Source organism: Musa acuminata, chromosome BXJ2-4, assembly GCF_036884655.1.
Source record: "Musa acuminata AAA Group cultivar baxijiao chromosome BXJ2-4, Cavendish_Baxijiao_AAA, whole genome shotgun sequence".
NCBI classification, from domain to species: domain Eukaryota; kingdom Viridiplantae; phylum Streptophyta; class Magnoliopsida; order Zingiberales; family Musaceae; genus Musa; species Musa acuminata.
The window spans coordinates 38,154,971-38,271,587 of record NC_088341.1 but is presented as its reverse complement, the minus strand read 5'-3'; the positions used below and the strand labels follow the sequence as shown (position 1 = coordinate 38,271,587).

The window sequence follows — 116,617 nt, the reverse complement described above, 5'->3', positions numbered from 1 at the left end:
AGTCCAACGATCGACCTCATCCATAGGTAATATCTAATGAGCATAACCACGACCGCGATCACGATCCAGTATCCAACATCAACACATCTATGTCAAAATATAAAGAATCTCTCTCTCTCTTGTCTCTCTAGATTTCGAATGGCAAAGTGTCGGTCCAATTATATCCTTTGGGGTACTGCTCAAGTCTTTGTGTGTTGTCAATCATACATACAATGCCAAGCTACATGAGCTTGCTTTTGACATGTCAAAGATGAGATGCTAAATGCTTTTCTATGACTCCTCTGACCACCGTCTTCCTTATAATTAAATTCTTGTAATAATGCACTTCTTCCACCACCGACACACATCAAATTGAGAATATATAAATATATATATATATATACTATTTTAATCTCTTTTTAGAGAGAGAGAGAGAGAGAGAAAGAGAGAGAGCATTTTTGTAATGTTTTTTTTTGTTATTGAATGAATATATATTTTTGCATTATGTTCATTGATTTGATTGCCCAATTGACATATTTCACATTCAAGTTGATGTCAATTATAGTTTGAAAACATGTCCTCGACAGATTGGTGCCTAAGTCCCCTGAAAAACGACGTAGGGAGGGGGAGGGGGAGGATGAGAGTCTTGTTCGACTCGAACTTTGTTACATCATGAGATGTTATCGATAAGTTGGATTATTTGGAAATGTAATCCCAATCGAACGATAAATATTATCAAAAGCTAATATGGGTGAGAGATCAATAGTAAATAAGTATCACAAGAGAAAAAAAAAAAATTAAAGAGTGCTTAAAATTGTTAAGAGGAAAATGGATGAGGAACGATGATACGTCTCTCGATCGGTTGTATAATGATGATGAGTCGATCCGTCGCTCGACTCGTAGCGCCAAGCATATCTTATATGTCGTTTAATTTAATGAATAAAAATTATTTATTTAAAATAAAAAACATAATATATTTTTCGATATCACCAAGATATGGTCTTGCAAATGGCAGCCCATGGGCCCAAATTGTCTGAGTTCTCGTTGTGCCGGCCCATGGGCCTAATCATTAATCCTATTTCGTGTTTCCTAATTAGTCATAATCCTCATTGTTTGTGTGTCTCAGAGCACGAAATGGAAGAAAGAAGAGATGGATTAGGAATAGTTAGTTATACTCGTCTCTTCATAAGCTTTGACAAGCCTTACAGCCCACGCTCTCTCAACCTGCTCGTTGAAATGCCTTACTGAACCCAAAGCCTCCCGCGTTCCCTGTCATCGACTCCTCCCGCTCCCGGCAGCTCACCTTCGGTCATCCTCCTGCGTTGTCTGACGATGAACTCCTCGGCTTTCCCGTCGATGTCGAACTCGGAGAACCAGCTGCCGCAGTCCTCGTCGGTCCGCCGAACCTTGCGCTGCACCGGCTCCAGCGGCCTCGACGCGTACCGGTAAGCGTCGTGGCCCTTCCGCCGCTGCTTGCTGTTGCAGCCAAAGCAGGCAAAGATGCTCCCCACGTTTCCCATCGCTGCTCGCTCTCTGCGACTTGCCTTGCTCGCTGCTGCAGGGGGAGGAGCCCGGTATTTGTGGTGGAACGACAGGAGCACCTCGGGGATTCCACGATCCATAAAAGTCGAGGCGAAGGGAGGTAGGGGACGGTGATGCTCGATTGGGACGGTGATGCCCATCATTTTGGGGAAGCTTCGGAGGATGCGATGACGTACCCGTCTTTGGTCTCTTGACGTCACTGGTCGGTCTTCCGCAAGGATTAAGATGGATACGTGGTGCCTAAATATTGGATGTTTTGTCCACGTGGTAAGTGGTGGGGGCACCCATAAATAGTGAGTAAACAAGAAGCCATGGTTTTCCTTAGAAAATATTCTGATATTTTTTATTTTATATTTTGAATCTTAGCTTTATGGAATAATATGTTACTGTTGAAATATGAAAAAATTCGAATTTCAGATCAAAACACTATATATGAATTATATATGAACTATCTAAATAATAACCAAAGGCTATTATTACATCAAATAATTACCATTAATGAGACTATATAAATCCATTCGAAAATTTAAAAAAATACATATATGATGAAATATTTATTGCTATGATCTTCGAATTGGGATATCTCCCATATAGATAATACATATCCTCTAATTTTAATTATTTTTATTTTGAAACAAAGATATCTAATGAGATCGGTTCATCCATATATTCATACTAGATTGTTTTACGAATAGATGTTTGTTTATTTTATAATTCGCTCAACTTGATCTATTTTGAGAACATTAAGTGCCAAAGTTATTGAATAGATAAGTCGTCAATCCCTAAAATAAATTATTTAATATACTTTATTTGTTGAGTTATGAGTGTTTTACTAGAGGTTTTTATCGATCCATATAATTATTTAATGTACTTTATTTGGTTGGTATAGGATGGAACTATAAAACCACTATACCATTTTTACTTTTTTTTAATGAATTAGAACATATGGATTAGAAACAGATATTAAAAAAAACACTATTCAGATAAAAAAATAAATTATAAAGTCAAAAGAGTAATCAAGTTGGAAAAATAAAGGACTTGTTATCCTCTTGTAATTATAACAAAGATATCCTCTTGTAATTTGATAGAAAAAGAGAATAAAAAGATCTATTGTTTGGACTCTTTTTTTTTTTTTTTCAGGTATACATTTTTATTACTTTTATATTCTACATATATAATATAATATAAAATATCATGTTTTGACTATATTGCACTATGTATCATATTATCAGGATATTTAGAAATATAAATGAAAAAATATAAGGATATTTAGAAAAAGATAGATCTTGATAACAAAACTTTTTATATTCATTTATTTTTCAAGAGTATATTTATGTATTTATTTATGATCATGATTTAAATAGTTTCAATTTTTATGAACCTATGAATTTTTTGGGTTATGACAATAAATATAGTTCAATGCTTGTGAAACATTTTTAATTATTTGAATGTATCAACAAAATTATTCGATTTATTCGATTAATGATTCTTTTTAAAATCGATTCGTTGGGTACAATAATTATTTTTATTTCCTTTTTATTCTCAAATGACGTCATATGGTTTTGCAGACATTGTGGAAATTTCATTCTCACTGCAATTAGTATCTTCAAATACCAAAATCTCATAATTTAGAGTCCATTCATTCAATAATTTTTTTTAAGGATAAATTATCATATTTAAATTATCTACTATCTATCAAATATACGAAAACCTCATCCCATCCATATGGAAATCTTGATCGATGCATCTATCTATTAACAAATCACATTAATTAATATATTGAACTTCTTTAGTATCAAAATTAGTTAGAATTAGGTAAATCGTAGTATATAGAATAAGGGTGTACGTAAATCGAATTCTAAATTTTTTTATTTACTTTGATAGCAAAAAAATATTTTTATATTGTGAAAAGTATGGCATGATTATAATAAAAATGAAAATTCTTTTATTTCTTATATGCGTAAAAAAAAACTTAATTAGTTTGGTAAATTTTACCATTATATATATAATAAAGAGTATTAGTTCTCTAATGATACTAAGGTATCAAAATTGTTAGAAAATTTTAAATTCATTGGATGTAGTGATTAAATCGTTGTACATATGAAATCCTAGTTATTTAATCTTCTTCGTTGAAAAAAAAAATCTTTTTCATTTTATTTAAATCCATGAAATCAAATTAGATAAATACAAAGCGAATCATCCAATTACAACAAAATTATTAAGTTGTAACTATTTTAGCTTCTAGTATACATAAGTTTATTATTAAATCTATACTTATATAGGGACAGACGAAATGTCTCGAGCCAATATCCGAGTACCAAGCATTATTGTATAAAAATGATCAATGACATACTCCTAAGAAAAGTTCGAACGACCTTCAATAAAATCGTCAAGTGGGTAGATAAAGAATACATAAGGGAACAATACAACTCTCATATACCTCATATAAAAAATAATATAAAAATAATAAAAATAGAAGCAAAAATTATATGAAACCTTTGTCTTTTATTATAAGAAGAACTTATGTAACTAAAGAAAATACTTAATTACGATGAATTAAATACTTGTTCACTATAAATAAAATAACCAAATATAGTGTTATACTTTATATTTTTGTACCTTTAATTTTATTTTTCTCAAATAGTGCTACTAATTTTTAAAATACTCAAATTGTTCATCAATTTTTTTAACTATTATAATGTTTTGACATATTACAGTATTTTTAATCTATTATATTTTTTTGACTGCCATAACAAAAATAGGGTAAAGCTTATCGATAATAATATAAACGAGTCAAATGAAATCAAAATACACTACAAATCATTTGATATGTCATATTATAATTTACTGGGAAGATTAGGAAGAGGAGAGTGGTATCCGACTCCTGGTTTTCGTTTGGGTCGCACTTAAGAGTAGGAGAAGGGAACGATGCCGATGTCGATGAGGACGCCGGATACTATCTTGAAGAAGATGATCGTGCGGAGGAGGAGGAACTGCGCGGCGACACGGTGGAGCATGAAATCGACCAAGATAACATCGGAATCACCCCCGCGGCGAGGCCGGTCGTCGAGAGGCTTCCGATCGTGGTCTTGTCGGACGAGGACGCGGCTAAAAGAAACACCTTCTGCGCGGTCTGCAAGGATGGAATCGCGTCGGCGGAGGCCGCAAGGCGGCTGCCGTGCTCGCACATCTACCATGCGGGCTGCATCCTGCCGTGGCTCGGGATTAGGAACACGTGCCCGGTGTGCCGCCACGAGCTCCCTACCCAAGACGACGATCTAATCTCTCGCTAGGTATGATCTCGAAAACCAGAACTCGGCTTTCCGTTCTGTAGTGCGGCATGTTATCGAGGTTTTGAGATAAAAATCGAAGCTTTGGTCGCTCAGATGATGCGTGTCGACGGATGCCTGTAAAAGTGTCGTCAACTCCTCTCATGCCCAAACGGTGTTTGTCAAAATGTCGCTTCGTCTTGTAAAGCTCATCATGCATCCATAGACAACAACGTGTTGCTATGCATATTCGAAGACCATTTGTGGCAATTGAGAGATTGAGATTAAAAGATTGAAACATCGAGTAATGATAAATAAAAATCGAGAATTTTAAGTATTTTTTTATACAAGGAAAATATATATATTTATATATTTTAAGTGACGAGAAATTCGAATCACATATAGTACCTATAAAGATATTGACATTGGAATCGTATTAATTTAGTTGACTTAAAAAAGTCAAGACGGGCGAGGCTCAAATGGATCCAACAAAGATCTGCTGCAAGATCTTCTTGTGCCTTTGTTGGATCTTCGTCTCTTCTATGGCATGACTGGTTTCACTTCTCCGGACATGATTTGATTAGACCTCAGAAGAACATTCGGTTGATGTCACGGCCACTGAGGAATCCTTACGGATTCTTCCCCGATAAATACCCGTCTTGGTCACCCGCTCTTCTTCCTGCCGCCATGGCTTCCTCTCTCTCAAACCACTACTCTTCCCTCCTAAAGCTCTGGTCCCAAACCCAAGACCGATCGCACCTCAAGAAGCTTCACTGCTTGATCCTGAAGACTCTCAGCCTCTCGGCCGACACCTTCCTGTCCAACACACTCATCACCTGCTACGCCAAGTCCGACCTTCTCAGCTACGCCCGCAACCTGTTCTACAAAATTCCCCATCCGAATTCCTTCTCATGGAACGCCATCCTCTCGGCCTACTCCAAGGCCGGGTGCATCCCACAAATGGAAAAAGTGTTCTTCTCGATGCCTGAAAGGGATGGCGTGTCGTGGAACTCCCTCATCTCGGGCTATGCAGGCCATGGCTCCCGAGATAGAGCTGTCGTGGCCTACTGTGCCATGTTGAGGGAAGGGCGCATACCCAACCGTATCACTTTCTCTACCATGCTTATACTCTCGTCAGCATGCTCGTCGGCCAGTTTGGGTCGGCAAGTCCATTGTCAAATAATAAAGTTTGGATTCGAGTTGTATGTCTTTGTGGGCAGTCCTCTGGTGGATATGTACTCGAAATCTGGGTTTATCAGAGAGGCACTGCAGGTCTTCCAAGGTATGGAGGAGAAGAATGTTGTTATGTACAACACTATGATGACCGGGCTGCTTCGTTGTGGTATGGTTGAGGATTCAAAGAAGTTATTCCGAGAAATGGCAGAAAGGGACTCGATTTCATGGACGACGATGGTTACTGGGCTTACAAAGAATGGATTGGAGTTGGAAGCCATTGATTTGTTTAGGGAAATGAGAGCAGCAGGTGTCGGTATCGATCAGTTTACATTTGGCAGTATTCTAACTGCCTGTGGAGGTCTTTCTGCTTTAGAACTAGGGAAGCAGACCCATGCCTACATAAGTAGGACTCACTATGACGACAATGTTTTTGTAGGGAGTGCTTTGGTCGACATGTACTCCAAATGTAGGAGCATCAGGCACGCAGAAGTGGTTTTTAGGAGGATGAGAACTAAGAACATCGTGTCATGGACAGCGATGCTTGTGGGCTATGGTCAGAATGGATGTAGTGAGGAAGCTGTCAGGATTTTTTGTGAAATGCAAAAACATGGGGTCGAGCCAGATGATTTTGCCCTTGGCAGTGTGATTAGCTCCTGCGCCAATCTGGCAAGCTTGGAAGAAGGCACACAGCTTCATTGTCGAGCAATAGTTTCAGGGTTGATTTCATTCATTACTGTTTCTAATGCAATAGTGACCTTATATGGTAAGTGTGGGATCATTGAAGACTCACATAGATCGTTTGATGAGATGCAGACTAGAGACTCGGTCTCATGGACTGCCTTGGTCTCAGGTTATGCACAGTTTGGAAAAGCAAAAGAAACGATCGACTTGTTTGAGAAAATGTTGAATGATGGTGTGAAGCCTGATGGCATCACGTTTATTGGTGTTCTTTCTGCGTGCAGTCGAACAGGGCTGGTGGAGAAAGGATATAGCTATTATAATTCCATGATACATGATCACCATATTGTTCCTGTAGCAGATCACTACACATGTATGATTGATCTATTAAGCAGAGCAGGAAGGTTAAAGGAGGCTGAGGATTTTATAAAACAGATGCCTTGTCACCCTGATGCAATTGGATGGGCAACACTGCTGAGCTCATGCAGATTCCATGGTGAATTGGAGATTGGGAAATGGGCAGCTGAGAACTTAATAGAACTTGATCCCAATAACCCAGCAAGCTATGTGTTGCTCTCAAGTTTGCATGCATCCAGAGGAAACTGGGATGAGGTAGCAAAACTGAGAAGGGGAATGAGAGATAAAAAGGTAAAAAAGGAGCCTGGTTGCAGTTGGATTAAGTACAAGAACAAGGTTCACATCTTTTCTGCTGATGATCAGTCTCACCCCTATTCAGAGAGAATATATGCTGAACTAGAGAAGCTCAATGATAAGATGATTGCAGAAGGATACAAGCCTGACTTGAGCTCTGTCTTGCATGATGTAAGTGAGTCGGAGAAGATTCATATGCTTGGCCACCACAGTGAGAAGCTTGCTATTGCTTTTGGTTTAATTTTTATCCCACCAGAACTACCTATAAGAGTAGTTAAGAACCTCCGTGTTTGTGTGGATTGCCACAATGCAACTAAGTTTATTTCTAAAATCACTGGTCGGGATATTCTTGTAAGAGATGCCATCCGCTTCCATAAATTTAGTGGAGGAGTTTGTTCATGTGGTGACTTTTGGTGAGTAGTCGCTAGATCATCTTCTTTAGGCACATCATTTCTCTGCTCCTGATGTCAGGACACAGTCAGCTACTTGAACCAGGAAACTCAGTAGCCTACATAACTTAAGTTTGGAGTTGCTTTAGCCAGTAAGCAAGATATCCAGGGGTATAATCTTCTTACTTAACTACACTTGTTTGGAGCTGATATATGGTGGAAATATCAGCCAGTGGATGTTTAGTGAATATATTGAGCAACATGTCTTTGTTCGTCAGCTTGTAGGATGGATGATACCACAGCAACCCTATAATGACGGCCTTATTTGGGCACTGGCAGGGGCAAAGATTCATGTATGTTATGACCAAAATCAATACAGAAAATTGAGTTGGCAAATATGCAATTAGATTTTTACCCACATGAAGGATAGCAAGAGGTATAATAAAACCATGTGCCCTCACTGACTAGGGATCTTGCTTTTCGATGAAGCTAAATTAAGATAAGCTGATTGTGTTTCTGTTATAGTGGAGAGTGCAGAGACACCAATTTTTGTGGCCATAGTTATAGATGGAGATACTGACAAGATGGACGATTCTGTAAATACTCCGACGACTTCTTTTTTTGTAATTTCAGAAAGCATTTAAGAGGAAACTTGGTTATTGATTGAGCGAAAAAGAAATCTAGCTTCAAGAGTCAGCTAATTCTTCAGCTTCTTGTAATGCAAGAAAGGTATTCTTTAGTATGTGCAGGCCTGTGTCAAAGGCTTAGTGGAGTGGCGTGAGCAGGCACAGTGTTTGCCTGTTATTCAGTTTAATTTTGAAAATTTTCATGAATCATTCTTTTGGAATGGGAAGTGTAGAAATAAACACGGAGGCAAATAAAATCTGGGTTCTTATGCTGGAATTGTCTACGGAAGACATATTGACTACCTTTCAGCTTGCTAAGAATAATTTTGAACTGTTTTCTGTATAGTGCAGGTGACACCAGCAATTCTATAATTATAATTGTTGTTTTTTGAGAAGTGATGCGGACTTTAAACTACAATTGCCGGGTTGCAAGTTCTGTGCTTCTTGCTGAACCGCAGCCTCAGTGTTGAAGAAAGCATTCTACCACCATCGCAGCAAATCTCCAAAGAGAAACTTCAGCCTATCACATTTCATTTGTAATAAGGTAATGTCTGTTCTGTTGCCACATTTTGTTTCAGATTGCAAAAATAAGAAAACCATTTTATAGTTTAAATTAGAATCTTAAGAATTGGCAAGCCTTCATATGAAGCAACGTATACTCTTATTCACATACTAGTCTTTGTCCTTAATGGAGCAAGGAAGTAGGATGTTTCTTTTTCATAAGCTTTGCTGAACAAGCAATGACTAGGTAGAATTGTATGAACTTTTTTTGCAGGCATTTCATGAGAGACTGTGATTGAAATTGACAGGGTTTACTGCTGAAAATACAAGATTCATCACCATGCAGAAAGGAAATCAGGAAAGAATGATCAGATATCAAGATGTCTTTATTAAATTCTATGATATATTCTTTTTGCTGATTATTGGTTTAAGGTGAAACACATCAAAAATGGGCATTAGGAAATCTAGCGCTTCACTTCCTTAATAAAGTCAATGTTCTTTTCCTTGTTGGCATGACAAGTCTCTTCACCGAAAGCTAATGATAGGAGAGGACCACTGTTTGTGGTAAAAACACTCGGTTAAGGTCTTAACAAAGCTCTTCAAGTTATCAGCACATTTTGTCAAGGCTCAGAATTGAATCCACAAATGATTTCAGACATCAGAAGTTAATGAGCCAGATATTTGTCATAGGGTGAGGTTAAACAGCTGTTAGTCAGAACTCTGCAATTGGGTTATTTAGCTATAAGCAAGCGTATCAGTAGCAAACAGCAGAGAAATACTATGCAAATCACTGTAAGAGAAACCAGGGTATGGATCCTCAGGAAAACTAGCATCTGAGTGTATGATACAATAGTTTCTGAAAATTTATTGTATTCAAATCATCTTATCACAATCAAAGTCATCATCTTGGAACTCAAAAATGGAGATTGTGGGTGAAGTTGGACAGGGACTTGCAGCCTGCAGACATGTTCCTCACCATCAGAAACAATTATGGTCAGAACCAAGATCAGAAAAACTTTGGCTGGGTGGTCCTACAAACTTACAGTGGGCTGTATCAGCAACTGGCCCATTGTTTTCCTGTTTCCTACCAGCATCAATTATGCTGCAATGATTTCTTGGCATCTGTTTCAGAGACTGTTGCCCATAATTTTGGATGAGGGAGGCAGCAGAGCTTTTTGTCCCTGTTTGGGACTCTCTCATCAAGCTTCCACCAGACTCCATTGGCAGAAATGTTTGCTACAGGTTTAAAAGGTTGCAGAAGTACAGCAAATGCTCCCAACAAAGTGAACAGCACAGTGTGACCCTTCAAAAAACAAAGTGAAGAAATATAACATGCAATCCCTACCATTGTGCTTCAGCATTTCTTGAAGAGGTCACCAACAGTATGAATTAGATCATTAAAGTAAATGAGTTAGCAGAGGTCATTTAGCTGATGAATGATCTATGACCATATTACTTGATGATATATCATGCTTGTGGTTGAATGAAGAATCTTGCTAGTGAATAATTTTGTATTCAAGACTAATTTCAAAGGATATCTACCCATGCAAAATTGCCTTATGTGAAATCCAGTCAACCTACACTTTATGAAGCCTACTGCATTTCTTATATCTTCAACTGGGGGTTCAGTCTGTAGATGACTTTGGGCACCAAGCAACCAAGAATCAATATCTTTTACAAGGTCAGTGACTCACATTGTCTTTTATCCTCTACTTTTTTGTGATTAATATTATAGAATTGCTTTAGTTTTCTATTTTCAAGAATCATTCAATGTGATGAACCACCAAAACCCCCACAAGGAATCTACATTTAATCAACTAAGTTACCAAACCAATCCAAATTCTTAAATCCATAGTGGACCTGCCAGGAGTTCTCTTATTATTGCCAATCTACATACACTAAGCTATAGTTTCAACAGATGCAGAGAATGATCATTCCTAGGCAGCGAAAATGAGAATTATTTTTGTAAGTGATAATTGAACTTCCCAGAAGGATTTTCACATCAAAATTTTTAAATGCATTATTGTTACCTAAATTACAATCACAATCAATCTCCACAAATTTCAGTGCCTGCAGGGAAAACAGGTTGATAAAAACAATCCAAAGACCATTGCAGACAATATGCAAATTAGATTGCAATATACATGATCTAAGTTTTATTTCAAGCAGCCATGGCCTAACATTATTCATGTCCACTTTTTGAAGGTTTTATTTCTAGCAGCTACAAGCTGAAAATACACAGGAGCATCACAAGCTCACTTCCTCCTCCCTCACCAAATTGTATGCTATTATGCTATCCCCAGCCTCTGCTTCTGCCTCTGTTTTGTGGCCAAACACTTTCGATCATGGAATGCACTCTGCAACAACACCTGGAAGTTCTCAAGAAAACCTCCCCATTCCTCTTCACTCATGTCTGCCAGCCTCACAAAACTCGTGCCAAAATGAAGTGTTTCATCCCTATCATATGCCTTAGCAGTCTGGTTTCTCTTAGTTGTTTCAGTGAGGTTGACACCCTTCAGTGATGCAGCAGACTCCTCACGAACATGTGTGAAGTCAGTGATCTCCTCATCTTCCTCGATGCTCTCCTCCAACTTCGGCGGATGCTTTCTGAATGCTTGCAATGAATTGTACGTGTTATCCTGATCATCCTCTTTGCATTCGACATGAAAGTGTAAGCCTTCTTCCTCCTCCTCCTTTAACTCTGCTTTTGGACTTAGTACCTCTCTTTCTGCTACTAACCTCCTCGCCTCCATGCAAACGACCTCCAGCTCGCTGGGTTCTTCCTCCATTCCCCTCAACTCTCTGCTCATCATCTCACCAATCTCCGCCAAGCAAAGCCCGATTCTTGCTGCTTCCTTGAGAAAGATCGTGCACAAGACCAGAACTCGAAGGCAGGCTTCACGGATCATCGGCAGCTCCATCCGAAGCATGTCGGAATCTCTCGTCGGATCGAGATTGGCAATGTACTCTAACTCGTCTTCAGAAAACGGTACCGATGCCTGTGGCCAGTGGACCCACTCGAAATAGGGATCCTCCATGCTCTCCGGCAAGCAGAGGCCATGATCTATGGGGATCAGGTCCATCCATCCCCCAAGTCTACCATCCCCAGTCTCAACCTTCCTCACCAGCAGATTCCCAGCATGCCTATCCGTGTTGAGGATTCGTACATCGAGCATCCCTATTCTGTGGATCGCAGAGACAGGGAAGCTCGACGTGCCGTAGTCGCTGGCGTCGAAGTCATGCGGGATGAACTGCTGGAACGAAGCGATCTTGCTGATACACTGTCGCTTTCTGCTGCAGGTGTTGCCGCTACTCAATCCAACGTTGACATGGAACACCGAGTGGGTGATCTTTACAAGCGCCGTCGGAGGAACGCGTGCGAAGCTCCCATGGTCAAGAAGGTACGCAGCCACCTCCCTGAAGCCGGTCTCGCCAACACGCACGGATCTCTTCAGGCCTGGTTGCCCGAGAGCTTTCCCGGCGAAACCTTTGGGATTGTTGGGTGCCAATGGCTCTTCATCCGTCGGCTTCACGATCGCGACCTTGTCGCCGCTGCTGTTCCTGAAGTAGTACGCACCTCCGAGCCCACTGTGCACGGGTACGGGATCGACACCGCGTCTGATAGCCTTCACGGCGTCCCCGACGAGCTGTTTCATTGGAGCACGGCGACTGGAGCAGCCCAGCATCTCAACTGGCCCGCTCGAGTCGCTCTGGTGGAGGTCCTTTACGCCCGGGGAGAGGCAGGGGGTGGAGGAGCTCCTGTGCATGGAGCTTCTCGTGAGAAGCAGTGGGGAGTCGCCACGAATGGCGCTGAGATCGTTCTTCAACACGAGATCACCGAACACGAGCGAGCTCTCCTCGGTGGGGACATGGAGAGCGAGCTGCAGCCTCCTCTTCACCGTGTGGGCATTGTCCTGCCGATCTAACTCGATCCCCAACACGCAGCCAGTCTCCGTCTGGATGAACACACGCCGCCTCCCCACAGGCTTTCCCTCGCTAGCTCTGTTGTCATGGAAGTCACTGCTAGTGGTACTCCTTAAGACTGCAACTGCCATCTGTGCCGGCAGGTTAGGAGACATGGAAACCAGGCCAGAAAAGCCAATGTGGAGAGCGTCTTCTTCCTCTCCTTGGTGCGCACGGAAGAGGCAAAAGCTGCAAGAGAGTAGATCGTCAGAAAAAGAGGACTCACAGCTAGGCCATACTTCTCCGTGAACTACTAAGATGCAGAAGAGCTTACACACACGAAGCACGGCAGGGTAAGCCCTCCTACCAAGGAGATCGGAGATCGACTCAGCTGGAACCGACGGCCGCGATCCCACTCTTCTCTCCGCCCCGTTCCCCGACCTCCCCTCGGTCTCTATGGAACCCCGCCGTGGCGGCGATACGGGGTTAAGGAACTAACCGTGGTTAAGTACAGAGATCTTGTCTGCGAGCGCATTCATCCGCCGTCGGTGCTCGTGATGCCAAACGATCTCACCCGTCGGTATGAGATCCGCACTCCCCTTACGGATCGACCGCCCATGCAAACTTCTCACCCGGTTAGTGTCAGTGGGGCCCATGCTCGCCGCCCAACGATGGAAGCGAGTGATGACGTGGACGATAAGTAGTGGGGGATCTTTGCGACGGCGACGTCACCCTGTCCGCGAAGGCTTTGGCGCCTTCTTTTCCTAAGGGACCGAAACAGCCGTACCGCCACAGCGGGATAATTACGTCAAATAAAAAAATACTAAAAACTCTTTTAACATAACATATTAGAAATAATAGAATGCTGATAAATCATATTAGTAAGAAAATAAAAGGGATATGTCAATGATTGAATGCCTAATTCTGTGATCTGATCATGGAATGGTCGATGGAGAGCTCTTTATGCGTGGCAATAGTGCACAAGACAAATCGATCAATCAAGATGTTGAATTGAGAGCTGCATGACGACATTTCGGTGCCCACTTTGATGATCAAGATATCATCTTTCAGTGTAGAAAGTCTTCTCAACAAAAATAATTTAAAATTGACATTATAAAAACATTAATGTAAGATCGTTGCTTTGTAAATTTGATTTATTATATTCAAATTTAAGATGTCATTTTTTTAATAAAATGATTTATTATATTCAAATTCAAATTTGATTTTTTTATAAAATGATTTATTATAAATTTGATTTATTATATTCAAATTTAAGATATCATTATTATAAAATTTACATTTATTATATTAATGTAAGATATCATTTTTCTTTTCCCTTTTTTTAGTTCCTATTAACAATACTTCGTTAAATTTGATTTATTATATTCAAATATATAATTTTAAATTAATAAGATTATTATTATTATATTTTTATAAATCCACTTTTACTTTCTTCTCTTAAATTCTTAGTGATTAAATCTAATTGGTTCAAATAATTAGGAGTTATAATAATAATAATAATAATAATATTATTATTATTATTTTATTTTAATCATTAAACAATATAAACAGGAAAATGGAGATACATTCCATTATTCATCTGGATATTCTTCTCATAGTATTATAATCCATCTAAAGACAGTCAAAACTAGTGAGAAGTTGTAAATATATTTAGTGTATTCTCTCTCATATATATATATATATATATCAATATTATTATATTATAAAATGAACAAATATATATCAATATTATTTGGTATATTGTCACAATTTATAACGGAGTGTAAAATTGCACTTTGGCCCTCTATTTGTTGACAATTGGCAGGTAGAGGACCCAATCAAACAAAAGGGCGCGCCGGGCTTAGGGTTTCGGGTTTCTTTCCGTGGATCGATCAATCTCCATGTGGTCGCTGAGAGCTGGTGCGAGTTAGGCGGACGTTGGACGACGATCAGGAGGGGGGAATCGATTGATGGAGTCGGCCTGCAGATCGAGCGGAGACGAGGAGGAGCTCGGGAGGGGACGGCGCTCCTGCTCTCCGGGAGGTACTGTTTTCCTTTTCTTACCCTTTCCTTCCTTTCTCTTCTCTATTTTTCGGTGTTCGATTGCTTCTATTTTCTCTTCATTTATCTCCGTATAGAAAAATATACCCTTTTTATTCGTTTATCTGGATTCATGGGGGGAAATTAGGCTCTTAACTTGCGGAGTCGAATAGAGCAATTAGGTTTCGTGGGGCTTTAATTCTTCTTTCCAATTAAAAGATGAAATGCAGTAAGTTTCTGCATCAAATCTTCTTATTTTGCTAATTCCTATGTCGGAGACCTCTTTTTCTTTGCCCTATTCGTCCATCTTCTTTTCTTTGTTAAAATAGTCTACTTTGCTGAGTTGGAGAGTATCCAGATTGGGTTCCTAAGTCTGCTTTCATCTCTTTCAGAAAGATTTCTTCTTTTTTTTCCTTTCATGGTCTTTTAAGGTATGGAATAAAGATAGTATGTATTATATGGGAAGACTATGCCAGGAAGATAAGCTCGCATGCGTTTGTATAAGCTTTTTATTCACAATATTCTTTCCCAACAATAGCTGAATGTGCCCTTTGCTCAATGGCAAGAACGACTTCTGGTATTGAGATATTCCATGAATGAACAGGCAATGCGTGTTGAATGAATAGGGAGTGCATTTTTACTTCCAATCTCTTGTCCCTGTCTCTACAAGGAATATATATTAATTTGCTATGGCTAAATTAAATATTTTTAAGGTCTGCACGTGAGAGTAAGTGTTAGAAAGTTATGAGACAGTATGTTTGTAGATTTAATGAAATGATGACATGAGAAGCTACTTTTGTGGGAGCTATCAACAGTATATATGAATACACATATCGAAACATCACAATGCAATTCCTGAAATTTCAAACTGGGAAGGGTAGTGGTGGTCAGATCAACTGTGATTTGTTTGTTCCACAGTTCGAAGCTGTTTGGCCATCATTAGGTTTCTGATATGTTTTTTTATCGCTTGCATTTGTTCAGACCAAATGGCTTTTTTTTTTTTTTGCTTTTTGATGAATAAAATGTGTTTTATTAAGCATAACAAAGGGTACTTCCAAACTATCACAAAGTTTTGATTGGCTGTAAATTTGATACTTCTTTTGCTTCCTCTCTGTTGTAGTGGAACTTTCGGCGAAGGTGGATGGGAAGAGTGGTGAGAAGGCAGCCATGCCCACAAGTCCAAGATCAAAGCATTCCGCAATGGAGCAACGCAGAAGGTGCAAGATCAATGACAGGTAGGCAAAATTACAATTCATTTCTTTTTCACAGGCACATACTCCTTTCATTAATATTCTCAAGGAACTATCTTGAGATCTTCTTATTGGATCTCCTCCATGTCCTTATCATAGACACCTCTAAACTTGTTTCTGTAAAGGGTTCAGATTTCGGATTGGCTGCAGGATATAGGATCAGGATTTTTCGAATTGGATCATCAAAATGGTCTTTTCTAAGAAGATCGGAAGTTTGTCAGGAAAAAAATGCTGAAACAATCAGTTAGGATAGAAGCCAACCAGTATCGACCGTGGACCAGTCAGCACCAATTGAGTTAATATACAAAGTGATCCTTATAGATTGTATTTATTGAGACCTGTGAAAACTACTTAAGGTAGATGAGTCAAGTTTGTGGTTTCTAGACTATACCTGTCAAATACCAACTTGAAATGACCATTCTTGCATATCATGTCTAGTTATGTACTTGATGCAAAACCTTATAGAGCAACATGTGGGTGAAATATCACTTTCTATAGTATTGATCTTTCCCAATGCGGCATACATTGGTATTAGACTTTCAAAGGACCAATTGAAATCTTTTAGCATTTAGATATCTAATTAGTCCTAGACAATCTAATAAGTCCTATGTAATCTTTTTAAAGAGGGGCCTCATGTCTAAAAGGTTGATGAATTTATGGCTACTTAATTCTCTCTCTCTCTCTCTCTCTCTCTCCTCTTTGGTCAAGTTAGCATCAGCATCCTTCAATTTTGTTCTAAAATATACAAATCTAGTATATCGAAATTTGTTTAGATTTTCCTTGTTTTTCTCCTATGGCTGTTTTTTTTTTCTCAACAATAGTTTTTTTATTCTTTTCAACATGGTTCACCTTATTGATCCGTATCGATGTATCGACTGGCCATTGGTACGGTACGTACCGACATACCAAACACATGGTATGATGGGTTGTACTGACGGACTGACATGTACCGTTCATACCAATCCCTTGTTAGACTGATACATACTGCCTGTATCGAGCGGTACACCATGATACAGTGATCCTTGCTTTTCAGTGATAGTGAACTTGTTTCTATACTAACATCACAGAGAACAAATTTGCCTATCATGTGACCTTTGTTGCACTGTTTTGTAGCTATCTTTCCTTGTTTGCCTCGAGTTTTATAATATGTATCTTTTTTGGCCTTCAGTTATTTTAGGATCACTTTTGTGGTACTACATCATTGAATTTAGGGCTAGAATAGCCAAAATGGAACAATGAACAACTTATTGAGCCCTAAGCTTTTTTTTATTGCTCTTTGACTTACTATGGCCAATACATCATGCAAGAGAAATGGCTTATACTACAGATTTCAGATTCTTAGAGATCTTATACCACATAGTGATCAGAAGAGGGATAGAGCTTCATTTCTCATGGAGGTACAACTTTACTTATTTTTTCTATTTGCAACTAAAGCTATTTGAACACGTGATTCCTAAACATTACGCCCTTATGCAGGTTATTGAATATATTAAGTTTTTACAAGAGAAGGAACAGAAGCACGAATTATACTCAGGCTGGAATCAGGAAAATGCAAAACTTGTGCCATGGGTAATATGATATTCTATTTGGTTGAAATGGGCATGAGTTAATGCATATGTTTAATTTCTATATTCCTAAATATTACCTATTTTCCCTTCCCAAAGAGGACATTTTCTTGAATTAACTCATTTAAAATCATTTAATTGTGGTTCAAGGTAGCTTATGTTTGAATTTCTTATGGTTAATGTGATAACTGAGCATGCTTAAGCCTAGAAGTGCTCACATCAATAGCGATTTTTTGTATTGAAGTTCCTTTTGTGTTGGCTAATGACAGAGTAACACAGATGGCATCTGCGACCCTAAAAATGGGCCTGCTCAACCTGGATTTTTGTTCAGTGAAAAGTTCATTGACAATAACATCCCAGTAGTGCCATTAAATGCAACAAATGCTGCAGAGACTGATACTAATGCTGGTACAGATACAGTGCTTGATCCTTTGCAATCAAATGCTTATGCCTCGCTTGAAAGAGGACCTGGTTTATCCCATCCTCAAGAGAGGTTAGTTTCAGATCCAGATAACTTCCTATCTCAGCCACAATCTGGATGGCAAAGATCATCATGTCCAGCTGACTGCACCATGAGCAGCGACATGTTGAGTGAACAAGGAGAGCTAGTAATTGACGAAGGCACAATAAACATTTCCACTGTCTACTCTCAGGGGTGAGTCCTGATTAAACTACAATATTATTTTCTCTTTAAAGGTGTTTTAGGCTTTAAAAATGCCAGATCATCTGCCTCTATTTTGTCGGGGCATCCATAGTTGTGATTACTCAGTGAATTATAGATCATAATATCTATCAATGATTCGCTGGGTATGATCGTGACTTTTCTTTGAGCATTTCTGCTGATAAGTCTTGTACAAATTGTTTAGACTTCTTGAATTTTCTGCAAGCTATCAGGAATTTTGGCGTTTGGTAGGTTTACTACTTGCTCTCTTTCTGTTACTTATATTTGTGAGAGTTTATTCATGCTTGTCAACTCTGGGTTCAGAATGACTTAGAAGAACTCAAACTGTTTTCTTATTGCTTATGTGCATACAGGTTTTTAACAACGATAACACAAGCACTGCAAAGTTCCGGTGTGGATCTGTCTCAAGCTAGTATCTCTGTTCAGATCAATCTAGGTAGGCGAGCAAATAGAAGGTCTGTTGCCACTACTACTATGTCCAGTGCAAAGGTATATGCTATGTATTCATTTTCATCTGTTCTTACTACCAGCTTTCCATTTAAATTTGTGAATGCACATGGTATCGCAACTAGAGATGTATCGAGGTCTCGTCGGTTGTGATCCTTTTTCTCTAGTGGTAACCCATGGATGTCGGTATTCGTACCTCCTTGGTTAAAGCTGTCTCGGACTAATCTTCATTCGAGTTCCATTGTTTAACTCGGGCCCCATCAATAAGGTTTCAAACGATAATGTTTGTTTGATGCTTGTTTGGTGGTCAAGAATAACTCAGTGACCCTTAGGATGCAGTAGCAATGTTGAATTTGTTGCACTTTATCTGCAGGTGATTAAATGAACATGTCGAGAATAAATTAGATATAAATGCAAGTCTTGTTGCAATTAAATCGAACATATCTTGTACAATACCATTTTCTTTTTATCTGAACATCCTCTCAATCGATGTGCTTGTAGGATAACTGCAACCATTCACCTCTCGATCAAGTAATGGGAGACTCGGTGGTGGGGAGCAACGGTGATGAGTCTGAACAAGCTCCAAAGAGGCAAAAGATTGATGACCATTAAGAGCTACTCATCTTCTCTTTCTCAGTTGTCATCCATACATACTGTTACCATGTGACATTTCACGAAGCATGTATTATTAGAACTCAATGCATGTTATTGATCACTTGTATCTTTTAGACTCGGCACCTGCAGTCACATTATCTTCATGCGTCATTAAATCATCCAATTACATCTGAATGGAAAGTTATGGTTCCAACTTACAGACAGATATCACGAAGACTGTCAATAAGTTTGATCGCCTAATAATGTACGAGAAATTGCATGTGACTAGAGAATAATGAAGAAGCATGAATATAATGAACTCACAGACAATTAACATCTCTAAGACATGTTGACAGTTCTTGGCAGGTTCAAGTCCCTGCTGTTTAGATAGAGATGGCCCTGTGAACCAGAGAATGGTGCCTTCACGGAAACTGGCGAGAAGCCAGAATAGCCCTTGTCGATCTTTGCCATGCCGACATCAAGAATATACTTTAATAGCTCATGTTTCTGGACGAGAGGTTGTGCTGCATATTCCTCCACTGGCATCCACTGCATAAAGATAATTATCATCCTACAACATGCTGCAAATTGGAATTGCTACTTTCTATATGCTTGCATGATCACGCAGAAAAGCTGCATAAAGATTGTCACACAGCTTGCTACCGGTATTATTAACCAGGGATGGTCATGCTAGATGTAGTTATTCCAGGAAGAAACAGTTGCTTGTATGAAGAACCAAGGGACGATAATTAGCTTTTACCAGCCTTGTCTCTTCCTTTACCTGGGCAGCTTCGATCTCTAATTCTTGAGGATAAATGTCGTGTGAAAGAGGGCGTAACATGCACACAAAGAATAAATCTGACTTCCCAAAGAACGACTTGTGGCTCTGCCTGTAAATACACAAATCATAAAAGGCTGAATGGTGTCAACTAAATGCAATTTGTTGGTACAGTTTAGTCATGTAAAGGCATCTACATCTTTTTTTTTCTTGGGCTGTGAAGCTTGCATGCCTGTGGTAATATCTAAAAGAACTATAACAGTGACAACGAATATAGAGAACAAGGCTTCCTATCGTGATAAACTCGTCACACATATAAGTTCTCAAAATCAATGAAAACCATCTCCAAGAAAGAATCACATGTTGAAAGAACTTGATCATAAATGCCAGATGGATATGGTACATACAACAAAAAAAGAAATGATCTTTTAGTTACATATATAGTTGTCATAAATGAGTATGCTGCAATACCTGAATGCAAGAACTTCAATAAATTCAGTGTCAATCTGTGATATATAGAAAGAGAAATTAGTTAGACTGAGCAAATTGGCCTTGAAAATTTTGAGGTTATTAAAATAAGAAGACCACTCTGATTTATTTTTTTATTCCTTTGTGTATCTGAAGGGAAATTACATACTCCTGTCTCTTCTTTTACTTCCCTTATTACTCCAGCATGAATATCTTCACCCTACAAAAGAAAAGGAACTCTTTAGATGGTGAAAAAATAATATCTAAACAATCCAGAAAACATCAATATTTTGTTCAATATTCAAGGTTGGAGTATTTTACTTGTTCAACAACTCCTGTGGGAAACTTCCATAGACCTAAACCTCTAAGTATGCCATTCTTTTCTTGGACCACCAAAACCTACCAAGTGAAATTATTTTAAGATTCAGAATAACTATAAACAATGACGGTCACTAAAAAAAATGAAACAAACATCACAACACATAGAACTCCATTAGAGAAGTAGTAATGAGCAAAGTAAATGACATAAGAGCAAATGAATCTGAAGAAAGCATATCAGGTTCATATCTGTTGCCTATGGAGACAAATTTAAACATAAATAACACATTTGAAATACCTCTCTTTTATCATTCATTACAAAAGCTCCAACTCCCACTCTATGTGAGGCATTTACAGGTATGGTATGTTCGGTATTAGGAAGCCAACAAACAAGCATCAAGTAACTGGGTTCTGCATGGTGGTACCAAAATCCCTCCTGAATAAGAATAAAGTTCATAAAAATATTCAGGCAAAATTACTATATTAATCAGGCTAAAATAAAATTATGACATACATTTCCAAAATAAATGTAATGTGACAGATTAAAAGGAATGATTTTTTTAATATGTATTTAAAAAATTCAGCATTCTATGACACATACATCTATAAAGGTCAGGCTAGAAGAACATATGCAAGTTCAATGACAAATTTTCATGAGCAACCAGTTGGTACAAAAGGCAATTCTGCCTAAAATGAGGTACACATGTTAGAAATGCAAGGAGATGTACTCATATAAGTAACAATAGATTGTTGGAAGATTTGATAATATGCCTCGAGTAAACAAATTTTCTTCAAGTTAAGATTGATTGAATAAAATAATTACGACTCCATAACAAGGAGAAAGACATAATCACAAACGTAATAAAGTAAAAAGGAAAAATAAATGTGTAACAGATAACAAACTGTATACTTCACTTTAACAGAGGTTAAATCCCCATAACAGATATCTGAATGTATAGGTACCCTATTTATTAACCAATATTAGGGTGTATAAATTCTCTAATGGAACATTTGATAATTTGTTTACATAATTTTATATTTCTAAACATTGTGTATAAACAAAAAATTCATGCTATTTTGTTCAAAATAGCACAAAACCATTGTCTACATATCCCTAAACAGTTTTGTTTAAGGAATAGAATTGCATGCTTCACCGCATGGATATAGGCAATTACCATCTATCTACTAGTCATAGGTGTCCTGCAAGCCAATCACGTAAGTGATGACACGTGTGGCATGACATGCACTCTTTTTTGCTCATTATTATTTTGACATTTTATCACTTTATATTACTTGATACATAAGTATATTATGATGTCCATTGATATGTGCAATAAGAATCGGATCGTGATTAGATCACAATAATGAGACCGAACCTTTAAACACAGACCCTAAATAATCCTGATTATAGGTTACTCGAGAGAGACATCAAGATAACCGGACAGACTGGTGTGTTGTATACCCATCCATATGATAAAGACGACTGGTGTGTTGTATACCCATCCATATGATACCTCTTTGTCATACAGCGATTTCGTCATCCCAGTAGTGTACCTGGTCGACTTGAGACACTAAGGATGCCATGTATGAGTACTCCACTCTTTGATACCAGACTTATAGGTTTAAAAGTTTCAGATCTAGTATACTCTTACTCAGACAAATCCTTGGCCAAGGTCATTCAGATTGAGAGAGAGAATACTCCGGAAAATTTCGATTAGAGTGAGACTTAAGGAGAAACTATATGGGTCTGACAGCACACCAATTGATAAGTCGAAGTCGATAAATCGAGTGAATTGCTATGAAGATAATAATTCACTAAGTCAGAAGAAGTTCTGAATAGTACGACTCATGACCAGCTCGATATTAGACCTAGAGGGTCATATAGATATGATAAGTGTTGTGACGAGTAGACGTTCAGATATGATATGTCCACCGGAGCCCCTATCTTATTGGATATTCATTAAGCACTGAATTATTATATCTTATAGATGAGATCCAATAAGAGCTAATCAGAGATTAATGGGTAGAGACTCACTAATCTAAGAGGCTTGGATAATGGGCAGCGATTTGAAGAATGCCGTGTGGATCAGGGATATATAATTTCCTTAGGTAACACAATCTTCTATATACGCACAGCTTTTTTGTTTTACAAGTTTTTGTGCACAAATCTTTGCACGACAATAAAAAATATTTTTTCTGTGGGAAATCTGTTATTTCTGTTTCTATTTTTCCGCTGGGCATATGATGCCGCCCCAGATTTCCCAACACTATCTTGGTTACATATAAATGTGTCTCCTACATGTATATACACAGAAGTAGGGGGTGAGAGAAGAGAAGATCTAATAAACTTTTAAGATTCATTGAAGAATTCTTTTTTACAAATTTTTGAATCATAAATAGAAGGCATTCATGAAACTTTAGATAGGAATTTCTTGTATATCATTTGTCTATAAAAAAAATTACCTTGACACAAGCTTCAACAAGATTTGCAAGTTGAATAGGCAATTTAATCCAAGCACCCTTTATTCCCTGAAAATGGAATAAAATAATGGCAAATATTAAATTTCAAGCCAACTGTACATGCATTCAAAATTTATGCAAAAGCCAAAAACAAAAGATGAAAGTATTTGGGAGACACAATTGTACAACAACACACTAGTGTCCTAACCATTTGGAGGACTACATGAATCTTTTACTATGTCAATCTTTGTATAAAGCATCATGTATAGTTAAACTTAGCAAACACCTACTTTTATTGCTTCTAAGAAGCCTTATCAAGTCTCTCTCAACCTTTTCTTGGCATCAACCATTTCATCTAACATCTAAATCCCCTTCAACATTTGTTCACAACAACTTACATGATTGCATCTTATATGTTAAAGTTGAACCTAGTTATTTATGAACGAAAATATTTCTTTCCTTTAGTGTTTTCTCTCAACTACAATTAAATTTTTGTATGTTCTTTTAACAGTCCAACACCACTATTATAAGGCATGGCCAACCAAAAAAATATCATATGAATTTTTTTTAATATAAGGGACATTTGATGATCATAAAACCTTTGTTTAATTTTTACTATGTGAAGAATATCAATTTCTCCTTTTTGAATGATAATATAAAATAACTATATTTTATACATTTCTTCTTATCCATCCAACATAACTGCATCCCTTGTTCTTTTCTTAGTATTACAAATTCATAGATCTTGCCTTAGTTCTACATGATATAAAACCTACGAAATAGTTTTCTAGGTAAGTCTGCATAATTCAAGTTCATGATTAATCTTAGCTAAGCTGTCACCAAGAAGAACAATACCATAAGCAAATAACATATACCATGTGAACTAATCTTATATATAACTAGTAAGACCTACATTAGCAATGCAGAACACTATGGATCTAAAATGGATAATAACTTAACTCTCTTAATCATTGAAAAATCACTATAATGACTACCCTATGATAAATATTTTTTATCATATCACTATACTTACTAAATAATTCTTTCTATTTTAAAACCCATCATAATAGATTCCTAGAATTCTATCATAGGCCCTTTTTAAGTCAATAAAATTATGTACAAATGTTTGTTCTTCCTCTATCTTCCTTTATCTTCCACCTTCTTACTCCTCTTCTTCCGCCCTTCCTCTTCTCTCTTTCTTCGTCGTTGAAACACCAATGCCGACAACCAATAAGGGTCCAGTACCTGATACAATACGACAATCCTTAAATATTATAAATGTTCTATCTATTGCATAAGCATTTGGCAGCACATTCAAAGGTTAAACTATTCCCAAGTAGCATATGCAATTTAGCATATGCCATAGAAAAGGAGTCGTGTTCATAAAGCAGCAACTCCAGTATACCATTTCAAAGTTTCTAAAACAAGGAGAGAGCATATAGTCCTCCACTATTGATATTAAAAATATTTCATGTAATGAACAAGCATGTTAATTGGCTTCAGATGTTGAGCCAGTTGCTATTACTATGTAGCACTAGCTAGTTTATGTACCAAGAAAGCTGAAGCAAAACACAGGACATCCAAGAGGGGAAAAAATATCCATGATTGAGAAAATAACCTGCTTCTTCCAATTACTTATAGATGCTCTTAACGAAGTATGGAAAGCTGCAGGGTCCATTGGTTCCTTCAATTCAACAATGACACCTCCATGGTCATCATCGACTGCAGACAGCAGAGCAACCTCTACATCATCAGTCAATTCTGGACCCAAAACGGATGACTGATTCACTAAAATCGACATAAATCTGTTCCTGAATAGTTTTGCAGCCCTCCTAGAACCTGATAATTACAAAATAATTATAAAATAAGATAAACAAAGTGAGATCGTAATCTTATTAAAATTGCAAAAACATCATTGGTGTTGCAACAGAAGAAATAAGACACTAAGAAGACCAAATAGTAACAGCAAGAAACTTAGTATGTGTTACATGCTTCTTATTCTTCTAAGTGTGTATTCAATAGAAAACAGTATATTCAGAGTAAAAACATGTAGAATATGGCAATAAAATAATTATAGTCTACTACACAATTTCACTGAACGTAAGTGGCATGTCATTCTCAAACCCTCCTAAATGATTGTTCGACATTGCTCTTCTCTTTTTTTCATTTTTCGTTTTCTATTTTGCGTGTAGAGCGGTCAATGAAACATAGAGGTCAGATAGAAAAAGAACAGTAAAAGTTTAAAGTACCTGAAACGAAAGGCCTAATTTGTCCTTGGTTCTAAAATCAATTTGAAGGACACATTAAACAAGAGCAAATTATTGACTGATGTGGAAAGAACAGCTAGCAACATAACAGTGTGCAAAGGTCAATTCCTAATAAAACAAAAAAGTGAATGGGCCCAATATAAGACGAATACAAATTTTACGGTAAATAATCATCATGATGGTAAGTATTATTTTCCTGCATAAAAGGTCAACAAAAAAGTGGGGAAGATAAACAAACACTCATCTTTGTGTAATCCCCCCAGCCGGAAAGGAAAAGACGCATTCAATTTCAACTAAAGTTGCAGCGCAACTAGTTGCTCTGCCATACAATTGGTAGGCGGATCAGATGCACAGGACTAAAACAACCAAAGGTAATCAAGAACCAATCTGTAAATGAAAATTGCCGAGAGGATAATATCAAAAACCCATCTCCAAACGGAAATATCCAATTTTCGTCGAAAGAAAGGGCAACACCAAGAAGCCTAGCGCTAACTACGAAAACGAAGGAGGACCGAAATCGAAGTATCGGCAAGACTGTCGACCACGAGAGAGGATCCGCCGGCAGCGATTCAGGCGATGAAAAGGCCGATGGCAGCGAGCGCGTGTAGATCGGGACGTTAGGATCGGATCATCGCTTCAACAGACGAAACCAAAGGCAATTCTCTAAACGACAACCCTAAGCCAATGACGTGATGATGCGATTAGCTATTGCGGCCCGCAACCGAATCAGCGGCGGCACGGGAACCACTCCTCGAGAATCACCTGATGCGGATCCTCTCCAGCTTTACTTTCAAATAGAACTCACAATATTCATCAGGAGCCGTCCACTAATTTAGGCCGCACAACGGTATACGCCCGATCGAACCGTTTCATCCTTCAGATCGAGATTGGACGGTGGGGATAGACATCCCCAAGCATGAGGAAGTCAAAACTGCGATGAATGAGTCGACGCCGTAGTTACAGATGTTGTGTTGGAGCTTCTCGGCGCCGTAATCTTTGAAGCAAATTGCAACTGCACCACCTTAGCATCTGTTCTACTCTTTGAGTTCTAAGGAGATAAAAGGATCGTATAGAGATCGAAATACTACAACGCCAATTCAAGAAGAGAAAGAACGAAAGCTCGATGATGTCTGCCGATCGGAGAAGAAAGATCACCGAACACTGTTGCGTGGCGTCCGACTCTGTTTCGAACGAAGGGGAAAGAGAGGCGTCTCATAAAAGCTCTCTCGAGAACAGGGTACACTACGATCTCTTTGTTTACCCAAATAACCCTTGGGTTGGCAACTTCACAGCGAGACTCCCGCGTAATTTAATGAGGTTTAGGAGGGTATTATAGGTATTATGGTTCCCGATCAAAAGCTGGATCCATCTCTCGGACCACCGAGATCAGATCTGGACCGTCCAACCTGTAAGGGAAAAAGTCGTAACACAACGAATCGAGGCACAACTACCGTAAATGGTGCGACCCACTTCGGTGACGGATGACGTACGATCCTTGGGGTCTTCTCTGGGGTGAGTCAGCCCGATCGAAACACGCAGCGGCCGGACTTTGTCGGCCTACCTCTCGTGTATTCATCTTTACCCTCCTTCGCTGGATTCTCGTCGAAGGAATCCCGTGCTTCCTACTACCGTTACCCTCGAATTCTCGGATCATCTGTCGATCCCATCCACGATCGCCCTCGTAGGGTCCTTGTATCCCCTAAGGGCGATCGATCGGTCTTATCTTCTTGGTCCGTGTTGGGTTCGATCTCGAAGATTTGATCATCTGTCGCAGACATCTCTTTCTCCATGCTTCTTTTTCTTGTTTTTTTTTGGTTTTTACCTCGTTTCGACAATGGATTATCCCGTACGCGATCGTTGGGAGCGATCAAAGAGAGATTTTTCAGTTTTCCATCTAGGGTTTTGGTTTTGAATTGGGGATCCGGGGCTAAAACTTTGTCTTGTTGCAGAGGTTTGTCCCTTAGAAGCCGGTCAAGATGTTCAGTAGGCTGTTTGGAAAGCCCAAGGAGCAAACCAATGCCGTGGCCACTCTCGATAAATTAAATGAGGTACCGATGGATTTCGCTCCCCTTTTCTTTGGTTTAATTTATCTAATTATTTGTTATCGGGTGCAAAGTGCACAGTTGACTAGTGGAATTTCTTGTATTACGAAATTGCTTTTGTGTTTGTTTGGATACTATATGATCAGGGTATATGATTGATTGCCTTTCTAGATGGTGGCCTATTATGGTCCTCGCAGTAACAACACTGAAAACCTATGTAAACATGAAAGAAAGATTGTCTTTTTTACTTTGTCTAATATGATGGTTATTTTGTGTTAGAATCTTAATGACAATCAATCTCTGATGTGTTTGGCCAGTTGTTAACAGAAACCTTCCTCTCGTTTTGTTATTTTCTGTTTGTTTTCTTATTGTCCTTAGGAAGTCCCATTGCTGCTGAACCCGCTGATAGTAGTAGTTTCATTTTCTGTGCTTCTGATAGTATATTTTATGTACTTTACTAGGAACGATGTTTGAAAGTAATTCCGTGTGGTGCTACCTTCCTCAAGATTTAGGTAAAGTCTGTGCAAGTTCATCATTATATAGGATGATGGCAGGAGAAATTTTTACTTATGACAAATATGATTTGTGGTAAGGTGTCTTGCAATAAGGTCTTTTTTTTTTCAGCTCACTTTGTGGTGCAGCTTAGTCTTTTTGGTTTCTTTTTCTGAAGCTAGATATGATTATAATTCATAATTACAAATGTAATTCTATCTTTTACATAATTAAGTTGCATTAGCTGTTGGGAGAACTAAGGCCGAGTGCTTTCCATAAGTCCAATGATTTTCTCAGATATGCTCCAAAATGTTGAAATGTTGAAGCTATGACATAATTAATGTGAGATAACTGACTTTGTTGATCTAAAATCTAACTGATCTATATGAACTAAGTGAGATTAAAGACATTATAGCCAAGTAAGGGGCCAACAAAAGATCAAAGTAGAAAAAAATCAAGTTCTTGAATTAGAATAACATTCTTGTAGAAGTTGAAATTGAAAGGAGAAGCAAAAATTATGACAGTGGTTGCATGGTTGACCATGTATTGGACATATTTATGTATACTCACATTTATGCATCCTCGACTGCATTGTAAGCTCCTTTCTTTCTTTGGAGGCAAGTCTTATCTAAGGCTTCTGCACTTCAACTTAAGTAAGCCTTTCTGTGATATTCATAGTTCATCAACCGTGCTTGTCTACAGATACAGGTTGCTCTTTTTGATTTATCATGGTGGAAAGATAGACTTTATACCTATCAAGTATAGAGATCTAGAAAAGAGTTTTTACAACCTGGATAAAGAACTAATTCGTTGCATTCCTTGCCTTATGATGAGAGGATGTGTGTTGGGACATCTGCTGATGACGGATTTAAAAGTTGTCACTTGATTCTCCAGGACATAGAACCTTGAAGCCTGCCACAAGGGTCTCATGTTACTTGTCATGATCTAAGTGATAAAGGAAAGAAGTTCAGGTTCATCATAGGAGAAGGTGAAGAGAGTTCTAACAGGGGAATAAAAAGGGGAGGCGACAGTTATGGGCATATGAAGTACTATAAAAAAAGTCAAGAAAGATAGACTCTTATAAAAAGAACTTGGAGTATGGATGCAGAAGATATGTTGCCATGATCAGTTTGCTATTTCTGCCATAGTTATCAAATCATATAGACTATGATGTTCGTGTCTTGAGGTCCAATACATTGCTTATCAAACTCAAAAGGAGTGAAGCCAAGACTCGGACATGTGTTCTTTTGGATTTCTTATTTGATTTGTTTCAATCTAAGCTTGTGCAATACTTTGTAGATTTGATTATTTGGGGTGGCTTCATGTACCTTTTCCTGCCATTGAGCTTTACTAAGGGTAATACCACTAGTCAAATTGATAGCCATCAATATTCTTTTATTGTTTCTAATAAAGCCATACTAGGGCTTCCTCTACCTTTCTTTGCACCACTAGTTTCTTATCTTAACAATGCATTTATAAGTCTACTTTTGAACATGCCCAGATTTTCTTGAACATATTTTCTTATAATGGGTGCTATCGTAGTTGTTCACAAATGGAAACATTTTTTGTTGTATAGTTTTCAAATAACCTTACACATCCATTTAAATCTTGAACAATGTTATTTTAGCAATACTAACTCTTATGTGACCCTGAACTAATTAGGAGGTTAGAAGCCTTTTTCTTTTCCAGAAATTATGCTGGATTATTTTGATTACTATTCTGTTGGAATGCTATGCATGAATAATGCACAATAATAATAAATGATGCTTCATCTGTTTGGTGCATCTGACTGATCTTAGAAAAATGATTTACACTATAAATTTTCCTTTAATGATTTTGTTATTAACACTGCAAATTGTGATATATGTGGGAATGGGATGTTAGCAATTCATTTTTTTTGTAAAATTGTTATAAAGAAAGCTGCCTTTGGGCTAAATATTGATAACTTTAAGATGGTTCATAGGTTTCTTTTTATTTAGGACTTGAAGAACAAAACTTCTGATGCTTTATTTTGTATTTAATTTCACAATGAAGTTTTTGAACTTCTATATAAATCTTTAAAAAATCATCTTTCTTCATCCAAGAAGCAGTATCTAAGTAAATAAAATAGATGTTGAGTTATGTATGGTGTCCTCTATTATGGTTTCACATGGTAGGTATGGACATTTGAAGTGACTCGTTATGTATATGCACCTAAACATCTCCCTTAAAATGACTGTGATCCTCACGCCTCAGAGATATGATCTCCTCGATATGAACTGTAAAGTCATTGTTATCATAATTAGCATAGTTGCAATACTGCATTAATTATTTCTCTAATTTGCTGGTCTTTATGCTGCAGACACTTGAGATGCTTGAGAAAAAGGAGAAAGTTCTCTTGAAGAAGGCTGCTGCTGAAGTTGAAAAGGCTAAGGAGTTCACAAGAGCAAAGAATAAGAGAGGTACAGATTTATGATCTACTTGTGGATGTTTATAATGCTCACAAACACTAGTTCTACCAACATGATCTGTTAGCATGGTCTTTTTTGACATGCTTTTCCATGAAGGTAGGGCTACATTGTTTATGTAGCTAAAGAACCAAAATGTTGATACAAAATAATTCTGCCATTGTGACTAACATTGACAAGTGTTTTCTGTGTTGAGGTTCATGTACTGATTTGTTTACGGTGGCTGGATGATCTGCTCACATTTGTGTCTTAGTACAGAAATTGCATAGATTGCTTTGGGTGACCTTTTATCCTCATAAGTAGCTAGTCTTCTCCTTTCTATATCTCCTTGCATTCTACAATTTGAAGTTTCTTGTGAATACAGATGTGCATATAAATAAACTAGCATTCTATAATTATTGGTATTGAGAGAATGGAGTGTAGAAAAAAGTTTCGACTGGTTCAAGAATTATATTGGTTTTGGTGGATTTTTTTTGTTTTTTGTTTTCTAAATTCTTTGTTTTCCATTCTCGCTAAAGAAAACAACTGGATTCTTTTACTTGTCAAATATGTTCCCTCTTTCTTTTGCTCATTTTATCATGGAGTAAGTACTTGTAGGTTTCAATTATTTAACATCTTTGCTTGAAGGGTATCCTTTATCACATTTGGCAGTCTGGACTATTCAGTATTGTGTATCTAGATATTGTCCCTGAGGGTACACCTGTCCCTTGCTAGCTTGATATTTCTGTTTAGTACAATAACCTATATACTGTTACTAAAGGCTTTACTGATCATGATCAGTCTCTTGTACGTGCTTGTTTCACTTTCGCAAAGTCAATTTTATTTCTTCTTCAAATTAACTTATCCATCCAATCTAGCACTTTGACCTCTGAGCTAATTTTGTTTTCCTTTTTCTTCCTGTTGTTTCCTGTGTGAAATTAGACATTTTCTTCCATCATTTTGTCCCTTATATTTTGTGATACATCTCGAGATCTGCTTCGATTGAATACCAGGCATCTGCCTTCCAACTTTGCCTTTGATTTTTATCCAAAGTTTTCTTGTCGACACTGTTAACTGCTTTGACTAACAGTTAGTCCTTTGTGGGTATGCTGTTGTTTATTATATCACCATCTTTGCCTAGGTATTGTTGTCCTTCGGGAAATGCAAAACTGAATATATGTATAAAGGAGATAATCAGAGCAATTCAGTGCATGAAACAAAGAAGTCATGTTTATATTAACATTCTAAATATGAAACTATTTATCTTATTTAATTGACCCAGGAAGAATAATCTCGTGTAACTTAAATGATGAACCTCTTCCCAGATAAACTTTTAGTTTAAATGTTTAATGGTAAAAACCTTTGCCATACAAGAAACAGCTCATAGTAGGCAGCAGGATTAGATCGACCTGATACTGCTCCTAGATGTTTTTCCAGTATATTATATATAATAATACAACATGTCATATGACTCCTACTAGGCTGCAGGGGTAGATCCAGTGGTTTTATGAGAGCAAAAACTGTTGAGTTGGTTGATTCAGGAGTTGGGCAATGGTCTGTTTATATCTGAGATGGTTGATTCCTAGAACATTTTTATAATGTTGGATGCTTATCCTGGTCCCACTTGTTCAACAAAATGAATCAAGTGCTCCACCTACTCCATGCAATCATCCTTGGGAGCTGAAAATTTGTGTCATGGTTTTATAGCATTGTCAGTTCTAGATGTCATAGAGGTGACTAATGGCTCATCAAAGGATATTTTGGAACATAGCAAAATTGGGGATGGCTATCACTATACTGTGTTACCATATGAGTGTATTGGTTCTATATTTATCTGTACTATGCTAATTTAATATTCACTATTCTCACTCCTCTCTTTAGTACATGAATGTCTGCCCATTCCAATTATTGATCCATAGCTAAATATGAAACATTTTTTATATGGATGGGCCTGCCATCTTTATCATCATCAACCATTTAAGTTTCGTGGAGGTTTCTGAAGGTTATTGACTTGTTCCTTGCATCTTTCTCAAATCCTGGTAATTTTTATATCATTATGCTCCTTCCTTTCTTTAGTGTATGAATGTTTGCCCGTTCCAATATCATGTAAGTTGATCCATAGGTAAATATGAAACTTACTTTTTTAGACATGGACAGGCCTGACATACTTTTATCATCATCAACCATTTAAGTTTCATGGAGGTTTTTGAAGGTTATTAACATGTTCCTTGCGTCTTTCTAAAATCCTGATTTCGGTAGTTCATTTTTTTCAGAAACTTGTTTAGTAATAATGTCATGTTTTTGATGACATGATCTCAGTGCCTTTTAGAAACTTGCTTTATTATACCAGCATTTGAAAATCAACATGCACATCAGTGCAACTATTATAGCCAGCTTTCTTGCGGTAAATGCCATTTTATGTTTATTTATCACATTTACACTAATGGGATTTTTTTTATCTATCTCTATTAGCTGCTATACAATGCTTGAAGAGGAAGAGGCTTTATGAACAACAAGTTGAGCAACTTGGAAACTTCCAGTTGAGGATTCATGATCAGGTATTAACTCAAATTAAGTATGATAGTGGTTTCCAAGGCTATGCTTGCATATTTCCTTTATATCATTCTGACTAATATTTTATTGGGATGAACTCCAGATGATAATGTTGGAAGGTGCAAAAGCTACAACAGAAACTGTTGACGCTTTGAGAACTGGAGCAGCAGCAATGAAAGCTATGCAAAAAGCAACGTAAGTAGATGAACTCCTATTTGCTTATTTGTATGCTTTAATATCCATTACTTCAGAATCATTTGTAGTGTTTGCACTTAGACCTGTGAAAACAACTCATTGTTTGTCACCTACACTGAAACTTTCTTCCAGGCTATGGTCTTGATGAAGTCATTATTTCGTTACATGATGCAGATTTTGACTGACACTAGAATTGTTTATGATGCTCTGGTCATCCTGTTCCTTACTGTAGTGTGCTGTTATTGTTGACCTCTTGTATAACAATAAAGAAGGGGTGAAAAACTGATTGATGTTGTTCTGTTTTCTATAGTAATATTGATGATGTTGACAAGACCATGGACGAGATCAATGAACAGACAGAGAACATGAAGCAAATTCAGGAAGCATTAGCCACTCCTATTGGAGCAGCAGCTGACTTTGATGAAGTATACCTTCTTCCCGTGATCAGTGTTCTTACACTTATCTACTTTTCTTAATTTTGATGTATGAACCAAAAACTGTGATGGCAGGATGAGTTGGAAGCAGAACTGGAAGAGTTGGAGGGAGCCGAGTTGGAGGAACAGCTTCTTCAGCCTGCTACAACTGCTCCTGCTGCGCCAGTTCATGTTCCTGCTGGTAGAGTACCTGCTCGGCCTGTTCCCCAGAAAAATACTGCCGAGGAAGATGAACTTGCAGCATTGCAAGCTGAGATGGCAATGTAGTGAGGCACTGTGATCTTCACATCTGCCATGTGTCTCGGAAGATTAAGACAGCAGCTAATGACGATCCAACCTTTCTCTTGAGACTGTTCTACCCAATCTCTCTGTTGAAAAGCACCTGTAAAATTCATGATCGAAGTGTGATTGATACCTGTAAAATTTCTGTTATAATTTGGATGTGCCATGACAGGGGATCTTCTCTGTTGATGCTTTATGCGCCCGTGATATAAGAGCTGATTGCCATTTCCAATGTTTTATGCTTCTGAGGTGTATTTGATATAGTTGCTTTGTTTTAGATCTGGTCAAATTTTCTGTTAATTTTAATTTGAGATTGTTTTAGGTCTCAATTGGGAAGTTCTTGGCTGATTTGTGTTCGCGATGTTTTTCCCCTTTCTTTCATGAGTTTGTAACCTGTGGCACGTCCAAAACGCTTTGAACACTTCATTTCACCCTTTTTCTCTTTCCGAGTTCTTCTCATTAGTTTTTCTTTTCTCCGGTCATAATTATTACACGTGTAATAATTAGCCCTTGAAAGTTGATAGTATTAGATAAAATTAAGAAAGCTTTTTATTTATGTTTGTGTTAATCTATGTTGATCGTTGTTGAGGAAAAAAGTCGTTGAGGTATCGTCGACGTGTACGTAACTTGAGGTTTTTTCGACCGACTTATGTATTTCGAACATATTTTGTCTTATGTCTTTTAACGATGGATTTCTCATTAAATTGAGTTTTTTTTTAGTTATGCATCTTAAGTATATTTTGTCTTGTGTCTTTTGTCGTGACAAGTTTCTTTCATGCTTTTCGAAGTGGTCTTCATACATTTGTTACTTTTGACGAATAACATTACCATTACATCACAGCTCTTTTTGACCGTGTACTCGATGTCGGCTACGCCATTCATCAATTGTCTCTCATGATCGAGTCTACCTACCTAACTTAGTCCTTGCATTTTTTACCTGTTGCATCATCGAGCTTATCCACTCGACCAGTCTCTACCTCGATAGGTCAAGGTCTCATTTTGGATATAGAGGCCCGATCGAGTTGGTGTAGTCTTTTCAAGTAATGAAACTTTCTTTCCTCAATTTGCAACACTAATACCTTGAAAATATTTTTACCTTTTTTTTTTTTAACTTGCACCAAAGATATGGTGGACCAAAACTTGATGATTGGGGCGTAATCACCCTGACATAACCCTGAGGGATACCTCAAAGGGTAGAACCTCTTTTAAGTTTGCAATATGTAATGTCCTTAAAGGCACCACCCCTTCTGTCGTCAAAAGGCAATAGGTTCCATTTTGAACAATCTTGATGACGCGATATGGCCATTTCGAATTTGGCACTAGCTTATCCCAGGATCTAGTTGGATCATTGACTTTAGCTTTCTAAAGCACTAGGTCATGTCTAGGAGTGCTTCAACCCATGGCTCTACCAACTCAGGATGTGGGATGAACTTGGTGAGGTCTCAAGGGTCCATAAGTGGAGTCTCGGGTTGAGCCTTCTTCAGTAGGAAGACTACCATCAGGTAGGCACCGGAGTAACTCCCTTGGGTTACTTCTCAGCTCTCCAATGTCGGTTCTTGTTGGAAACTTCATCACCATGTGGTAGGTCGACACGATCGCCCTAGGTTTATTCAGTGTGGGTCACCCTATGATTGCGTAGTATGCCGAGGGGATATCCATTATAAATCTAACTAGTATCATTTTAGAGCAAGGCTTATCTTCGAATGTAACATGCAGGTTCACGATCCCGAGAGAGGAGATAGAGCCGATAGTGAACCCCGTCAACAAAGAAGTCAAAGAGGTAAGGTCATTAGTCTAGAGGCCAGGTTTTTAGAAAGTATCAAAGTAGAGGATATCGATAGAGCTACCTGTGTCAATCATGACCCTCTTCACTTGAGCGTTGATCATCCTTACAAAAACTATCAAAGCATTGTCGTAGTTTAAGTTGAGGTACTCTGTCTTTTCCTCCTTGAAGGTTATCTCAAGGTCATCCTCTATCCTCGGGTGCTTTTCAATGGTAACTCGGGCGTAAGTTTTATGACCCGAGGAGCTATTTTCTCCTAAGGCGGGTCCACCAATGATGAAATCAATTTATCTCTCCATCGGCCCTTGAGGTTGGGGTGAGGGTTCCCGGTGCTTTCGAATGAACCGCCCGAGGTGTCTCTGATGTATGAGTTCTTTAATTTGCTCTTTCAAGTTGCGATAATCCTTTGTGTCGTGGTCATAATCCTGATAGAACCGACAGTATTTGCACTCATCTCTTTTTGTCAATAGTCTTTATTAGGTGAGGTCTTTTAAGAGCCTCTTCTCTTTTATATGCAAAAAAATTTCAGTTTTAGACATATTCAAGGGGGTCAACTTGAACCTTAGATGAGGTAACTTGGGATGTTTGTTCCTCCTTCACCGTGGTGATCTTGGGGTCGGGGTGGATTGTGGTCGCTCCTACTTCGGCCTCTTGAATGACTCCTAACGCTTACCGAGACCATAGCCTTGACGGTAATATATTGATTAGTCCTCTGAAGTATCATTGGTATCGTCACCGAAGGCCTTTCGAGCATGACCAAAAGAGATGAGAGGGTTTGAGCCCCATCATGAAAGTTTATATTATAAGCGACAGATGGATATCTACCACGCCTCAGATTTCATTAGTGAACCGATTGACAAAGAGCATTTCCTCCTCCCCTTGCTTGAGCCTAAGAAGCATTGCCGCCGATGACCTCGGGCGGACATTCCGGAGGAAGTGAAGTTCGAACTCCCTCACAAGCTAGGAAAAAGAACCGATGGAAAGCGACTTCAGGCGGGCGTGTCATTCTCGTGTTGAGCCTGGTCCGGAAGGTGTGGCACATCAAAGCATCTAAAGTGCCACACAATTATATTTGGGCATGAAAAGTTATAATGTGCTATATTGGGTTGGCATTGTCATTGAATGCCTTCAACGACGGGAGGCAAAAGTTTATTGGAATCAATTCTTCCTGGATTTTCTAGGTTAATAACGATCGACCCAAGGTGGGGTCGACCAACTCTTCCCCTTTGGATTGTTGGAACTCTCATCACATCTCCTCCAAACATTGGTCCATCTGCCTAACATGATCTATAGGGAATCCTCTGTCGAAACCACTGACTGGGTCTCAGATTCAGGTAGGGTAGAGTAGTGGTGTAGTTCGTTAAATTCCACAGTTGATGAGTGAAGTGCCCCCTCGATCGGTAGTTTGACGGGTCTTGGGTGTTCTTGGGATATCGACATCACGTTAGGTGGGGGAACCTCGATGGGTGTTGGTACCAATGCTAGTGCTTGTGCCGATGCCGGTGACGGTTGAGCTAGTGACCATGGATAAGTTGGTGGCATCACTTATCAGACTAACTGGGGCAAAAGTGGAACGATAGCTTGTGTCATGTTTGTTAGCATTTGCAATTGCTAGGTGAGATTCAAGAACACATCGACAAGGACGAATATGTGGCTTAGAGTCGTCCCTAAGGGTGAGAGGCCCGAGTCACTAAATGGACGCCAGTATCACATCGATGTTTACGCCGAGGTGGATGCGTCCGTGTGTGCTGAAAGGGTGGCTACTGCCCAATTGAGTGAAAGTATTATGAGTCAAGGGCAAAGCCTCCTCGCTTAGTGTTGATTGAGAGGGTCGGATGAGCATTTCTACAACATTGGGCCTTCCTAGCATGAGAGAAGAAGTTATTGACGTCCTTGTCAATCAAACGTGGCCCAAACCCGCATGCGCAAAGTTGTCCAAGGTACCTTCAAGGTGAAAACATCGAGTTCCTAATATGCTATTTACACGAAGACCACGATCCAAAGAGATTTCCCGACTCGATCCCTCCGACGTCAAAGTTAATAAACCGAGATGTATGAATATGAATGTGAATAGTCAAAAAAGATAAACCTTATCTTTATTGTGTTGTGTTAAAGATCAACTTTTATATCTAATTATAAAAGAATAAAATATTTAATAAAATACTTTACGAAGAGACAACCTCTAACCACCTCCAACAATCCCTCTTTGATCTCGACGACCACCTTTGTCCACGTGAACAGACAGGTGGAGGATCTCCGTCTTCTTCTTTCACCTAAAATACCTCAAGCAGATCGCATGTCGGATGATAATTAACTGACAATATTCTCTCTATCAACTATCATTTGTCTATTAAAATAGAGACAATGAAAGTATAATTGGCATTTATACCTTATAAAACTCCATGGAAATTGTTAGGAAGCAAAAAAACAAAAAGTTTCAGCATTAAGTTGTGAAAGATACTCTAATCACTGTTAGTCTTGTGTGCAACTAGCCTCACATATAGAGAATAAAGCTTGATTGCTTTTGCTAACTCCAAAAGACAATGAGATGAACGCACATCCCCGAGTGCAGGATTTGGAACATCAACCAATTGGTCATGCCATTATCAACATGCATCAAGAGTAGGCAAGCATGTTCTCCACAAGTGATTCAGCAGAAGCCACTCTCCAAACCTACCAAAAGCAGAGAAATCAACATCAGCTATCTGCTCAGTTCATGGAGATCTCACAAAAAGTATATTATGCATAGTGAAGAACATCAGCTATCTACTTTCCAAGAAGAGGAAGAAGAAGAAAAATTCAAGCACAAATTTTTCCACATTTTCAAGCTGGTGCAATTGGACCATCCTTTCAGAATGTCACCACAAAGCTATTAGTCTTAGCTTTCCCAAGAACATAGCATTTCATTACAGAATGTCACCACAAAGCTAGTCATGTAAGGTGTATAGAGAGCATTCGGAAAGATCATGTAAACAGAATTTGATTCTTTGGAAAAAGAAATATTAAGAGAGAAAGATCATGTAAACAGAATATGATTCTTCGGGAATGGAAATATTAAGAGTTACCCAGGAAGAAGACGAAAAAAAAGAATTCGTATGAGGTACTCTACTGATCTACAACCTTTAGACTTCACAAGGCTTGGATGGAGTTTCCTTCAGTAGTGGTACAATGCAGGCAAAAGTCCATTTAATTAATGCATTCCAGACCAAAACCAAGATCCCTCTACTAATTCAGCTTAAATATTGACGTGGTCAGCATCCAGGGCACTAGCTCCATCACTTTTGCTGTGGCGATTTTGAAGGGTGCTGCCAAGTTAGATGAACACTTTTATGGAAATGTGTTACCTCTTCACATTTTATGGAAATGTGAAACACAAGCATTTCATAGTATAATGTAGATTACCTAAAGGAATTTCTATTGGATCCCATTTCTAATTTGTGAATTCATCATTTTCAAGAAAAACATGTGAAATGTAAGGATTACTGCCAACATTTTCCACTTTGTTTATATGTTAATTTTCCCCCATCACATACTTGAGTTCTGCTGTACAATTGTGGATTCTTAAGGCTGTAACATTATATGTAATCCTTGGCTGTGAACATTATGATGGTAATGTACCTGGGCAATAATTACAGCAGGATTTTGGAGAAATTATCAGCAGGTTGCCAAGGACACTCTCATGGTGGATAATCTGATTCGAGCCTTCTTAATATGTTGTTAGTGATTACCCAGCTGAATCCACGGTACTGCAGCCACCTTACAATTCTCGACTTCCGAATCTGAAGAGATGAGTCCTGGCTGCGAAACCACTGCTTAGAGGCCTGAAGATAGAGATGTTCCATTGAATTTTTGGAAATGCCATGTTGTATGTTCTGATCGTTGCCACCAGTGTCATCCTCCTCAAATACCTCTTTTGTTGCTTTATCGGCTACCATTTCACTCACCCCTTTGTGCCTAAGTGCCTGTTTGAAGAACATAAACCTGTTAGTGCATATGCCGACCATGCCCTTCTGGTAGCCAAAAGAAGGATCGGACATTTCACTGTGGCACCAAATCAGCTATCGATGAATTTTATGCCAAACCTTCAAACATATATGTGTCCAATTGTGCACTCAAAACATCAGCCATTAAGTTCCATTAAGTTACAATGTCCAGGAGTTGAGACTAAAGAATGCATAAGAGAGGAGTTGGGTTCATAAGTCTCACCTTTTTTATACGTTTTGGACCCCAAGTCGAGGACAACCAACGAGAGTGAGAGAATGACTCCGCATATAGACCATCATTTATCAAACCCCTATAAGAATTAAAATCATTGAAACAGATGAATACTTGAGAAAATTGTCATTTTGTGTGCATAAAAATATGTTGAAAATTAACATGTATCTATGTAAATTTTTCCTTATGATGCATGAAAGTAAAATGTCCAATCAAATCTTATAAGTAGCATTATCAACAGAAACTACTCACTTAGCACTCATATGTGGCTTCCTAGCTATGAAGATGAAGTGAAAAATGTTAATCATTAAGTTGTTAGTGAGGCATAACATATCTCAGTCCACCAAATGTATGCATAACCTTGCAGCTTTCAACTGTTGAAATCAGAAATAGTTTTCCACCAAACCAGAAAACTAGTTCAATCTATAATATTACACAAGTACCCCTATTTTCACAAAAAATTAATACAAGCTAGTTGAAATTGACCATCATAAGTACTATTATTTTAATAAGCACATGAACAAATTGCAGTTTATCTCCATGGGACTGTTAAACCACTTCCTGATTGTTAATAAATAAGAACAGACTCAAAAGAAATGTACTCAGAAGAAGATTAGAAACTTGCCTGTCTTTTAAACTGGCTATCAGCGAGTCAACTATATCAAGAGGGTATTTTTTGCCTCGTAATTTTTTTCGCAGCTCAAGTGTTGTAAATGCTCTGTGCAGAGACTGCATAGTTAATATCTTGTCATAATTATTACTCAAATCATCCATAACTAACATACAACAAGTGGTAATGGTAAGAGAAAAAGCAGATTGAAATAAGTTATTCATAGATTGAAGATGCCCATGCTTATTAAGATAAGAAAAATAAGATATTAAAAATTTAACATACAACATAACAGAATAAGAAAAGAGGAACACATTAATAAGTCAATGAAAGAGCCTCTCAAGTTCAACAACATGGTTATATGGCAATGTGCAATAATAATCTTATGACACACCAAATCATAATAAAAATAACTTTATAGGTGCATAAGTCCAAACCTGGCCGAAAGTAATTCAATTGCCATTTGCTCAGCATCCTGCTTAATTCTACTTTTCATTACTTCCCCAGTTTCAGTGATCTTTGTTATATCAGAATCTTGTTCCTCACCAGGGCATTGTCCAAACTCTTCCTCTGCAGCATCCTCCATGATATCTAGAGAACAACTACTGACATCTTTGAACTCTAGGAGTTCTTCAGTTCTATCAAAGATACCACTTGAGCTTGCTGCAAAGAGGTAGATGATAGTAAGCAATAAATGAAAGCATCATCAGTGTAGATAAAGTACAGTTGGGTACAAAAGGTTCTGAAACCTATCATTGGCTTAACTTCTGGTTGTTTGTTGCATTGCCTTCTCATAATAACCCGCCTACTTCACTCAGGCCCTCAGGATTACAAATAGGAATCTTAATTTACTATCAGAACATGAAATGCATGTACACAATTCTTCAAGAACATCAGCACAAACATACAATATTTTTCAGTTTTTTGAGAAATAGAACTAAGAAGCACTGACACGTGCTTTCGGTGGATGTGTCTGTGTTCGACACATGTCATCGTATCAGTTGTCTTTTATTTTTCTTTCATTTCTAGTTGTGGGACACGGCATTGCCCCCGCTTCGCTCCCGCGCGCTTTGTGGCATGGCCCTCACATGAGGGTCATCTGCTTCGGATTCTAAATGGAGACAAATCATTGGCATCGCAAGAAAAGAAATCTGGAGATCGTTGCAAGGAAACATATATCAATTATATCTGGAGATTGTTAAATATTATTTGATGTACTCAACCTTTATTTTGGATACTTACATTAGATGATTTTAATTGTGATATTTATTTGTTCACAATGAGGAGTTTATAAAATTTACGTACAAATACTATAAAACTCATGTTAATATAATATATATATATATATATATATATATATTAAAAAATACACATGTCCTCACCATGTCTATGTCCTATTTTTTTTTTAAATGGCATGTCATGTCTGTGCCTGTGCTTCTTAGAACTAAAAAAAATGAACAGTGTACGGAATATGATCATTCACTCATATTATGTTCATGTCTAAAGGGGACTGTACTATTTGACAATCGTAACTCTGTTTCAAGTAAAAAACCAGGAAATTACTAGAATCTTCAGAAACTAAAATGGTCAATCTCAATTTTTAATCACAACCCTAAATAATTAGTCAGGTGACGGAGAGGAAGATCTCTATGTCTGCTTTGCTTAAAGTATAAGAAACAAATATCTGATAAAAGAAGCAGCTCAGATCATAATGAGAAGCTCTTGCCTCCTTTAGAAACAGAACTGACATGGTGTCCTATGGAACAAGAAAATCATCTAGTGTTCTTTTTCCTGCGGATACCAGCAACATTAACACGTCTCTTGTTTTGGCTAAGGAATGTTAGGAACCATTTGCATTTGTATTTTTTAGTATGTAACGAAAAATAATGCAACCAACGAGGCATGGTGTGTATGTGCCTTGAGCATTTGGCACCTTTTCTTTAGCTGCTTCTTATAATGTCACATGTAAACCATATCCAAGAGGCACTTCTTCACTGAAAGGAACTAGAGGAAAGCATAATGTCACGAAACAAGCTCTTCAATGCAAATATCTAACCGATTTCGCTGTTTCTTCTGATGTCTCACAAAACACCAAAAAAAAAAAAAAAGAAATCCGGCCAAGCTATCATCAACAATAAAACCACAATTAAGATCAAGGTCTAACACAAAAGCACATGATTCTACATCAAACCACATTTAACCTAGTCCTCAAGCGAATAATCAGATAAAAATGAAATTAAAAGACAGGTTCGAGGAACTTACCGCCTTCTGCATCAGGGAGACTGTTGCGTGAAAAATTCCGGTGAAATTTGATATTTTTGGAAGAGACTGTTTCGGTCGGGTAGGTTTCTCTCTCCTTGGCAGTCTTCAGATGCGAAAAATTTGATGCTTTCCTGATCTTGGCGTATTCCCCCGGAATGCATCTAACACGACTGAACGAATCACGTCTGTTCTTCACCCTAAAGATCAAAAAAGGAGAACGCAAAATTACTCTAACCAGGTAAAAATCCACATAATCAACCTCGGTCATCTTTCCCTCCTTCAAGCGATCGAGGAGATGGTGGAAAGAGAGAAGTTGGGACAGACGAATTACCCCGAAGAAATAACAAGGCATCGAAACTGGCCATGGAGGGAGATGTGAAACCTTCGGTTTGCCAACAAAGTTGCCATCTTTTCTTGCCTCAAGAGCTCCCCCTTCTGATTAGGGCAAGCGGAGGAACCCGAGTACGGGACTGGCAGCGGACAGATAACGTACTTTAAGATATATATCGTTGGCAGACGACTGTTCTCAATATCGTCCGATACGTCGGCTGTTAAGGTCTCAGTAAATGTATGTATGTTTGCCATATAAACTTTATTAAATCTTAATATCTTTGACATGAAAAATCACATTTCAGATCCGAAATGATCTAAAGAGGGCATTGATAATTCCTCAACAAGAATCCTTAGCAATTAGCATGAAATTATTGAAGTGTTAAATTGATTCCTTCTAAGCTCTTAATTGTCATCAATGATTCTTTCTTAAATCCACACATATAAAAATATATATATATATATATATATATATATACTATTATGTTATTTAATAATAATTTATGATGCTATATGGATGTAATAAATATATTTTAAAATGCCAATCATATCGACAGATGTAATAGATGTTATGATCAAAAGTTGAGAAAGATAAGGATTGGATGAGTAAACGATTACTTAATTTACATATTTTTGGAACATATCTCATGCATTCTTACATGCCAAGGATTTTTTTTGTGTAAATGTTGGGTATTATTGCAACTAAGAGAAGATACAACCATGCATGTCGAAGATAACAATTTGCATTTAATGTGTACATAGAGAGGAAATCGAAGAGACACACATTCCCTACCTTGCTTGATAACCAAGTCAGATCTTTATTTATGAGAGAGAGCGAGAGCGAGAGAGAGAGAGAGAGATGTGGTAAATTCATCATCTGCAGCATCTTCTTCTTGTCAGAAGGAAAGAAGTGATAAGCTTCAAAATCATGATGCAAGTACACAGAAAGAGGTGTTCATAGATTGAGGACAGCTGAAGGAATGGTTTGTTTCTTCAAGGACTTTGAAGCCTCTCACAGAATGGGATTGGGTATTGCTGCAGGATTCCAGATTAGAAAGTAGCAACAACCTGGGGAACGCCTGTGAGACAAAGCTTGATAGGCTTCAACCGTGTGGTTCTTATATGGTGATGATTGCAAGCTATTGAAGAACACATCAACCAACCCAGCTTCTCTGTCATGCATGAATCAAACTATAATTAGTGGGATTGATTAGACATGTTCCGAAATCAGTGTTGCTCTGGTGAAGAAACAAATCTATTGGCAAGACATTTTGCATATAAAACAGAGGTTTACTAGGAGCAAATCCATACAAAAGAATGGGTAGATAATTACCTGGAGCCAAAACACGAATATGATTGCAGTAATTGTTGATCTCCTGTAGAAAAGAAGACATCCAATTGCAATGAGGTGGGGCAGATGATGAGGGGAGATGACTGGTTCTCCATAGATCACATTTGTGTTTCAGAAAAGATAATTCAGTCTAACTGGAATTTAATATTTGAAAATGAAAAGCTTGCCTGCTATGACTAGAATTATTTTCCAAGACTGATTCAAATGAGATGCAGTGGATTGTACACAATGCAGTCGATGAGCTCTCCACATCCAGTTCTTCTCTCATTTCTTCACACTACCAAACCAAAGCATTTTAACTTGCAATTAGCTTTTTAACTTACATAAGATCATCTGGAATTAGCTACATTTTAATACAACAGAAGAAAATAAAAGTAAAAGAAGCAGATATCAGTATACAAAGCTAGGAAATTGCTCACAGTCAAAATTCTACATACGCTGCAACAGACTAAGCTGTGTTCTGTCACTACCATGCTTTCCTCTGCAGAAACTGTTTGCCTCACTGCCTTAGCTGCTCCTACTCCTGCAAGTCTACGTTGTCATACTAAAAATTGGGAAACACATCAGCAGTTTTACATAATTGTAAAACCATAGATTCAAACACTAGTAAGAACAATTATATACAAAAGAAAATAACTTAAAACTACTTATGTGTGCAAGACCTTCTAAATGACCTCTCAGCTAACAGTAACAGGCTGATGAATAGTGCATCACCTCTATTGCTTGAGTCTCCAGTGTGATCCTCTTCTTTGACTCATTCATAACCAAGAAGAAATGAAAGAGCAGATATCATAATCCTGAGCATAAAGGTTCCAAACTGGTCAACATAACAAAAGGCGAAAAAAAAGTTTGGTACACAAAGCTCCTGCCGTTGTGGAGCATAGAAAGTTCAAAGACTATGTTCAAGTTCATATCCATGTGGCAAATATACATGAGAAAGTACCTACCTTCTCCTTATCATTCCATTCAAGTTCCATATGAACAAATTATTCAAGCCCAAACCAACATGACATTACTTACAATAATATTTTACATAATCGAGCAAAAGCTTGGGCGAGAGGCATACCACCCATCATGGATGGTATGTGGGTGTGGTGGATAATAATGGTTGTAACCATTTGAATATGTATTGCAAACTCCATTAGACATCATCTGCGGAGGTCCACAGTAATTGTTGTAACATTGTGGTACTTCCTGATGGCCTGGCACCTCACACTCCTGAACCTCATCAAAGCTCGCTCTGCTTATACCAATGATCTCTGCATAGCCCATCTTCTGCCTTAAAATGCTTGTTAAGCATACAGAATCAACCCCTTCTCCAGTCACTACTACACGGTTCCTGTTCCTGCCTTGTATTGCAACAGATTCCACACCTACCATAAGGAATCCTTTGTTAGGCTGATAGGAGCATTCAACCTATGGTAAACTTAGTGCCCAGGACATATAAAAAAAAAAGATACCTCTCACACTTGATGCTAACTTCAGGGCCTTGTTGCGGCACCTGTCACATATCACATTAATCTTGATCACTATTTTTTGCTGCAAAACCAAGCACACATGTTAATTCCATCAATCAGATCATCAAAGATCTTGTTTTCTTTTTTGAATAGCTTCAGATAAGTAAAAAGTTATGCTCAACAAAAGAAGTTCGCCACATAAACCACCCAATCTTCTTGGGTAAAGCTTGCAATCAAAATTTATTTCAAGAATCCAAAAGTGTGACAACTATTTAACAGTCTCTATAAATGATAGATTTTAAGAATTATTGTCAAGTGTACCTCCATCCTTTTTTGTAGGGAAGAACTTGCAAAATTTTCAAGCTATATAAGTATGTTGGAAACCTGCGGAAAGGATCCTGTGCTGAGAAGGTAAGAATGATGGTTAAGACAAGCCTGAGACAGGGAAATCGTAATACTACAAGATTCTTGCTGAACTTTCAATGAGCAAAGCTTGCTTACTGAAATTCTAGCAACTCCAGGTTCAACGATGCTTCAACAATTGCCCTGTTTGATGGAAATTATGAGGATTTTGTTTAATGAAGAAGATGGTACTAAAGTCTCTTGGATTTTCTTAACTTGATATAAACAGGATATTATTGGAAAATCAATTAAATCTAACAAAATCTAGCTATGTATGCATAAAGTTATTACTTGAAATGATTTACAAGCCCTAAACCATGCAACAAAGCTACTTAGTGATTCAGAATTTTATAAAACGAACGGATAAATAGAGACAAAGTTGAATTATTGCTATCTGTCGATTTTTTTAACTATTGAGACAGCAGATAATTTCATGAAAGATTAATCCTTCTATTTCTTTTTTTAGAAAAAAAAGCTGATAAGACAAAATGAAGAATGAAAAAATAAAGTTCGGTGACTTCAGACATCTTCAAATAGGAAAGGAAAAGGAAGAACAAGTAATCAGATTCTGAGTAAAATAAATAGGGTACTCCTGAAACAAAATAAGAAAGACACATAAAGCAAAAGGAAAAGGAAAACAACAACCAGATCAACGAGCTGATCGACATGACCAATGCCATCTTACGCATCAAAATCTTCATAAACCAAGAGTGTTCAACAGAAAATTAACACATGCATCGGGACTATCGGCGACAAAATCTCTCTAAACTGTTATAGAATCTACCGTATAGATTATGAAAGCCACTATAGTGGAACATACTGGTTCTTTCATTTCTGTCTATAATTCTTACATAGAAACAAAGTGGAGCAAATCACATAATTTCAACAACAAAAAGTAGAATATCCTAGATTGAACATCATCTCATACTTGCCAAGCAATGAACACCCATGCATATTTTAAGATTCCTGCATGCGGTTGAAAGGTTCAAGCCGACGCATGACTGCATTCATGATTCCCATGCAAACATTCAAAACATGGAATGGCATTTCAAATGTTCTGAAATGAGGGAAACATGGAGCACAAGAACTCACAAACCTCTGCTCACAGCCGAAGATACGATCGACCGTACAAGACCAACTGAGAAACGCACGTAAAGGATAAGAAGATATCACTGCCCTGTTGTACTCTACGTTCCTTCTCGCTATTTATGAGCTCGCAGAGGATAAAGGCCGCATCTTTCTTTGGATCGGTATCATGGGGAAGTAAATTTGGCTTACCATATGAGTCGCCAGTGGATCGAGCAATGATAACCAAATCGCAGTATCCTCGTCCCACGAAATCCCGATCCACCAGCCGTTCTTGGCCTCTTTCTTTCCTTCCTTTCCTGGTTCGATCTTTCTCCTTCCTTCTCCCGGCCGGTCCCTCCTCCGGGGCATCGGGGGAATCCCATAGGCTTCTCGCCGCAACGAGCCCTAACCATGGACTTGAATCGGGTCCGACCGAATCAGATCGGAGTCCGCGCAGATTGGACCCAATTGACATATGAATGATTTCTTGCCTTCCTATCTGTAATAAATATGCGGATTAGATTCATGTAATGCAACTTAAATATCAAGATCTCGATCGATAGAAACCATTCTCAAATCTTGAAAATATGCACGCAACAACATACCAATTAAATGTTGGTGAATTATGATTAGGATGCTTCGATTAGGCGAAAGAAATAACCAATTAATAAGATTATTTGTCTTTAACCTATTGAAGAGTAAATGTAGATTACTCATTTAAACCTTGTAGATTACTCGTATAAGCGAATCTGGCATTCATTTTGGCTTAGGAACAGGGAGTTATGTGGTCATTCTTGTCGTCATTAACCCATATTAACATGACATAGAAATATGACGTACTTAACCCTTCAATAACAATGTCATAGGATAAGATTTATTTACATTCATATCATAATTATTCATAATAAGTTTGGGTTAACTCGATTGACGTTTTATACACTATTTAACGTAATAATTTTTTATTTTTTAAATAAAACTCAAAGCTTTTCTGTTTGGGTCAACAATGAAAAAATAATAATCATTCCTTCTATAATTTTTTTTTATACTTGTCATTTTCGATTCATCTAAAATTTTCAAATTTATCATAAATTTATCCCTTCTGATAACTTATCATAAATTTCTAAATTCGAATCCTATTTACATCATTTATTTTAAAATAAATAATAATTAAAAATTCAAGTACTCCTCCTCAGGAACATATAATTAAATTATACAGCGCACAATGTAGAGAAGACAGTCCACCGACATGTATGCAACAATTCATTGCTCTTGGGACCTACCTTGTTCTTTCCAGCCATACAAGAGCTGATGGACACATCAACCTCTTGACCATCACCTCACATGGAAGGCATGCAAAGACAAAAGCCCTCACCAGATATGAATAAATGATGCACCAATTTGTCATCAATATGTCACTCAACACTTGTTTTCTTTTCTGCATTCGGCACCATGCATTCAGGGCTCAGAATACAGAGGTATTGAGAAGGGACAAAGGTAAGAGACAAAAGTACTTTGGCCACCGAGGAAATCCAATCAACAATCACATCAGTGTCCTCACAGTCATTATATTGATACGACAGATGAAAGCATTAAGTACATGGGGTAATGGCTTAGTCAGCTGGAAGAAAATACAGAAGCTCTCATGTTGTTAGGTGCAAGAAACCATGGACTCAAAGTTGTTAGTTTGTCAAAGAGGGCTCGACATGTGAATCATCAATGTTGTCAACTTCAAAGAAAAGGGACAGGAACTTACAGCAGCAGTATTTATGATGCTCGTGGAGGAGTTGATAGCTTTAGACCATGCCTGCTCGTGTTTGTAATTTGTTTAGGACAGATAGCTTTTAGAACTAAGTCGAGTTCTGAGGAAGTCAAATGAGATCAGCAAACCAACAAGACTGATTCTTGACTACCAGAGAGAAGCATGATAAAAACACAAGTTATAATGATGAGAAAGAAATCCATTGCAATTAAATCTGAAGCCAATTGAAACAATTGGGCATACAGTGGTTTTACATGAAAGTGCTACAACACAAGTTTATATTACATGAAAACTTTGGAAGGAAAAAAAAAAAAAAAAGTATCCCATGATGTAATCCCTGATGCCTAATATTAGTAACGAAGCATATACAGTAGGACAGCATTTGTGCAGATACTAAAACCATGGGAACAAGAAAAGCTACAATGAATACGAGGCTATCGAGAAAATTCGAGCAAAATCGAGCTGAGCAGTTTTAATTCGGTGCTGAGAAGGAAAACAAGAAAGAACCTCAAAAGATACATGGAAAGTGGGTCGGAAAATATCTGAGAACCATGTCCAGTCTCAAGGATTGATGTTGCATTCCCGTAGGAAAATGTGATTGTAATCTACATTCTTAGACCAATAGCCACGATACTGAGGTATGCCAATATCCAACCAAGGCTTCATGTTTCCATTGTAGTGGATGACTGCTGCTTGCTCAATATCCTTGTGGTCTACATGTGGGTTATACCCAAGGCCCAAAACATGCCACCGACGATCGATGGAAAGTGTACGGTTGTAGAATGTTATTAAACCAGGAGGAAGACTTCCCAATTTCCATAGTTGTCTATCAACATTCTGTGAAAAGCATAGACATGAGACAGATTGGAGATATATGAAGTATAGAGTGCAGCTGCAAAGTCAGATAGAGAATTTCAAAATCTAGCATACAAGAGAGGCCTGGGAGATCTTTTACGTTTCTAACTAAATAAAGACAAAACAGAATTCTCTTTTTCCAAATAAACAAACCAGTTACCCTGATCACACTACTATATTGGCATGTGACACTAGAGAAGTTATAAGCTTGTCCCACACCTATAAACATGGTAACCACATCACCAAGGCTCAAAAAGTTGACTGCCTTTCTGAAGAAGATTCTGGTTCTCTAATTCAAATTCTCCAATATTGAAAAGAATATGAGACAAGATAATAATCCAAGATTTCAAAATCTTGACTGGAAAAATAGGTTATAATGTACAAAAGCAAAGCACGAGGGATACGCAATGTATACAATAGATAACAAGTAAACAAAACATTAGAAAGATATGCATCATATCTTACCAGATTCTGCCAGTAGTGATAAACTTCAGTAACCTTCTGCTTCCTCCACTCGTCCAAATCAAACACATTCATTCCGTACGCCCAACCACAAGCACGAGGATTGAATCTCTTGGCAATAAGAGGATTTGAGAAATTAAGATACTTATCAAAACGGTGAAAGCTTTGTCCACATGTCTCAATTGCACCATTGACTTTTCCTTTCATATTGATCTCCCAAAGGCCAGTCAGGTCTCTCCGTACGACAACATCATCATCTAAAAACACCACTTTGTGCAGCTTTGGAAATACCTCAGGTAGGTAAAATCGCAGGTGATTTAAGATGGATAGGTACTTTGGGTTTCGGTACTTCAGGTTTGCATCAGAGTTTGCAGTAGCATGATGAGTCCTGAAGTAATAGTCGATCATGGACTGTGACCTCAGCTGTTTCAACACTGGACTATAGCTGTCATTTAGCCATGTAAATTCTTCAATGTTCTGAACTTGAATGGCAGCTTTTCCAGGTGGGTTAGCTAAAAACCACATCCTCATAGCTGCATAGTTCAGTCTGTCAGTTACAATGTGGAAAACATGATCTGCTGGGTTCTGCAAGAAAGATATTTCTGTTTAACTAACAGAAGCAAACTGAAATCAATAAATTAATATGAATGGCAGCAATGTATCAAGCACTGACCTTAGCATTAGATACAGTTGAGTTCACCACCACTGCTGTAGCCAACACATTATCCGAAAACAAAGCATAGTGAAAGAGGTCAGGGTCTTCAAGTTTTTCTTCATATGGGAACTGCCGCTGGCTAGAGTTCATAGAGAAGTACTCGGCAGAAAGCCTTAAAGGAAGACAATGTAGACCTTTGGGAATGGTCTTTGCAGCAAGTTGTGCTAGAAACAATGACTGTTTCTTATGAACTCGTAACTGTTCCTCGCTGGAGTGAACCATAGCACGGAGCTTCTTTACAACAGCAGCACAATCATCTTGGATCTGCTTGCCTTTCGCCAAAGTTAGCTCCATCGCCTTCAGTCTCTCATATGCACTAAATTAGACACCATGAAAGTAATGTCAAGAAAACCATAAGAGCAGAAGCCATGTATATATGAGTACAATTACATAACATCCATATACATGAATAAAACATGCAGATTAATCAACATTACATAAGAATTAGAAACAAAATTCCATCAAACAATCAGATAATCAGAAGTTATTGCAAATCCAAGCGCTTACCTTCTTGGCAGATCAGAATCCTTGGTTGCATCCCCAAGGGCACGCTGAACATCCTTTATACGTAAACGTAACTCCCTTACAAAGTGAGGATTTGATCGAATGGGCCCGATGCTGAGATAAACCTTTGCACGAATTAACTGATCCTTGAGTTGCCTGACCCTAGCATCAGGAATTGTTGTGCTGCTGCTCTTTTTCTCGCTAGGAACTATATGATGTTTTTCTGTATTGTTCCTGGGTGGCACCTGTTTAACTTTCTCTTCAGATTTGTTTTCCTGAAAACCAACTAATAGGTGAACTTTGGTGGCTTGGTTAGAAGCAAAAGATGACAAAAGGGACTGGAGGCAAATACTGCAAATTACAAGTTAAATGATTCTCTTCAGCGAGTAGTCATGTCATTCTTTTCTCTTCACTCTCTTGGTTAACATCAAAAACATCTTCCAAACTAATCTACGGCTCCTGCAGATCTCATCAAACTACCTTTTAAAGGGGCTTAAGCTGAATTCATTCAGATCTCTCATTAGTTATGAACTATTCTGATGCAATAGAGATGGTGACTTAAAGAAATTAAATTGAGAAACCTTCCCAAATAACAATATCAAAAGTACCCATCCCAGTTATCGCTTTCTTACAAGCCTATTCTGAATATGTTAATTTGGTTGTGATGGATTGACATAATCATTTATGCAGTTTATTAAGTCAAGATTGTCATAACATTACAAGGCTAGTGCACCTATACGCATAGTTGTATTGCAGAATTTATTATACTTAATTTTCCCACCAAAGCATAGAAGTATTTCTCATGTCACCAATATAATATAAGATCTTCTTCCATCAAGCCACATCAGCAACTTATAATTCATATGAATTTCTGTAAACATTAGAGCATCGAAGTGCTCCAGCAACTTCAACAAAAAAATTTTCCCACCACAAAGAACTGTCCGAAAAGCACAAACAGATCATAAGTAAGTTCAAATAGGAAAAAAGTAACAAGTCATCACCAATGAAACTATGTAAACTTCATATGATCCCACTGGTCCACATACAGAAGCAACAATTAACAATTACAGTATGATATCCCCAAACCTAAAGATAATATAACTAAAATGGGGAAAAAAGAAACTTATATCAAAAGAGATGAATAATCTTAAAAATAAATAGTTAAGATACCTCTTTTTCTGGAACAGTAATTGGAATAGTATGTTGAGATCCTGTTTCCTCCTTGTTCTCTTCCACTGACTCAGGCTTCTCTAAACTATTGTTTCCAGTCACCCCATCGGTCACTTCCTTGATCACTCCCTCCTCTGGCAAACTCCTCTCATCTACTGCAGCCGACAGAACTCTGCTCTTGTGCTCCTCAGATTTCCCCAATGGCAGTTCTGTAAATCATTGAACAAATTAACAGTCATCAGCAACCTACCACTTCTTGGAGATAAAACCATATATCTTGTGACCTTGTAAAGACCTCCATTGACAAGAGATCTCTGATCTACCAACACATCAAGATCCACAAAGTGTAAAATTCTTCCAACAGAAGGCAAATAAAGGGGAACCCGACCTTTGGCGGTTGAGTCTTTCGATCCATCCTCCGGAGTCGTCAGAATCTGATTGGAATTGTTTGAATTATCGGAGTATACGACTCCTATTGGCTCCTTCACAGAATTCGTCAACTCCTGTAACAGAATAGGATATTTTTATAGTGTCAAGATCAAGATCTTGCGAAAAAGAACCAAGTCTTCACCGGAACTCTGAGATCCAAAAGACGAACGGAGGCAGAAAACTTGGGAGAGAATTCCAGTGCTACCTGCGCAAGCGCGCGCAGTTCCCCGGCGTCGGAAGTCCCAAAGCTCTGGAGAAGGAACAGTCGTCGAGTGAATTCTTCTAAGATCGTGCATCTCCAAAATTGGAATTAGAAAGGAAAAGTTAATACTTACCAGACTGGAAGCCTCATCCCCGACCTCATTGTTTGCTGTGCAAACAAGAAGAGAAAGAAGAGAAAGAAGCATGAGAATACCATCAAAACGACAAGAATTTCTCATAAATCATCAAGCACAACCCCCATTTCCCCCTAAAAAATTCGATCCTTCCCCCCGTCCCCTCAAATTCGAGCACTCACAGCTGGGATTGGAGGATGCAGAGAGCCGATCGGTGTAAAGAACGATGGGCGAGAGGACCGTGAGGCAGAGCAAGGCCAGAACGAGTCTCCTCCTCGTCATCTTCAGCCGCCGCTCATCCTCCGCCGGGAAAGCCTCGCTCAAGACACGCCACCACCCACCCTCTTCCCTCCGCTGCCCCCAACAGCAAGGACGAGCAGGAGAGGGAGGCGCCGACGGGAACCGCTTCCGGCCTCTCGTCGAGGGCTGAAGCAGCCACGAAACGAGATGGGGAGCGCTTACGGCTTTCCTGCCCTTTTCCTTCTTTTTCTACTAAAAGGAGTATATACACCTGGCGAAGCTGATAAACACACCCCGTCACGTACCATCTACCCCACCACGCAACTCTGTTCACCGGGAGAGAGTGCGAGAGAAGAGATGCGTAGTTAATCGATAAAAGGGAGTGTATGTATATATCACCAGTCGGATGGGACATCCCAGCCGTCCATTAGGCTCCGAAAGCCCGTTGTGATCGATCTGATGGACAACGTATATATACTTGGACGAATCAACTTGTGGATGGAGACAGTAATGTGACTGGATTAAACGATGGACTATAGTGGGTTACAATTATTTTAATGTGGCTCGTCTGTCTCCCACAGTCTTGGTTGGTCTGATTCGACCATTGATCGGAGAATAATTAAGAAAGACGAAGTTGAATTGGATCCAATTTGATTGATTTTTTATTTAATTAAACGGAAGAACCAGCCAATTTGAGTTGCCTGAAAGAGAGTATTGGAGACTTTTGTAGTCCCTTTTTAGTGTTAATAATAATCTAACAAAATATAAAAATTGCTGGAGATTTTATAATCGAGCTATCATTTTCTATGTTTAATATTATATACATATATATATATATTGTGAGAGTTATTTTTTAATTATTTTATTCATTCGATAAAAAAAAAAAATCGGAGGCGGAGTGGGACACCCTCTGCTCCATTGGCGCCACGTGGTGGGCCATCAAGTGGGGTCCACCTCCATGTGCGTTGTCACTGGTCCAATTAAAATTAAATAAAATAAACACTAGAGAGAGAGAGAGAGAGAGAGGTCAATCGTCACTCTCTGGTCGAATAACTAAATAAATAAATATATATATAACGGGTTTTTTATAGAAAATATCCATATTTTTATGTATTTCTTAAAAAATATCTTATCTTTTTTTTTTCAAATAATATCTTTGATTTAAAAATACCTAAAACATCTCTCAAAAGTTTTTTCTGCTAAAATTTCTTATATATTTTTATTAATTTTTAATTATTATAATATTTTTATTTGTCTTATTTATTTTTTAATAATATTTATAATATTTTATTAAGTGATATTATATTATATCTCTTTAGTCATTATTATTCATAGACTATTATAATATTATATTTTTAAGCTTATAATTAGTTTGATTGAAATTAACAGTTTACTTAAATCATTTTTAATATTTTTAAACATGTTATATATATATATATATATATATATATATATATATATATATATATATATATATATATATATATATATATATATATATATATATATATATATAAGTTTATAGAATTCTAATTTTGAGCACACTGTAATTTACACTGCTAGTATTCAATAAAAATTAATTAAATAGTTGTTATTCAATAAAAAATGATACTGAAAAGTTGTGGAATGAAGAATTTGGTGATTATTTTCTACTGTTCACATGGAAATTTGAATCAAAATAATTAATCCAAATCAAAGGCAATTGAAAAGCTGTAGAAGGAAGGATTTGGTGATTATTATTTTATCTACTATTTGACAAAGAAATTTTAGAAAACAAGAGCTTAGTTCATTTTGGGTGGGGCCCTTTTGGAACTGGTGGACCCACCTGTTCTCCTTCTTAGGAACACAAAGTCTGGGATCTAAGTGGGCACCAACTTTGGCAAACCCAAATTGTCTCCAACTTGTAATACACATAGCGGTTCTCCGGCAATTCGCCATGGCAAGCTTAGCAGCAAAACATCATCAACAGCTCCAGCATCACCGACACTTTTAAAGGGGTCACCTGTTCTTTTATTTGTTATTTATTTATTTGATAATATACATAATTTAAGATGAGGATGATAGAGATATAAAGGGCCATCAGAGTGATTAAGTTTTTTCTGACCTTTCAGTCTTTCTTATCCACTTAAATCGAATTTTCTAGTTTAGTTAGAAAAACAAATATTATTTTATTTGGTAATATACATAATTTAAGATGAGGATGATAGAGATATAAAGGGCCATCATTTATGAGTGGTTGAGTTTTTTCTGACCTTTCAAGTCTTTCTTATCCACTTAAATCGAATTTTCAGATTTAGTTAGAAAAATAAATATTATTTTTATTTATTATTTATTTATTTGGTAATATACATAATTTAAGATGAGGACGATAGAGATATAAAGGGCCATCATTTATGAGAGTGATTCAGTTTTTTCAGACCTTTCAGTCTTTCTTATCCACTTAAATCGGATTTTCGGGTTTAGTTAGAAAAATAAATATCTAAATCAAGATTTTTGTTCAAGCTTGGATATGATGAAATTGGTGGGTGGTTGTTTTTTTGTTGTAAAGGTAAGTAGTAATGACAGGATTCCATATCTAGTTACTAATTAAGCTAGCTAATATCTTCAAATTTTGTTGTCTTCAAACTGCAATTTACTGAAATTCTTTAGATTGAATCTTTATTTTTCTGTCTTCTCTACATAATTGATTACAAAAAAAAAAGGAGAAATGAATGGTTTTGAGGCATAAACAAATGTCATGCATCAAAACAGACACATATTTCCCAGTAATCCACTCCTGAAGGAATTGTTAGTGTCAGCATGTGGTTGTCATCCTTGAACATGAACTCCTCAGAGGTTGAGTTAACTGTGCAAACTTTGGGTTTTAAGCTGGAATAAGCTCCAAAAAGACCAGATCCTCTGCCCTTGATGCTCAAACGGCACAAAGATCGATCGCTCATGAAGTCCATGGCTTCGATGGCACCACCAGAGTTGTACATTTTGATCAGTCCGATCGGTGCAAATTGGATGGTATCGTCATAGCTCTGAACAAATGGAAGAACAAGGCGTGACGCAGAAGAATTGTTGAGGCAACAGTCATTAAAATGAATAATAACTTACCTTGATTGGAGATATGGTGAAAAGTTTGCACTGCAGAACATTTAGTGTGACATCCAGTGATCCATTCTTTGGCAATGTGGAGAGAGATCCTGTTGTTTTGGAAGAAAGATGAGCAAGGAAAGGTGCCTGTGTCATGTGATTCTGATAACAAACTAGAGAGACACTCAAAATCAAACTCTAATTGCTCCAAAGAAAGGAGAGAAGTGAGATTAAAGTCGGTCACAGCATGAAAAACATTAACATGCTTCCTTTCCACTCAGGAATAGGAGCACTACATGGCAAGTTTTAATCACTGTCATCCATCTGCTCATTCAGCCATGTCTCTTCCTATATTAGTTTGCAGCTCAATATAGTGTATGAAAGAATATATAAATTCTACTCTTTTTTTCTTTTTCTAAAGAAAATAAGAAAGCAGTGAAGTAATTCTAGTCTGAAACCTGAATAGGATAAATTTGCCATTTTGTTCTCAAACATTCAGTATCCTGCAGCTTTAATGTCCATGTACTTGGCATCTCTACTATTTGGACACTGAAATATTATAGTGGATGGCAGTGTCTTTGGTTGTTCCACATTTACTGCCATGTGATCTGTCTCTCTTAAGGGTATAGTCAGAATAAATTTGCATTTGATGAAGTAGGTAACAATTCTGTAGATGAATATGTACTGTGTATGAGAGCATGAGAGAGAGCTAATGATACTTACCATCATGGTAGGAGTAAACTGCACAATCACCAGTCCAATTATCACCTGCAACCTCTTCAAGATACTCAACATCACCAGGGCTAACATGGCCAGTGAGGTATGTGACCTCAGAACTTGGAGTACTTGGAACTTTAAGGCATGGCCATGTCCCTGCACCCTGACAATTGAAGATGCCAAGGATTCCAGTACATTTGTTATGATTCCATATCTTCAGCAGGCTGTTCATTAGAGAGAGAGAGAGCAAATGTTATATAAAGCACAGTACTTCCTCTTGATAGAAGGTAACAGTTCTCTGATGGAGTTTACTGATGGAAAGGAACTACACCTTTTCCCATCCATCACTGGATCATCAAATAAACAATCTCGAGTAGGCCTCCCGGGATATTTAGCTCTGAGGATTGATCCATCGGGAAGAACAAGCTTTTTAAGAAGCTCAAAATCATGCTGATTTGGTTTGTCACTGTAAGACATAGTTTGATCATCATACCTCAAAGTTTTATAGTTTGAACAAGTTATCTCTACATGCCAAAACATGTCATATGTTTTCACCTGATGTAGACTCCACAACCTCCCAAAGCTCTTGCAGCTGCATGGAACTCTGCGGCATAATGGAGGCTCTGGAATCATTGTTATGGCATTATTACCACATAGTCAGTTTACAAAGGGAAAGACAACAGATGCAACGACAAGAATCATAAATTATTTGCTGCATTATTGGCAATCAAGGTGTCATGAGAATAAAGAGTCAAAATCATTTCAATTTAACTGATAGAAGTAGCAAAGACTCACATAGAACATATCCCAGTCTGGGACCATAACCTCTCCAAGCCACATACTATTGAATGCAACAGCAGCAACATGAAGTGTCTGTGATAACATGTTTCTTGGCATGTAATCATCTGAGGCTCTGGTAATAGAGTTCACTTTCGAACTGGAATCACGAAATATGAGACGAAACATCACTGTGCTGTTAATGTTGAATTAAAATGAGATTAGAAGCATTGTTCTACTTGTATTCCTCGCCTGTATATTGAGTCTGTGCTCTGTGCCATGCAGCATATGATACTATTATCCTGAAAGTTCTTCGCGATAGATTTCTCGAGTGCCTCATGAAAGCGATGAGCCAAGGATACCCGGCCACCATGACTTGTTCCAATTGTTTCCAGGATATTTTGTACATCCACTTTAACTCCATCTATATTTTGTGACATGAGATAGCTGTGCAGATCATCATAGAAATCAAATGCTTTCTCAGGGTCGACCATGCCAACCCCATACTTCTCCATGCAATCCATAGTCAAGTCTCTGGAATGCGAAAGATTTCCTGGAGATTGAACAGGATAAACTAGCTTTGAATTGTACTTCTTTGTTTCTGCTGCATCTGGACTTACTCCTCCCCAGTACCCCATCAGTGCGTGCCATACATAGACATACCTAATTGGGGTTTAAAGAAGAATGTAACTTGTGATACATTGAAAGAAAAGGAGATATGGTTGAACATCTACCTTAGTCCATATGTTTGCTTTATATTTGAAACAAAATCCTTCAAAGAAGTAGCTCCATTGTTCGAGGCTCCATCTGCTGTTCTTCGGAATTTGTTGTTCTCTTTAACACTGACTAATCTAGCACCATACCTTCGTATTGGAGATAAAAATTTAGATGATAGATAAGGACTACTTGTATCAAGATGAAGAACTAATGCTGTAAAAAACATACTGAGATCCTTCAGCAGCTGGTTCACCTTCTTTCTGGAATTCATTTGAGGTGTCCTGCCAACCATCATCTATCAGTAGGAATTTTGGCGGTGTGCCTCCTTTCGATAAACTAGATCAACAGAGATCAATGAGTATATTAAGCACCACACACACACACACACACACACACACAGACATACATAATGTATCTTTATACTTTAAGAAAATTCATAACAATATATTAAAGTTAGAGCAGATATTTTTCTTGATTGCCACTGTGCAGGAACCAGTTTCTTATTTATGCTGCCAACTGATCCTCTAGACTGATGGAAACCAGCAAAGTTCTATCATACATTAAATCCACATTCTTGCAGTTGCAGCATAATCATTTTGCAATTTACAACTTCAAACAACTAGACTAATACAACAAACCAGAATTGTCAGCAGAGGCAGCTACACATATAATACTTGATAGATTCCATTGGAAAAAGCATGAAGATAGTTACCTCTTCAAACCATCTTCAATTCCTTGAGGATTAACATCAAAGTAGAAAGCATCCCAAGTGCACCAGCCAAAATAATCCAGCACTCCAGGTTTCTGATTCAACAGCCAACAAAGCAGAAGAGGTAATAAGTTTCAACATGTCTCATCCGATAAATCATTGATACATAACATAACATGTGATCCTCAACTTGCCATTTTATGCTCACGCACTGAAAAGGTCCCCTTGTGTTTCTCTAGCATTCTGTAAAGGGTAGTATATCAGAGGAGTTGATGATGATGTTCTAATCCTGCAGAAAATTTAAAGACTGTAACATTTAATAAAGATCAGATGTTCTTCATTGCATTTGGAGGAGACATACTTCATGGATTCCTTCATGAGGTCAAATGGATTGCTCCCGTGACTCACAAACACTGCTTCCAGGAACCGGGATCCTGTAGTCGCTGGATCACCTACAGGAGCAGTAACAACATCAAAGCAGTCATTAAAGGAGTGTGACGATAGCCATTAGACAATGGCTGCAAGATAACTACCACTTTCAATGCAGAACTCAAGTTCATCTGAGGAGTTCCCCTGCAAGCTGCTTCTGTAATCACCATCTAAGACAGGCAAGAAGAGTATATAGAATGCTGGATCGGCTGCGGCTTCGCGAACTCCTCCATCAACAGCCTCATATTGTCTTGCTTCAAGAAGCAGCATTTGGGTCTCAAAAGGCACATCACTGCCTGCAGTCCCCACGCGGGGAATCATCCACCAGATCTTGAACCTGAATAAGCAAAGTAGTCGGTAGTCCCTGCATCACAATACCATGAATGAAGCTACATCAAAGAGACAATTCCCTTCATCTAAAATGATAGATGAAGAATGTTCTAGTTTGGCATCATATGATGAGGCATTCAAGCACATCAAAACAGTGGCATTCCAATAAAGCAAACTGAAATAAGAACAAGACGAGCAAAATAAATCAACAAGAGTGATAAAGGTTAAAAGGATTTTTTGTTGGGGGGAAAGAAGAGTAAAATGTGTATAATCGATAAAGAAAAAGGAAAACCAAATTTTGGCATCAGATGGTTGATTTCTTGACAATCTTTAATCATCTTGAATCAAAGTATAATGTATATTGCTCATCTGAATCATTCAGATCTCCAATCATGAGAAACCAAGAAAGGCTTCGAGATTCATATGCGAATGTATACGTAACACAGAGAAAGAAAGATGCATTTTTTACCTAAGAACACCGAGTTTGAAGACGTGCCGCGAGTCCTCTCGATCGGCCACCGCGCCCAAGAACGCCGCTGCTCCATCCATCAACGGCGGCGAGACGACGACATTCTGGGGCACGCCGGTCAGCGCCTCCCTGCCATTGACCCTCAGAGCTCCGTCCTTGACGAACGGCGCAGCAGCCAAGCACATGGAGCTCCTCCAAGTCCATCCCCGCCTCCGGCACCCCCCATTTTCTCGGGGAAACAGAGGCCTGGGGCACCGGAAGGGGGAGCGCAGTCGTAGGGGAGTAGGAAAAGACGCAATCATAGCCTCCTCCTTCTTCCCTTGGGTTAGAGGGGGGAACACTTCACTTGGGCGGTTAACAACACAATCTTTAGATGGAGAGGAGGACAGAGGGAGGCGGCGACCAAGCAAATCTATGGCCAATCATATGACTTGGATAACATCCGTTGAGGACACCTCACATGGGCCGGTAGTCACACGATCATAGGATGGACTTATCTTGAGAGAAGGGAGTGACGACCAAATCCATAGGCAATCCAAGAGTTGGATATGTCGGGGACATAACTATATCTGCATGGGGGACAAAAGAATGCGTGTCTGTATAAAATCTAATCATCAGATATCATTAAAATATACTTATTGCGTTAGTACCAAATCTAATGAAAATATTCTTCCAATCGAATCTAATCCATTAAATTTCAGACAACGTAAGTTAGTCTTCTCTCCTTCATACTATTGTTTTATATAGAATAACTTTTTATATAACTACCGAAGAAAATTTGTTCGACATACTCTTAAAAATCAGTCTAGTTATCGAGACAATCCAAACTGGGATCTTCGATGTTAAGAAAAGAATCATTTTTCAAGTTTGAAAGCATAAGAAAAAAATTTATTTTTGAAAAATAAATCGAGTCAAATCAATTTTAACACATCAATCAATCATCAAAATCAACATTAAATTGAATAAAATAGTTAGGCTTGTCCATTAGAATCCACACCAAGCCATTCAAAGTTTGGCATGGACCATAGGAAATCCTGACCAGAGTTGGAGGGTCAAACAGGGTACTTGTGACTTCTTCTTCATCAGGTGTTGACTAACACGCAGCAGCAAGAATTAGATCCCCTCTGGCGAGGACTTCGAAGGTGCACTGACACAACTGCTCTATAAATCTAAGAGAGTAGCATCATGGAGAGAGAATGAGTTGACTGATAACATGGATAGCAGATGCTCTCACAGGGTTGTCTTCCTTCTGTTCCTGCTTGCTTGCTCAGCTGCAGTTGATTCCAGAGTCATCATGCACCTTCCAAATGCTCTTGGTACTCTCTCTCTCTCTCTCTTGCTTGGTGGTAGTTCTTCCCCATTGGCAAACACTAGAAGATAACAGCAGGTGTATTGGTCTCTTCTTTTTTTGTTTTTTTGTTTTCTTTCAGTTTTTATCCTTTTTCTTTGGATTAGAATTGCTTCAAGCTCTGGGAGAGACTCAGTTCCTCATGCATCTTAGTTAGTCTCACTTAGAGAAAGTCCATATTTAGTTTACAGTTGTTCTACATGTTTGTCTACAGAAGATGGAGTTCTTCTTCCCAAAAGGCAGCTCCTGGGTGACAGAGCTTCACAGAATGTGCCACCATCTCCCAAAACTCATGGCAGCTACAATAACTTTGCTCCTGGACATGGATATTGATGGATTCTACTCTTCTCTGGCATGGAGATCATGTATTCCATTATTTTCAGATCTACTTATCATTGAAAATAATACATTGCTCATCAATTTCTACTCATTTACAAATCTATGATTCTGACTGCTTCACTCCAAGTTGGAAACAGAAAAGACTCGGGTGTCGATATTGGTAAATGAGGATGAAGTTGTTCTAGCATTCCAAGAAATCCTGAAATCAAGTGAACATTGATCACATTACAAATACAATGATAATATCAGGCAATCGGATATAATTTGATAAGTAGATTGCATTGCAAAGGATGACATGATAGTAAGATTTCAACTGTTAAGGGTGAACATTTTTGTCCTGGGAGATGACAAGAACAGGTGATGGTGGTATCATTTCCAAGGTCTCTGTTTGTGTCTTTCCATCAGCTTCTTTGTTTGTCTGTTTTGATGCATCTGAGAGAAGACCTGCGATGTGCAGCCACACCCATGGTTTTGAGTAGGCCTGTATCACTGAGGTCCATGAGATGGCATCCTCTGTTTCCAGTCCATCATCAAATGCAAGCCAAGCTGATACTATTATGCAATAATGTCATCAACATCAATCATATTATTGAACTCCATGAGATTTCATGGACAGATAGCCACCATTATATGATCCACCCACTTATCATCTTGTATATCCCAATGGAACATCAATCATTCCTCAGATTCAAGGTTTCTGAATCCTTTATACCCTTCAATCTTAGATGATTAACAATCACAATCTGCTTCAATTGATCTTCCAACCTATTACATATTGAGTTCAAGTTCTACTTTATCAAGGATAAAAAAGAACAAAGAATTCTTTTAAGAAGATGAATGATCATAGAACAGTTGGACCTTCCTCTTATGTGCATCCCCCATGCCCACTTCCAGCCTCAGCAGGAGAGGATGAAGCTCTAAAGCACAAGCATCAACAACTCCTTTGTGAGGTTAAACAAAGAGTACAACCTATAACAACATCAACAACATGAAGAAAAGTAGATGGAAGAAGCCACAGCCGTTGACTTGTTCAAGACAATGGATGCTTCAGCTAAACGCAGAGGTCAATTGAAAAGCGAACGTTGGACGTCTCCCACATGGCTCTCTCTCTCTCTAGCCGTATGGTTCATTCTTGTTTCCTAATCCTTCTTCCTATCCCATCAACAACTATAATTCAATTAAAATAGAGAGAGAGAGAGAGAGAGAGAGAGGTGTTTGAGCTTTTTTCTCGGTTCAATGCCAAAAGGTACCAAAGCCCACCCCGCATTTGGACCTCAAAGACCATTGGAATAACCATAGCAAAGAGCCAAAAAGCCACCACATTTCTTCTCTCTCTCTCTCTCTCTCTCTCTCTCAGAGCTTGAGAGAGCGTGTAATTGTTTTGATCTTGTTTTCTGGGTTGATCCACCGACCCGAAGCTTCGATTCCATCGGAGGAGACCCACAGCCCGAGACTGGTCCCGACGGCGGACCCCAAGCTGCAGCCTCCGATGGACGGCTGACCTCCACGAGCGATTCGTCGACGCCGTCGCCCAGCTCGGGGCCCCCGAAAGTTGGTACCTTTTTGCCTTTTGCTGCAAGTGTTCCCTGGTTCTCCATCATCAATGACCGAAAGGTGTGGGCTTGCGAATCGATTTCTCTGTCGTTTTGAATCGCTTCGAAAGTTATCTGGTTTTGTTGCGTTGTTTATTCCTCTCGCTGCCATCCCTGTCTCCCTCCTTTTGCCTTTTAGGCCGCTAGAACTTGTTCTCTGTTGTCTCTCATGAATGACCGAAACGTGCGCCTTCTCAATTGACTACGGGCTTTTCGTGATCCAAGTAGGAGTGCTTTGATATCGTTGCTTATTTGTTCTTCTGATGTCCCATGCTTTCGGGTTCCTCTTTCCATTTGCCTCTCATTAGCCATCACTCAGCTCCAATGGCCACTGTAATGTGCAGTTGTTGCAATTAGTTTTTAGCTTTTGATGTACTCATTTGGCAAACAAAAGCAAACGACAGATTTAGGACTGACTAATAAAAGTTTGACTTGTTTCAAGTAATCAAAACAAGCAGATAGCAAGTAAGCAAATAAATGGTTTCATTGGATACATTTTTCTGGCTTTCTTTAGACATAACCATTGCCTAGAGGAGTCTTGATCAGTCAAAGGCTTCACCAATGACTTTGCTAAGGATAAACAAAGCAAGATCCAAATCATTTTCATGAGACATTTAAAGCTGGTGAATCTGGATGAGGCATAGCTTTCTTGGTCGTGGTGAATGAAAATAATCAAAAATAGTTTTGATATCACAACTTCACAGCATGACCAGATTCTGCCTGACTTTACACTATTTCTTGGTGTCACTGTTTAGACAATTCCATCTAACTTACCTAAAACTTGTTGAATGATCTTGAACTAATCCTCAGCAAAACTAGCAAATGGAGTCACAATTAAAACACAATTATGAAGCTGAATAATGTATGGTGATATAGTTTGATGACACATGGAACACATGTATCAGAGTTATGAACAGTTTAATTTTCCCCCGATTGTTGCTGCTTCCCTTGTCAAGTAATATTTTACGTTATAGAGTCAGTCATGAACACATGAATCAAATTCTCTTTGTTTAAGCATCTTTTGCCAAAGTATTATCTCTCATCTTAGTGATTTGAATTGATGTAAATTGTTGGTTTTGATGATCATTTGTCTGTGACATGTTGAATACTGTAGAAGCAACACCAAAGGCTATCATGCAAACGATGGGTGCTATAAAGGGCTGATACTTTTTCACCTGAAGAGTCATCTCCAGGTACTGTTAGACAAGTTAATGATTCTCAATTCATGAAGCTCCTCTGAGTTCTTGTTGCTGATAGAATCAATTTGATTTTCACTGATGTACTTGGTTTTCCCTGTTAATGTTTTCAGAAATACAGATCAGGAAAGCAATCAAGCAAAGAAATGACTGAACAGTCAAAAGATGGCAGGTCCAGAAGTTCTTCCTTTGTGTTGTCTTTGCTCAACACCTTGTCTGCTCATTCAATAATCTTTCCAAAAAGGTTCCAAAGAATTTGGTAGAAGGCCTTGTTGTCTTTAGGTGATCTATTTAAACCCCCGTCGTTATAACTACCTATCGGGGAAAAGAAGTTCGGAGTCTGTCTCAGTTCTATCTTCTTTCCTAATATAGTCAGATAAGTCAGATCTTGGATCTCTTTCCAAATTCCTCTTAAATTGTCCTTCTTGTCGATGGAACTTGCTATATCTTTTTTTTCAGAAAATGTTTCTCGTCGGTTACCAATTCAGAAGGCTAGTGGAAAACAGATAAGAGCAGGCAGAGTAAATACTTGAAAGAGATTCTTGCATTGACTGTCTTGGGAATCACCTTTTCATATCTAGTTGTATGAGAGAAACTAATCGAATCCAATCATCGGGATTTTACTTTTTTGACAATCAGTACAAGTGATCATACAGCAGCCTGATTGTTTTACATTTATTCGGCTACATCGCTTTTAACTCCTTGCCACTTGAATCTCAGCTTCCCGCATTTTAGAGAATAGGAGCAGCAGTGCTTTATCTCCAAAAAGTACCTACTCTTGATGTCAGTAAGTAGTATCTAACCTTCCCGTCGAATAAACACGGGTCTATTTTGCTTGGACCTCTAATTCTGTGAATTTGTACAAGGCACGATGCATGAGCATGTCGGGAAACATTGGACATGGTTGGTGCTCCTGCTTTTAGGGGTCAGGAAGTGAAAGAGGCACTAAGAGCACAAATGGAAGTGCAAAGACTGCTTGAACAAGTGGAGGTAACTAAATCTTCTTTCTCTTTGATTTCATCAACATTTTTCATAGCCTAAGGTCCTAAACATTTGCCATCATTAAGTGTTCTGCTCTGACATGATAAAATTTGACTTCATCCACGTTACCAAGTAACATCTTGTCTACATCAAGATTCCTGGTTTCGACCTACTACGCTGTGATCCATATTTTCTTTTTCAGCCTCTTTGACTTTTAATCTGTGATAGACATTCACATATTTCTTACTACACTGTTTTTGTTCATCTTTCTTCTTTAGTTTTATTATCAGCCTGTCCACATACGTTCATTTCTGTATCAAGTTTAAACTTGGAGTGTCAACTGTGATTACACATAACATCCATCTTAACTTGTAGTATTTCTGTCAACTAAGATCTTCATCTTATTAGCTTCTAATGCTTATCAGATTGTACTAAAACTCTTTGTCAGGCTCCTTGATCAGGTTCAGAAGCATCTGCAGATTCGAATGGACGCGCATCAGAAGTACATCGATTCCTTGCTAGCAAAGGCATATAAGATAGCGTCAGAGCAAATCGCGTCGAATGGTTTCAGCATGACCAAACAAGAAGCTCCAGACATGGCAACCAGGGCCATTTCCTCCCCATCTCTCCTCCATCTGCTATCGATGAGTTCAGTAAACCTGCACAGCTCCACCACTGCCGCAACCATCGAAGGCCAGTTCTTCTATCAGTATGTTTGCTGAATTAGGAAACCAACCGTGCTGATGTATTGTCTGCAAGATGGATTCCTTCTCTGTTATCAGAACTTGCAAATTTGGTGCCATCTTGTAAGATCATTGAGAAAACTCCCACTGTCCCACTCCACAATTGTTCTGTAACAGCCCTTTAATTGTTCATGTACTACCTGCTATGAAACAAAGTCGCATTGTTGTGTTCTACGAGTTACTTGGAGTTGACTACCGTTGTCTTCTGGTCCAACACGCAGCAGCGGTCAAAAGGTACTCTGCTTTGGATTTAAGTTGTTAGTGGGTCGGGTTTGGATATGATACAATTTGCGGGTACTCCACCCGTAAAGCACACGGCTGCCACTAGTGAATAGCCGCAAGATCCATGTCTCAAGGGACCAGAAGATGCCACGTACCCTATTTGAGGATCGACGGTGCGGGAGTGTTTCGCTCCATTATATTTCCGTTTTCCAAAGGCAAATAAGAACTTGTTAGCCAGTGTTATAACATTTGTTACGTGAATAGCTATGCATTATATCTTTCTATGGAGAATTATATTTTTATTATATATATTTATATGGTAATTTATCTATCCATATATAAATCTTAGATTTATGTGGATTTTATTTTTTTATGCAATTAGTTATTTTTTTCATAGACATATATACATATATATATATATATATATATTAAAGAAAATAATCAAATCAAACAAAAAAGGGTATTCATAATTACAAAATTCTGTCAATGTATTTGGAATATTATGGTAAAGTTGATTCAGAAGAATCCCATCAAAAAGGTTGACCAAAAAAAGTGAGATAGAAAAGTGTTGACTCTCTACTCTCTCACCTATCAAATATTTATTTTTAGCAGAATAATATTATTACTTTATTATTTTTGTTGTATTATTGATAGTGGGGTTTCCTCCACCGTACAAGTGTAGGGCAGGGGATGGCCACTTGAGACGAGGGATGCAACACGAATTAGTAACCGGCCACTTTAACCAGCGTGCTTCTCACGCGACCCCACCCCGCCTTTAAATGCAGAGGAAAGAAAAGGATGCGGTTGCCTTTGCGTGTATTCGAGCCATCGGATCCGTCCATCCACTATCCAACGGACAATCTTTACCCATTTCCATCATAGGAAACGCGCCGGCACAATCCAAATCCCGCCCTATAAATATGCCTCGGGACCGGAAACCCGCCGAGCAAGAGCGCGAACGAGTCGATCGATCGAAGTCCATTTCTTCGACCTCGGACGGTATGATTCTGGCGATGGTGGTTCTTTTAGTTCTTGGTTTATATGTTTGATTGGTACAGTTTCGACCGCTGACTCAGTGGATTTGCTGACCTATCCATCTTCGTTTTCTTTGAGGAGATGAGAGATTGCTGATCTATCTGTTCACCATCTTAATTTTAACTTCTCGATATTTTGGTGGGTTTTGTCGAAAAAGATTGGATTTTGGGCAAGGTAATAGCTTCTGCCATGACATTTGAAGGTGTTATTAGGACTCTGGAGGGATATTCTTCGTTGGGGGAGGGGCACCCGAGTCTCGATGTTGCTTCTAGTGTTTGATTTACCGGTGCATTACATCAAAATTTTTCTTTTGCATCTCATGGGATCACTTCAAGTCTCGATTGTTCTTCGATTGTTTCAGAGACCTCGACAAGATTTGTGATTCCGATTGCTATTGATGGCCTCGAGGCGGATTTTGAAGGAGTTGAAGGACTTGCAGAAGGATCCTCCCACATCGTGCAGCGCAGGTGATGCTTACTTCCTAGCATTACCTGTTTGAATGGTTGCTTACATATCTTTATGCCGATTTAAACCAATTATTATGACGGAGATTATCCTCATATTAAACTAAATCTCTGCTCTTGAAAGTGTTGGTTTGGTGCACCCAAAATTTTGAGTAACAGGGTAATAGATGACTTGAGTCTTTATGATTCGTTTATTCGAGGAGCCTAGCTTCTTTAAGAAAATTGTTTAGAGAACTGTCTGCTTAATTTAAAAGACATCGAATGGTCCCTCACAAGCATTGGAACCAATGCTTTTTTAAATGTGTAAGCAATAAAAAAGAGGGAGTCTAAACTTGGGACTACAGCTTATAGATAGAGGGATTTCTGTGATATAGTTTTTGAAATTGTTGCAATTATAATATTATAGACTCATTATTTTTAGAAGGTTTCTTCCTATTACACAAGTGAATTATCAAATATAACACTTGATTGTGTATGAACATTTTTATTAATGAAATAGATGGTAGGAAATCTGGTTCTCAAAGAAAGGGACATATGAAAAAAAAATAATGGATCTTAATGAAGGATAAATATTAATATAATTGCTACATGGTGGTCTTAATAAATTGCTTCTGCAATCACATTATGTTGCTTGTTTCTTTGATTCTATAGGCCCTGTGGCTGAAGATATGTTCCACTGGCAAGCAACTATTATGGGACCTAGCGATAGCCCTTTTGCTGGAGGTGTATTTCTGGTGAATATACACTTTCCACCAGATTATCCTTTCAAGCCACCCAAGGTAAATTGTTCATATTTTAGACTATTGTTATTGACTTGGCGCACATCTATTAATGATTTGTGCTTTAAAATATATATCTGCTCTATCCTTTCTTGTGATCAGTTGCAATTTACTTAAATTTCTTCTTTGAAATTTTTGTTTGCTACCAGAGCTGCTTATAAATTTTATTTCAGAATCATGTTTGTTTCTTTTTTTTTCTGATAAATTTTAAAGGTTTAATAGCTTACTCAATCAGATGATTGAAGAATTCTTTCAAGTTAAAATGAAACTATGGCATTTAGAATCGATCATTATCCGTGTCAGCAAAGTTATATATTTCCCTGTGTTTTTGTATATGAACAAATTTAATAAGACCATTTGTTTGACAACACTAATAAATATGACCTTTTTTGACAAATAAAAGAATGCAATCAAAATCTATCTATACGAGTTTAGTGTCAGTTTCTGACACGTAATTAGACTTTATTGTTAACTGAGAAACTTATGGCAATCTTTAAAAGCTTAAGTCCACTGGGAGCACCAATAAGCTGGCCTTTTAACAATATACGTAAGATATTCCCATGTATACATCTAGAGTCACAAACTTGTAAAAGGGAGCTCCTATCTTGCACATCATGTCATATATGGCTAATATCTTTTCGTTTGTACATGAGAATATGTTGCAATTGGAGCTCATGACTAGGGTTAGCTGTAATGACTGAGCAAAATAGCAATCTTTGTTTTGAGATAACTAGCATCGTTTACATCTTTAGAGTTGGCTAAATCACCAAGTGATCATAAACCAACATCTGTGTAGGTCTTAAGCTTATCTCATTATTAATTTGATATCTTCACATACTTAATTGAAGGATACTTAATAGTTTGTTTATGGATAAATGTAATGTGTTTTTCATGTCAGCTTTTCGAGTCCTACTTCCTAGCTACTCAACTGTGGCCTAACAAAAACTTGGATCTAGGTGTATTAAATGTGAGCCCAAAATCGTGGGCATCATAGAGTCATGGCCACACAGCTTATTAACTCTATCTAGCACATTATTATGCATATCAAATTAATTGCACTGCTTTCCATTTTGTTGCCACGCCCATTGCTCGCATGTCGTAGAATAATTTATGCAACATTATGTCCTCTTCAGGTGTCCTTCTGCACCAAGGTTTTCCATCCAAATATTAATAGCAATGGGAGTATATGCCTTGACATTCTAAAGGATCAGTGGAGCCCTGCCCTGACTATATCAAAGGTACTTTAGATCTGTTTCTAGACCCTTGATTCTTTCTCATCGTGTGGAACAGCCTCAATTAACTAGGTGTATCTATTAGTTCACTATTGGCTTAAATCTATTTTGATACTAAGAAGGGTTTGAGAAACTGCAGCTCATGATCCAAATTGTTCTTGTTCTCCATGTATGATTTACCATTTAACAACTATAAACTCCTAGCTAGTTTGAGAGCTAACTTTGGATGACTGGACCAGTTGTTATAGGCTTGTGGAATCTGGATGGCTGGACATTGTTGGAGCTACTCTAGGATCTGTGGCAACAGAGATGTCCCAATGTTGCTTAGACATAGTTGTCTTGGTCAATGAGTCTTTCCTTGCGGCTTTTAGATCTTAACATATGATGTATTTGTCTACTTCTAGGTGTTGCTGTCCATTTGTTCCCTTCTGACAGATCCAAATCCAGATGATCCATTAGTGCCTGAAATTGCTCACATGTACAAGACTGACAGAGCAAAGTATGAGATGACTGCCCAGGCCTGGACGCAGAAGCATGCCATGGGATGAGTGCAATTTGGTGCCTGGTATGTCAGCAAACTATGTGATGTCTGCGAAGAATGTATTCTCTTGGTGTGTCTCAACATAGTAGATTTCTATCTCCACCTTTACTGCATTAAGTTTGCAGTACTGTTGTTAAATTTGGTCTCAGCGTTGAAGCATTCCTTGATACTTACAAATTGCAGAATGCTTTTAGTTGATATAACTTCAAAAGTGGTTTTCTTTTCCTAAAATTAAAAAAATTTCTTCAGTGAAGTATTTTTCTTGGACTTGGGTTGAGTCAGGTTGATCCATTCTTGTTGCAGTCTCTAGCAACTATTTATTATTCTGCCTGAATAATTTGATGATTCATTTAATTGAAGAGATGGTTTATCTGAGAGAGAATCTCCCCTGACCGTAGATTATATGTTAGAACAAGTTAACAAACTCTTGATAGAACAAGAGTTTAACAAACTCTTGAACCTGAAATTTTAACCTCCCTATGATCCAAAACTGTTAGAAATAAGCAATGTTCTGCAGCTGTAAAAACTCCATATAAAGACACCAGCTTTGAGTTAAAAGAAAAATATCATTGAGCATGATACATTATGTTTGATACAATTCTGAAAACAAATCAAAGGCACCTTGTTTCAGTTGGCTTCATGATTTGTCCCTCCATAGCATTTATCAATATCAATCTGAATCTAGTTTCCTGTAGTTTCTAGCTTAGCTCAAAGTTAAATCTTAGCCAACAAGGGGACCAAGTTTTGGGTTTTTTCTTCTTCCCTAGATCCATGAATCGTGTACTCTCTTCAGAAATCAGACTAACAACTGAAGCACCAGAAGACACAAGACCTTATTCTGAAACTGTTCATCCATGGTTTGAAAATGTTTCCATACAAGAAAAGTTGATGTACAAAAGTTGAGATACTAGATCTAGCCTCATAATGAATGGATGTCACTGTCTTCACTGGAAACTCTCTCCTTTCTGACGGTTGTTCTTATTGACACAGTGGCATCTCAATGAACTCAAAGAATGAAAAAATAACATATGGTTTTCCTGACAGTTGGAATGCTTAAGAGACCTGAAGTACTGTACTTGAGTATACATTGTGCTGCTTTACTTGAATAAGTTGGGTCCTCAAACTGCATTCCTTCACCTGAAAACAACAGTATTAAAAAGATTAAACTTCTTTTTGCCAGATTCCACAACTACTAAGAGTTGCCTCATAAAATGGATGTAAGCACCATCTTTGGTGAAACTAGGCTAACCTGCAACCTATGTGCCTCCGATAAAAGATTTCCACATTCCTCAACTAGAGTTTTCTGAGTACTGATTACACTTGCGAGATCTGAAGCTACATTATCAATATCTGCTGTCTGTTGTAAGAGTAATCCATTATAAGAGTCTAGCAATGTAAAGATAAACATGGTAGAACATCAAAGACAAAGAAGGACTACAAGCTGCAACTTAGCAAAGTTAAATCTTTACTACAGTCTAAAAGAAAATTAGGTGAGTTGGTGACATGATTTATCAAATCTTGGTAAATAGTCTTTCACATAAGACGTACTTATGCAGTTCAAAAGAACTTAGCTAACCTTTAAAAAAAGAGTCCCCAGCACTTGATAGAACTTTATACTTTTCTTTCACAGTTACAAGTTTGGCATTCACAAGTAATCACTAGGTGGAAGGCTCATGTACCAAAGACACAAGGGGAGAGAGGAGAGAAGAGAGAGAGACAGAGACAGAGACTGTTCATCAGAAGTTAGTCATTGGTTTAGGTGTCTAATTCTTGATAAAATTTCTTGATATATTGGTAACATAATTTACAAATACTTGAAAGTTCATTTGAAGTAATCATTCAGTAAACTAAATGCCTAATTCATCACATAAGACATGCTCATGCAGTTCAAAAAATTTTAGTCAGCCTTCGAAAAAGAGTCAACCCTCTCAGTACTTAAACAGAACTTTATATTTCTCTTGCACGTCACAAGTTTGGCATTTAGGAGCATCGACTTGGTTACAGAATCATGTATCAAACAACCTTATAAAAAAAAAAAATAATGAAAAACAGAAATATTGCGTATGTGAGTGATATGATAAACATTGGTTTATGGAAGAACAAGCCTGCAGAACTAAGGAGAACATATGGCAGGTAGATTAGTAACGAAGATTCTCAAATTCTTTTTAGAAGAAGTTAGAAATCATGCATGCAGTTATATATCCAACAAATTTTACCTTTGGTAGAAAATTTTCCACACATGGAGAAAGTGATTCCAGCATTAGTAATGCATAGTCTAGAACTTCTTTGAGTTCTCTATTATCAACCTGAAAAAAAGATCATATATAATTTAAAATCAACCAAAAAGAGAAAAAAAAAAGGGAGTAAAATGTTATGATTCATAGAGAAATTAACCCAAAGATGTTGTACCTTCACATTCCCATTAATTGGGAGTCTAAGTGAAGCATCCTGAAGAGCCTTTGTTGCTCCTGAAAGAGAACTTGAATATTCGTCTTCAAGAACTGTCCACTCATCCAAATGCAGCATCTAGGAGCAGAGGACCATGATTCTATTAGTATATGATCACGAACAAGATGTTATATGTTTTTGCATTTATCATGGAAATGGATTTATATGTTTTTGCATCCCTCAAAGGATAAAAAAGAAAAGAAGAGAAAGAAGGTCCTCCTAGTAATGCTCCTACATGAGGATTGAGGCCACACATAAAAAGAGTCGATCATTGTCATCATGCTGCAAGCACACTTGGTTCATCACCTGTTGTTGGATTTGCCAAAATTACTTCACTAGATGCTTAAATTTTGCAATTTTCTTATCCTGCTAGTTTAGTTTACTCCGGAATACTGCTGTTTCTGATGAAATCAGAGTAGTGAACCTGGGAAATCTGATGCATGAGTAGCAACAATATCATTATTGTCACACGATGATTGACCTATTAACCTGTCTAAATCACTAGTTCAAAAATATTTAAACCCAAATTAATGATCGTAGGCTAAATCACTAGTTCTATCACTTTTGATGTGCGATTAAATAGGGTAATGTGTCTTTTAACTTCATCCTTACCTACTCGAGTCTTTTGAGTAGGTAGTCATCCTTACCTACTTGAGTCATTCGCTGTATGCCCGTCGGCTTTGATAGTATCAACCTATTAACATGTCTAAATCACTAGTTCAAAAATGTTTAAACCTAAATTAATGACCGTAGACCCATCTTTTATCGCTTTTGATGCACGATTAAACCAGGGTAACATGCCTTTTAACTTCATCCATGGGTAGTAGTCGTCATCCTTACCTACTTGAGTCATTCGTTGTATGCCCGTTGGCTTTGATAGTATCAACCTATTAACATGTCTAAATCACTAGTTCAAAAATGTTTAAACCTAAATTAATGACCGTAGACCTATCTTCTATCACTTTTGATGCACGATTAAACCAAGGTAACATGCCTTTTAACTTCATCCATGGGTAGTCATCATCCTTACCGACTTGAGTCATTCACTGTATGCCCATCGGCTTTGATAGTATCAACCTATTAACATGTCTAAATCACTAGTTCAAAAATGTTTAAACCTAAATTAATGACCGTAGACCCATCTTCTATCACTTTTGATGCACGATTAAACTAGGGTAACATGTCTTTTAACTTCACCCATGGGTAGTCGTCATCCTTACCTACTTGAGTCATTCGCTGTATGCCCGTCGGCTTTGATAGTATCAACCTATTAACATGTCTAAATCACTAGTTCAAAAGTGTTTAAACCTAAATTAATGACCGTAGACCCATCTTCTATCACTTTTGATGCACGATTAAACCAGGGTAACATGCCTTTTAACTTCATCTATGGGTAGTCGTCATCCTTACCTACTTGAGTCATTCGCTGTATGCCCGTCGGCTTTTATAGTATCAACCTATTAACATGTCTAAATCACTAGTTCAAAAATGTTTAAACCTAAATTAATGACCATAGACCCATCTTTTATCACTTTTGATGCACGATTAAATCAGGGTAACATGCCTTTTAACTTCATCCATGGGTACTAGTCGTCATCCTTACCTACTTGAGTCATTCGCCATATGCCTGTCAGCTTTGATAGTATCGACCTAGTCTGATGGGATAACTAACCTATTAGTTTGTTGAGCCTATACTACTGGTCCAAAAATCGTCTAAAACAACGACGGTTAACATATCTTTTTACCATTTTTGATATCGGATTAAATGGGGTGTTAAAATTGTAGCTGGATTGAAATCCTAACCCTGGTTCAAAAACTTTGCCTATTGCAAGCATTGAAACCTTCTGAATCAACAAACACCCTTTGCGTGGATCAGAGCAGAGTGATCCAATGCAGATGAGGAGAGAATTGAAATCCACACATATAAGAAGAACAGGCCTTACCTGACAGCGGATGATGGACGATAGACTTTCTCTTCTCTTGAGTTGTTCGAGTTGGATCTTCTTCTCAGTAACGGAGCTTTGGAGCTCTGCGATCGTCGCCGAAAGCCCGTGCAGTGATCTCTGAAAACAATACAATCTGTTCAGTATTTGTGTGATGATCGATGAGAAATCAGCTCAAATTGTTGATGGAGCCGCAACGTTCACCAACCTCGGCAGCAATTCTCCGAGCTTCCATTGCTGCTCGTGCTTTGGCGTTAATGAACCTCCACTGCACGTAATGGTTGTCGAGTAGCTTAAGCACATGGACTTCCTCCTTCCGGCTCGACTCCTTCTTCCCCTTCTTCACCTCCGTGATGGATTTAGCAGTCGGAGGTTGCGGCGGCTTTGACGAGAAAAGGGGCCTATTGACGGACTTGCTCAAATTGAGCGGATGCTGCTGCTGACGGCAGGACATGGCCGAGGTTAGGGATCGGAGGCAGAACGAGCTGGTCGACGCCCTACAAGCAGAGTCTTCGGCGCCGGTTTGTCGGCTGGAACACGCTTCCGTGGCGCGTCTGGCCGACAGGAGGTCGGCCTCCGGCATGGAGGACCGGACCTCGGCCACCGGCCTCGATCTGCAAGACGCAGGGGGGAGGAGGGGCGGGCTGTCGCAGAGGCCGCCCTGGCTGCTAACGCTGCAAGTCTCTGAATCCGAGAAAGAATTCTCCGACAAGGTCTCCTCGAGCCGATTATCGCCGCTTCCATGACCGTAGCTGTTGCCCTCGAACGGAAACGGGCTCACCCGGGCCGGCGTGGGAGGGCGGGGGTTCCTTCTCCCGACGCTGGTGCCATCCGCGACAAGGTGGGGCGGCATCGGGGTTCCCGGCCTCGGCCTCCGCTTCGTATCACCCGGCCGCGGTGGCTGCTCCGCTGCACCGGTACCGGCATTGTTGTCCGCGAACAACCGGACGACGGCCTTCTTCTTGAGGGTGGCGGGAGGCTTGGTGGAGACGGGGAGGGGCGTCTCCACGCTGCGCCGGGTGGATGCCAGGGGCTGGTTCTCGTCGGCCTCCGGGGGTTCGTGATGCTTCTGCGGCTTCTTGGGGAGGAGTGGGAGGAGGGAGACGGCGGGGCAAACATTCCTCGGAGACGCAGCGAAGTGTTGGGCTTCGGAAGACGAACAGGAGGAGGAGGAGGAGGAGGAGGAAGGGGAGGGGGACAGGTAGCGAGAGGTGACCTCCCTAGCACGGGGCCGGCGGGGCCTCCTGTCGGTGGCCGGAGGGGTGGGGATCGGGGGCTGTGCAGCCGACGCCAGTGGAGGGGGAAGAGGAGGAAGTGAAGAGGATTCCACCATCATTTTGGCTTAGGGAAAGAAAGAACAAGAAGACGAACAACAACCAAGAAGAAGAAGAGGCGATTTAAGTAGCCGTTGGAAGAGACGGCGACGTCGTTGATACCGCAACGGCTAGTTTCCCGTGCACGGGGGTTTAAAAAAAGGCTCCGGTATATATATATATATATATATATATATATATATATATATATATATATATATATATACACACGAGGAATTCTTAAAAAATATTTTATTTTTAAAAAATTTTCAATTATCCCTTGTCATGAGAAAAAAATCAATTTAGAGTCTAGGTAGAGGAGATGGATCGAATGAGATCGTCATCATCACAAGTGATGATAGAGATGACATGAGGTTCAGGACAAAGACAAAAATAGATTGATGAGCGTTAAAGAGTAAAATAATCATTTATAAAAACAAAAACACTCTACGAAAATTTTTGAAAGTTTAGACCCGCTCTAGGAAAATAATATATTTATATATATATAAAGCTAATTCCATATATGCATGAATTCTGTTAATTAAGCATAGTCTTCACCAGAAATGAAGTAATACAAGGCATGTTTATTTAATTACAATGACAAATATTATGTTCGGAAAGTAAGCAGGACACAGTTTATAAGTATAGAGCTGATTCCTCGGTCAAGTAGATCAACTTATCACAACCTAACAACGACTGCATCAATTGAGAAGGAGAAGAGGTGCAAATGTAGTCATGGTGAAGCTGGAGCTTGTTCAGTGGCAGACATTTGGGAGGCTGCCTCCTCCTTGACGTAGTTCACTGGAGCTGCAGTCCTGTTGCTGTCTCGCTTTCCATCCCTGCTCATAGATCGAACACCGTTAACACTGCCTTGATGGGCATTGAGGGATAGCCGCCGGCTTGGGGTCCCATTTGATGTACTGCCATTTGGGCGAGGCCCCACCACCTTCTTCGGACCAAGCGGCCTGGCAGGACTTGGCCTTGAACCGAACAAAGCTTCTTGTTCGGTGGCAAGTTGCTCATGGATGCGCTTTTGATCCTGTTTATGAGCACAAAGCAAGGAAATATAAGCCTCATGACCTGTGACTGGCCATGAATTAGGGTTAGTAGACCATCATGAACATTGAACAAGCTGAAAATTACCCTTTGCTTTCGTTTCTCCCCCTCTCTTTCCTGCCTAAGCATGGTGTATTCATCTAGCATCGCAGGAAGTGGAACACCATCGTAGGTGAATGACATGCCACGATCCTCCTCCCATGTACGAGTTTTGGCAACCAGCATATCAACAAGAGCTGAAAAAACAAATGGTGTCAAGTCATTAAAACATTTTGAAATGATTTTCCAGCCATTACAGACTTAACTGTAGATCAATTTCTAATCATAAAAATCAGCTGCAGAATCAATCTACTAAAGAGGAACATTGATTGGCACTCATGTTTTCTGTTACTTGTCCCAACCAGGATCTTTTAGCTATCAAGGAGCTAGTAAAATGCACAGTCTCAATCTGATTCTGATGATATTGGAAATAAAAATGCACCAGAATGATCCTTTAAGAAAAGTAATACAGATGATGAGAAGCCAGCATTCCTCAGTTATGGAGAAAATTACCTTGTTTTCTAGGATTAGGAATACAGGAAAGCAAAGGATTTCACATCTTTGGCAGTTTGAATAATCACCTTAGCTGAAAGCTTGGTCATATATTTGGCAATTGCAATGTTCACTTGCCAATGACTCCATCCAATAATTGCAGTTGTTAACACATTACCAATCTTTTGAGGCAAGCTATCAATATGTTAAAATATGATAGCAACATACTAAAATATCGATCATTAATGCTTGTGCAGGTACTAAAATATATTTGCTATAAACCCTTGCATCTATATATTTTTTCCCACCTGATAGAGCATTTATCATACTGCTCCAGTGTTAAGTGCACCTTTAATAGGATAAGGAACCTGGAAATGAAAATATCCATTGCTTGTCTATATGGAAAAGCAGCCACCTACTTATCCTCTACAAGTGCATTGAAAACAATTCTTGCCAGAAGGCATAAATTTTCTTTCAGAAATTTGATCATAATAAGAGATACAAAATTGATAGACCTCAACAAGGTTTTACAAAGATACCTGGAATCTTGTTAACCAATACACGAGCTTTTTCAGCACGCTTCAGATTTAAATGTGCACCTCTACTCGAGTTATATCTGTTATCATCCTGAAAAACGAAATCATACATCACACAAGTCAGATTTGGTTGGAATTTTATCATGGGTCAAGAGAATTGCTTGGACCACAGAAAGGAACTATTCCATTGTAGATTCCCTTCTTTATTCTAATAATTTCTCAAGTTCAATTATGCACAAAGAGACTACATGGACAAGCTAAATGTCAGATGTCATGTTCTAGTAGCAATTATATAACACTTCAAGCTGGTCTTTGTAAGAAACTTCTTCAACTTTTAGGTTGTCATAGCATGCTAAAAGAAACTTGATATGAAAGAACATATACCCAGAAGCAACTACAAGTTACAAACAGAAAAATGATTAGCATAAAGCAACATCAACAAATGTGTGCGCATCAACATAAGACACAGTGTAGAGAGACAATTGCTCTTGTCGGAATTAGATCTTACCTTCCATCAACAGAAGATTTTTATCACAAAGTCAGGAAATTTGAAAAGATGTATAACAGAATACTGTTGGCCTTGGAGATCAAGGTGGCCACCGAGCAGAATAATAAATTAGTAATGCATAAAAAATTGCAAGTGTAAGAATATGTAAACATGATAGCAAGTTACTGTTGGTACCCGATTATAGTCTTCAAGCCAGCTTTCTTCTTCGCATGCTGACATCCATTTTTCAACCTTTTCCAAAATTTCTTTCCTGCTCATTGCTTCCTCTTTAGCTTTCAATATCTGGTTATCCATTTCTGCTAGTAAGTCTGAAGGTTCAACATTTCCAGAGTCAATTAGAGCCAATATTTTATCTCTTGCAGCTGCAGAATTGATGTCTACATGAGCATGAGTGTAAATGTCTTCAAGTTCAGTTTGTTTCTTGAAAGCTATTTCCTTCATCTTGCTTGCCTTTAGCTGATCTAACCTTTCAACTTCCACTTCAGCCTTGACATAGAAAGAGAGAATATGTGCAACAACAGAAGAAAAATGAAAAAAAAAAAGAACTTTAGCATCGACTCAATTGTACGATGCAAAAAAGTTGAGCATCATTAAGAATTCTCTTCTAACTAACCTGCTCAATCAGGTCAAGGGCGAGAGCTCCAGGAACAGTGACCTCATCCACTGTAGCAGACATATTACTGGTTACATGACTAAACAGACTCTGCTCTTCCATTGGTGTATCCATCAGATTCCAAAGATCAGTAAGCTGAGCAGCTAACTCTTGAAGCTGAAAAGGGAATAAAAGCAAAACTCAAAACTAGCTCATGCATTTTCTAATTGATATAAAATGTGAAGCCAAACATCAGAAGAAAAGAGATGATAACAATAGAACGGAAAATATTATTACCTATAAACATGTTTATTCCTGCCTCATCATCTAAACACAATAATGAAATTATGTTTTATCTGATCAACAGCACATAGTTTACACATATATTATTCGTTATATTCTCTCCATATAATCACATGTTCTGTGACAGAAACTCAATCCAATAGAGATGACTTGACAAATAAACCCCAAGCTGAATTCCAAGGCAAGATAAATTTAGGCAAGAGAGGAGACTGCCACATATCAAAAAGGGAAGAACATGGACAACTCTACTTTATTAGTAACACTTCTAAGGTCATTTAAAGATGAAAAAGTGATACGTTTTAAAAATTCCAGATATATTTTAAGCTCGCTTTTGCTTACACATGCATACTATTGCATCCTTTTCATGGTAATCCCAAGCCTCAAGAATAAGGTTGCACTAGGTAACTCGACCAGCATAATAATTGGGAATATCAAATAAGGATGTGGATTTTTGCAGATGTTAGCAACTTAAAACAAATTTGATGGCCCTGGATTTGACTAGTGATATTGCTCTTGAAAGAGCTAAATCTCAGAAATATACAGCTGATACCAAATAGTAATAACTATGCTTGTTCTTGTTGAAGTAGCAAATGTAAGGATGTAGAACAATGAACTGAATTTCTGGTCCATCAAATGGAAGCCTGTGGAAGAAATTTCCATGGCTTAATGCCCAGCAAGAAATTAAAGTCCGAATAAATTTGGTATAGCCAATGAAAGAAGGGCTTCGATCAAGAATATAGAGAAAAGAATGCTCCTCATATGAACTAGAACAGGAAAAAGCTGTATCTTGCAGAAAGGAATGCGGGTAATTGGAAACAACAAGTTAACACAAAATTAGTTGCTAAATCATAATCATGGTGCACCACGGAGTATAATCTAATCTCACTTTCTTTTAGGATATGCTCCATGAAGAATTGACATGTGAAATCATGGAGATCTACTCCGATAAATGAACCTCATTCCTGATGTTAACAAATACAAAATTAACATGTCTGATACAGAAAAGAATGTCAAAGATTATGAACCGGGATGTTTAACAAATACAAAATTAACATGTCCGATACAGAAAAGAATGTCAAAGATTATGATCCGGGATTTCAGTTGCTATTTAGAGTCAGCATGCAACAAAACCAGCAGTTAATTCCAATATCATTTTTCTAATACAAGACAATACCCATTTGATCAAACTATAGACATCAATATAACAAGCCAGAATCATTAACAACATTACATCTAAAACAGATGAATGCTCGATTGTCATAACATGCCAATACATGTGGAAGTTTAGAATTTCAAATAGTGGTAGACCCCGAGCACAATCAGGAGATTGAAAAGTTTGAAAGGAATGCTGTCCAAACACCAAAACTAGGATTGAATCCAGTGAAGTGTACAGTTATGTTGTTTATCCATTAGCATAAAGCTGAAAAGAACTACTGAAGAGCCAATATGATGCTGCATTGTAGAACTTACCTTTTTTAGTCGCATTTTTTTATCTTCTTTAAGCACCATGACCATCCCAGAAAGCTTGGATAAGGTATCATTACTGATGCTCTTTGATTGTACACTAACAGAGTCATTTAAGCTAGGATGAACTTCAGTTACCGTACTGAAGAAATCCAACCCCAGAACAGCACACAGATCATGAACTGTGCTAACAAAATCAAGGATCTTGTGCAGCCTATCACTCTGCAGAATTATACATGCAAATGTTACCACAGGAATCATCCTTTCAAGATAAACTCAGCAACATCACTATGACAAGGAACCTTTTCTTTCTGAAGTTCTTGCAGTTGTTGCTGATACTCATCCAGCTTTTTCAGTGACAAATCCTCCTCATCAACTGTTGGTGTCCTCATTTGCTCACCAATTATTGAAGTTCCAGCAATTTCTCCACGGATCTTCTCAATTTGCAGTTGCACATCAGCAAATTCTCTTATCCTATCCTCTTTCTGCTTGCACAGTTGCTCCAGAAGTGGTGCTATAGCTGCTAGTTGCTCCTTGATTGTGCCAGAGGATTTATCAGGCTGAAACATATGAATTAGCAACTGTTATTAATTAAAAATCCAATTTTTGATCATGGAAACAGAAACCAAAAATAGGTGGTTTTGCAGTTATGGTTCAAATCCTGTACTTGTTAAATAAGAACTATTCTGGTCTGACAAATATGCTGTATCTGTGTACTATGAATTTCAGGCAGTAACTACACAACAACTTCTCAGGACAAAGTTTTACATTGGAAGGCAACTTATTGCAATATTATGTTACTTATAAGCACTGATGGACTCTGGAAAAAAATCTTAGAAAAAGGAAAGTTCCAGCTCTCGAAGGATACTTACGTGTTCACAGGTATGCCAAACCTAATTAGTATGGAACTAGTTGGCATAAAATAGATGCAAGTTTTCTGATGATTAAAGTCGACGAAAGATATCAAAAAGAAAAGATGAAGGGTATTAATGGCCATTAAATTTGACACCTTGTTTTGATCTCAAAATAAATTTATTGTTCCCGACGACATAAACAACATTATTTGATGGTTTCTATCAGTTGAAATAATATGTCACTATAAACAAGGGCTCTTCAGGCATGGAAATAACCATATGTCAGAGAGTCCACCTTATTTCTATCAGTTGAACCCTACTCCTGCTCCAAGAGTTGATACAGATCAATACCTAATTATATCCTAAGGTCTTGGAGGCTGAGATAATGGTATTGTATGATAAATAAAAGAACCAGTGCCATATTCAGAGAGTTTCTTTTTATCTAAATATAATATTCTAAAGCAGACTTCAAAAGCATGCTTGTAGGTTACAGCGTAACCACTTTCCTGTCTCTCATCATAAAGAATTAATCTAAGAATGTGTTGCCAATGCACAAGGTAATGTCCCATCATGAATAATTTATGCATTGTAAATATGATGCAAGTCATAAAAAGGTCACTTTTTTTATCCAGGTAGATTTCTTGGCCACTGGATTCTGAGGAACATAAATGTAACTCACGATGCCATCAAAAGACTTTTCTCCAAGAGCAGAAAGCAGTCTGAGAAGCTCAGCTTTCGAATCAGCCAAGGACTGCAGAAGAAGGACCCTTGTCTTTGAAGCCTGCTCAACTTTCCTCTTATATACCTCTAAGCACTCTTGCTCTAGCTGAAGCAACATCCTATCGCGTTCTTCATCACTTTCACCAACCTCGTCCCATATTAGCTGAAATACAGGGACAGTCATTTAATCAGCTTCATGTTGCTGATTGCAAGTAAGAAAAATCTGCAAGAAATTGAATAACCTGCAACTGCTGCAGCAAAGATCCGCATGTTGTTTCACCTAATAATGGATTCTGAGTATCTGAAACCGCCATTTACAGCTCAAGGGAACCTGCACAATGGAAGACTCCATACACATACTATCTCCACTGTACTGGACTAGAAAGGTCAAATCGAATCATGCCAGATCGTTATACCTTATAGAACAGTAAGAAAGCTTACTCCTGCTGACTGATGAAACATGTAACAAGCGAGTCCTTGTCACAAAGTATGAATTTTAGACCGCTCCAACTAGCTGAGATTGCTGTAGCGATAAAGAAACAAAAGAGTTGGGTTTTTGTCTAGCAAGATGGAGTAAAGAAACATGTGGTGCAATTGGCACACTAAGAATTAATTTAAAAGAACTCCCGACAGGATTAAAGCACAAAATACTGAAAGTTTCTTAAGGCACCTGAGGGCCAACTACACCTAGCTAAACAACCTCAACAGTGAACTGCTCCAGCCTCAAGTCCACAATTATTCCCAGATCAAACTAAAAATTCACCACATTTAAGGAAGCAGCTGAGTCTACTCCAAAACAGTAGAGAGCAAAAAGCAAATAAAGAACTCCAAAAAGAATGTAACTAACCATGTCACACAAGTTATATGTTGCCAACTGTATGTCCTTATGTTAAGATAGCGACTGGTTGACGTAAAGAAGTAACATTTTTAGATCAAACTAAAATTACACCATAGAACAAGCTAAGCCTACTCAAAGATTGTAGAGTAAAAAGAAAATGAAGAACTCCAAAAAGAATGCAACGATCACCATCTCCCCCAACCACATCACACAGGCCGAATCCTGCCAACCGTAAGTCTTTATCTTAAGACAGTCACTGGTTAAAATAGGAAGTAACATGTTCTCCAGCCATGATGTTACCATATGGTGTAATCGAGACAACTGTCCAGTAAAAGTAGAGTGGGAAGTTGAAAGCCGGACCGCAGATCCACCAAAAGGGCATGGAGTCGACAGTACCCAGCGAAACTACGACGGAGAGACTCAAGAGAGAAGCAGCCTTTGGAACCTGAACTAACTCCAATCGACGGAATCGGAAGCAGGAATAACCATCTCCGAGCAATGCATCGAAGAAAAAGACCCTTCGTTTAGCGAACCACGCGCCAATTGCTAAAAGGCCACTTCGAATGGAGCCGAAAGGTACCCAACAAACCGATCCCCTGAGAATGCGGGCGGTTGGGGCAGCGAAAAGCCCGAGGCGAGCGGCGTTTCTTCACGAGATCACGAGAACGCAGAGGGTTCCAGGCTGGGAAAGAAGGGGAAGCAGGAAGAGATGGGAGGAGGAGGGCGCTCACCGTAGAGCGTCGATCGGAGGGCTACGGTTCGGAGGGGTGGATCTCAGGAGGAGATCCGAGCGCTTCCGTGCTCCTCTCTACCCTCCTCCGCTGCTGCTGCTGCTGCTCTGGGTGTGAGAGAAGCGAGGGTGACGGTGTGCGTGCGCGTTCGCGTTCGCTTTGCTGGCTTCGGACAAAGAGACAGTGGGCAAAAACAATATAATAATGGAGGTCATGTGGTGGGCCCCGGTGGGCACCCCAATTGCGTATCGGGTATGGAATACTTGAGATTGCGATGCGGTCACTTCACCAATGGCCCCCAGCTTAACTGCTGCTACAGCGCTTGGCCCCCTCTCTATAGTAAATGAATAATGTGCCATCAAAAATACTTGGAATCAAGGAAAGGATATATTATGATTGATGATTTGATGAGGCCAAGTGCGATTGTTATATCAAGAAATCAATTTAAATCTTCTTTACATATACAGTTGGGATCAGACAAATTTATATTTTACGTGTATTTTTTTTTATCTATTTTTCATATCATTGACATGGTCAAAAAGTCTTTTCGTCCTTTTGATTGGACTGGTCTTCCGTTACACTATTTTTCATATAAATCTAAAGTATTTTTTTTTTTGAAGATGTCAAAAATCACTATAATATATTTAAAAACACCACAATCAATATAGAGTTCGATTATTTTATAGTTTATTCTTGTTCTTGAACTAATTTTATAGTTTATTATATCAGCGAGGAGAGATCATTGACATATATGTTAGATTTTGTTATTATATAATATAATTAATTGGATTCTATTGAAATATTTTAGTCGAAGTCTACTTAAAGTATGATTCCTTATCAGATAACCTTTGACGAGGATAGTAATTATGATAAGACTCGGCTGACATCAGTCAACGCCTCACGCCTCGATCGATGTGACTGCACTCGATCAACCGAATCGGAACACCGGTCGAGGCGTATTAACGCCTAATCAGGCTCGGTTCTTCACGCCATGCCAACGCCCATGTCAGACGCTATCAGCCTGCCTCCTGCAGGTGGGCATATCAAACAACAATAAGCTTCCCTATAAATACCATCTCGTTCATCAGAGAGGGAGGGACAAACACACTAAAAACACTTCTTCTCTTGAAACCCCCTCCACAATCATCTAACTTGATCGTCGGAGGGGTCGGGCCGAGCATCCCGACCCGACCTTTGTGCAAGTGCGAAGTCGAAGGTCCCCGCCGGACGCACAGGCGAGGAGTTCCTGCCCGGAGGAGACGGCCACACCGTCCTGATCGGACGCCACATCAGACCGACCCCGTGGGCTCAAGGAACGTCCCGAAGAGATCCTCGTCGTCCGGACCTGAACCGAGCCGCGTCGGCCCCGAGGCCACGGCTCAAAGTTGTTTCTGGCGGGGACCTTCGGCTTCGTACCTGCACAAAGGTCGGGTCGGGGTGCTCGGCCCGACCCTTCCGACGATCAAGTTCGATGATTGTGGAGGGGGTTTCAGGAGAAGAAGTGTTTTTAGTGTGTCTGTCCCTCCCTCTCTGATGAACGAGAGGGTATTTATAGGGAAGCCTACTGTTGTTTGATGTGCCCGCCTATAGGAGGCAGGCTGATAGCATCTGACATGGGCGTTGGCGTGGCGTGAAGAACCGAGCCTGAGTAGGCATTAATGCGCCTCGGCCGGTGTTCCGGTTCGGTTGACCGAGTGCAATCGTGTCGATCGAGGCGTGAGGCGTCGGCTGACGTCAGCCGAGTCTTATCATAACTACTATCCTCATCATATTTTCCCCCGGAAAGAAGCTATGCGTCGGTCGTTGTAACGAGAGTCCGAGGCATGGCTTTAGCTTTCAGACGGGCTAGCCGCGCCGGCGTGTCTCGGGGAAAATGGAGCCAAGGAGCACGACGTAGGCGGGCTAGCCGCGCAGGTGTGATCTTGGGAAGCATGGAGCCGAGGAGCACGACACAGGCGAGCTGGCCGCGCAGGTGTGTCTCGGGGAAAATGGAGCCGAGGAGCACGACGCAGGCAGGCGAGCCATGCAGGTGTGATCTCGGGAAGCATGGAGCCGAGGAGCACGACGCAGGCGGGCTGGCCGCGCAGGTGTGTCTCAGGGAGCATGGAGCCGAGGAGCACGACATAGGCGGGCTTGCCGCGCAGGTGTGATCTCGGGAAGCATGGAGCCGAGGAGCACAACGCAGGTGGGCTGGCCGCGCAGGTGTGTCTCGGGGAGCATGGAGCCGAGGAGCACGACGTAGGAGGACAGGTTGCGCAGGCGTGGTCTCGGGCATCATGCGGCCGAGGAGCACGACGTAGGCGGACAGGTTGCGCAGGCGTGGTCTCAGGCATCATGCGATCGAGGAGCACGACTCAGGCGGACAGGTCACGCAGGCGTGGTCTCGAGCAACATGGTAGAGGGGTGTGGCTCGGGCGGCAGGTCGCCCTGAGGGGGGCTCGGCAGTCTACGGTCGAGGGACACGACTCAGGCGGGCAGGTCGCGCTGAGATGGACTCGGCAAGGTGATGTTAGATTATAATTTTCTCCTCAACTCTCTCCATAAACTATCAATCTAGTTAGTTTTTTGAAATGACAGAGGGACTAAGGACACGTACAAACGTATATCTCATAGCAAACATAGTCGAGGGATTATAGTTTTCTCCTCAACTCTCTTCTTAAATCATCATCAATCTAGTTGATCCTATAAAAGGATAGAAAAAAAAAAAGAAATGATCTAGTTCCTCCTTGTAGATTGATAGTGATCTTGGATTAAATATGGTACCTTATAGATTAAACAGAAATATCTGAACAGATGACATCAAGTTATGCATCGTTTAGCATATTATAGATTTTTAGAAAAGAATATATTATGATGATGATTTGATGAGGCCTAAGTCCGATAGTTATATCAAGAAATTAATTTAATGCTTCTTTACATATACAGTTGGGATCAGATAAATTTATATTTTGCGTGCATTTTTTTTAATCTATTTTTCATATCATTGACATGTCAAAATGTCTTTTCGTCCTTTTGATTGGACTGGTCTTCGGTTATAGTATTTTTCATATAAATCTAAAGTATTTTTTTTTTGAAGATGTCAAAAATCACTATAATATATTTAAAAACACCACAATCAATATAGAGTTCGATTGTTTTATAGTTTATTATATCAGCGAGGAGAGATTATTGGCACGCATGCATGCTTCGACTTCTAATTGTCCACCAATGAGAAGACATCCTTCCCCAATTGAAGGCTGAAGCCGAGCACCTAACATATTTATAGCTATCCAATGCTCTAAATAATTGAATGATGATTAATTGAGTGACAAAGACCGGCATAGAATCATCAGTGGCACGTCGGATCAGCTACAGAGCACATACTGTCTTCGATGTTTCATCGATGGAGCCAATCATGGCGGAACGGATGGCAGATCTGACGGTCGATGATGCGCCCTCTTGGTGATCAGGGTGCATGAAGATTCGTGCCGGGAGGTGCGGATTTTGTTGCGGCCCTTCGTACACGTAATCGGATTTTGCCCCTTCGTCGAGGGTAACGGTAGCTATCGGGCGGGCCCATCAAAGGACGAGGGTTGACGATCTGTACGTTGGTTTTCGATCTAAAATATCATGCAATCTAATAAAGACGTCTACGGAAACTTTCTTAGCCAAGAAAGACAACCAAAGTACAATATACTGAGATATAATGTTAAAATAATGACATTTTCTTCACGTATGCAATTCATTGAATCATCATGAATTTTAAGACTAATTATAAATTATTTTTATAAATAATTAATTATTTTAAGTATTTTTTTATATTTTTTTTAAAATTAAATTAATATATTTATATTTATGATGTATTGAATGATAAATTGAAGTGAGACGGAATCTGATAAATTTTATGATATTTTTTTCAATAGAATTGAGAACGTAAAGAAACATGATTAAATATTTTATTTTTATAAATATAAAAAATTTAATATAAAATTTAAAAATATAGAGATTAAAATCTTAATAATAACTAATTATATAGAATAATATGTAATTAATCTTGAATCTCATGTAATCTTCAAATTTGCAAGTTGGAGTGTTCTGGATTGCATGTCCGCGCTTCTCATGGGTTCATGGTTGTGAACATGGCAGTGCTTGATGGCGAGGAACTCGGGCCCGCCTAATACAAGGCAACCTTTTTGAGTTTGTTTCACGTTGCATGGTTGGTCAGACCATGTTGTGTCAGCATGGCTACGTGGCAAAGAGGAATTCATGGCCTCCCGTTCTTCCTCGGTACACCGAAACCCCAACGACTCTGCTCTTCTCCGATCGGAATTGAGGTTAGCGTTCGGATAGGTCTTCTTCTATCTGCGACTGTTTCCTTTCGCCATCTCTCAGTTCTTGGGTTTCCGCTTTTTTTAGTTGATTTTTAATTTTGCAAGATCCTCTTTTTCGGACGGTTTATTCCGATTCAAATACGATTACGCATAAAAATCGTCTTTTTAGTTGATGTTTTCTGGGCCTAGGACTATTGATATTGCCATCTTCGACTATGGACAATTTGAGGAGATGGAGACCTTTCGGAAGGAATCATTTCTCCAAGAACATTATTGATTGCGGAATTTATCGACATATAGACTCATAAATAAATCTTGTTAGAGTGAAAATTTCAATCAATTTGGAAGAGTTCCGAATCCTGTGTTCTGCTTTAGTTTCTCCATATCTTTCGTCGAAGAAACGCTCGTTTTTTATTCAGTCCAAACTATGCTGAACGCAACTTTAGTTAATTGCAGAGAAGGGATAGGCAATCATGGCCGATTGCAGGCTGCAGGGAACCCGGGTCTGGCAGAAAGGACACTAATTCATGTTCGCAATCAAGATGGAGGCAGGAAAATTCTTACTTTGATGGAAGCGATTCGAAGGATGATGACTCTGATAACCCAGAGTATTAAAAAAGACGGCCTTCGGGCTCTTCGATTCCTCTAAAGACGAGATTCGACTCACTTGAGAAATACAGGAGGCACGGCTGGAAGGATGCTGACAATGGCGGCAGGCATAGCAGTGGTGTCTCCAACAATACTCTTTCAGTCGGAAGAGATATTTACAAGAATGATGCTGATAAAGAAGAATTGGTGAAGACGTCTGAATTGGACAGGGAGATGATATTGGCCGGGAGGAGTTCCAAAGTACATTATTACGAGTTAAAGAAGATGGCATGGTAATCATAGTCAAAAATGGAGAAGAGCCGAAAGGAGAGGTTTTCTCCTCTGCCGCTCCTTCGCCCAAAATGATAAGACTCCAAGCTGTCAAGAGCGCTTTGTGAAACAACAAGATCCTGATGGTTATCACTGTCAGCTGAGGGATTTGGCTGGCGAGGGAATAAGTGTTGGTGGCTTTGGTCTCTGGAATTCTCCCCCCTTTGAGCAATAGAAACTCATAGCTCTCCTAGCAATGAAGGGGTCACAGTGGAGGTAGTATCGGTTGAATTACGCCATTCCGGCTGTTTGTTCGAGGAGAGATGACTGCTACTCTCACAGCATTTTGGCGAATGCATGAAGCTTGGTCACGCAGCTACTTATTGTCTTTGTCTTGCCGTCGCAGGTTATCTTCTTTTGCAATGCGTCGGTCTTAAATTAGAACCTCATTTGACCAAGTAGTGAAAAGCCACCTTCAGAAAGTCCCAGCACCAAAAGCACATCGAGACAGATATGCTTCCAGGCTCACTTACCAAGACTGGATCTTGAAGAGCTGGAGCTGGTAGACATGCAGATGTGGTTGCTGGGTCAGAAGACTGGAGGGTAAAAGCATCCTTCCACTTCTTTTTCCTTTGCGGTCCTGTGAGATAATAATAATAATAATAATAATTGATAAATTGGTAGGGATTAATAATGAGGATTTTAAATATAAAATATATTAAGAAAAGGCGAATTGTAATAAAAGTAATATTTTTATAAAATAGTCAAGTAAATTGGGATTTAAAATTTTAATGGATTAATTCCCTGTACCTAACCGCCCCTTACTGTCTCGGCTCGCCTTTCATATGATAAAACCCTCGATCGAGAGAGAGAGAGAGAGAGAGAGAGAGAGAGATGGGACTGAGGTCGTTCGTCGAGGTGTTTCCCGACTCCCACTTCCCGCTCGAAAACCTCCCCTACGGCGTCTTCCGCCCCACTTCCACAGCCAGGGGCGATGGATCCCGTCCGGCACCTCGCCCCGGCGTCGCCATCGGCGATTTCGTCCTCGACCTCTCGGTTATCTCTGCTGCTGGTCTCTTCGATGGCCCCATCCTCAAGGACTCACCATGCTTCCTCCAGGTTATGGCATGAAGAACTGGAAGTTCTCTTTGCTGTGTTCCTGCTCATTACTTGCTTTTCGATTCTTTTATCTGTATAATAATTATTTAGTTCCTCTCTTGGACCAGCCTTCTCTTAACATGTTCGTAGGAATGGGAAGACCTGCGTGGAAGGAGGCTAGGTTGACTTTACAAAGACTTCTGTCAGGTAACAATTGTCCCAATTTTCCATTTTGTATTGGCTTTTGCATGTTATGCAACAATGTGTTTAGGATTTTGTAGAAGGTTTGCTTTTTGTGCAAGATGTGGAAGGTACCTTAGGTGAGTATAGACCAATATCTTTCCGTTATTGCAAGATTCTGCTGGTTTTAATCATAAGAGATCCCCTTGAATTTCCATTAGTTCATAGCATGCTGAAAATGGAAGAGACCGTGTTGCAGATTTGTGATTTTATTTTTGCTGAAACTGACTAGTTATCGTCGCACAACAAATGCAATAAATGTTTGTCTTGCTCAATTTTACCTTTGATAAGAAAACTAAATGCTGCATAAACCAAAAAACTCATGCGTCAACGTTTCCATTATGACTATCTTTATCTATTCTCCTGTTGTCGTCCCAAGTTTCTTGTACTGTATCAACATCTGCAGTTGTCATTGGCTCAGTGGCAGAAAAAGTAGGCTGAATTTGTTGTGTTAATGTCTAAATAGGTGTACATAATATATCAGTGATCCTGAGGTTCACAAAACTTCCCCTACACTTTTTTCTTATTCTATGCAGCTGAAGACCCAACACTACGTGACAATACTAGTTTAAGGGAGAAGTCCCTTCTGAATATGGTATGTGAATGTCATTGACTCATATCTATTTCTGAAGTTGAAAAGTTGTTCTTGAAGTTAAATGACCGTTTCACCATTTACCAAAAACAGAATGAGGTGGAGATGCTTCTTCCTACTGTAATTGGAGATTATACAGACTTCTTTTCTTCCATGCATCATGCAAAGAACTGTGGGACCATATTTCGAGGACCAGAGAACCCAATTCCAGTCAACTGGTAGCTTTTGTTCTTCTCTACAGCAGTTACCTTTACATGTTATCTGGACTCGATCTGCATAGTTGAACATATTATTATAATTAGTACATTTTTTAACATCAGCCCACAAATCTACTTTAGAATCTGGCCACTAAATCCTTTATAACATCCGTATCCTTTTATCTAATGCAATACTTGCTCATTTTATCCTTCTAACCTTTACCTGCTTTTATTTCTAGATTCTAGTTATGCTATGCTAATCTTGGACACTAAAGATTTTTTCATACCTGCAGTTCTGGTTATCTGCTGTCCTTTTAGTATCTATTGTTTGTCCTGTAACCCACAAGTTCTGAAGTCATGCATTGATTATGTGATCCTATATGTTACTTTTGTTAGCTCTGTCTAGTTCTTCTGTTACATCTTGGTTATGTCTCATTTATTCTGTGCAATTATTTAATGTTAAATTAAATATGCTAGTATCTTCAATGGCAGATTGATTGAGATCTTCTATTTTCTTTCATACCTTAAATTTTGTTTTTTAGAAATAGAATTGGTATTTTACACTTATCATTTGATTCAGTTAGACAACCACTTGACTTGTCAAACTTAAGATAATCTGAATCTATACCACGGTGATCTTGATTATTTTGGATGTATGTATCCTTCTCCGCTCTCTCCCAATTGATCAAAACCATGTAACTATCTTTTAAATATTGTAGTTGACCAGGAAAAAGAGAATGTTCTACTTTTTATGCTGCATCTATTCTGATTTACATAATCTAATATTCTCAGTTGTGAAAATAACTTATAACAATTGAGAGAGAGAGAGAGAATGGTGGTGTCAGCAATGTTTCTTGCTCATCCACAAACAAACTGTTGCTAACTTGCTATATCTGCCACCAAAAAATGAATATATTTGACCTTAACAGGCAATCTTGTAATGAAAACCTACTCACATCAGGTAAAATGCTGAAATTATCGCTAATATTCTGTTAATATCTCTTTGGGCACCATTTTTAAGCATTAAAAATGTTGTTTATCTATTCTGTTACATGCATTGTTGCATGAAAGCAAAATTTCTATATTGAGATTGTATGCCTTTTCCCTAATTGAAAGTTGGTGAAATTTCAGGTTTCACCTTCCTATAGCTTATCATGGGCGGGCGTCTTCTGTTGTAATTTCTGGTACAGATATCATTCGCCCAAGGTGCGTTTTAGTTGATTTTTAGATGCTCCTTACGATAATTCAAGTAGCACCAATTTGATAACCTTAATATTTTTTAGAACATATATAATTTTTTAGTCTGTTTGTGTATGTTCCATGTCGAATATGTGATCCAGAGCATTTAGTTTCATTGCTGAAGCTTAAATCCTTCATTTACTTGATTAGTTTTTTTCTAAACAACCATCCTTCAGAAAATATATGCATAAAGAGTGCATCTATTCAGATGATAAAGGTCATATCAAGTCCATAAGATTTTCATGTTTACCATCTAAAAGTATACCTTGGAACAATGAAAGGGTTAAATCCCAACTATGACTTTCCTTCAGAAATATATGCATAAAGAGTGCATCTATTCAGATGATAAAGCTCATATCAAGTCCATAAGATTTTCATGCTTTTTTACCATCTGAATGCATACGTTGCGGAGGCCTGCTCTAAAAATGTAGAAATTGTCTCTTGACTTGAATCCTGATTATTCAAGTTGCAAAGAAGTAACCCGGGACCTAAAATATTCTGAAATTTTTATTCTTATTACCTCTTTTAATATCTTTGTTCCATGTCTTATTATGTCATACTCCTTAGCCATATTAGTAATTTACTACAGATTCGATCTCTTTCCCAAATTTTTTAGAATTGGGCTTGCTGATTTTATGTGATAACCTTCAGAGGACCCCACTAGTTCATGCCCACACTTCATTCACCTGTGTGGTTAATTATTTATTATATCTAGCAAATTTGACACAACATGCTCTGAGGTATTGTCATTTGAAGCTAATATATGTTTCTGTATGATTAGAGGACAAGGATATCCAACGGAAAAGTCTCCACCTTATTTTGGACCAACACAAAAGCTGGACTTTGAGCTTGAAATGGTTAGTGTTGTATGAAATTGTTTCATACCTTTTTGTTCCACATAAACCACCTAGTTTCTTATTTCATTTTTATATGAATTGATCTCCATATCTCAAGGTCTTTGCTCATTCAATGGCTTGTTTATGAATCATGCATTGCCCATTAAATTACCAGAGGGTACATGTTTGTAATAGTTTCTGCTGAATTGCATGATATTTACCTAGCAGTTAATTATCATCTTTAAGGGACTTTCTCCTGCTACTCCAGGCTGCCATAGTTGGTCCAGGAAATGAATTGGGCAAACCGATCAATGTTGATGATGCAGCAGATCATATATTTGGACTTGTACTGATGAATGATTGGAGTGGTAGTTAGCATTTCTTTTCTTCTTGTAGTACTTTTAACTTATTAAACATTTGGTTTCTTTGCTCTGGATTTTTAATCAACTAGAAGATTCTTGACAGCCAGGGATATCCAAGCATGGGAATATGTTCCTCTTGGGCCTTTTCTTGGAAAGAGTTTTGGTAAGCAAATATTTAGTGTTTTCTTTTAATGCATAAGTGCATTCAACTTACTGAGGTTTGGAAAAAAATTGTCCTGCAATTTTTTTTTCAGGTACAACAATATCGCCCTGGATTGTGACACTAGATGCTCTTGAACCTTTTGCTTGTGATGGTCCAAAGCAGGTGCATATATCCCTTATTTTAGTTGGCATTAGGAATTTAAATCAAGATATGCAATTTCGAATAATATCGTTCGGTACGGGCGGTATGTACCGGTCCGTCAGTTGATCGGTACACGGACCGCCCGTTACCGGACGGAACGAAAAAAAAAAAAAAAAAAAAAAAAAAAAAAATATATATATATATATATATATATATATATATATATATATATACACGAGGCGATGTCGCATCGCCTCGACGACACAACGTCGCCTTTTATAAAATAAATAAATAAATATATATATATAATCAAAATATATAAATATATATTTATTAATATATATATATATATATAAACTCGACGACATCGCCTTGGCGACGTCGCCCCGCCTGAGAGAAGAGTTCAACGACGTCGCCGAATTATATATATATATATCGAACGGTATACCACTCGGTATACAATATCGTACTGTACCGAGCGAACGTCGAAACTCCGGTACGGTATGATATTGCATACCTTGATTTAAATTACTCTGTTGAATACAGTTTGGACAATTTTTTCTGCCTGTTTGTTGAACTAAATTACATATGGTTAATTGACTAGTAAGAAGGTATTTGTAGGACAAAATTTTAGCTACAAGTAATATTCTATAAATTGCAGGATCCTCAGCCCTTGCCGTACTTGGCAGAGTCTAAGCATATAAACTACGATATTCCTCTCGAGGTATGACCCTTAGCTTATTTCATTGGTTAGTTCCTTTGCTTTCCAACTGCTCCCCGAAACTTCAGTTTCCCAAAAATATTTCTAATATCAATGTTATATTGACCAATTACTAATCTGTATAAGCTTTCATGGATGGTTTGCTGTATTCTTCTATTGATATTGTACACTTTTGCTGTAAAGGTATGGATCAAACCTGCAGGGCATGAACATCCAGTGATCGTCACAAGGAGCAATTTCAATAATTTGTAAGGACATGCTATCCTTCTTTCAAAAATACTTCTGGCCATCTTTCTTTGCAAGATTCTGTTAATTTTTAGTTGGTTCTTCTATTTTCACCTTTCTTTTTACTATCTCAAAGAAGAAAATGTCCATCCTGATTATTTTGGTGCTTAATTTCTTTGATTTTTTTTTGTTATAATGGATAAAATAGTTACTTCCTGTTGTAGTCTCTTGTGTATGTGTGTGTCTTGGGGTGGTTCTACTACAATAAACTGTCACTAGTAGTTAGCATCTAATTTGCCTTGTAACTTTTTAACTCATTGATGGAGCTGTGCATGTGGACCTAACAAGTTTTCTGACATTACAGTGATTTACATTTTACAAACAGTCGTTGAATATCTATTGGGATGACACTAGTTGATAAACATTCTAACTGAAAGTATTACATTTGCATTTGTTTTGAAGCCCATATGATGCAGTCTGATATATATTAGGTTGGATTGAGTTATGCTTTTAGGTCTAGATTTGATTGGAAGTGTTCCATATTTTGTTCTTAAAAACACTTTTGACATTTTCTTTTTGTATAATTTAAACAAGTAGTTGGCACATTCAACATTGCTGTTATATAAGATATACTTGCTTTGTCATTGTGATTGTTTGAAAAGAAATAATTTTTTTTATGATATTCTTCTCCATGCAATTTGTATTCTCTGCAGAGAAAAGAAACCATTTGCAGATTGTCACACATTTATTCATAAAATGGAGAACAAATTGATGGTTTCATTCCCCTCCTTTTTTTCTTATCTAACTTTGTACAGATAAAACTTTCATAAGATGAGCTTTGGTGGCTTCACATGGCTTCTCATGATTGATTATTTATGTTTCTCTGGAGATTTTTACAATTATTTTGGCTTATCTGCACAATATATAGGATGATATTTTTAGTGTTTTTTACCTAACATCTTAATGTATATATAGGACATATACCTGGTATACACCTCTTGGAATTTTACATGTATACGGCATTTTACTTCATATCTTTATTAGTGCATCAGCTGTATAGGAACCTGAGAAAGTGAGCATCAGCTATGTGTCCTTTTATAGTGCTTCTGAATATATAATCTTATCTACTAATTGATCTTTATAACCAACTCATTGTTTTTGTTATATGCCCTTTTTGGAATCTAATACTCGATTTAAGTAACAAACTGTGGTGGTTTATATCATGTGAACTAGGTATTGGACACTAACTCAACAACTAGCACACCACACTATCAATGGGTGCAATTTACGACCTGGTGACCTACTTGGAACTGGGACCATCAGTGGACCTGTATGTGTTTTTCTTCGTTATACTTTTGAAAATAATCAACTTTTGGACAGTCTTTCTTCTTTTCAGTTATTACTGATCATTATTTTCTTTAATAAAATAATCATTCTACCAGGAAGCAGAATCCCTTGGATGCTTGCTGGAGTTAACTTGGAATGGACAAAAGCCACTTAACCTGATTGGTGCAGCTCGCAAATTTTTGGAGGATGGAGATGAAGTCTTTTTCACAGCTTGTTGCAAGGTCTGTTCCAATGATATTAAATTTCTTTATTTAAGGCTTTTCGTATTTACATCATCATTGCCCTCTTAAGGAAAAGAAAATGTTTATTAGACTGTTTTATTGTGACTTATGTCATATTGCTCGTGCCATTAGGTTGCTGCTTTGGGTGGTAGAAATATCACAATAAATTAGCTTGTTAATTTTCATAGAACTATCATGAATTATGCTTTACCAACATGCTTTCTAAATATGGGCAATATAAACCAGTTATACTTTCATGTTGTTTTGTATAAAGTGTTTACTTTTAAGAGAAATCATAATTCGTGTAGCATGCTTCAAGAGTGACTCACAAATTAGCAATTAAGTGTTTAGCTGTAAGTTGATCTGCCTAAGCTTTAAGGTCCATTAAAACAGTAACCACATAGCAGTGTTATCATTGCAACTCTAAATCTTCTGCACTATGTTTATATATGATTTGGTTCCTTTTTTCCAGCCGATCCTAAAGAGGCCCACGATCCCAAATTAACTTGTGTGCTATGCTATCTACTTTCCAATTGTTTGTTGAATGTGTCATTCTTTTTTCAGTCTCCTATTAGTCATCGTTCCAGAATCATAACAGTACAGTTGATTGTCATAATGAATTGTAGATCCTTTTTTTTCTTTGTCGGGAGAAAGAAAGTGCTCATCGTGATTTTATAAGAAATGTTTTCATTCTAATCAGAAAGTTCATATCCTGCATAAGGTTGTGAAGCCAAGTGGTAAATTATGATGCGACATATGTTATACATGTATGACAGTTGCTGATTCTCTGTGAAACAAATGCAGGGGAAGGATTATAACGTGGGATTCGGATCATGTACCGGGAAGGTTCTGCCAGCTATTCCGTGATATCAGCCTAGGACCAGTATGGCCAAGCTCATGTTGTGAATTGATGATGGCCGTATCAGTTGATTTCTCTACCGCAATAATTAGAACTTATTTCAATTTGGTACCTTTATAATTGTTCTATTCAATAATCCCATGTCTCGAGTCCCTGAAAGAACAATCAATTCTCAGTTAAGCTCTCTTTTGTTTGCTGGTGTAGAAAGGTTTGTGTATATGTTCATATTAGTAAAGCCCGGTAGAGAAAGAGATAAAAACTCAAACCATCGCTTGTGTTTACTTGTGAGACGATGGGTTAACTTGTGAGTTTGGGACAGTAAACAGGATCTCGACTTTTTATGATGAGTAGTCCTCAAGAGCATCAATATCCCAACATTGGAGCCTAATGAAGTTATTAATGAAGACGATACTGCATGCATGTAAATTTACTGTGATCAAAGAAAAGAATCATAAAACAATTGACAGCATCCACCATATATTTGTACGATTAATACTTGGGTGACTCAAACATGCTTGGACCAGCGAAATCATATCTTAGCTGATGGTTTTTACCAACACAAGAACAACTGCTAAAAATGTTGCTGGATTCCGATCAAAGCAAGGTCTCCCATACACGCGTCATCACATAAACGTCGGAGAGTGACCATATCCCATCGACAGGCGGTCACCTCACCGTGCTCTTAGCTGGTTAAACCCGATTCGCCATAACCGGATCCGATTTAAAAGTGTCACCGGAGCACGTCCTTGCGGTTTCTGCCTCGCGCGCGGTAAGAGGAGGCGGAGGAAGGGAAGAAAAGAGAGAAGCGATGAGTATCGTACCGAAGGAGACGATTGAGGTGATCGCGCAAAGCATTGGCATCGCCAACCTCTCCCCCGATGTCGCCCTCGCCCTCGCCCCCGATGTTGAGTACCGCCTCCGTGAGATCATGCAGGTTCTGCACAAAAATCCTCCTCCTTCCCTTTAGGGTTTTCTTGAGGTTCTGAGTTCCGGTTCTTTCAGCCTGTTTCTTTGTTTTCTTTTGTTTCCGTGGCCTCTGACGTGGTGACGGTCTGCGCAGGAGGCGATCAAGTGCATGCGCCACTCGAAGAGAACGATCTTGACGGCGGATGACGTGGACAGCGCGCTTAGTCTGAGGAATATTGAGGTTAGTAGGGTTCGTTTATGTGGGCCTTCTACCTTCGAATTTTGCTTCCTTTTTCTTTCTTTCGGCGGGGTTTTATTTGATGGGCTTTTGATGCGGGACCACGAGATCTGTTGCTTGTAAAGGTACAAATTTTAGCTTCTGGTGATACAAATTGCTTCCTGCTGCTGTGGATTCGAACGAATGTTGTGGGAACCTCGAATAAACACCATTTTTCTTCTCTCTTCACAGTCCCGTAACAGTTTCGAATCGAGAACCACACTTGACCAACTTGATTTAAAAAGTAAGACCTTTATTAGGGTAAGTACTGGTTATTATTCCCTCCATATCGATTATTCTGGGTACCAAATGAGGCAATGTACTAATTCATCACTCTTAGAGTTCCTTGTGTGAAAAAAGAGAACGTATATGTTAAGCATCCTGGGTTCGACTCACTTCAACAATGTTAGTCCTTACTGTGGTTTGGCATGTCCCTCGCCTTCTGATGACATTGTTAGTTTTTCTTCCATTGTCAGTATCTTGGTGAAAGATCCCTGTGTTGTTACCTAGAGTTAGCTATAAATTTTGTGAAACATGCAAAATTTAGCTGTAACACCATCATTTTCATTGTGAAACTAGCTAGTCTCTGTAGTCCACTATGGTGGTTTCATTTCCGCTTTCTCTGATTACCAAGTAATCTTTCACAAGGATTTTCAGTTCTTTTGACAATATGTTTAGTTTGAATCAGGGAATATTCGTGCTCAGAGGATTCTCAATTGGGTTGGAAATCAAAAGAGATTTGTTTGAAACTTTTTGTGTGCCTTTTGAGTAACATCACATCAAAACATAATTATTGTAGATGTGTTTTTTCTGTCACAGCCTTTATATGGATTTGCATCTGGGGATCCTTTGCGGTTCAAAAGGGCTGTAGGGCACAAGGATCTGTTTTATATTGATGACAGAGATGTGGATTTCAAGGAGGTATGTGAAGTTGGTATTTTTGGTATAATTTATATTGCTCCACAGACACTGTCATTTTTGCTGGCATTGGGAATCTGCAGGTTATTGATGCACCCTTACCCAAAGCACCACTTGATACTGCTGTTGTGGCACACTGGCTTGCTATCGAGGGGGTCCAACCTGCGATTCCAGAAAATTCTCCTGTTGAAGGTTTTATTTCCCTATGTTCATGACAGAGTTAATATGCCTTTCTTTCTTGTCAACTTGGTTAGTTTTCCTCAAATTCTTTGTCAGAAAAGATGAAAGAGTGGGACTGATAGTGTGATAGCTGGAATTGGATAAAAAATTGATCAGAAAGGAGCAATGCGAATCTATCTCACATCTCCAACTGTTAAGTAATTTAGAATATGTACCTTGTTTTTCTTGTTGACGTATTATATCTTAGACTTGCCACAGCATGTGAGCATGGCAGTGTTAGTCATCTATATGAGACAGCACTTATGAAATTCAAAAGACATATTCTATTTCCTCTTTGAAGCAAATAATTCATGTCAGGCTTTAGAATTTGACATGTACCTGTGCTCACACTTTACATTATTAGAATTGGCTAATTGGATGCCAGAAATCCCTCATCCTTAAACTGGAATTGGATAATTCATATGTTCACACCTGTAGATATCCAGCAGCATCAGCTAATATTAAAATGAACTCATACATGAAGAAGACTTGTACTATTTGACCTAAATTTTGTAACACAGAGTTAAGGGCCAAAATATCCTGAGATTAGTTGCATAGTAGCACCCTGTCCCTTAATAGTATCTTTTGAGAATGTTTATGCTGCAGTTGGACCTTATTCCTTACATGAGGCTTAAACCTCTTGGAAAGTGGAACAAAATCTATTATAGGCTGATGTACATCCTGCTTGCGAGCTTTCTGGCACTCATCATTTTTTTGTGTGCTTGCAATATGTTGTCTCTTTATGGAGTTGACCTTTTAACATAAGAAAGAAGAATATTACAATCATTACAAATCATAAAGATAAACTTTCAAATATCTAGTATTAAATTGACTTTTCATTTCTAGTATGGTCCTCGTGAAAGATGCATGCATAAGTACATAGACATAGACATCCACACCTAATGAAGTTTCTAGTACATAGCCTGGGGAAGCATGTTTAATACATTTTTAATTCTTTGAGGGTTATGCATGAATCTTTTAAACTTTGATGGAGTATGTGAAGTTTTAAACTCAACAATTATGGAATTCACCCTAGTTTGTTTATTCCTCAATCTTTAGATATTTGCTAGTTACTCAATCTCCTCTCTTGCTCCTCAAATCATCAATTCTAGAAATTCTAAATTTTATTTATAATATCCACCTCTCTTTTGGTCGTATTGTTTTCTAACTAGAACTGAGATTGATTGTTGTGCATATTATTTCTAGCAATTGTAGCCCCATCTGAAAATAAGAAGTCTGATAACAGCAAGGATGATGGACTTCATGTTGATCTTAAACTTCCTGTTAAGCATGTATTGTCTAGAGAACTCCAGGTATTTTTTCCTTATTCCAGTAACTCAGTTTAGGTTCTCTTTTGTTTCTCATTGTTATATTTTATAAGCTTCCTTAAAAGAATTCTGTCATAGTTGTTTTCTCTTAATTTCTTGTTGCAGCTCTATTTTGACAAAATTACTGAGCTTACTGTGACTAGGCCTGAGTCCATCCTCTTCAAGGAAGCATTACTGAGTTTGGCAGCGGATTCAGGAATTCATCCATTAGTTCCATATTTTTCGTACTTCATTGCTGATGAGGTCAAGTTTGTCAATCACAAATCAGTAGAATATATCATCTTAGGTCATACATTTGTATAAACCATTTCTTGTTGCAGGTTGCCCGAAGCTTACATGATCTTCCTATCTTGTTTGCTTTGATGCGTGTGGTCCGAAGCCTTCTCCATAATCCACATATTCACATAGAACCTTATGTATGTCATCTTTTTGTGGATTGTATCCAGTGTATTTGTTGGCATGAACTTTGATATTTATTATGCTGATCCTTCTGACACTATATTTCAGACAATATTGTACAGCCACCCACATTTGTTCTAATTAATGGTTTTTTCTCATCTACAGTTGCATCAGCTGATGCCATCAATTATAACATGTGTGGTTGCCAAAAGGTTAGGGAGTAGAATAGCTGATAGCCACTGGGAACTCAGAGACTTCTCTGCAAATCTAGCTGCATCAGTGTGCAGAAGGTTGGACATTCTGTGTCAAATGTAGAACTTCATTCTAATTCTTTAACAACACTTCAATATTCCAAAAAAAATTAAATAAAGAATTCTCATCACTGTTTAGCATAGGGAAAATATCTAGATACAACTTATCAGTAGAATAATGCTGAAACAGAAAAATTATTATAAACTTCTATGCATATGCTTGTAAGGGCATCCTTTTGTTTGACTAATCTTGTACATCTCCCTGTTCTTTCCAAAAGTTTTTCTATGAACATCTTGCATGCAGTAATCTGCAAGGAGCTTATATCTGTTAGCATCCTCGAGATTCAACATTTGAGTGGTTGGATGAAAAAAATGATGACATTTGGGACTTTCAAACGTCAGTCCCATAAACATATTAATCAGGGATGGGATGGGTAGCCTTGCTTTTAGTCTCGGGGATGACAGTTAGCCCATGTTGTGCTTCTGGCAGTAGTTTGACATGTTCTTTTAAGTCTCTTTCAATATTGTTATGATAGTCGTGTCTTAGTTTAAAATGCACTTTTAAAGGTGCTTTTGAAATGCCATTCATCTTAACCAACTGTGACCAAAATATTGCTAGTCAAGCGAAAGTAATCAAGTGCACCTATGAAAACAAGGTGAAGTGCAGACATCTAAATGTCCAATATAATATGTAAGTTTATTACAATAACTAAGACATTACTTCTGAGCTTCAGTGGTTAGTATTTACTCGTTTAAGATGGATAAGTCATCAGAAAAGCTTTTGTTTTCATATTTAACAACTTAAAAATAAGTAGTCACTGCTTACTAGTGTGCAGTCTTCCATTGCACCAGCAAGAAGTTGCATTATATCCTTCTCTGATTGTCATTTTTTCTAAGAAGAGATGAAAATTGTGATACCTATATGCTAATGTTTAGGTCTTGGAACAGTTATGTCGTGATGCAATTTGCCTGAGCAGTGATGTTTCATGCTTGTGATGAATTGTCTATAACATTTTATCGGGTTCCAGTACTTTAATTCCCTTGAAGCATCATTTTGTGTATTCTTAGAGAACATTTGCACATTTGGTCATTTATGCTTTGAACTCCCAGTTCTGAGTATCAAATTCGCTAATAATTCTTTGAACAGATATGGTCATGTGTATCACAATCTGCAGTCCCGATTGACAAAGACACTGATTAATGCTTTTCTGGATCCATCTAAAGCACTGACACAACATTACGGTGCCATTCAAGGCCTTGCTGCACTGGGACCTGGTGTGGTAGTTCCTATTACTCTGTCTTTCTTGCAATCTTATTTCTGCTTCCAACTGATAGGTGTATCTCAACCTTGCTAGGTACGTCTTCTAGTTCTGCCTAACCTCGAGCCATATTTGCAACTCTTAGAGCCTGAGATGCAACTGGAAAAGCAGAAGAATGAGATGAAGCGGAAAGAAGCTTGGCGAGTATATGGTGCCTTACTGGTATGTCTTATCCATTTATTCAGTTATATCTTAAAAATATATATTGAAACATGATTCTTATTTGTAGACTGCATATTTCAGTGTGCTGCAGGTAAATGTTTATATGACCGGCTCAAGTTGTTTCCAGGTCTCTTATCTCCTCCAAAACATAAAGTTTGGAGGAGTAATGGAAGAGTTGCAACTAGCACACCAAGTAAGCAATTTTGTTTATTCTTGAATTTTTAGTTGCTACATTTTTTCATTCCATATATCTTATTCTTGTGAAACAATTTTTGAGCAGAAATGCTATCTATCATCATCCTCTTGTGCGTGCTCCTCTTTTTTGTTCCATAAGGACTTAGCAACTTCTTTGTCATTCATCTCTAACAGTAGTTCATCAGCATTATCGTTGATCCTGATCTGTGAGGAATCTTCAAGAGTAATGGTTAAACTGAAAAACCTGGGACTTCTGTACTAGGGGATTTTCTCTCAAACTGGAGCAAGGTGGAATTCTGATAGAATGGTAAAGGCTTCTGAAATGATGCAGGATGGGGTTTTGGTAATAACAGTGACAACAAAGCTATTATTTAAAGGAAGTTCCAAATTGATCAGGTGGTGTTAGTCACATTCCATCATGACTCCAACCCTATCACCACAAAATTTTCAGATACTGGAGTAAGGTGTAGCTGTTGTAGTATAGGAAGGGCTTCTGGAAAGATGCAGGATGGGGTTTGGTAATAACATTGTAATAATACAAGACACTAGAACCAAGCAAAAAAATACTGAGAGGGGGAAAAAAGTCTTGAATTTAAACGAAACTCCAAATAACTGAGGTGGTGGTCACAATATGACTCGCTGAACTACGCTGGACACGATAAGTTTGTTTACAATCGATTGGCCATTCTGAAACCATGTCTAGTCATGTTGGTGGTACACATGATTGCAACATGCATGCATGATGGTACACAAGAATTTCTAGGAATCTGGTGGTGTTTGCACGGTGTTGTGCGTCTGTTGTGTGGCGAATCTAGATTTAGAGTTTTGTTTGTGTATCTATCACTGATGGACAATAATAGATTTATACACTTATGGACAAGTTAAATTTTTTGTATCATTGTGCTAATTACTTTGCTTCTTGGAGCATCATTGAGATCAGTGTAGATTTTTCATGTTTGATGGCAGGCTTTCATGGTGACGAGACTTAATCTTAATTAATTTTCTGTACTTTTCAGTTTGCTGCTCCACTCAAGACATAACTAACTTAAAGAGGACATATGACATGGTGGTCTGCCATAAACAGACTAGTCAATCCGTACCTACTTTTACTACTTTACTGTAATATAAACATAACAAATTCTCTTAAACTTGGAAATGCCATTGTATATGCTCTTGGATAAGTGTTCTTTTCTTTCACCAAATAGCTAGTCAATATCGTTATAATTTCTAAGAGTTATTTGTTTTCTCGTGCAACCAGACAAGCGCAAGCCAAGCACCATCCACTCTATGCAGCAGCCACCATTTAAGAAGATGGCAGTTGATGGAGCTATAGGTACCATGCAACCGATTGCCATGACAACCGGCTCGCAAGGTGCAGAGGACAGATTTCCTACACAATCATCTGGAACCGGTATGGGGCAATCGTCTGCTGCAGGGCAGGTATCGGTCGAGGCATTCGGAGGTAGAAGAACACCGACCGGATCTGCCGTGTTGGCCCAAGCCTGGAAGGAGGATCTTGATGCAGGGCATCTCTTGGCATCACTGTATCAGTTATTTGGTGAGGGCGTGTTGTCATTCATTCAGCCGGTGGAGATGTCTTTCTTTATCTGAGCCTCTGTTAAATCATGAGGTGTTTCTGCCACCGAGATTGGTGCATCTGCAACTTTTACAGGATGACACTTCTTTTAAGGGTGTAGTTATATTTATTTATATGGTGATGGCTGCTATGCCCTGTTTTGAGATGGTTTGCTGTGTACTGGTCCGAGGGTGTACCATGATCCAAAGTAAATTAAAATTTTGATCGAGTTATAAAAATCTGATGGATATATTGTTCTTAATTTAGATCTTAATATTTTGCCTCTGTGATTTAGGTTATTGGGTTTAGGTTCAATAAGTTAACGATCCCCTATTCTATTCCGAATATTATATTAAGAAATTATCATGTCAAAAATTGAATATCGAGTTGAAAGTTGTTTGCAAACCTTCTCCCTCCCATTCAAATCTCTTCCATAGAATTTGGTTAAAGAGAAAGTCTAATTTATCAAGAACTTTTATATTTCAGAACTTAATAATTTAACCTATGGGCTTAATGTAAGAAGATTGATGTTTGTTTTAGTGACTTGGTTTTAGATAGTCAATTATCAGATCCGTACCGATATAGCACGCGTCGGCATGCTTGGGAAGGTGGACCTGAAAAGAATCTATTTCTCACTTGAAAGGCTTCAGAGAAATGGTGTTTAAAATTCTGTAAAGTAAAACACCTCTTAAATGAATGATCATAACATCAACTTCACTGTGGTTTCAATAAACTCTGGCAAAGAGAATGCGATGCAGGTAATAGATTATATTGGCACTTGGGCAAGAAAGATGGGTTCAAAATCACCTGCGATCAAATCATCCATCATAAATAATATCCAACAATACATCCAACACAGACAGCAGGATATCTTCCAAAGATGGCTCATTAAAGTTGGAAGTAGTCATTAGATTCCATCAACAAACAAAAGCATTTTGCCTAGCACTAGCTTCAACTTGGCGACTAAAAGGACCAAAGCTCACATAACAAGTTAGTCCCGGGGAGAACAGATCAAGGAGATCAATGTGAACATTTTAATGTATATAAAGAAACAAGAACTCGAGTTCCCTACCGATTTGAATCACAGTGTATATATAAATTTCTATGGAAGTATCGCGAGAGACTTCTTGATGCAGCTCCAGATAATTAGAAACAAGATTGGAACCTCCTTTGGTTTTGAGAAGTGGATGGCGCACATTAGAAATTAAATCATTACCAAGTGATGCATTAGAATCTGAAGTCTGGCTCCACGTCCATTGCCCAGGCGAATTTTGCAAGTAGTGACTTGTTAAATATCTGGATGGCATAACAGGCCAAGAATTATAAATATGAGAAATGAGTTTTCTGTTGGGAGAAATAAATATATGTATTTGACCGTGGAGTAACATCTAATAAATTAAACCATCTACTGGATGCAATCGCTAATGGATGAAAATAAGTTTCATAAACGCTAAGGTTAAGAGAATTTTCAGAAATATAAAGTAGCAGATGATGAACCTTCTCGATGGGAACTTCATGGCGCTTGCACCATGCAACCGATATTCTGGGATCAAGGTAATTAATCTTTGATGTTCCAAGTGCAACTGTTTTCAAATCCTCCTTTATTTTCTTATCCAACTCCATCTTCTCGATCTTTGCATCAACCTGAGCCAGCTTCTTTTCTATCCTGCAACTTGAAATGCATCAGATCAGACATTAAAAGAAATTTCAAGTTCGAGTCTCCAGATAAGTATATTACACTTCAGGGGACAAGTTTTTCTTTGTCTTCCCTTCTCTATCTTTGAGTGGAGGCTTCCCTTTCCTAGCCCTACTCAAATCCATCTCCAATTCCTCTCTCTGGGTCTGTTTGCAACACATAAATCACATAGGTATCTTTAGAGAAAAATTTACAGAAAATAAATCAACAAGAACTTGTAAAACAATAGACCTTTAAGTCGTTTATCTTCTCATTTAACTTAGACATCTGACTTTCGTGGGACTTTGAGACACTACGCTGATGATTACAAATAATTGCAACCTGTTTTGTCACAGAGACCATCAATTGTGATCAGGATTTAAAGCTACACAATCAATGAATAGACAAAAAAGAAGCCACCACTACCTCTTTGTTTGCATGCTGATAGACAGCGATCTTTTCAGGAAGAGTGCCATCCTTGGTTTCTTTATTCAACTGTGATATCATGGCAAAATAATTATGGACAAAAAGGAACCAAAACCCATTTCTCTAGTCAATAGGATTTCAATACATTGATGACAGTGTGGAATGAAATATCGATTAAAAAAAAGGTGCACATTTGAGGTGACAATAAAATCAAGTATTAGTAAAAGATATAGTATATAGTCTAGAGATCAATAGACTTATAAAAACATGTTTCAATACCCAATAACATCATTCTCCAGCACTCAAGAGCAGAAATACAACTATACATCAGTATTGCATGGAATACCAAGCTATTCATTATCAGAAAGCAGGTCAGAGGAAAGGAGTTGATAGAATTTGTGGACTGTCGTGCTTACAGAGGAAAATCATAGAAATTTGCTGTCAGCTTCATACTTACTATATCATCCAAAGTAATAGAAGCATTGTATGTACGGAAAACTTTGGCGGTAAGCCCAGGCATGAGTTCCTTCAAATGTGCATTGAGTTTGCTTGTGTCCAGCAGGTCAAATAGATCATCACCCTTACTTTTTCTGCCTCCATCACTCTTTTTAGCTGATGAATAATAATGTATAATTAACGTTCAAACATACTGTTGACAGAAACTGGACATACAAATTTATGTAGTCACCTCTCACCAGTTTGGAATTCTCCAATTGCTTTATAGACAGGCAGTTCAACTACTACAGTATTCAAGTATCTGATAGAATCTTTACCCAGGAAGTCAAACTGGAGAGATAAAAAGTGTTAAAATCATTCGAGGAATGAATGAAACAAAACAAGTGGGTATACCTAAAAGATTATACCTTTAACATATTTGGAGGCACCAACTCAACATTCTCCACCTTTAGAGTGCAGCAACCAACGGTATCAGCCTCGTCATCATCCTGTAAGAATGTTCGAGGAAAAAGAATAAACAGGCAACATCTCAATGTAAGAAACAAATATAATCAATTGCTCTTGCAAGATAAGATACACCCAGCACAAGAGCAACCATCCTGAAAAGTAGGATGGCAAAATTTCCCATGGTCATTAGCTGAGGAAGTATCCCTCAGCAACCTGGAAAACTACGGCCAACAAAAACAACAGCAAAAATGATAGTAAATTTTGATCTTCATGTTTAAGTCCTTCAAGATTGATCCTGGCGAAATCTGATGGATAAGCAGTCAAGGTTAGGACCATCAGCAATTTGATGTTTCAGTGTCAAGTGAATGAATAACTATGATGCAGCTCATTCGATATCAACCTCTCATGGTGAATAAGAATTTTACTAGGCACAGTGACTATAAGAAATCCAGAGTGCATGGAATTTTATGAGGCATTGTAACAAGCTTAAAGCTAGATTGACGCCATCAAAAAGTAGTAGGATAGGATTAGATCAAAGTTTTGCTAACAAGGTATAATATAATAAGTCAAACTGCAACTTATAAGTTCTCAATAAACTGAGGTATCAACAAATAGGAACACCTCAACATAAGCTCATGTTTATATGTCGCAACCACATTTCATAATGTGTAAGTTGGAGACAATTTACAAGCTTCACCATCCATTCAATCATCAGCCTGTTCTTTTCGGAAATTACATAGCTAACCCATCTAGGTTACCAACAAAACTTGTAAAAAGAACATCTTGCAATTAATATGCATGTGTTTGGGGGGAAAGGTTGATATGGTCTGGCCTAGTTTTCAAGATCAAATACGAGTTGACCAGATAGTTGAAAGGGTTAGAAAAATTGGAAATTTAGACACTAGCAAAACTCAAACGTACAACAATGCAGAATAAACGAGGATCAAACTGTCGAAATGATACTGATTTACCTTTTCATTGCCAGCCCTAAGTGCTAGCTTATCAATAAGGTAGGTTGCTACTGCTATTTGCCGCTTTGTTGGATCTTTACTGGTAAAGTCCCTTGTATAATTCGCACGAATATTGTGTATATAATTCTGTAAAATAAATAGAATATTATAAGAGACATGCACCAATGTCTAATGGTGGACACTAGAGATTTTTAACAAAATCCTAATTCTTTCTACTTAATGCCTAGGGACCAATATACTGGTCAAAATTCATGCATGTTATCGGTTCCAAAGGAAAAAAGATCAAGCAATCAGTACCTTCAACAGCCTCGCTTTCTCATACTTCTCTTTGTCGCTTTGTCCTTTTAATGAACTGCTGGCTGCCAAAAAGACATACTTGAACTCTTTTGGATTTATGGGATCATTCCAAAAAGCCAACCATGTGACAGTGTTATCATGTTTTACTTCTTTCCACCTGAAAAAGGAGACTCGAGTGCTGAATTTAGAATGCTCACTAGTAATTTCATAGTATTTTTGAATTGCATTACCTTTCACCAGGTATTGGACATTCTGGAATTGGTGCTTCTTTTCCTATATTGATTGTAATATCACTTGGGCGAATTCTCTTTTTCAGCTTTCCCATCTAAAATTTCATAAACAATGCAAGATGTTTCTGAATTTATACTCATCCTGTCAGACGGCTAATAACAGTTATTAGCAGTATAGTAATGATGGGAATAGAACCTTTGGATGCTCTCCTCGGCCTCGAAACAACCCTGGTGGTTCAACCCTAAAATTTCCAACCTATAAAAACCAACTCATTAGCTCTAGGCATTATAAATCAAAGACAAAGAATGGCCACAAACTTTACAATATGCATCACCATAATCAAGGTATAATACTTGACAAAATGCATCCTAGATGTCATAGCACTGATGAAGAAAGATACCTTGCATTATGTATCAGTTCTCTTCCAAAAAAACCTATGCTGAGAGTACCAATTTAAAAAATATATATCTATTCAAGAAACTTGTAGGTGACTTCCAAAATTCAAAGCATCTATCACGGATTTACTTATCATGTGGTGGATGGTATGTTTCAAGCTGCATAAAACATGCCCATAACATAACAAACTTGTACTAAACTCTAAATTTGATAAAAGTTACATGCACAAATCAATTCACGACTGTCAATAAAGAACAAACATGCAACATCTTAACTCAAAGCCATGAGAACCAGGTAATAATATAATTCAAGTTTAAAAGCTTTCCTGTAAATAGAGATGCAGCATAAAACATGTTAACTACCAACTTCATATTACAAACCAAAACACTAACAAAGAACATGAAATTTGAAGTCAGAACTTAGAGTTTACCTTCTCTTTCACACCATCAACAATAGCCCACATGTATTTCTCCTCTTGCTTTAATTTCTCTTCCTTTAAGGCCTTCTTCTCCTACATAAGAAAAATAGACACGTAGTAACTCATACTTACTAACACAATAAGATAAATTTTAATTTGGAGGTAAAAAAAGAAATGACATGGATTGTTTTGTCCAAGATGCACTGTCAATTAATAACTACATGCGTTTGTTCCTCTCGATACATCTTTATTCCTTTTTTTTTGAACTATTGCAATAACAAAAGGAATTTTTGTGGCACAAAATTTTCAAATCACAGCTAAAAGTAGGGATGGTGAACAACATCTTAATAGTTCTGACTAACAATATTCTCAACAGATTTGCAATTTTATGCACATTTTAAATCATAGATGTATGATGAAAGTTTAGAATTTAATAACTTCAAATAGAAGTTGTACACTAAGCATTACTGACAAGAAAAATAACAAGGAAATCATTTAACAATCATGGTAAGTTATAGATGAAGAGCAAAAGACTAAAAGAAAGCCCTCTTCACAATCTAAGAACTTGCAATCAGTTATCCCCTAAAATGCAGTAATGGACAAGAAACAAACTCACAAAAGAATATAAATGTGATTATTCCTAGAGGCTTATTCTCCATAGAGAAAAGGGCCAGAAGTACATCAACGACAACTTCTAATGTATGCCAGCATCAAAATTCACACAATTCCATGTACAAGACTATATGCATGCAAATGAAGCAAATAGCTAAATCTATAGTTAATGTTAGATAATAACAAATTCAAAAGGTAAGAAACCATTGCTCGTGTGTCTATCTCATCAAATCACAGTATCAGATAACCTATATAGACAATTGCAGGGGAATTTACCTCAGTGCTCATCTGCTTCTTCTTTTCCTTCTCCCTTAGATGCCATTCATAAATTGGGGTGAAATCACACAGCTCAAATTTCTTAATTACATGACTTTTACCAAGTATTTGTCGCCAGTCATTCATGAAGTTCTCAATAAATTGGTTTTTGGTGGCATACTCTGTGTCCTTCATCACGGCAAACATTGTTGCAACCTGCAACCGGAGAGTTTAAGAAGTAAAAAAAGGAAAAAAAGAAAAAGATGTTTGAACCTGTAAATCATCAAAACTCCTTGCAGTTCGACAAAAATTTAACAAATATTACTGGTCTTTTTTGGAAGTACAGGAAGCAATATGCAGCAAAAGAGTGAAAGAAAAGGGAACAAATGTTGTAATTGTAGGACAACAAGTGACCCAAACATCTCTGAAAGCTAACCTCCTCTTGTTCGGGAGTCAGATCAACTGGTTGTCCTTTGTAAAGCATTTTAATGCCATGGGGATTGTATGGGGGAGGAAAAATAACACCATTGTGTTCCAAGGTAGTCCACTTCTGTCCCCCACCAGATCCAGGAGGCACCTTCAATATCTTTGAAAATTTAGAATCCTTATCTTTTTTCTTCATTTTCTTGATATCTTTCTTAAATAATGAATGATTTTTCTGAGACACATTCTTGCTGGTTGATGCGCTGTTAGAAGATACTGACTTCTTTATTCTTTGTGAAATTGACACATGATTGGTATCGTCTGCTTTTATTTCTTTCTTTACCGCAACTTCGTGCTTAACTTTCACAGAAGCAGAGGTTTCAGAAACTTTTGCTTTCTTAACTGATGAAGAACCTGTAGGATCAGGATCACCAAGAGGCCGCTTCTGTCCACCACCAGAGGACCTATTCTCACTATTACCTTCCTTCTTGCTAGAACCATTTAATTTTAACTTAGACGACAAAGGCTTGTCATCTGAAGTTGAACTTTTCATAGATGAACTGCCAATGGCTTTTGACTGAAACCTAGAAAGAAGAGGTTTTTCATCTTCTGAATCATCAGAGCAACCCTTGATATCTGAGTTAATCTTCAGGGTAGGCTTTGCAGATTGTGTCTTCATGGCATGTGAGGGACCACCTTTATTGACAACAGTCGAAGAAGAAAATTTTAAGCTCAGTGGCTTCTCATCATCAGAATCATCAGAATCCTCTCTTTTGATGATTGGCTTGTCCAGATTCATCTTATCTGTACTCTTGTTTACAAACTTGTGATCTGAGGAATGCATATGTGTCTTCTCTGAGCCCATGGAATTTTTCTTTTGAACTGCTGCTGGTGGTGAATTAAGTCTATGGCTTAATGGTTTACCATCATCTGAATCATCAGATTCTCGAACTTCAAGTGATGACACATCCTGATACTTTGGTCTCACATCATTGGTTGTGGATTTATGATAGGATATGTGTTTTGACTGGACAGAGACCGAAGACTGTGAATGTGAGATAGGCTTCTCATTCAATGTCTTTGCAGTAGGGAGCACTTCAGCACTTTGCAAACGAGAGTTCTCACCATTACGAGCAATTTGACCAGAAACAAGATTAGAACCATCATGCTTTTGAGTTGTCTTCTTTGATGTAGAGCTCAAGTGGCTTTGTTTCGATGAAGAATTTGGCCTCTTAAAAATAATAGGTCCCTCGTCGTCTTCTCCACTGTCATTCATAACTTGATTGATGCAACCATGAACAGACATTAGCTATATTTTAGTTTGTCCACGTAGACCGAGTTCCACCTGAAATACATACAAAATTCTGGAAGCTGAAGCAAGAAGGTAGGAAAAAAGAAAGAAACTTGGATTCACAATAAAATAAAAACAATTTTTGTCAGACATTCACAGCGCAAGTGAAGCTAACGTTGAATCAGGAAACAGATCAAGGAATCAGCTCATTCTCTACTAATCCATTTACATGTGTTGGTTCCTAGAGACACTAGCATCTACATTTCTCAGTGCACATAGTTGATCATATAAATGTTTATCTATTGAAGAAAGCAAAGAATACTTTAAGACTTTGGTTTCAGAGCTAAGAGGATCAATCAAGATATGTCATTTTGAAAGCATTTTTGCATAGTACATGGGAGACATGAGTAAATGCGAATAAAAGTTGCAGGTCTCACATCAATCACATCCAGGAAACCTGGATCTACCTCTCAAAACTCACAAATATATCATCCATTCTCCATCACTTAGTAAGCCCTAAAATGAGTCCTCACCGTATAAATGGCTGTTGCAGCAGACATGCATTTTCTGCAAGTAAACATGCACATATAGGGACCATCTACAACATGTACAAGCACTAATTCCAGTTCAAGATATCATGCTCATAGTCGGCCTAAAATACAATCCACCAAAGACAACGATACAATGCGCGTTCAGCTGCACATATTCACGACCACCCAGATTTTTGCCAACGAGCAACAAATCCACAGAAAACATAACAAAACCAACAGATTAAAGGGCACCAATCGACAAGGTTCCACTTTTAGCGCACCGATCGGACAAAGACAGAGGAACACCAAGCCAATTACAACTATTCTTAGAGGAGCTACCTGATTTCTTCCACGGCAGAGCAACTACCGATGAGGAAAGGGAAAGGAGCCGGAATCAAGAAGCTACTTCTGCGGAGCTTCGAGATTAGGGCTCTCCCGGTAGTCGATTAGGGTTTCTTGGGCGAGCGATGCTTCCCTTTTGGCTTTGTCCCGTCTCTTTCTTCCCCAAATCCGTGAGGGTTGGATTTCTCTTGTTCTTGTAGGATCAAATCTTGCAGAAAACACCCTCGGATTTTACGGAATTGTATTCATAATATTTATTTATTTCTTCGGATTTAAATACCCTCTCCTTTTCCGTTACAGTTGCATATTGATTTGGTTTGGTTTGGTTTGGTTTGGTCAAATTTTGATTAGATTTAAAATTAGGAAGGAATTGATTGGCTTAAATCCGCTTAATCTATATATTTATACATATAAGACAAATATTATCATTAATTTTATAACGTAAGAGTATATAATAGAAGAATTCATGTATTGTCGTATTTAATTTTGACTCCGACGGGGTTATATATGATTAGTTCCAATCCGGCTCAAGTTAGCACCATGATCTAACTCGAGTTCCAAAGCGATCGAATCGGTCCTAGTCCATGATCGGGTTGGGTTGGGTCGAGTCGATCGAGTTGCGTTCAATTGATCGAGATAGATCAATTTGGATATATCTAATCAAATTAAATCAATTTAAAACCGACTAATATGACTCGATTAATTAATTTATATTTTTAAATAATTTAATATATATATATATATATATCTTAAATGAACCGATTCAATTTAATTGAACCCAATCAAATTTTGGTCCAATTAAATAACACTATAAGATTTATAAAATTGAATTCATATCATTTGTAAAATTAGACCTTTGTGTTGATTTGATTAATCAGTTTGAATTGGTTAAAGGTTTATGATAGCCAATTTAATCGGATTGGTATCTTTTCAATCAAAATCACTTTTGTTCAACCTGGTTAAATCGATGGATATCTGTTATGTTATTTATTATGGCACTATTTGAGAATGGTAGTGGCTTGTTGGGGGTGTTTAAATTGATTAGCATCAAACTGTTAAGATCAAATCAAATCTCTTTTCTATTTGATTCAATTAAAGTAAGATAGTTTTAATCAAAATCGATTTGGATCTATCTAATCGAATCGATTCAAAACCGATTAATCTGACTCGATTAATCGATTTATAATTTTAAATAATTTAAAAATATATATCTCAAATGAAATGATTCAATTTTATTGAATCTAATTGGAATCAAATTGAAATCAATTTAGATCAAATCAATTTAAAACCTGACTAATATGACTCGATTAATTAATTTATAATTTTAAGTAAAATTATATTAAATAGAACCGAATCAAAATTTTGGTCCAATTAAATAACACTATAAAATTTATAAAAT

General features: G+C 38.2%; 15 protein-coding genes and 2 long non-coding RNA genes across 41 annotated transcripts; 8 read left to right on the top strand and 9 right to left on the bottom strand.

Annotated features, from left to right (window-relative positions):
• The first annotated feature begins 4,816 nt into the window (after window positions 1–4,816).
• LOC135610732 (putative pentatricopeptide repeat-containing protein At1g68930) lies at window positions 4,817–10,378 on the top strand. The gene is made up of 2 exons (XM_065105592.1): window positions 4,817–8,854; window positions 9,086–10,378. The coding sequence occupies exon 1, from the start codon at window positions 5,397–5,399 to the stop codon at window positions 7,710–7,712; it is 2,316 nt and encodes a 771-aa protein (XP_064961664.1). The 5' UTR covers window positions 4,817–5,396; the 3' UTR covers window positions 7,713–8,854; window positions 9,086–10,378.
• A 566-nt stretch (window positions 10,379–10,944) lies between these two features.
• On the bottom strand, window positions 10,945–13,571 carry LOC135610733 (phosphatidylinositol 4-kinase gamma 6-like). 3 transcript variants are annotated; one of them, XM_065105594.1, is made up of 2 exons: window positions 13,049–13,571; window positions 10,945–12,963 (listed from the first exon to the last, which is right to left on the bottom strand). In XM_065105594.1, the coding sequence occupies exon 2, from the start codon at window positions 12,888–12,890 to the stop codon at window positions 11,100–11,102; it is 1,791 nt and encodes a 596-aa protein (XP_064961666.1). In that variant the 5' UTR covers window positions 12,891–12,963; window positions 13,049–13,571; the 3' UTR covers window positions 10,945–11,099. The 3 variants fall into 3 exon arrangements, with proteins under 3 accessions (XP_064961666.1, XP_064961667.1, XP_064961665.1); XM_065105595.1 differs by having other exon boundaries at window positions 13,082–13,571; XM_065105593.1 differs by having other exon boundaries at window positions 13,053–13,569.
• Window positions 13,572–14,554: 983 nt separating this feature from the next.
• On the top strand, window positions 14,555–19,426 carry LOC135610730 (transcription factor BIM2-like). 2 transcript variants are annotated; one of them, XM_065105585.1, is made up of 7 exons: window positions 14,555–14,757; window positions 15,875–15,989; window positions 17,314–17,401; window positions 17,481–17,573; window positions 17,839–18,224; window positions 18,605–18,740; window positions 19,200–19,426. In XM_065105585.1, the coding sequence occupies exons 1-7, from the start codon at window positions 14,685–14,687 to the stop codon at window positions 19,308–19,310; spliced, it is 1,002 nt and encodes a 333-aa protein (XP_064961657.1). In that variant the 5' UTR covers window positions 14,555–14,684; the 3' UTR covers window positions 19,311–19,426. The 2 variants fall into 2 exon arrangements, with proteins under 2 accessions (XP_064961657.1, XP_064961658.1); XM_065105586.1 differs by having other exon boundaries at window positions 14,557–14,757; window positions 17,332–17,401.
• LOC103983259 (nudix hydrolase 2) lies at window positions 18,604–26,844 on the bottom strand. Of its 10 annotated transcripts, XR_010486298.1 has the most exons (12): window positions 26,739–26,834; window positions 24,935–25,155; window positions 24,475–24,561; window positions 23,320–23,385; window positions 21,155–21,292; window positions 20,860–20,937; window positions 20,708–20,758; window positions 20,542–20,576; window positions 20,074–20,182; window positions 19,617–19,841; window positions 19,155–19,436; window positions 18,604–19,065 (listed from the first exon to the last, which is right to left on the bottom strand). XR_010486298.1 is itself a non-coding variant. In XM_065105579.1 (10 exons), the coding sequence occupies exons 1-10, from the start codon at window positions 26,797–26,799 to the stop codon at window positions 19,632–19,634; spliced, it is 1,056 nt and encodes a 351-aa protein (XP_064961651.1). In that variant the 5' UTR covers window positions 26,800–26,832; the 3' UTR covers window positions 19,438–19,631. The 10 variants fall into 10 exon arrangements, 9 of the variants coding, with proteins under 9 accessions (XP_064961651.1, XP_064961656.1, XP_064961654.1 ...); XM_065105579.1 differs by lacking the exons at window positions 18,604–19,065; window positions 19,155–19,436 and having other exon boundaries at window positions 19,438–19,841; window positions 26,739–26,832; XM_065105584.1 differs by lacking the exons at window positions 18,604–19,065; window positions 19,155–19,436; window positions 26,739–26,834 and adding an exon at window positions 26,346–26,732 and having other exon boundaries at window positions 19,438–19,841.
• A 203-nt stretch (window positions 26,845–27,047) lies between these two features.
• On the top strand, window positions 27,048–34,239 carry LOC103983260 (vacuolar protein sorting-associated protein 32 homolog 2). Of its 6 annotated transcripts, XM_065105590.1 has the most exons (8): window positions 27,119–27,264; window positions 27,533–27,631; window positions 28,087–28,137; window positions 30,459–30,558; window positions 33,016–33,101; window positions 33,200–33,291; window positions 33,602–33,716; window positions 33,801–34,239. In XM_065105590.1, the coding sequence occupies exons 4-8, from the start codon at window positions 30,468–30,470 to the stop codon at window positions 33,990–33,992; spliced, it is 576 nt and encodes a 191-aa protein (XP_064961662.1). In that variant the 5' UTR covers window positions 27,119–27,264; window positions 27,533–27,631; window positions 28,087–28,137; window positions 30,459–30,467; the 3' UTR covers window positions 33,993–34,239. The 6 variants fall into 6 exon arrangements, with proteins under 6 accessions (XP_009398755.1, XP_064961662.1, XP_064961660.1 ...); XM_009400480.3 differs by lacking the exon at window positions 28,087–28,137 and having other exon boundaries at window positions 27,048–27,151; XM_065105588.1 differs by lacking the exon at window positions 28,087–28,137 and having other exon boundaries at window positions 27,125–27,264.
• Window positions 34,240–38,146: 3,907 nt separating this feature from the next.
• Window positions 38,147–43,365, bottom strand: LOC103983261 (uncharacterized). Its single transcript, XM_009400483.3, has 7 exons — window positions 43,209–43,365; window positions 42,878–43,074; window positions 41,053–41,278; window positions 40,631–40,723; window positions 39,997–40,084; window positions 39,409–39,752; window positions 38,147–38,463 (listed from the first exon to the last, which is right to left on the bottom strand). The coding sequence occupies exons 1-6, from the start codon at window positions 43,283–43,285 to the stop codon at window positions 39,468–39,470; spliced, it is 966 nt and encodes a 321-aa protein (XP_009398758.2). The 5' UTR covers window positions 43,286–43,365; the 3' UTR covers window positions 38,147–38,463; window positions 39,409–39,467.
• A 2,003-nt stretch (window positions 43,366–45,368) lies between these two features.
• On the bottom strand, window positions 45,369–47,936 carry LOC135584519 (heavy metal-associated isoprenylated plant protein 47-like). 3 transcript variants are annotated; one of them, XM_065102278.1, is made up of 6 exons: window positions 47,696–47,936; window positions 47,514–47,555; window positions 46,517–46,561; window positions 46,337–46,418; window positions 46,019–46,097; window positions 45,369–45,931 (listed from the first exon to the last, which is right to left on the bottom strand). In XM_065102278.1, the coding sequence occupies exons 4-6, from the start codon at window positions 46,340–46,342 to the stop codon at window positions 45,588–45,590; spliced, it is 429 nt and encodes a 142-aa protein (XP_064958350.1). In that variant the 5' UTR covers window positions 46,343–46,418; window positions 46,517–46,561; window positions 47,514–47,555; window positions 47,696–47,936; the 3' UTR covers window positions 45,369–45,587. The 3 variants fall into 3 exon arrangements, with proteins under 3 accessions (XP_064958350.1, XP_064958349.1, XP_064958351.1); XM_065102277.1 differs by having other exon boundaries at window positions 47,514–47,936; XM_065102279.1 differs by lacking the exon at window positions 47,514–47,555.
• A 1,486-nt stretch (window positions 47,937–49,422) lies between these two features.
• Window positions 49,423–54,180, bottom strand: LOC135610728 (probable galacturonosyltransferase 4). 2 transcript variants are annotated; one of them, XM_065105577.1, is made up of 9 exons: window positions 53,897–54,180; window positions 53,715–53,749; window positions 53,522–53,629; window positions 53,339–53,453; window positions 52,951–53,159; window positions 51,784–52,055; window positions 51,235–51,592; window positions 50,565–51,146; window positions 49,423–50,081 (listed from the first exon to the last, which is right to left on the bottom strand). In XM_065105577.1, exons 1-9 carry the CDS (start codon window positions 53,994–53,996, stop codon window positions 49,806–49,808), a joined length of 2,055 nt encoding a protein of 684 aa, XP_064961649.1. In that variant the 5' UTR covers window positions 53,997–54,180; the 3' UTR covers window positions 49,423–49,805. The 2 variants fall into 2 exon arrangements, with proteins under 2 accessions (XP_064961649.1, XP_064961650.1); XM_065105578.1 differs by having other exon boundaries at window positions 53,585–53,629.
• Window positions 54,181–56,585: 2,405 nt separating this feature from the next.
• LOC135610727 (probable galactinol--sucrose galactosyltransferase 2) lies at window positions 56,586–61,609 on the bottom strand. The gene is made up of 14 exons (XM_065105576.1): window positions 61,181–61,609; window positions 60,486–60,745; window positions 60,314–60,404; window positions 60,147–60,195; window positions 59,956–60,047; window positions 59,472–59,579; window positions 59,261–59,389; window positions 58,779–59,189; window positions 58,545–58,686; window positions 58,305–58,372; window positions 58,081–58,215; window positions 57,756–57,973; window positions 57,054–57,142; window positions 56,586–56,977 (listed from the first exon to the last, which is right to left on the bottom strand). The coding sequence occupies exons 1-14, from the start codon at window positions 61,480–61,482 to the stop codon at window positions 56,690–56,692; spliced, it is 2,382 nt and encodes a 793-aa protein (XP_064961648.1). The 5' UTR covers window positions 61,483–61,609; the 3' UTR covers window positions 56,586–56,689.
• Window positions 61,610–62,314: 705 nt separating this feature from the next.
• Window positions 62,315–62,958, top strand: LOC135609183 (uncharacterized). The gene is made up of 2 exons (XR_010485698.1): window positions 62,315–62,496; window positions 62,743–62,958. It is a non-coding gene; the product is annotated as an uncharacterized LOC135609183 (long non-coding RNA).
• Window positions 62,959–64,059: 1,101 nt separating this feature from the next.
• On the top strand, window positions 64,060–67,553 carry LOC103983505 (uncharacterized). Of its 3 annotated transcripts, none has more exons than XR_010486296.1 (6): window positions 64,060–64,422; window positions 65,574–65,652; window positions 65,769–65,827; window positions 66,376–66,442; window positions 66,522–66,645; window positions 67,085–67,553. It is a non-coding gene; the product is annotated as an uncharacterized LOC103983505 (long non-coding RNA). The 3 variants fall into 3 exon arrangements; XR_010486297.1 differs by having other exon boundaries at window positions 64,060–64,481; XR_010486295.1 differs by having other exon boundaries at window positions 64,064–64,418.
• A 903-nt stretch (window positions 67,554–68,456) lies between these two features.
• On the top strand, window positions 68,457–71,905 carry LOC103983265 (ubiquitin-conjugating enzyme E2-17 kDa). Its single transcript, XM_009400490.3, has 5 exons — window positions 68,457–68,600; window positions 68,998–69,103; window positions 69,752–69,879; window positions 71,013–71,117; window positions 71,516–71,905. Exons 2-5 carry the CDS (start codon window positions 69,034–69,036, stop codon window positions 71,657–71,659), a joined length of 447 nt encoding a protein of 148 aa, XP_009398765.1. The 5' UTR covers window positions 68,457–68,600; window positions 68,998–69,033; the 3' UTR covers window positions 71,660–71,905.
• A 315-nt stretch (window positions 71,906–72,220) lies between these two features.
• LOC103983266 (protein ENDOSPERM DEFECTIVE 1-like) lies at window positions 72,221–77,396 on the bottom strand. Its single transcript, XM_009400491.3, has 6 exons — window positions 76,252–77,396; window positions 76,044–76,163; window positions 74,062–74,178; window positions 73,869–73,958; window positions 72,902–73,009; window positions 72,221–72,789 (listed from the first exon to the last, which is right to left on the bottom strand). The coding sequence occupies exons 1-6, from the start codon at window positions 77,377–77,379 to the stop codon at window positions 72,706–72,708; spliced, it is 1,647 nt and encodes a 548-aa protein (XP_009398766.2). The 5' UTR covers window positions 77,380–77,396; the 3' UTR covers window positions 72,221–72,705.
• A 484-nt stretch (window positions 77,397–77,880) lies between these two features.
• On the bottom strand, window positions 77,881–85,672 carry LOC103983267 (65-kDa microtubule-associated protein 1). Of its 2 annotated transcripts, none has more exons than XM_009400492.3 (11): window positions 85,490–85,672; window positions 84,337–84,443; window positions 84,163–84,251; window positions 83,880–84,083; window positions 82,649–82,906; window positions 82,353–82,568; window positions 80,601–80,756; window positions 80,162–80,473; window positions 79,483–79,570; window positions 78,500–78,648; window positions 77,881–78,395 (listed from the first exon to the last, which is right to left on the bottom strand). In XM_009400492.3, the coding sequence occupies exons 3-11, from the start codon at window positions 84,232–84,234 to the stop codon at window positions 78,090–78,092; spliced, it is 1,761 nt and encodes a 586-aa protein (XP_009398767.2). In that variant the 5' UTR covers window positions 84,235–84,251; window positions 84,337–84,443; window positions 85,490–85,672; the 3' UTR covers window positions 77,881–78,089. The 2 variants fall into 2 exon arrangements, with proteins under 2 accessions (XP_009398767.2, XP_064961647.1); XM_065105575.1 differs by lacking the exon at window positions 85,490–85,672 and adding an exon at window positions 85,204–85,458.
• A 5,799-nt stretch (window positions 85,673–91,471) lies between these two features.
• LOC103983268 (fumarylacetoacetase) lies at window positions 91,472–99,105 on the top strand. The gene is made up of 14 exons (XM_009400493.3): window positions 91,472–91,776; window positions 91,884–91,962; window positions 92,532–92,590; window positions 92,681–92,805; window positions 93,916–93,990; window positions 94,805–94,880; window positions 95,128–95,227; window positions 95,325–95,384; window positions 95,476–95,546; window positions 96,187–96,249; window positions 96,430–96,494; window positions 97,705–97,801; window positions 97,914–98,039; window positions 98,844–99,105. Exons 1-14 carry the CDS (start codon window positions 91,552–91,554, stop codon window positions 98,904–98,906), a joined length of 1,284 nt encoding a protein of 427 aa, XP_009398768.2. The 5' UTR covers window positions 91,472–91,551; the 3' UTR covers window positions 98,907–99,105.
• Window positions 99,106–99,632: 527 nt separating this feature from the next.
• Window positions 99,633–106,614, top strand: LOC135610726 (transcription initiation factor TFIID subunit 6-like). Its single transcript, XM_065105573.1, has 12 exons — window positions 99,633–99,832; window positions 99,959–100,045; window positions 100,901–101,002; window positions 101,083–101,191; window positions 102,425–102,531; window positions 102,652–102,789; window positions 102,867–102,962; window positions 103,111–103,235; window positions 104,344–104,476; window positions 104,552–104,677; window positions 104,759–104,870; window positions 106,131–106,614. Exons 1-12 carry the CDS (start codon window positions 99,707–99,709, stop codon window positions 106,481–106,483), a joined length of 1,614 nt encoding a protein of 537 aa, XP_064961645.1. The 5' UTR covers window positions 99,633–99,706; the 3' UTR covers window positions 106,484–106,614.
• A 704-nt stretch (window positions 106,615–107,318) lies between these two features.
• On the bottom strand, window positions 107,319–115,398 carry LOC103983270 (DNA topoisomerase 1 beta). 2 transcript variants are annotated; one of them, XM_009400496.3, is made up of 16 exons: window positions 115,216–115,398; window positions 113,069–114,400; window positions 112,654–112,848; window positions 111,778–111,858; window positions 111,147–111,206; window positions 110,951–111,045; window positions 110,721–110,877; window positions 110,424–110,549; window positions 109,413–109,493; window positions 109,245–109,335; window positions 109,007–109,161; window positions 108,550–108,618; window positions 108,376–108,465; window positions 108,187–108,290; window positions 107,946–108,114; window positions 107,319–107,744 (listed from the first exon to the last, which is right to left on the bottom strand). In XM_009400496.3, the coding sequence occupies exons 2-16, from the start codon at window positions 114,359–114,361 to the stop codon at window positions 107,676–107,678; spliced, it is 2,835 nt and encodes a 944-aa protein (XP_009398771.2). In that variant the 5' UTR covers window positions 114,362–114,400; window positions 115,216–115,398; the 3' UTR covers window positions 107,319–107,675. The 2 variants fall into 2 exon arrangements, with proteins under 2 accessions (XP_009398771.2, XP_064961644.1); XM_065105572.1 differs by lacking the exons at window positions 109,413–109,493; window positions 110,424–110,549; window positions 110,721–110,877; ... (4 more) ...; window positions 113,069–114,400; window positions 115,216–115,398 and having other exon boundaries at window positions 109,238–109,335.
• Window positions 115,399–116,617: the final 1,219 nt, after the last annotated feature.

What these genes read in the sequence shown, in the direction of transcription:
- LOC103983266 (XM_009400491.3), bottom strand. Translation starts at nt 77,379, where the DNA reads ATGATGGTGGAATCCTCTTCACTTCCTCCTCTTCCCCCTCCACTGGCG. An exon ending in CGTCCATCATCCGCTGTCAG is followed by an intron (nt 74,179 to 76,043) that starts GTAAGGCCTGTT and finishes CTCTGCTCCTAG; the next exon opens with ATGCTGCATTTGGATGAGTG. An exon ending in CGGAGGCACATAGGTTGCAG is followed by an intron (nt 72,790 to 72,901) that starts GTTAGCCTAGTT and finishes TGTTGTTTTCAG; the next exon opens with GTGAAGGAATGCAGTTTGAG.
- LOC135610727 (XM_065105576.1), bottom strand. Translation starts at nt 61,482, where the DNA reads ATGATTGCGTCTTTTCCTACTCCCCTACGACTGCGCTCCCCCTTCCGG. An exon ending in AAGCAAACATATGGACTAAG is followed by an intron (nt 59,190 to 59,260) that starts GTAGATGTTCAA and finishes AACCCCAATTAG; the next exon opens with GTATGTCTATGTATGGCACG. An exon ending in CAGACTGGGATATGTTCTAT is followed by an intron (nt 58,373 to 58,544) that starts GTGAGTCTTTGC and finishes CAATGATTCCAG; the next exon opens with AGCCTCCATTATGCCGCAGA.
- LOC103983265 (XM_009400490.3), top strand. Translation starts at nt 69,034, where the DNA reads ATGGCCTCGAGGCGGATTTTGAAGGAGTTGAAGGACTTGCAGAAGGAT. An exon ending in ATCCTTTCAAGCCACCCAAG is followed by an intron (nt 69,880 to 71,012) that starts GTAAATTGTTCA and finishes TGTCCTCTTCAG; the next exon opens with GTGTCCTTCTGCACCAAGGT. An exon ending in CTGCCCTGACTATATCAAAG is followed by an intron (nt 71,118 to 71,515) that starts GTACTTTAGATC and finishes GTCTACTTCTAG; the next exon opens with GTGTTGCTGTCCATTTGTTC.
- LOC135610726 (XM_065105573.1), top strand. Translation starts at nt 99,707, where the DNA reads ATGAGTATCGTACCGAAGGAGACGATTGAGGTGATCGCGCAAAGCATT. An exon ending in GAGATGTGGATTTCAAGGAG is followed by an intron (nt 101,003 to 101,082) that starts GTATGTGAAGTT and finishes GGGAATCTGCAG; the next exon opens with GTTATTGATGCACCCTTACC. An exon ending in ATATTCACATAGAACCTTAT is followed by an intron (nt 102,963 to 103,110) that starts GTATGTCATCTT and finishes TCTCATCTACAG; the next exon opens with TTGCATCAGCTGATGCCATC.
- LOC135610732 (XM_065105592.1), top strand. Translation starts at nt 5,397, where the DNA reads ATGTCACGGCCACTGAGGAATCCTTACGGATTCTTCCCCGATAAATAC.
- LOC103983261 (XM_009400483.3), bottom strand. Translation starts at nt 43,285, where the DNA reads ATGGCAACTTTGTTGGCAAACCGAAGGTTTCACATCTCCCTCCATGGC. An exon ending in TGCCTTGTTATTTCTTCGGG is followed by an intron (nt 43,075 to 43,208) that starts GTAATTCGTCTG and finishes TTTGATCTTTAG; the next exon opens with GGTGAAGAACAGACGTGATT. An exon ending in TCTCCCTGATGCAGAAGGCG is followed by an intron (nt 41,279 to 42,877) that starts GTAAGTTCCTCG and finishes ACCTCTTTGCAG; the next exon opens with CAAGCTCAAGTGGTATCTTT.
- LOC135610728 (XM_065105577.1), bottom strand. Translation starts at nt 53,996, where the DNA reads ATGACGAGGAGGAGACTCGTTCTGGCCTTGCTCTGCCTCACGGTCCTC. An exon ending in TTACTGTTCCAGAAAAAGAG is followed by an intron (nt 52,056 to 52,950) that starts GTATCTTAACTA and finishes GTTGGTTTTCAG; the next exon opens with GAAAACAAATCTGAAGAGAA. An exon ending in ATCACTACTGGCAGAATCTG is followed by an intron (nt 50,082 to 50,564) that starts GTAAGATATGAT and finishes TGCTTTTCACAG; the next exon opens with AATGTTGATAGACAACTATG.
- LOC135610733 (XM_065105594.1), bottom strand. Translation starts at nt 12,890, where the DNA reads ATGTCTCCTAACCTGCCGGCACAGATGGCAGTTGCAGTCTTAAGGAGT.
- LOC103983267 (XM_009400492.3), bottom strand. Translation starts at nt 84,234, where the DNA reads ATGGCGGTTTCAGATACTCAGAATCCATTATTAGGTGAAACAACATGC. An exon ending in AAGAACTTCAGAAAGAAAAG is followed by an intron (nt 82,569 to 82,648) that starts GTTCCTTGTCAT and finishes ATAATTCTGCAG; the next exon opens with AGTGATAGGCTGCACAAGAT. An exon ending in GGCTTGAAGACTATAATCGG is followed by an intron (nt 79,571 to 80,161) that starts GTACCAACAGTA and finishes TTCGTTTTTCAG; the next exon opens with GATGATAACAGATATAACTC.
- LOC135584519 (XM_065102277.1), bottom strand. An exon ending in GTTAGCATCAAGTGTGAGAG is followed by an intron (nt 45,932 to 46,018) that starts GTATCTTTTTTT and finishes TCCTTATGGTAG; the next exon opens with GTGTGGAATCTGTTGCAATA.
- LOC103983259 (XM_065105579.1), bottom strand. Translation starts at nt 26,799, where the DNA reads ATGAGACGCCTCTCTTTCCCCTTCGTTCGAAACAGAGTCGGACGCCAC. An exon ending in GGAAGAAGAGGAGTAAGAAG is followed by an intron (nt 23,386 to 24,474) that starts GTGGAAGATAAA and finishes TTCCATTTTCAG; the next exon opens with GGAATAAAGGGTGCTTGGAT. An exon ending in CCACAGGAGTTGTTGAACAA is followed by an intron (nt 20,759 to 20,859) that starts GTAAAATACTCC and finishes TTTCTTTTGTAG; the next exon opens with GGTGAAGATATTCATGCTGG.
- LOC103983260 (XM_009400480.3), top strand. Translation starts at nt 27,560, where the DNA reads ATGTTCAGTAGGCTGTTTGGAAAGCCCAAGGAGCAAACCAATGCCGTG. An exon ending in AAGAGCAAAGAATAAGAGAG is followed by an intron (nt 30,559 to 33,015) that starts GTACAGATTTAT and finishes TATCTCTATTAG; the next exon opens with CTGCTATACAATGCTTGAAG. An exon ending in CAGCAGCTGACTTTGATGAA is followed by an intron (nt 33,717 to 33,800) that starts GTATACCTTCTT and finishes CTGTGATGGCAG; the next exon opens with GATGAGTTGGAAGCAGAACT.
- LOC103983270 (XM_009400496.3), bottom strand. Translation starts at nt 114,361, where the DNA reads ATGTCTGTTCATGGTTGCATCAATCAAGTTATGAATGACAGTGGAGAA. An exon ending in TGACTCCCGAACAAGAGGAG is followed by an intron (nt 112,849 to 113,068) that starts GTTAGCTTTCAG and finishes CTCCGGTTGCAG; the next exon opens with GTTGCAACAATGTTTGCCGT. An exon ending in AGAAGATAAACGACTTAAAG is followed by an intron (nt 108,291 to 108,375) that starts GTCTATTGTTTT and finishes TGTTGCAAACAG; the next exon opens with ACCCAGAGAGAGGAATTGGA.
- LOC103983268 (XM_009400493.3), top strand. Translation starts at nt 91,552, where the DNA reads ATGGGACTGAGGTCGTTCGTCGAGGTGTTTCCCGACTCCCACTTCCCG. An exon ending in TTTACAAAGACTTCTGTCAG is followed by an intron (nt 91,963 to 92,531) that starts GTAACAATTGTC and finishes TATTCTATGCAG; the next exon opens with CTGAAGACCCAACACTACGT. An exon ending in TTTTCACAGCTTGTTGCAAG is followed by an intron (nt 98,040 to 98,843) that starts GTCTGTTCCAAT and finishes AAACAAATGCAG; the next exon opens with GGGAAGGATTATAACGTGGG.
- LOC135610730 (XM_065105585.1), top strand. Translation starts at nt 14,685, where the DNA reads ATGGAGTCGGCCTGCAGATCGAGCGGAGACGAGGAGGAGCTCGGGAGG. An exon ending in GCGCTCCTGCTCTCCGGGAG is followed by an intron (nt 14,758 to 15,874) that starts GTACTGTTTTCC and finishes TCTCTGTTGTAG; the next exon opens with TGGAACTTTCGGCGAAGGTG. An exon ending in TCCACTGTCTACTCTCAGGG is followed by an intron (nt 18,225 to 18,604) that starts GTGAGTCCTGAT and finishes ATGTGCATACAG; the next exon opens with GTTTTTAACAACGATAACAC.